This window comes from Homalodisca vitripennis, chromosome 5, assembly GCF_021130785.1.
Source record: "Homalodisca vitripennis isolate AUS2020 chromosome 5, UT_GWSS_2.1, whole genome shotgun sequence".
Taxonomy (NCBI): domain Eukaryota; kingdom Metazoa; phylum Arthropoda; class Insecta; order Hemiptera; family Cicadellidae; genus Homalodisca; species Homalodisca vitripennis.
This window is the reverse complement of record NC_060211.1, coordinates 1,657,352-1,801,530: the sequence shown is the minus strand read 5'-3', so window position 1 is coordinate 1,801,530 and position 144,179 is coordinate 1,657,352.

Below are 144,179 nucleotides of genomic sequence, written 5' to 3'. Positions count from 1 at the left end.
TATGGGAGAACAAAATATGCTCTTACAGAGAATAACAACGTAATATTGTGCACATATTTTTTCGTTAGAAAAAGTAGCAGAGGGTTACCTCTTATTGAAATAGAGCCTTCTGTAAGGGTTTCAGTACATTTCATATTCACGTGATATACAGATTAAGCAAGATTCGCTGTTGGACAACCTCCTGCCGAGATCCCGTGTTTCCAGCATGTGAGCACTATCAACGTAATGTGACTTTAGACGTAACAAAATCTCGGTAGCAGATTCTTAACTATCAAACTTTATGTCAAACCTCGCAGCAGATAGGTAGCTAGAAAACTCCTTTTTGCTCAGGCCTTAAACCCTACTAAGAAGCCTCACCCAGTCAAGCAACCATATACTACAATAAAATAGGTCTTTAACTCAATATATTGAGATTTTCGGTTAGTCGTGTGCCTCTCTTAGACATTCTAAACTAGATAAGTCGAGTTATCGTTAAAATACGTTTTCAAAACCTCCATTTTTTTCTAATATATTTCTGTTATCAATGTTATTTATAATATTGTTTGTGTTTTATTTATTGTAACTTTACATATATTACGGAAAAAGCGCGTTTTCCACATTACCCTTGAAATGGTTATTCACCTTACATTTAGTTATTTATTTTTCAGAATAAAACTATAGGATAAAGCATAATTGCAGGAAACATAGATGCAGTGATCACGAATTAAAAATAATAAAGTGTGATCGACTCATTTTATGCACGTGTGTTATCCAGGAGACTTCACGAACCGAATTTAACTTGTTTTACGTATTTTTATATAGATATATGTAATCTATATTTAAAAACTTTTAGTCAATAAATAGAACAAAATTAAACAATCCGTATGCTAATCGTACGAACTTTGATGTAAATCTGGCTAAACATTGCACAGTTTTAGGTATGGTTCTGCTACCTTATTTGATTGATACTGTTGATTAAAAAGGTGAGAAACCGATAGAATCGTTAATAAAAAATTTATATATAGCTTTTTTGTACGCTGATATGACGATGCCAAATACAATGAATCCCATTATGAGGTGAAATCTACGTGTTAATAAAAGTTATATGTAATAGATTTCACTAGTTTGTGTACAATAATAATGTTTTAAGATCAATTGCAATACTTGTAACAGTACTTTTAAGAAAAATACTAAGTTTTATGTATTTAAAAACAGTTAATGTTAATCGAAGATGACGTATAGGACAGGAGAATCTGGATTTGGCTTAATTATGTGGCCGTTTTATATTCTGCCAAGACGGACGGTCGGCTCACCCCAGCGGCTAATGTATGTGCTTGTATTTGAGCCCTCACTTGCTACTTCAGTAACACCACATAGTAATCATAGTGAGACATACAGAGTTGGTATAAACTGTTGGATTCGGCTGAATGATGAGACAGTTTAATATTTCGCCAAGATATATATAATAAGAGATGTGGAGTTGGTATGGAATGTGTATTTCTACCAAACATTTATAATTGTAGATTGTAACTGTATATTGAACATTTGCTCTATAGTTATAGTTACTTGTATACACCATACGAATCTTTAAAAGGCTAAACACAGAGTATTACAGATTTATTAATTATTGCACACTTTATAATATTCTTTTACACATCATTAAGTAAAGTAAACGCAAGTGCTAACTGCAACTATATTAGGTTGAGTGCTCCAAACCACCTTTAGGATAAAGCCCGTAAGCATCGAGTCCACTGCCTGCAAGACATGTGAACATCGTCACAGTTCATATCTGGATTGGAAATAAACTAAAATACATAGCATTTCTTTTTTAATATACACGTAAATACGGCCTACGCGAAGTAATAATTAATCTAGTGACATCTACAAATAGAAAAGTAAATAGTCTAAATTTGTGGAATTAATATATAATAGCTGTAAGTGTTAAAATTAAACAATCGAATTTAGTTAAAGAACATATTTAAACAACATTAGTATGATTATCTCGCATAGGTCGGACAGACTTATAGTGTAATGACTAATGTAATCTAACTAGTAGAAAACAATTAGAATAAATTATACCTAATATCAAGACTGGCAGTTGAATTGACACTTTTATTTATTAATCTATGAATTCTTTTTATAAAGCTATTAGAGACAGATAAATAATATAATCAATATCCACAATGCATGTACATTGAACTGCACAGAGTATACAAGTAGTATGATTGAACTAAAATAAATGCAGTTTTTATACTATAAACTTGGTGGTTTGCAATGATTAAATTGTTAAAGTTTATACCATGCTCCCCGATACGAGTACAAACCTCTGGGTTTAGCTCCGTAGTAAACCATGTAGATTCAAAAAGATCCACTCAAGTTTAAATTAACTATCTGGAATTAACACGTGGACGGCAAAATGTTCTCTCTCATCATAAATTGTGCTTCCAAAATTGTTGATGTAGGAAGAGTTAAATACATAATAACCAAAATATTATAGATCGAAAAGTTATATTATTTAAGTTTTCTTGTTTATGATCCCCTGTAAGAAAAACGCGAAAGTATCAAATTGGATTTGGAGTCTGATCTTTTACCTTATAGAATACATACGGACAGATAGACACTAAATTAATTAGATAGCAATAGGTTCAGATTGGCAAAGAAGATATTATTAAAATTTTAATATTACTGCACAGACATGTTTTCATTGTTTACACATTTTAAATTTTTACAGTGGGAAAGAGCATGTGAATACTGCATGCATGCTACTTATGCATTACTGTAATGTATTTTACCCATAGTGTTTATTATTTTTATTGCGTGGGATTACGCTCTTCTTTTCATGTCATGTCAGATTAATTATACGGTATTTAAGAATTGCAATTTACTAGATCTGCTATTTGAAACTAGCTTTCACGATCCAAGCAAGACTATGGCACAGTAACACGAACTAAACAAAAACTAACTTAGTTTAAAAAAATGATATGATATGTTTACATATGCCCTTCTCTGTGAAATATTTCATTTCCTACTTTTGTAATATAGAGAATTTCCCCTGTGGCTGAATGTTTTACCACAGTAAATATCTCTGCAAAACTAGAACAAGGTATTATTATTTGTAATGTTTGTAATTGATCGTAATCCAGACAACAAACGTTAATTGAACGTACAAATCAAATATGAAATAATAATTATTTTTATGTACTAATGCTCTAAATGTAAAAATTACATTTTGTGTTTAATATAAATATTAATTGTTATTTTGGTTCACCAGCGAAATATTAATTTGCAGTTTGAATGTAAGACAGGAAAAATAAGAAAATGAGACGAATGTGGGCTGAGTTAATATTTATTTGTGCCGTCAATACATAGGGAGCATAGGAAAGAGAAGTTTTAGCTCTAATATAGGCCTAGTCTCATTCACATTGTCATGTAAGTGCTATTTTATCAAACATGTCCCTGTATATTTACCAATATGTTGTGTTGTGAAATGTAACGCCTAAGTATCTGTTACCTTATCTGGTATCAGAACCATTACTTTAGATTAAATACTATTACTTATAAATCCTCAAAAAGTTTAAAATATTTTCTGATTAAATCATAGGTTATTGCGTTATATTACTTATCTGATCCGATAAAAGTTTCTAGATCTAACGTAATATGTATAAATATTATTTGATTTTAGTAACATTGAATTATTACTCTCTGTATGTCACAGTGACATGAACCCTATGAATGCATAGTCGGATATTATGTACTACCTTTTTATAGAAATGTTTCGGTAATTTTAATCGGTAATTTTATTAATCCTGTGGTCATAAGGGTAGACCGTTCAACCTTCTATGGAATAATTCTTGGAATATCTGTCGTGTCCTTCGACACTTTGTTGTACCATTTTATTTCTGTATATTATAAAACTCGGGGTAAACTTTTTCCTCAGCCAATCAGTGGACAGAAGAGAAGACAGTAATCAGATTTTGTCCTCTTCTAGGTAATAAAGGATGAAAACAAAACTAATAAACACTGTTATCAGGCCAAGTAGAAGTAAATAAGTTGCGTAAAAATTGTTATAAGAGAGCACAACTACATGTTTAATTGATTCAAACACTAGTTTCAATTTTATTATATTTATTGTGTGCGAATTCTATAACTAAAACCATAAGTTTCCACGCAGTTTTTAAATTTCACGATTAGGTAAGTTCTCATTTACCTTAGAAAATGTTACCTAAAACACCTAAGATGGTCAGAATTGACCCACAGACTCCCTTTGAAGCAATCGAAAAGAACTATGCTAGATGAAATGATTTTGTTTTTTAATTAATGTACCGATTTCTGTTCTAAATGTTGTTAAATATTAAATATTTTTAATTTATAAACAAACATACACAAAATTAATGTCATTTTTAATGTACTTTAACTGTACATTTATAGGAAATATAAAAAATTAAAGACAAAAGAAAAGATTACTATTACATTTTATTATACAGTTATAGACTGTTATAAAACCCATCTTAGTTGTCTTTTGTATTTAGTAGGCTTTTCTAATCTGTGATGTATATTTTATTCATCGGAAAACAGTGAAAATATAATTGTGGAACAAAATATAGTAAGAAAGTACAGTAACCATTAATATACAGTTAATTTATTGATGTATTTTCTTGATCTTGGCACCAAGACATACTCAAAATAGGCATAGGAAATATAATTCACTCGAACCAGCAGTAGTCATACAGGTGCTAAACGTACGACATCGCTTGCAAAGCCTTAGGTAAATTTTAGTTTTACAAAATTGATACTTACTTGTTTGGAATGTTAGTTATTTAGTTCCGATTAAATTGACAGACTTGATTAGGACAGAATTGATCGATCAGATTGACCTCGTATGAGTTGTACGTACGATGATTTACGAGAAATTCTGAGACGGCAGTAAAAAGCGTAATCTATTAGATATTCACGCTCTATCTACATATTTCAACCCTCTATCAAAGACAGAGTTGTTTTGTTACAGTCATTCACATTTACCCTCCTCGTAAAAGCATTCATCATACATCTCCCTCTCTTCTACCATAAAATGCTGATTTAAATTTGTACCATATTATTTTATGAACAATTAATATGAACCTACGTTTTGTTTGAATACATAATGAACACAAGTCATTTCATGTTTAAAAACATTTCATGCATGTGTTTATTAAACTTTATTGTTTATCACTTACATTAAATTAAATAGAACTAATCGAACTACCTTTTGCTATTGATGTTATGTTGAAGACATATTGAGCTTAGCCTATATATTGATCTTTCGTGTTTGTTTTACTTTTGTGGTGTACCTGAATAAGGTTTTGCAGCCTTGATTTCGATAGGACTAACAGAATACAAACAATATTGGTTATTGTGATTTTTAGTGCTGGTTCGGAATTCACAATAATGATAGTACTTTGTATATTTTTTTTAATTTTGTGTACAATTAAGTATATTTGTTGATTATAATAATGTACTTTAAGGTATAATGGATATTGAATATCATAAGCCTTGTCAAAACCAAATGATTTTTTAAAATTAGGTTATACATAAGATTGTATAAGAGTTGTATAAGGAAATCTAAATATACCACAGATATTTTTCACGTATTGTACAAATAACAAGCACACTGAAAAATACGGCTCAAAATTGCAATTCAAAGACTAAAAGTTTTGTTATTTTTGCTTCATGTTGTTAGTGTTTCTTGATAACGTTCGTTTTTAAAACCTTAGATATCAAAAGAAATATAAAACCTGTGTGAAATAAAAATCTTTCAATAAATTTTAGTTGTTTTTCTTATAAAATAGAAGAAATGCAGGGTAACTTGATGTAATGACACTCTTCAATGAGACCAACTTTTAACGAGCTCATTAAATGCGAAGTACAGCTAGGTCCAGTTATTGCTTACAATTCCTTTGTTGTTTTAAAGTGCTGTATGTTTTGATGAACTTCAGAAGTAATATTGATATTGTGAGCTTGACGCAAATTTACTTTTTAATATAGTATCATAATCGTGTATGCAAATATAGTACAAGTAGATTCTTATGTCATTCTCTATTTGATTACATAATATTTGTGTTTAAAAATACTTGTATATATAGATTATTTGTTTATCAGATACATACATGAAAAAAATACATATAAAATCCATTACTAACATCTAAGTTTCTTGTTTACACCGGGATGGAACAGTTTTTACGCAATTACATTTCTTACATATTTCATGCTCACTGTAGAAAGACATATTCAGCGATAAATGATCAAACTAACCTCTGTTTTGAGGACGCACAAGAATTAAAGTATTTAACGATTTTTTATATAATATGTCTTATTGAAAATTTTCATTGTAAGAAGTGATGCTGTATTTCTGTTCTTTTAATACTGTAATAAACCTAGGTAATATAACTTACTTTCTACATAAATAACAACGTAATTTATACTTGCCAGTTAAATGTAAATCAAATTCAAAAATTTATAAGAACTTGAGTGAGTTTTTAATGTATTTGAAACCAAAATAAAAAAAATTCTATGGAACCTTGTAATATTTAATACATACTTTCAAAAGATATTTATTATACCTTTTTTTAATCCTTCCAAGAGTTGGATACGATTTCTGAACACACCGTATATAAAATATAAGATATTACAGAAATATTTACAGCATGGACATTTGTAAATCCTTTACCATTCCAATTTAAACAATGCAATTAAAAATCACATATATAATAATTTATTGAAAACATCCTAAACTAATAAGATGGTACCTTATGAAATATCCTAGAAGCTTGTGGCAAAATATGTGGTAGAGATTACAATTTGGTACATTTATACATTTTTATCACAAGTATGATTTAAACTATTGTTAAATCAAATCTAATCCAATGTTTATTGCTGGAACATTATACAACGCATTGAAAAATAATTTTTACTTGCTAAACTTTTTTTCATACACACCACAAGATATCTCATTCAAACATACAATTTGCACACTTACCTACATCCATTCATTCATCAATTATTCTCACTTCCTGTGACGGATTCAGTCTGTCTTTTTAATTGGTGGTTTTCCTATCATGTGTCAAAACCTAATCAATATTATGAAATGTTTGTGACAATAAAATGCGTTTCAAACGAGTTTCTAATGTTTTGAGCGTTGTAGTGGTTTTTTATTGAATTTGGTAATTTGTTGACAAAATGAACATGCCTGTGAAGGTGTTCATAAACCACCGTTCTGCGTCTGCCAGTTCGGTAGTTATCCCTGTCTCCATTCTCAGACACATATATGTCTCGTCCAATCGTCATGGCACATTTAGACATACAAAACAGAGTGGTTTCCAAGATGTAGAGACTGGGCAGCGTAAAAAATTGCAAATTTTTGAAGGCTTCCTACACGAATCTAAATTTCAATTGAGCGAAAATACGGATCGCTTGTTTTTGCAGCTTGAACACTCTTATGAATCGATTATCGTACAAGCTCCCCCCAAAACCAGCTCGTATGTGAGATGGGAGTTAATCAAGCCATAAAACGCCGACATCAGAACCTGAATAGGGCATGCTAGAGACCTTAAAATATGCCTGATATAAAATGCCTGATGCCAATTTGTAGCAAACGTGGTCGATGTGATTATTCCAAGTCAACCCTCGATCTAGATATATTCTAACTAATTTCGAACAGTACACTTCTTCCATCATGCCAGCGAACGTGACAGATCGCTCGTCATGCCTCTCTACTGATCGTAAAGCAAAATTTAGAAAATTGGATTTTGCAGAATTTGATAAAAGATTGACGCTGTTGAAATGTTAGACGCAGTTGTTGATCTCAAAAAATCTCTGATGTTCCAGAATCAGTATTTATTTGCTATTGAAACAGAGAGTCACGTCATTAACATACTTGTGCATAAGACATGAACCTACATCATTGACATATATCAGGAAGAGAATTAGACTAAGAATTAAGCCGTGCGGGACACCATAACTCAGGTAAATTGGTTCAGATAATTTCCTTGGGATCTGAACAATTGTGTCTTATAAATGATCTGATTTCATGAGATTCAAGTTTATCAAGCATTGTAGCATGATCAACGCAGTCGAATGCTTTCGATAAGTCTAGGAACACATCCAATGTGGGATCCCGACGTTCTAGCCCCTCTACAAACATTTTAACTAGATTTATAAAATGGCGTCCATTGTCGACTTACCCTTCCTGAAGCCAAACTGGTCCTCAGATAGTTGGTTGTGCTTATTTAAAAATTGAAGCATTCTTGTCAAGAAAATATTTTTCGAATATTTTGCTCAAAACTAGCAAAACTGAGACAGGCCTGTAATTTTCGGGGAGGGGGGATCGTCTTTCTTGAAAATCGGGGTTACTTTGAAGGTTTTTAGGGAGTGGACCCAACGATGACTGGCCCCATAAGCTGCACAGCTACTGGAGATGCTGCCGCCGAGCTGAGTTGTTGGCAATCTTGATCAGGAAGTGAAGACAACAGAGTGGAACGGGCCTCACAGAAGAGGCAGTATAAGATTGGGGACCGGATGTCTGGTGACTGACTAAAACGATCAAGACACTCCAACAGAATCTCAACTAGCAGCCGCTAGTAAGGCAGTCGCAAGTGCATACCGTGATAGGTAAACCAGTGTCTTCCAATCTCATTGAAATTTAGCACCTCCATTCCTTTATATCGAACTGACAGCTCCTCGATGTAGAAGTTAACGAGAGCAATACGCTGGTTCACGGCGTGGTCCATAGAGAGGTCATGTCGATGCGGAACAGTGGAAACGATGACGACCGACGAGCTGGGGCGAGTAACTGTCATTCTATGTGTTCAAAGGTGGTATAGGACTCATCGGCGGGGACATCGTTTGTTCCAGCGAACAGGACATAGCAGCTCCCATGCAGGGTAGACTACTATCATTCACCGTCAGAAACGGCCCCTGGCCTGCAGGTGCCGCCCTCTTTGGTTGATAGGCTCGAACAAGGCCGTACAGATGACGGTCATGGCTGTGGCCTTCGATATATTACGCTAGAAATGAAAATTTTTATAGAACTCTTAACATTTTGTAGGTTGTTATCACATGGATGATGTTGTGCAAAATATTTGAGAGATTGTTCCTATGGCCATTTATTGTTAATTTAAATTTTGAATATTGGGTTTTCTTAAATTTTGGCGCTATATTTTCATATTTTGGGTTACTGATCACTTCTTCTTTGATTTATATTTTATCACCACCCAACCCTCTTTCTCTGAATCGCTCTGATAAGTCTTAGTTCTCTTTACAGTTTCAGCCTTGAAACACTCCAACTCAGCCTCCAGCACACCTATGGTGGTCTTGAAGCTAGCAACTAAGTCACGGATTTTACTTGAACACGGGTCTTGGCAGACAGAAGATGACGGCAGCTTACATTGTACGGTGCAACTAGCTGTACGGCCACCAGTAGTCTCGATCTTCGACAAGTTCGCCACAAACAGCTGATCGGTCAACTGGAGAAGACGTGCATACGACTGAATAGAGTGGTCGAGAATTTGTTATTTTTCAGTCTCAAGTTGGTCGAAACGCCTCCGAAGGGCGGAGCCTGATACAGTCGAGCGATGATAGATAATACGGCAGGAGATGATGTGACGAGATTAGCGGGTGACGGGCAGACAGACGCTGCGGTACTCGTGCGTATCAGCGGCTAAACGTTGAACCCAGGGTGCGTTGGAGAAGGGCGGGGCGTTGTGGTATCGGCTGCGGGTGAGATGAGCTCATCTGCGGGGATGTAATGGCCCTCATCGTGATAGGTTATGGACCCGAATGTTTACCATCGACTGTAGTAACGGCCGTCCTCTCGGAATATGAATTAATTGTCGCTCCACAGTTGTTTCCCAGGCAGCGCCAGATAATAATTTTATCAGATTTTAATATGTAGCTTTCAAGATATTTATTGTTATTAAACAAACTTTTGGGTTTCCCATTTTTGTGAATTCAATTTTGAAACTCATGTCAGAAGTTCTAGTTCTATTAAAAATAGTCAATGCAAAACAAATTTAAAGATAAATAAGTAAATAACACCTTTCACAAATAAGTAACAGGTGATAAAATACTGTTACGGAACCTATCTTACTTGTCAAAGGACATGTGCTAGTTACTGTAACCTAGAGATTATTAGAGGTTAGTAAGATAAAGTGACACAATTACAGAACTTTGATATTCTATCAAACATTCCATGTTTGTAAGATAAGTAATAGGTGTACTTGTATGGAGAGAATTTTTTATGTCGTTACGTAAACTTATTACTGGTTAACAAGAAAAAGCTGCAAAGTAAAACTACGTCAATACGGTTTTAGATTGCAGAAGTATTTGAAGTAGTTTACGTTAATCGTGTTTAGAGTAAAAACATTAAACAAGTAGTAACTGAAGGAAACAGGATTTTTCCGGACATTTGCCATCGTTCAGTGAAATAATAAATCAGTAACACGTAGTGAGAAGGAAAATTCTGTTTCCTTCACAATCCTTCCATCGTCAAAAATAACCTTCAAACAAAGAAAATAGTAACTGTAGGTTGATTTTATAAATTACAAACTGTAACTCAACAATTCGACAAAGATGATTCACTAGTTAACAAGTTTTACTAATGTTGCAGGTCATGGCTTTAAAACAAATTCCACACATGTGCTTGTGATCCCTGTGGAGAAAATTGGGATTGGTCTGTAGGTGGGATATAATTTTCAATAACTTTTGCGCATGGCAGAGAATGTTAGGATCCCAAGACATGCAGATCAGGGTTCGTACACTCTATGTGTGATGTAACAATCTTTGACATACACTTCCAGTGTCTTCCCACGGTTGGCTAGATGGAAGTGAAACCTACCCAGTGAGGGTCCTACTGACAGGTCTACACCAATAGATCGTATCCCTCCTGTACTCAAAAACTTTAAAAACGATAAAATAAATTTGGTCAAATACGCTTTAGAAATCTTAATGAACTAACATACTCATTATACTAGTACTCCTGCAAACAAGCAGTGCACATCGGAAGTAGATTAAAAACACCTAATAATGGTAGTGTGTACACTGTACTGCATAGGTAATATGATTTACTCGTTCTTGATAGTCATAAATCTTTTATACTTCTAAGAAAAACATGTGATTAAAAACTTTATGCATACATATATACCTATGTAAATTTGATACATTTTTTTCATTAATATTGATTATCGTGATTTTTACTACACTGTTAAATAAATTTGTGTTTTCAAGACTGATCTTAAACTTACATACGGGAAATTATTAGGCTTGCTGTATACTTTATCCAATGTTCTGGTGGAATGTGTGTATTTATGAAAACAATTTGTACTATATGACGTCATAAAATGAGACGGGTGGGTGTAACGTTTGAGAACTATTACACTTTAAATTTTGTTACCTGAATGTTGTTTTTATTACTAACAATAATACAGTTTTTAAGTAAAACACTAATTTTTTTAATTTTTTTAAATTTCTCATAACATTTATTGGCTCTTTCTGAAGTAATTTTGCGCCGTACCACGTGCCGCGAAACAGGCATCTCTGAGGTTAGATGTGAGCTGCAAGTCTATAGCTACACGCGTTACTATCTCAAAGTTATTAAAAATTTAATATAACATAACATGTCATTTCCATTTCTAAAGTAAGATGGCGCCATGCCACGTATCGCGAAACAGGCATCTCTGAGGTTAGGTGTGAGCTGCAAGTCTATAGCTACACGCGTTACTATCTCAAAGTTATTAAAAATTTAATATAAAATAACATGTCATTTACATTTCTAAAGTAAGATGGCGCCATGCCACGTATCGCGAAACAGGCATCGCTGAGGTTAGGTGTGAGCTGCAAGTCTATAGCTACACGCGTTACTATCTTAAAGTTATTAAAAATTTAATATAACATAACATGTCATTTACATTTCTAAAGTAAGATGGCGCCATGCCACGTATCGCGAAACAGGCATCTCTGAGGTTAGGTGTGAGCTGCAAGTCTATAGCTACACGCGTTACTATCTCAAAGTTATTAAAAATTTAATATAACATAACATGTCATTTACATTTCTAAAGTAAGATGGCGCCATGCCACGTATCGCGAAACAGGCATCTCTGAGGTTAGGTGTGAGCTGCAAGTCTATAGCTACACGCGTTACTATCTCAAAGTTATTAAAAATTAAAAATAACATAACATGTCATTTACATTTCTAAAGTAAGATTGCGCCATACCACGTGTCGCGAAACAGGGATCGCTGAGGTTTGATGGGAGCTGCAAGTCTATAGCTACACGTGTTACTATCTCAAAGTTTATTAAAAATTTAAAATAACATAACATGTCATTTACATTTCTAATAAAAATTGGTAAATTTTATCGTTGCCGTCATAGTTACTCATAAGATCGCTCATGGTCACTCGTAAGATTACTAACGCTTAACCAAATTTCATGGAGTGAGTTAAACCATTATTGAACACGATGTTGCTTGTATATAAATAAAGTTTGTGCAACATAAAATATCAAGTCTATAGATTAGCTTGTTCTCGAGATATCGCACGGAAAGACTGTCAGAAGTAATTAAATTTGTTCAACTTAATTTTTGATTTGTAATAATCTTTGCCAGAGGTGAGCCACTAGAAGAATGTAACTTACATTAATGTAAAATTTATTCGTATAAAAGGCCTTAAACTATTTATAATACAATTTTCATCAAAATAAACAATCTTTCCTAAACGATGATAATTGATGTCAGTAAAAAATATGCAATAAAAATAAATTCTATAAAGTTTACAATCAAGAAGTAACGAAACACAATATTACAATCTTTGGATGAAATATGCTTCGTGTTATCTCGACCCAGATGAGATATTTAGCAAGTGATAAGGTCTTGGATTAACTCTACTATACGAGCATCGGCATACGTAAATTTTAAAACTTAATCATAATCTTTTATGGTTCGTTTATTTGTTAAAAAGTAGTTATCAAGTAAAAACTATTCGCCTGGCTCAGTGGATTAATTTCAATGGACTTGTCTCCCTATCGTCATGTTCTGATTGCTCAATTCATATTAGACAGTGGAATTAACATGTTTCTATTTTTATTCAGTTATGTTCGTTAAACCACATTGCGGACACTTTCAACTGCCTCTAACCACGATGAAGTTGGTTTGCTATAATTAAAGACCTATACAATCGAACTGTATTACATAACAGTGTGTTTTTAAATTTTTTGTAAACGTACGAGATAAAACCGACAGGATGTGATTAATCAATGTTCATTTCTAGATGAAAACGTAACGGTCCTACACAATTTTCTAGAATCAAAATTATATAACAATATTTATTCCTGAATTAATTTAAGGAATTAATTTTTTAATAAATAAATTACTTTTGTACAGTTCCACGGATATGTTAGATGAATTTATAGTACAAAGACACTAAAAAGTACTAAGGTTTGTTGTATTATAGCTCTAGGGCTACAATTTTAAATATACTTAAACCATAAATTTAGCTATTTTAAAAACGTAAATTGATAGAACGAAGAATGATACCGTACGATGAAGAAACGAACGAGTTAAAGGAGAAATTTATACAAGCCAACAACTCGTTCCTAACAAATGGTAGCTCGGAAGACAAAGCAAGAGCTAATGGCCTGAAGAAAGGTTATGACTTTAAGCTCCGGTTACTTAGGCGCAAGGGAAATGCTGATTACATTGCATCCGCCGATAATAAAAGCAAAGCCATATGGAACGTCATCAACCAAAAACGTAAATCCAAACTCACATTCAACCCAGAAATAAAATCTCTGATAATTGATGATAGGACCGTCGTAGATCCCGTGTTAATTGCCTAGAGCTTTAACGAGTACTTTACGACAGTTGCAGCAAAGACTCTAGAGCAAAACCAGATTACTCCATCCTCTTCAACCAATCCAAATAACAACTTACAACCAAAGTTATCGGAGTTTTCAGCTGCGTCCATGGCCGAAATATCTAAAATAATAGACAATCTGAAGATAAAGGATTCTGCAGGGCTTGACGAGATATCTTCGAGAATAGTTAAGCATTGCAAGGAGGAGCTCTTACTACCGCTTCTACACATAACAAATCTATCCGTCCAACTAGGAAGTTTCCCGTCAAGGATTAAAACTTCGAAGGTGTTTCCTCTTCACAAACGTGGCAAAAAAAGACATCATGGACAACTACAGGCCAATATCACTGGTACCAACCTTCTCGAAAATTATCGAGAGAGTCGTCCTTAAGAGGCTGCTCCAATTCTTGAATGCTAATAAGCTACTAACAGAGTATCAGCACGAGTTCAAAAAAGGCAAGTCGACCATCACAGCTCTTGTAGACCTAATCGAAGATATTATCAATAACCTTGAAAATGGTCACAATGCCACCGGAATCTTCATTGACATGAGTAAAGCATTCGACTGCTTAAGCCACGACTTCATCCTTAACAAAATCGGCTCGCTGGGCATTTGCGGAAAAGCCCTGCAGTGGTTCACAAGTTATTTGGGTGATAGGACTCAGATTGTGGAGCTGGGTTACCTCAGCAACAATGAAATCTTAAAAGTAAGATTCACCTCTCTACCTGTCTCTAGAGGTGTGCCACAAGGGTCAGTCATGGGACCGGTTATTTTTACCCTCTTTACTAATGACTTCCCGGCCCATGTCAGCCCCTACGGGCGATGCTACATGTACGCCGACGACTCTGTGATACTCTCGTCCAACAAGTCCATTGAAAACTTGGAAATCGAATCGTATGTAGCAATAAACCTTGCAATCGACTACTGCTCAAATAAAGACTTAGTATTCAATAAAAAAAAACAAAGCAGTTGATGTTTGGAGACCACAAAAATGAAATTTCGGGATTGCCAGATCTGCAAACTGAAAATTCCATTAAACATCTTGGAGTTTCAATAGATGACAATCTATCTTGGTCCACCCACATTGAAGAACTCTGCTTAAAATTAAGTTCTGCTCCGTTCGCCATAAGAAGATCAATGGCTATTGGAACTAAAGAAACAGCATTAACCGCTTACTATGCGCTTTTTGACAGCAAGATGAGATATGCCATAGTATTGTGGGGTGGCTCATCTCGTACTAGTCTGAATCGAGTTTTGGTGCTCCAGAAAAGAGCTGTGAAAATAATGGCAGATCTGGGGGCGAGAGATAGTTGTAGAGGGGCTTTCGTTGAATGGGGAATAATGACAGTGGTGGCTGCTTACATTCTCGAGGTGATCATCTCTTCTTGCTCAAGGGGGATCACTCGAAACGCCCAGATACACGACCACAACACCAGATTCGCCAAAAACTTCAACCTTCCATCCCATAGAAGAACACTTTTCGAGAAGAAACCATCCTACGCCGGTGCGAGATACTTCAACATCCTTCCAGTCGAGCTCAAAATGTTGCCCTCTCATAGGCTGAAGCCTCACCTGAAGCAGTGGCTATCGTTGCGGCCCTTCACACAGTCGGTGAATTCCTGACCTGGAGAGACTTTGGAATATATAACTCTCAAACACGACTTTTAAATATCAAAAATATTAAATATCAAAAATGACGCCTGTCAGATCTTAATGATTTCGATTAAAGCTCTCTTAAGTTTTAGTAAATAAATGAAATAGATTAATATAACTCAATACTTGTAAAAAATGACGCCTGTCAGATCTTAATGATTTCGATTAAAGCTCTCTTAAGTTTTAGTAAATAAATGAAATAGATTAATATAAATTGTGTAAACTTTTTCCGTAGAAAATAATTGTAGCAAGTGTTTTCTAAAATCGACCAAAATTATAAAGTAAAATAATTTTAGTCAAATAATATATTATAATTAACAATTCAATTTAAAGTTTAGATAAAGTTAAGTAAGATTATTATGATTTAAATAATAGTCAATGTTTCATGTGTGTTAGTATAAAATTGTGTGCCACAACTCTGTAAAAAAACAATGTAATTGTACAAATTTGAGCCTGTCCCGGTGTAAGAGTGGACCTCTGGTCCAAACCGGGGCAGGGTAAATAAAGAAAGTATCAAAGTATCTCTCTCTCTCTCTCTCTCTCTCTCTCTCTCTCTCTCTCTCTCTCTCTCTCTCTCTCTCTCTCTCTCTCTCTCTCTCTCTCTCTCTCTCTCTCTCTCTCTCTCTCTCTCTCTCTCTCTCTCTCTCTCTCTCTCTATTTAGATAAGTTAGTGTATCAACAAGTATATAAGTTTTTAAATGATAATAATATTTTATATAAATATCAGTCTGGATATAGAGCCTCATTTAGCACACAAACGCTTTTATTAGAGTAACCGATGACATAAGAAGAGCAATGGATGAAAGACAATTGACTGTGTTAATGTTACTTGATTTTTCTAGAGCCTTTGATACTGTAAATCATGAACTTTTACTGTCAATATTAGAGTCATATAATTTTAGTTTTGATGCAATAAAGTGGTTTGGTGCTTATCTTTGTGACAGATACCAAAGGGTCAAAACAGCTGAAGGCAATTTTTCGGATTGGAAATTGAATAGTGTCGGTGTACCCCAAGGGTCTACTTTATCAGCAATGTTGTTTTCCATTTATATTAATAGAATAGGAGATTCAGTAGTGTTTAGTAAAACCATGTTGTACGCTGATGATATGCAGCTTTATATTCATAGTAATTGTGACAATATTAATAATGCTGTTGAATTAATTAACGAAGATTTAAAAGTTTTGTATAGATGGTGTATGAATCATGGTTTACATCTTAATGTATCAAAATGTAAACCTATAATTATTGGATATTCACGAATTTTAAATAACATTGATTTTAATAATATAGTGTCAGTAAAAATTAATGAGGAATCATTAAATTATGAGAAATGTGTTGTTAATTTAGGTTTAAGATTAACTAATAATTTTAAGTGGTCTGATCAAGTTAATTATATAGTTAAAAAAGTTTTCCAATGTATATACCAATTTAAAAAGATGTGTTTCAAGCCGTCAATTGAAATAAAAAAGCGGCTGATTTCTACATTGGTTTTTCCATTTATAGATTATGTTTGTGCAGCCATGTGCGATTGAAAGAATAATGAAATAAACGAACTTCAAAGAGCACAAAATGCGTGCATACGGTATATTTTTAATTTAAAAATAGATGAACATGTTACACCATATTATAAATCGTTAGGATGGTTAAAAATAAATGAAAGGTTAGAATACAGTGTCTTGTCTTTAATATATAAATTGTTAGCTAAAAGAAAACCTGAATATCTGTTTGAAAAATACATAACCATGCAAAATGTACATTCTAGGCAGACTAGACTTGGAAATATAACTTTACAGTATCCTATACATAGAACTGTGTTTTATACGAATTCTTTTCATATTAAGTCAATTAGATTAATGAATACCCTAGATAATGATATTAAACAAGCATCTGGTGAAGGTGTCTTTCACAAAAGACATAAACAAAAAATTTTTATTAAGGTATAACTCTCTCTCTCTCTCTCTCTCTCTTCTCTCTCTCTCTCTCTCTCTCTCTCTCTCCTCTCTCTCTCTCTCTCTCTCTCTGATTAATTTGAATATTTATTTAAGCTCGTATGTTTTCTTAAAATAAATGAAAATTTTTAATTATTCTCAAAAACAGTTTTTGGTTTGCTCCAGTTCACCTTCCTTGTATTGCAGCGTCTGGTATCTATCGCTGTCTCAGAATTGACTACTCTTATCTGGATTCATATTGGTATGAAGAGATTCATGGAAAGTGGACGACGACGAAGCTCAAACCGAAGCTTTGCGTAGTTTCGTTTTCAGAGACATCTATAAAAATATGAAGGAAACAGGATTTTTCCGGACATTTGCCATCGTTCAGTGAAACAATAAATCAGTAACACTACGTTTCGAGATCTGCAATCTGATCTCTTCCTCAGGTAAAGTACTAACCTAATACATAATATTACAAACTAGGTTAAAATAAACAAATCTTACCAAAGCGTTGTGGCACGCCTAAGCCAGGAATCACAATTTACGTGTTGTTTGTCAACTTCACTAACTCTATAAACATGCACTTAATAAAAAACTGTACAAAACACTAATCATTAAAACTGAAATACGGAATACAGGTCACAATACGTCTTCATTCGTCTACTAACCACCTAAGACTAACCAAAGGGACTAGCCAATGGCAATCGTGACAGCAGACTAAAATAAGATGGCGGAAATAAAAAGGAAGGGGGACAGGAATGGGCCCTTTCGTTATTATTGGTTCATGCGAGATGAACTTCTTAAAACCATATAGTGACTCCGCATTGGTTTATTACAAATATCTGATCCGTTTGATACTTTTGGTTTTCTCTTTAGTTCATTTTTTAGAATTGGCAACCAAAGCGGCCTGATCTCGACTGATGGTTGACTGATTGGTTGGTCTGCCAATTTAATGTATGTTGCCTCAATTAATTTCCTTTTGAAGAAATATGGTTCCCGATGTATTATGTTGGCTTCATCCCAATTCATATGATGGTCTTCGGACAAACAATGGTGTGCAATTTTTGACTTCTCTGTTAGACCCTTTCTCGTGTTTGCTTTGTGCTCTTTTATCCTTACGTTTAGTGGTCTTTTTGTTGTAGACGGAGATTTAACGCGAGGGCTGTCGAGTGGGGAATGCCCTCTACTAACTCCAGGGGGAAATATATCCTGGACTTTGCTGCCAGGGCCGGGCTTATCGTTCTGAACGAGAGTGACATACCTACCTTCCGGCGTCCCGGGCAGAGGGTTACGATCCCCGACATAACTCTCGCGTCTGAGTCCTTGCTGCCGAGGATCTCTGGTTGGAGAGTACTGGAGGATTTCGTGGGAAGCGACTACCAGTATATTCTTTTCGACGTCCTCAATAATGACACCACCCAATTCCGAGGATATGCATCTCGGGAAGTCCCACGCCGCTGGAACACCAACAAGCTGGACGTGGTGAAGTTCACCAATGTCATAGCACAGGGAGCGTCAGTGGATCATGCGGCAGCTGGTGAGGTTAGTTCTGAGGCGTTGTTAACATCTACGATGGGATTAATTGTCTCGGCTTGCGACCAGTCAATGCCACGCGGCGCGTTAGGCAACCCGTTTATTGGTGGACAGCAGAGATTGCACAGCTACGGAACACCTGCCAGAGGGCAAGACGAGTCGCCACTAGAGCGAGAATACCCGCAGACAGAGTTAGCAAGACGGAGGCTTACAAGGCGCTAAGAAAACTCTTCGCTGGGCCATCAACCGGAGCAAAGCTGAGAGCTGGAGGAGACTGAGAGATGATATCGATTCCGATCCTTGGGGTCTGAGTTAAAAGATTGTAACTAAGAGACTCTGCGCCCGCACTCCATCTTCCGTTATGGACGGCACCACCATGGAAGGGATCGTCACATCTCTGTTTCAAAACCACCCGCTACGCTCACAAGTCGCTTTTGAACGGGTAGAGGACTTTCCTCTCTTCAGCAACGAGGAGTTGGAAATGGACGTTCGCTCCCTGAAGAGCAACAAAGCTCCCGGCTCTGATGGAATTCCTAGTGAGGCCCTCAAAAAAGTATTCCACATCAATCCCCGGCTCCCACTGAATATGTATAACGCCTGTCTGACCAATGGGATTTTTCCTTCTCCTTGGAAAATTGCCAGGCTAGTATTGATTAGCAAAGGGAAAGGTGATCCCGATATGCCGTCGTCCTACAGGCCTCTTTGTATGTTGGACACGGCAGGTAAACTTTTCGAGATGTTGATTCGAGCCCGACTGACTCTCGCCATTGTAGCTGCCGGTGACTTGTCCCCGCGTCAGTACAGCTTCAGGAAGGGACGATCAACGATCGACGCAATCGGAGAGGTGCAGCAAGCGGTGAACAGAGCCGAGAGCTATAACCGTTTCTCTCGCAGAGTAGTGCTTCTTGATGTCAAGAACGCTTTTAACTCGGCGAGATGGGTTGATATGCTGGACGCGTTGCATAACACCTTCCGCATCCCGGCATATCTGCGGAGGTTGATAGAAGACTATCTCCGATGCAGAACTCTCATATACGAGACGAAAGACGGACCGCGCACGGTGGGTGTCACTTCCGGTGCCGCACAAGGTTCCATCTTAGGCCCGGATCTCTGGAACGTCGCTTACGACAGCCTCCTTAGGTCCGAGATGCCGGAGGAAACGGTTTTAGTTGGGTACGCCGATGACGTCACAGCCCTAATTGCTGCACGCAACGTGGAAATGGCCCAGCTTAAACTGAACCAGGTCATGCGAGTCGTTAACAGATGAATGGGAAATCACGGCCTGTCGCTCGCTTTGAGCAAAACAGAGATAGTGATTTTGACTAAAAAACGAATCGACACCGTCGTCCCATTAAGAGTGGGAGATGTAATGGTCCAGACCACGCGAGCCGCAAAATACATTGGCGTCTTGGTGGACTATAAGCTGACTTGGAGGGACCAGATTTTCCGTACAGCGGACAGGGCTTCTAAGATGGTAACTCATCTTAGCAGGCTCATGGCCAACGTCGGCGATCCCAAGTCCAGCAGGAGAAGACTGTTAATGTCAACAGTCCAGTCCGTGCTCCTTTACGGGGCTGAGGTGTGGGCAGACGCACTAAGTATTGAATGTTATCGAATACGGATCGCCCGGGTCGTCCCTCGTCCGGGTCGTCGAGCGGCGCTCCGGGTGTGTTCCGCCTACCGTACAGTGTCTGAGCCTGCCGTCCTGGTTATTGCTGGAGTCATCCCCTTCAAGCTTTTGGTAGGGGAGAGGAAGGCAATTTATCAGCGACAAGGCGAAATCGGCAAGAACACTGCAAGGACTGAGGAGCGCTCTTGTACGTACCATCAATGGCAAAACAGCTGGCAACAAGACGCCCGCGGACGTTGGACTGCCAGACTTATCAAACAAATCAAACCGTGGGTAGAACGGCGGCATGGTAAGGTGGATTACTACCTCAAAATGTTTTTGAGTGGTCACGGCTACTTCCGGTCGTACCTACACCGAATGGGCAAGGCCGTTTCGCCGGACTGTATTTATTGCTCAGGCGTTCCCGACGACGCGGAACACACTTTCTTCCGCTGCCCGCGTTGGGAAAGGCCCCGCCTTGAAGTGACTCAAACGTTCGACTAATTTCGGTGGACACGGTCTGTGACCGGATATTTGAGGGCGAGGACTACTGGTGCTGGTGGTCCAGCTTTGCGCAGGGTATACTCCGCGCCAAAAAGAATGATCTGGACCGGAACGCGGGACAGATCCAAGATCAGAACGGCTAGATAGGTGCGAGCCCTCTGGGCGTAAGCCAAAATTAGGCCTAGCCCGAAGTTTAAAGCGATAAGCGGTTTCCAGGCAAGAATCCTAAGATTAGTGGAGGTTTTTAGTGGGTATTCTACGTAAGTAGGAGTCCCACACTACAGGCTAGCCACCTGTGTGCGCAAAAGCATTTTCCTGCCTCTCCCTAAAAAAAATTATTTTCCTATGCTGAATAATTATTTTTATTGTATGGGTGTATTTTTCCTCCTTACGTCGGTAATAAACTAATGAAGCAATATTAAAAACTAAAACTTTCCTAATCTGAAAAATGAAATTAATATCCACATTTAGCGAAGATCATGGTCTTTAATATAAGAAGACAGGTAATATTTAAAACTAGCAGTGAAAAAAAACTCTTAGTATATCAAATGAACATATTTTCTTATTTGTATAATTCCTTTCATTCTTTTGTAACATAGATCATTTCTCCTGGGTTCAGTGTTTTCTAAAGTGTAAACATTGTATTAAGACCTTTTAATGTGTGACATAACCTCTCCAAATATTTTACATAAACAATTAATTATGAAGAAAAGCTTTAAGAGCCTTAAAGATTTGACCATTGCTCTGAAGGTTGTACGTGTTTTAACAAACCTAAAAGGTAAAATATAGTTATGAATTAGTTTTATGTATTTCTAACATGTTATATTGACTTAGCTTTAGAGTACAAACACTATTTGACCCTGATATATGAAACTGTCTTCATGAATAAATTAACCTAAACACGAAAGTAACATGATTTAGTGTATATATATATCATACAGTCCCACCCGCCTTCTAACTTTTGAACGGAATTAAACAAACCAATATCCTTTTGGGGATAGTTATATAATGAAAAATGATGATTTTTGCGCTACAAGAGAACTTAGCCCCTCAACCCAAAATGGGGGGTTGGGGGTCAAGTCAAAATTAAAAAAAAAAACTTAAATTAGTGCTAAATTAAACTTAAAATAATTAAAATTAACGTTGAAATCTTACCCTAACCTTTTATAAGCTGAAGTAAATGTTTAAAATGGCCCCCATTTACTTTTTACCATTACCATTAAAAATTTTAAATGCGAACCCCCATCAAATGACACATAATTTTAAAGGGCTTTATAAAAGAAGAACAATGCCACAGACTAGAGGTCTCTATCTCAATCCAGTACGAAACAACGGCTTGTCAAAGGTTTATTGGAAAGTTACGCTAAAAACACTATTTTTCTTAACTCGTCTGTTCAGACTTATTCTTAATACTGAGTAGTAAATGCCAAGAAGTAAATGGGGGCCATTTTAAACATTTACTTGAGCTTATAAAAGGTTGAGGTAAGATTTCAACGTTAATTTTAATTATTTTAAGTTTAATTTAGCACTACTTTAAGTTTTTTTTTTAATTTTGACTTTACCCCCCAACTCCCCATTTTGGGTTGAGGGGCTAAGTTCTCTTGTAGCGCAAAAATCATAATTGTTCATTATATAACTACCCCCAAAAGGATATTGGTTTGTTTAATTCCGTTCAAAAGTTAGAAGGAGGGGTGGGACTTTTGGGACACCCGAAAGGATATATATATATATATATATATATATATATATATATATATATATATATATATATATATATATCAACAACGAAATACTACTCTAAAACCTTTACTAAATATGACAAAAAATATTTAAGGGAGTCAGGAAGAGATAAGTTTTATCTCCAATAAAGTGGATGAGGCCATTAATATTGAGAAACGATCATGTCAGACAATGTTACTAAAAATGCCTCTATATATTTCCCCATACGCTGCGTTGTTAATTGTAACACTTAAGTATCTGTTACATTTTCTGGTATCAAAACCCTTACTGTTACTTAAATTTCCGTTGCTAACTACCTTTTTAGGATTAAATAAAGTTTTACGGGTTTATTTAAACCACTCATCAGAAACATATTAACCAGTATTAATGTAAAGTGTATAAAAACCAATGGGATTTAGTAAGTGGTTAGGTAATTGAATAAATACAATTTTTTAAATTCATTATATGATGAAACCTATCCATGTGTAATTGATTTTTTTCATTTTATTTAGGAACCACAAGGACCTTATTAAACTCGTGTAATTTTCCGTGTGATAAGACTTGAAAGTTAGACCATTTAGAATTTAAATGTGATAAATTGTTTACTGTAGGTACAAGGATCGTCGCTATTGATTTTTGGGTCAAAGGCTAACGAGTAGTCCGTTTGTCCGTTTGTCTGTCCGTCTTCAGTCTGTGCGATAATTCTTGAAAAAAAGATCGTAGAGACGTTTAGACACTCGAGTTTGAAAGTAAATTACAAACTAACCAGTAGAGCTTCAATAACTCACTTGAAAAAAAGAAGAAAACTTGTTAATTTATCTGTGGAATTATAAGAAAAATAAAATTATTTACATGCATTGCCTTCCAGTATTTTTGCCGACAACAATTCTTAAAGTAACCGGTTTTCCGCTCTTTTTTTAAAAAACCACAATTTTGAACATTTATAACTAGAAAACGTTTTATCCGATTAAAACCAATTTCATATACATAATACCACCACTACAGGTAATATATAAACTCAATATATTTTGTGAAATCCCGTTTAAAAAACTCACGTGGTTGCCTCAACTGCGAGCACGCTAATTAATGGTCATGTATATTGGATACATTTCTTGGAGACATATTGTTAAGTGCAACATTGCAAGAAAGTTTCTATTGAGCAATCATATTTCAACGACATTATCACGATTAATTTTGAAATATAATATATTAATATTAGGATAGAAGAACTTAATTTGGAGTAAATGCAATTTTAACATAGCGTTTTTTTCAAACAAGGTTCAGCATTTTTATTATTATATTGGAAAGTTACGCTAAAAAACACTATTTTTCTTAACTCGTCTGTTCAGACTTATTCTTAATACTACGTAGTAAATGCCAAGAAGTAAATGGGGGCCATTGTGAGCATTTACTTGAGCTTATAAAAGGTTGAGGTAAGATTTTAACATTAATTTTAATTATTTTAAGTTTAATTTAGCACTACTTTAAGTTTTTTTAAAAATTTTGACTTGACCCCCCAACTCCCCATCAAGAATAAGTCTGAACAGATGAGTTAAGACAAATAGTATTTTTAGCGTAACTTTTCAATAAAACTTTGGCAAGCCGTTGTTTCGTACTGGATTGAGATAGGGACCTCTAGTCTGTGGCATCGTTCTTCTTTTATAAAGATCTTTAAAATGAAGTGTCATTTGATGGGGGTTTGCATTTAAACATTTTTACTTGACCCCCCCAACCCCCCATTTTGGGTTGAGGGACTAAGTTCTCATGTAGTAAAAAGATCGTCATTTGTCATTATTTAACTACTACCCCCCAAAGGATATTGGTTTGTTTAATTCCGTTTAAAAGTTAGAAGGGGGTGGGACTTTTGGGACACCCGAAAGGATATATATATATATATATATATATATATATATATATATATATATATATATCACCAACGAAATACTACTCTAAAACCTTTACTAAATATGACAAACTTGATTTTATAAATATGACAGCATTTTTATTATTATCAAATTGATGTCTTAAACAATGAAAGGTATAGAAGAAGATATTACCAGTTACCCACGGTTTTGCACGCGATTTCCTATTAAATCATAGGTACGTTCTAGGTATATCCTTTTTATGGAATATAAACATACCCTGAAGGCGGATAGTGAAACAGTTTACATGAGTACCAACGTAAATTTCTCTGTACCATTAAATAATTATTTGAATGAATAACTCTAACAATTTCAGTAACATTTGAATTGCTTTCATAGTGTAGTAATCTAGGTCCGTAGTAATGTTTTAAGAGACCTAAAATGTAATATTATCGACTCTATGATCATTTTAAATAGGAAACCGAAATATTTCTGGAAAATCTTATTTCAATAACTTTTTGTTAAATTTGTCTGTATAGCGCAATGAAGAAGATTTTGTTTTTGAATTAATTCACTCGCATAAATAGTTTTCCCAATTTCTAAAATGAAATATATATATATATATAAATGGATAGAAATTGCTTCTTCGATCAAAAAGCGTCTACCTAAATTCATAATAATTTGATTCCTGTCAAAGATATTTATAGAACCGTAGTATGTATTGTTGCCCTGAACAAGTGAATATACAATTGCGTTAGTCTGAAAAGTCAAATTCGGCCAAAAAGCATCATATTTTAGCAATTATAATTTACTTCCGGTCCGAGTACTTCCGATTCGGATAAACTATTTAGAGGATTAGACACATGCATTTACCAAATTTCATCTTTCTAGGTCATCGCATCTTTGAAAAACAACATTTTTAGTTTCTATAGGGGCTGCAACACCACTTAAACCCCTGAAAGAGGTTGATCTTCATGGAAAATCTCTTATTTTTCTATTGGGAACGTAAAACTTAAATTATGTACCTCAAATTTAATATTTCTGTGCCATCAAAGAAGTAAAAATAAAATACAAAACAAAATTCTTGTAGGAGTCAACCTATTTTTATACCAAGCGGACTTTTTTTATTTATGAAGTTTTTTTGTTTTAAATCATGAGGCATAAGTGTGTTATATTTAAACTTTCTGAGTTATCGGTTAGATGGATGAGGAGTGGCTTCGACTGTTATGTATAGAAAAAATAAATCCAAATAGCATATATAGTACGTTGCACTTAATCATAAGAATAACATATTTTAAAACCATTGCACACTGTCATAAATAATCATTAAATTTAAAACGTCCCATTAAAAATATTTCTACTCATAACACGGTTTTATTAAAAACATGTTTTATTCGTTAATATTGTGCGTACGAGGATTTACGAGCAATCTAAGACGGTAGTAAAACCGGATAATTTATTAGGTATTCACGTTCTATCTACATACTTCATCCCTCCATCAAAGACAGGGTTGCTTTGTTACAGCAGCTCACGCAACCTCGTAAAAGCATTCATCGTACATCTCCATGTTTTCTATCACGAAATACAGATTGTACTTTGTAGCATATTATTGTATCTAATCATTTCATGATAAATTGTTATTATGATTTACCTAGTTCGAGTTCACATGTACATTTATAGAAGTAATTTAGTAACTTTTGTAGTCTATGTGTCTCTGACATTGAAACTTTGTTTTGTTTTGGATCTCTTTACGGGCATTAACGTCAGATTCCAGGAGTAAAGTCTGTGAAAGCGTAGGATCTCAGGCGCTGCATTAACCGGAAGATGAGGTGGAGCTGAACTTAACATTCGAACTTAACGGGTGATATGTGTTTTAATTAAATTAGTTTAATTGTTGTTTAATTGTGATAAAAGCATTTAAATTTAAGTAAAGGGTCGCTTTTCATCTTAAAGAGTGCTAAAGTAAAAATTTTCATTTTGCTTTCATACGTATTAATGTTATGACAAGTTGGGTGTTAAGAAAGTGTTGGCCATAGCCGGTTCTAATGATCTAATTAACGGAAATACTTTAACAGCTGCAAGCCATCCATAATATTGGGATCAATATTCCGAAAATATTACTAAGTTACATTAGCCAAATCTTCCTTTCCAGATTTCCAAAAAAGAAATATTTTAAATTGTATTATTAGTTTAATATCACATACTTCACATCACATTTCTTAAATATTTTTATATAGATTTAATATTTGAATTTACACCAAGTTTTCCCTTATGTGATTAAGTGATTCTCGTCGTAAATATATCGGAATGTTTTATTGGAAAATAATCATTTGAAATGAGGTATTGTGGTGTTAATGAAGAACTCTGTCACTAATAATTGGATTAACGATATAGCATTTTAATAAATTTGACAAGTGGGTACAGTTTATATACTCCACCAATAAAGACGCATTTGGAGATTGCAGCTCTTATATACGTAGCTCTTAACTCTATTTACTTGTACTTCTCGTAGTTTTGCGTGACTCAACTCTAGTAAATACCAACTACACTGTTTGTATCTCGTTGACAAAATTATAATTATATTTGGTGTATATAATTAAGAGTTCAAATCAACCGTCCTCAAAAAAACTACGATAAATATTTAATTAGTTTTTATTAAAAAATTTATATCGGAATCGATTAACAAGCCATGGTATTCCGTATCAACTGTTGTCATTGACCCAATCCCTATTAAATATAATTTAAATCGAAACCACGTCGTTGAATAATTTATAAAGGATTTTCATTCTAAATAATAATCTTATATATATAAAAATCTTGAGTCACGATGTATGTTGCCAATAAACTCCAAAACGACTGAACCAATTTCAATCAAATTTCACATGTATCCGTAATTTAGTCTAACTTAGAAGATAGGATAGTTATTATCTGAATTATTCGCTTATGTCGTGAATATAAACGAATAAAATGTATTAATTAAATGTTTATTAAGCAAGTGTTTATTTACTATTTAGTTTTATGAAGTGCTCATAGATGGCGGTTTAATTCATTTATCGATCAAATTCTTCAATATTGTTTGACATCTAAGTTGCAAATACACCCAATAGATAGCGCTGTGTTCTGTTTTTTAGAATATAAATTCTACAACTTTATTCCACGTAATATTTATTTATATTCACGACATAATCGTACTTATTTTAATTGTTTGTGACTGATATTTTTATAATTATTCTGTGTATTATGTTACAATATTATTATCATTGTTAACAGATAAATTTTTGTACTACTTTTATTAGAGAATTATTAAAGTCTTGGCGCCAAATTCGAATCAAAGTCTCAAAATCTGGCGATCAAATTGTTAGTGTAATTTCGGATATACATCGTTCATATGACGCACTTTAGTATCCTTTGATATTCTGGCAAGGGCAAGATGAATATCACATCAACATCAAACAGCGTGATCCAGTCACTGGTAATGAAACAAATAAAAAAGTTAGTTCAATGAACTACTATGCGCACCGATTGATGATTAGATTTAATCAAGACAATTATATCTTACGATATCGTCAGCTGTACCATCAATACGTTGTAGATATGTACGCTAAGATCGAAAGTGAACGTTTACGATTCATTAGATTCAATCAAGCTAAATTACGATCAGAGGAATACATCCATTTACGAGATGCTATTATCGGAAACGTCGACGAAAACTTAAGCATCAATGATATTGGAACTGTATTTATTTTACCTTCAAGCTACATAGGCAGTCCACGGAATATGCAAGAATACATGCAAGATGCTATGACTTACGTACGTCATTATGGTCGACCTGATTTGTTCATTACATTTACGTGTAACCCAAATTGGGAAGAAATAAAAACTTTGTTATTATCAGGTCAACAATCAATACATCGCCATGATATCGTTGCACGTGTATTTAAACAAAAATTGAAATCTATGATTGATTTAATCGTTAAATATTATATTTTTGGTAATACGTGTTGCTGGCTGTATTCTATTGAGTGGCAAAAGAGAGGTTTACCTCATGCTCACATTTTGATTTGGCTTGAAAATAAAATTCGTCCAGAAGAAATAGATCAAATAATTTCTGCTGAAATTCCGGATTCATCAACTGACCCAGAGTTGTTTGAGGTTGTTACCAGTCAGATGATCCATGGACCATGTGGTACTTTTAACATGACGTCGCCATGCATGGAGAATGGAAAATGTAAGAAACGTTTCCCAAAACCATTTACGAATGATACTATTACGGATATCGATGGTTATCCATTGTATCGCCGTAGAGACACTAACCATGGTGGCCGTACATTTAATATGCAAATGTCAAATTCTACAAATCAAGTTGAAATTGATAATCGGTGGGTATTTCCATACTCACCACTGCTTTCCAAAACGTATAAGGCTCATATTAATGTCGAGTTTTGTAGTTCCGTGAAATCCATTAAGTACATTTGCAAATACGTTAATAAAGGAAGTGATCTGGCCGTATTCGAAGTACAAAATATTAACCGAAATGACGAAATAACACGATACCAAATGGGGAGATATATTAGTAGTAACGAGGCTATCTGGCATATTTTTAGTTTTCCCATACACGAAAGAGATCCTCCTGTTCAGCATCTTGCAGTACATCTCGAAAATGGTCAGCGAGTATATTTTTCTGAAAAAAATATTGTCCAAAAAGCACTTCAGCCACCAAAGACGACTTTAACTGAATTTTTTACTTTGTGTCAAAAATCTGATGTGTTTGGCCAATTCGCAAAAACATTATTGTATACCGAAGTTCCATGCTATTTTACGTGGAATAATGTAAGCAAAAAATGGGAACCACGTAAAAAAGGAACACCACATCCATCAATACCAGGTTTATTTAAAGCCAAGACATTGGGACGGCTTTACACTGTACATCCCAAACAACGTGAATGTTTATTTTTGCGTTTGTTGTTGGTAAATGTTCCTGGACCAACATCTTTTGAATTTTTGCGCACATTTAATGGTCGCGTGTTCAATACATATCAAGATGCATGTTGTGAATTGAAATTATTGGAGGCAGACAATCATTGGGACTTGACACTTGCTGATGCAGCGTTAACATCCACACCCAATAGTATGCGTCAACTATTTGCAATAATCTTGACGACATATTATCCAATCATTGACTTTATGGGAGAAATATAAAAATTATATGACTGAAGACATCCTGTATCGAGCCAAACAAACAAATCAATGTCCAAATCTAGATTTCACACCAGAGATGTATAATGAAGCATTAGTGTTGATTGAAGATTTATGTATTTTAATTGCAAATTTACCACTTAGTCATTATGGTATGCCAGCACCTAATCGTCCGGCCACTGACTTACTTAACACTGATTTGCAACGAGAAACACATTACAATGAAATTGATTTAGCTTCAATTATTGCGAATAATGAGCCATCATTGACAACTGAACAAGAAAATATTTATAATCGAATTATAAGAACTGTTGATGCTAAACAAGGTGGATTTTTTTTCTTAGATGCACCAGGTGGAACCGGGAAGACATTTTTAATATCATTAATCCTTGCAAAGATACGGTCGCAACAAAAAATTGCATTGGCAATTGCATCGTCAGGCATTGCTGCCACATTACTAGATGGTGGACGAACAGCACATTCAGCATTGAAGTTGCCATTAGACATTCACAACAAACCAAATGCAGTGTGTAACATTAAAAAAAAAAGTGGAATGGCTTCAGTGTTGCAAAAGTGTGCAATTATAATTTGGGATGAGTGTACAATGGCCCATAAGCATTCACTTGAAGCATTGGATAGAAGTATGAAAGATTTGAAAGGCAACGATAAACTTTTCGGTGGTACTGTTTTACTATTGTCTGGTGACTTCCGACAGACATTACCAGTTATTCCTCATTCTACTTTTGCCGACGAAATTAACGCATGTCTAAAACAATCGTTTTTATGGCGAAACGTCGAGACTCTTCGATTGACCGTGAATATGCGAGTACAAATGCAAAATGATCCATTGGCACAAGTATTTTCTAAGCAATTGCTGGATATTGGAAACGGTGAAGTTGAACTGTATCAAGATACTCAGTATATCAAACTACCAGATAATTTCTGCACTGTTGTTGAGACGAAAAGTGAACTAATTGAGAGTGTCTTCCCGGATATATTAAATAATTATTTAGATCATGATTGGCTCTGTAATCGTGCTATTTTAGCAGCAAGAAACGTTGATGTCGACAAAATTAACTTCCAGATACATCAATTATTACCCAGTGATTTGATGCCTTTTAAATCAATCGATACAGTTGTTGACGAAAACGAAGCCGTAAACTTTCCCACCGAATTTTTAAATTCTCTGGATTTACCAGGAATGCCACCACACAATCTGCAATTAAAAATTGGTTCACCAATTATTCTTCTCCGTAACTTAAACCCGCCTAAATTATGCAACGGTACACGTTTAGTTATCAAGAGGATCACTGGAAATATTCTTGAAGCAACAATTTTGACTGGAAAGTTTAAAGGCAAAATCGTCCTGTTGCCGCGAATTCCATTAATAGCGTCAGAATGTTCAATACCATTCAAAAGGCTTCAATTTCCCATTCGTTTAGCATTTGCGATGACCATAAACAAATCGCAAGGTCAAACAATATTGACTTGCGGTTTAGATTTAGAAAATACGTGTTTTTGTCATGGACAACTGTATGTGGCCTGTTCACGTGTGGGAAAGTCATCAAATTTGTTTGTATTAGCAAAAGACAGATTAACCAAGAATATTGTGCACAAATTAGTATTGAGATAATTGTCAATTTTAATAATTTAAGAAAAAAACTTTAAATCAAAACAATTGTTCAAAATCAATGTTATCTACCTCATTTATAGATTTAGATTTAAATTATTCTCAGCTTTATTAGTGAATAATAATTTAATTGTATTTAGATAATGAGTAAAATATTAATTTAATCTATAGTTACTGAGCCACAGCAACGCGTGGCCGGGTCAGCTAGTAATTTATATAAAATGAAGACGCAATAAATATGCTTCCATTTTATACCCTTTTTATACTGGTTACCAATTCACAACTCTATTTGATTCATTTAAATAGCATCAAAACTCCATACAGATTATAATTGCATTGAACTTCTTATTTGTGTAGTATCAGGCCGAAACTACTGTAGACGCAATTAAAGTTATGTTTATAAAATGAGAAACACAAATAATGTTTTTAATCACAGAAAGGTTTACGATGAAAGTGCGCTATGTGCAGGTCTAACCGAGCATCAATATGTTAGAAACGACAAACGTGACGTGGATTCGGGGATAAAACCAATTGGTTTTAACAACTACAATGGAGTATCTACAATGCATCGTTAATCTTATATAGAAGGGAACGACTGAGTATTAACCCGACCTCTTCCAGGTGGATTTGAAGAGGTATTCCAAATAGTTTATTATTCAATCAACGTACATCATTGTCCACCTCTGAACCAAACTATGTATATCTTTTTTATAACTATGCATATCCTAACAATAATCCAGTGATGACGGGATGTAACATGAGGAGCAAAATTTCAAGGGATGTCGTATGCTATATTAAATGTAGAGATACATAATGTTTTGACAAAAGAAATACACACATAGAATTTGTAATTTGAGACACTCTTGGAATGCTGGAAATGTTAAAACCATATTGAAAAATATAACTTGTTTGGAACGAAAAGTGAAAGAAACATATTAATTAGTTACATGCAATCGCACGTTATTTGAAAAAATGTTTTAAGAGTATTAAAAGATATATTGACACAATTATTTTAACAAGGAAAATGAGTTCATCGCCTCTCAGAAAACCACGAAAAGTCTTTATACATAAAAATTTTAATATTATTAAAATATTAAATTGTGTATATGAGTCGCAAAAGAAACAACTGAGTTAACATACATACCTATAAAACACCAGTAACACAGTCACGGGACTAAACGGCAGAAATGTATTATCAATTTCGGAGAATAATAGCAACCTAATATTTTATTAATTTTTGGAAGTTTGTTTTGATTATGCAACGATTTTAAATTAAACGGTATTTCCAAATATTTGCCATCGTTCGGTGTACAAAAAACAAGTAACACTATAAGGCAAAATTTTGCTGGGTCTCCTACCATAAAAAGGATTTTTAGATTTAACCCTGAAGTCAGTCATAAGGCAAACAACCTTACATATTTGTAAATGTTAAACTATTAGCGTAATATATATTATGTTTATAATAAACCAAATGGTGAATAACAGTATGGGTTTAATAAGCTCATCTAGAACTAAACAGACTCCTATTTTTATTCCTTTTTCCTACATCTTAATTCTTCCGTGACGATCTCCATTTACTATTGGCCTCCGGACAGTTCTATGTGATTGGTCGGTGAATGTAAACCTATTGCATTCTGTAGTTCTATTAAAAAAATTACTGTTGTGTTTTCTTCATATAAAGTACGTGTTTAGCAGTATATATATATATATATATATATATATATATATATATATATATATATATATATATATATATATATATATATATACAGGGTGATTCGGTTAGTGTGTTACCACCGGCACTTTCTGAGCTGATTGTACTATAAAAAATAAAGAAAAAAGTTCATATAAACATTGGGTCCGGAAATGCTTCCTTACTGGGTTATGGCCAATTGAAGATTTCACCAAAAATTGTGTGCAGGAGGTCAAATGATGATGATTTTGCCGCGTGTTTATGAAGAGATATTTATAGGCGAATGCAACTTTTTCTAACGGATGTTTAGATGAGAAATTGAATAAAGTTCATCTCATAGCTGTATCACATTTAGTTTTTTTGTTATACTACAAGAAACAGAAATAAAATAATTTTGAAAACACTTTTTTAAGGTTTAACGGACAATTATTTTGTTAAATAGGCATTGAAGACCCACATTTTTACAAAGAAACTTGCAGAAAATTTAATTCTGAATAAAAATTATGTGCCACACGGCTTATTAACAGCGAAGTATTAGTTTCTGGAATTTAATTTTACAACAAACATTCTACCAAGCAAGAAATTCCAAAGCAAAGGAAAAACCGCATTTTAATGACATAGAGTAGCCTACACATAAGATTTATTAGGATGCAATTTAAATTAAGTTTTAAATAAAATTATTGTTTTTCATCTAAAGCTTATAATACTACGTACCCACTTTCATAACAGGTGTTAAAAAAATCAGTCCTTGTACTTCAATACACTTAGCAGCTCGCTTTCTGATTGATCGAGTTATCCTCCGCAACGCCTGCACGATTGTTTTTGATTTGTGCGGCGGCATCTTCAATTCGATTTATTAACTCTTCACGTGTATTTACTTTTTCCTGGTAACACCAGGTTCTTCATCCAACCCCAATATACAGAAATCTAAATGGAGATTAGATCTGGTGATCTTGGTGGCCAAGTGTGTGGTCCACCGCGACCAATCCATCGCCCGGGAAACTGCTCGTTTAAGTGCATTGTTACATTATGGGAAAAGTGGGCAGGGGCACCATCATGTTGATAAATAATATTTGCACCTTGCTGCTAATGGAACATCTTCTAATAATAGTGGTAGTTATTCTGTAAGGAATTCTAGGTACATGCGGGAATTTAGATGTCCTCGGAGAATGAATGGTCCTATTAATCGATCATGAATGAGTCCACACCATACATTTACACTAAATCTGTGTTGAAAGTTGCGCACGATTGTACTATGTAGATTTCCCTCTGCCCAAGTGTGGTTCATTGTGAAGGTTGTTTGTTGACGCCATCTCGGGTAAATTGAGCTTCATCAGTGAATAAAATGGTTCTATGATGTTGACGGTTTCTAATTAACCCAGTTGCAAAATACCAATCGAAGAGGAGGATCTGTTGGTTTGAATACTTTGAACTTGTTTGTTTATGGTAAAGGGAACATGCTATTTTTTGCGCAAAGTTCTCCATACTACAGACTGAGACACTGCGAATCGCCTAGAAAGACGCCGTGTACAGTAGCCACCAGGACTGCGTTCAGTAGCCATGATTATAGCCTCTTCCATATCTACATTATTCTGGGCAGGGCGATCCCGATAATTATTAATACTAGGAAGTTTACCTGTTACTCTTAGGGTACGAAATGATCTACTGATCGTTTTTGGGTTTGGAACTCTGCGATTAGGAAATCGTCTTCGGTATTCTGCAGTAGCAGCGGTTGCATTTCCGTCACAAACGCCTAAGACAAATACCATGTCGGCATATTCTTCCGTTTTAAATAACAAAGGCATTGCAATTGTGATAGTAAGTTACTTTAAAATACACTTCACTAACAAACGAGTAGTAAATTAATTGTATTAAATTGCACTCATTAAACTAGTACAGAATTGGTAACAAATAATTAGGATTCCTCAATAAATTGCAGTGTATTGTTGAACAGCTGATTTGTGATACCAACTATAAAAAACATAATTTACCTTCTGTAAAGCTAACGTGACAAAGATATGTAGGTACATGATGTAACCATTTGGATAGTCCTAAAAAGTAATAGTATTATTGTTTTTTTAGTTGAGCATTAATCTATTAAAATCGTATTTACAATTGTATGCTAATCAATTATTTGTGTACCTTATATCATTACATTACGGTGTTTATTTACTAAATACGTATTTCTTGCTTGGTAGAATGTTTGTTGTAAAATTAAATTCCAGAAACTAATACTTCGCTGTTAATAGCCGTGTGGCACATAATTTTATTCAGAATTAAATTTTCTGCAAGTTTCTTTGTAAAAATGTGGGTCTTCAATGCCTATTTAACAAAATAATTTGTCCGTTAAACCTTAAAAAAGTGTTTTCAAAATTATTTTTATTTCTGTTTTTTGTAGTATAACAAAAAAAAATAAATGAGATACAGCTATGAGATGAACTTTATTCAATTTCTCATCTAAATATCCGTTAGAAAAAAAGTTGCATTCGCCTATAAATATCTCTTCATAAACACGCGGCAAATCATCATTTGACCTCCTGCACACAATTTTTGGTGAAATCTTCAATTGGCCATAACCCAGTAAGGAAGCATTTCCGGACCCATGTTTATAAGAAATTTTTTCTTTATTTTTTATAGTACAATCAGCTCAGAAAGTGCCGGTAACACTAACCGAATCACCCTGTATATACATTAAATTGTATAAATGGCAATTGCCTTATTTAATTTCAATAAACATTGAATCGCAAAAAGTACTTGCTCCGCCGGGAGTCGAACCCGGATCTCTCACTTGCCGGGTGAATGTGCTACCATTACACCACAGAGCGCTTACTTTTTCCGATTCAATTATTTTGTACTTGGCCGTATCTGTAACATATGTGTTTAAATAAGCAAACTAACATATGATCGGAAGACCAAATGCCTGTCAAACGACTTCTATTTACATTAAATTGTATAAATATATATAAGTAGGTAGGAAAGTGGCGTTTCTGGCGCACTTTCCGAGCCAACAGTAAATCAAGGGGAAAATACTGTTTAAAGGACAATAAACGAATCTGTAAATCAAACAGTAACTCAAGAATGAAAAATTACCGAATCTATAGCTGTTTGCTTCTACTTTCTTGAGCAGTTTTAATTTAAAATCTCCTTAGAATTAATCTATTGGAAATGGTGTCAAATCTGCTACGAATAAACTATAAATTAAAACTTATAAACGGAAATGATGGAATTTGCTAACAATCACTCGATAAGTCGGGGAGAATGTGAGTAAAACCACATTCTTTTCACGAGGTTCATTATTTATCATTTCCAAGTGTACTATAAAATCATCGAGGACTTCTGGCTTTAAATCGTAGACAAACTCAACATCCACATAATGAAAAATTACAGGTAATATCTTTTCATAATAAACGTGTGTATCGATACCCACAAACCTAATGTATTCTTTGAAGAGGAAAATAATTTTTTCAATGGTTCTAAGAGATAAGTAAAACTTTTTATACTGTTTTCTAAATACTGTAACAAATTGTATTTGCTTCTTGTCTCCATATTGTAATTTTCTAAGCAGGTTATTCAAATGTGTTAGTTTATTTCGAAATTTCTTAGGTTTAGGTCTTTCGTACAAAATTAAATTACAACCTCTACAAACTAAATATCTTTTATCGATAATTTCTCCTCTATTAGAACACTTGTAACAGTTGGCATTATACTCTTCCATTTAAACAGAAAGATTTTTTGTTTAAATGGAGATTATGGAACTAACTCTGCCGAGATATAAATTTTTAAGCGCAAATGTTTATGTTTACATTTCAACTACTGAGATAAAAAGAAATGATTTTATTTTATTATTCAACTATTTAGGATATTTTGTCTATGATTACAAAGATTATTACGGAAGAAATCGTGATTTTTCATCAGCGAAAGAGTATATTTTTGAAGTTTTAGAGGGAATGAAAGAGAATAATATGAACATCATTAACTACTGAATTTCTCAAATATCGTTCTTAATCACATCATAGGCTAAAAATTTCTCAGAAACCACAACAACATAACAAATCGCGTTTGTAACAGCATTTTGAAAATCCATATTGATAATTATATCGTTCTTTGAACCATAAATATTTGTCAAACTCTTTGTTGTATCAATGACATAAATAGGTCTATTCGCTAAAAATTCTTTAGGATTGTAATACATTTCCATATTTTTGTAGTAAACTTTCTTAAAATCTTGATACATCTGATACATAATTCTGAAAAGACCACTGGAAATGTTTAAATTTTGTAATTCATCTGGATAAATAAGAACCATTCAATTTTACTCTGATATTTTTCACATTCAAACTATCGAACTTTGAAGAATTTTTTTCTTGATTATTCTGTCTATCTGTTTGAAAACCAACAATGATGAACTTGGGATTGAATATATTTCTATAAATATTTGTGATATCGAACGAATAAGTTGTTCCGGAAATACCTTTTTGCTCAATACATTTCCAATCTAGAAAATTAAACATGATGTATTGAGATTTTGTAATTTCATCAATCAACTGAAATTTATTCGTGGTTTTGTAATTAATCATCGGAACTCTAATGAAAAACTCGTTAATTGTAATTTTGCCATCAACAGGCATAACATTTCCAGTTGCAGTCTTCAGAATCACATCATCGTCTTCAGCTCTTAAGAAACTAATGTAAAATCCACCTTTATAGATTGGAAAATTTACATTTTCAAAGAATCCTAAGCCGAAATGTGCTAAATCACCGACCGCTTCAAATTGTCCAAATTTAAAAGTTGATTCAAAACTGTTTGAAAATACATCACTTTTGGAATAACAAATGGTTCCTTTAATAGTGCTTAATTAGCCACAGTTTTCGACTTCTTCTATCAATTTATTGTGTTTTCTTACTTCAATCTTAGAAAATAAAAACGGTATAATATTATCGCTTAATCTAACATTATCAGTTCCAAGATATGCTTGACCATCTAGTTTTGTTAAAGTTCCAGAAATATAAAACTGGAAGTTAGACGAGCAAAAATTATCTCCTAAATCAATATTAAACTCAGTTCTTTTATTCGGTTCATTCAAATGTTGTTTACTAATTGAATAGAAATTTTTAAACTCCGCCCTTTCAATATCGCCTGAATACTTTTTGTAGTCCACCATTTAATAAAAGAAAATTTCAAAATTCTTTTACGAAAACTTTAATCATGTATAAGTCGATAAGAAAAGATATAAATTTTAGTCATTTTTAATGATCTACTTCGTCATATTCAGGATTCTCTTCCTTAAATTTTGCAATTTCGGCCACATATTTCAATAAAATCTGCACAGGATAGTAACCTCTATCTATAATATTATTCCAATCAACTGTATCTTTCATTTCATCCAAAAACTTTATACTCAAGTGTTGATAGAGACAAAGAACAGACATATGATCTTTTAATTCATAATGTATATTTTCTTGAATGAACTCTGATGATAAAGTTTGATTTTTAGCAATGTTATACCAATTCAATTTGTTTACGTATAATCTCATCATATCTTCGGATAATTCATATTTTTGAAAAATATCATCCCAATGTTCTTTTTTCAAATCTCTTTCGTATTGCATTATAAAAAGATCGAAAGCACTGTAATGTCCCGCCATCTCTATTTATTAAGAAAAAATTTCAAAATCAAGTTTTTATAAATTGGCTCTTTTTAGTATTACATTCAGCACATTTTCCAGAAATTCTTTTAACTCCATTGATATTTGCGTAATATTTTATATCATTTGTAGCAGTTTTTGCCTTACACCTCACACAATATGAGCGTCATTTATTTAGGGAAAAGTTATCATGCATAAAGCCCTGCGAATGTACCTACCTCATCAATTCTTTAATCAAGTTCTTCATGGAACTTATTAATTTGTTTTTCTAATTTTTGGAATTTATCAGCGTATGAATCTATTGAACAAATTTATGAGCAATATTTTCAAAGGTTTTGGTAATATCTAAACTGAACTTATCAAAAGACTGTTGAAATTTTTCTAATTTTTTCAAAAGTTTTCTTAACATCTTCTTTAAATTTATTAAGGTTTTCTTCTAGTTTATTTACTTTATCGAGATATAAAGATTGTTTATCATCTATTCTTTCAAGTAATTCATTATTATGTTTTACTTTCTCATTAAAATAATTTTTGAAACGTGTATCAAACCTCTAGAGAATTTTTATAACTGTTTCACTAATATGGGTTTCAAATACATCTAAATTTTCCTCATAGTTTGTTAATTTTGCATTAATTTCATCAACATTTTCTATAGATCTTTTACTTCTTTCTTCAAGTTTTTCATAGACTTCCGTTGTAAAATCTTTAACATGTTGTTTATGGTTCTCATAATTTTGGTTCAGTTCATCAAACATTTTAATATGATCATCGAATTGATGTTTTACGATAACATCAAACGGATAAATTCCCTTACTAACGCTGCTAAGTCTTTTTCCTTTAAAATCTAAGGCAATTTAACATTCGGATCATGTAATTCAACAATATCGATGTTTTCTGATAATTTTAGAGGTTTTAAAATTTGTTCTTTAACAACAACATCATGTTTGTCAATAGCAGGTCGAACACCGACAATTATTTTCTTATTAGCTAAACTAACATAATTCTTTTCAAATTTGATCGCTTCAGTAATTTTATCAGCTTTTTCAATATGAGACATTAAATTGGTAAGTATTTTTATTGCACCATCTTCAAATTCTTTTTTCAATGTTTTTATTTTATCAGCAACTTTATTTGAACTCATGAAATTTGCAAGTTTGTTATCATATTCTGCTTTAAAATCTTCAATCTCGACAGCAAACATATCTGAATCTAAAAGGTTTTGTAGTAAATTTTCTAACTTGTTATCAAACTCATTTCTGAAACTATCAAAATTCAAACTATTATCTACATTTTGAATACTTTCTGTTTTAATTTGTGTTCCAAATACGTCAAAAATATTTTGTGAATCCATATTTATTAAGTAATAATTTGTTAAAAACTTCTTTAAAATCTTTACCATCAGTCAACTCATTCAAAACAAAAACACATAAATGACCACAAATTGGAGGATCTTTATAATCTTGAATCTGAGAATCATTGTATTAGACGCTTGATTTTTTCAAATATTTAATCAATTCTATAGGTGGTTTGTCCTCAATTCTTCCATACGAATCAAAATAACATGCATTCTTATCATTTTTATAATAACAAACCCAATGCGTTCCACTTCCCATAATCAAGTCTAAATTCACAACTCCACACTCAAATTTCTTAACTTTTTCAGGTAATGTATCTTTTATGAAGATTATTTTAAAATGTTTAATATTTTTTTTAATGTTTGATTTCACGTAATTCAAAGTTTTTTCATCTAATCCAGATCCTGTAACATCTTCGAACTCTTTATCTAACCAATTTAAAATGTTTCGAACAATAGGAATCACGTCTTTTTTTAACGATTGGAGCAACTTTACGAACATAAGGAACAACATTTTTAACAACTGGAATATTTTCTCAAAAATCTAATAAATCTTTCAAAAGTCCACCATTTTTAAGTTCTTTCAACTGATTATAAGAAAATTCTATTCTGACGCCTTTATCGTTTTTCTTGTGTTTTTCGAGTTTATTGTATTGTCTATTTTTAAAAATATCTTATCTTCGCCATTTTTTAGTTGATCTATTTTAAATTGAATACTAACAGGTAATTTCTTCTTAAAAGCTGATTTTATTTTCTCTTTCTGAGTTTTACTGAAATTTACGTTCACCTCCATTTATATAGTTAAAATTTCAAGTTCTCTTCGATTCCCATTCCTAGTTTTCTCTTCAAAAACATTGCTCCAACTGTTGGAAGTGCAACAAATCTTTCACCTAAACTAGCATCTTTTGATAAAAATCCATCCATTGCCTTATCTTGCAAAACTTTATCTGCAATATGCCTAGAAATTGTGACTCTATGTTTTGCATAAAAAACGTCGTGTTCCATTGCAGCCTTATCTAATTTATTTATACCAGGATCTCCTCTTCTTAGTCTTTTTTCGAGTTTTGTGCCAGGCCCCAGATACTGATAAGTTGGTACGTGTAATTCAAAAGGTAAATTGTTGATAAAATCATTCAAAAGTCCACTACCCTCAATCATAGATGAACTTATTGCCGGCAAAATTTGTTTTAAATATTTAATTCCATCAGGTTTTTCAATCATTTCATCAAGTTTGTTCGAAATAAAATCTTTAATCGCTTTCTTTTCGTTCAAAAAATTGTTATTTCCAGCCTTTTCTTGAGCATAAATATAATTAATAATTCCATCAAGTTTTGTTAAATCGTCGATATATCTGTACTCAATCTTATTATCACTGTATTTTCTTACACCTGATCCTTCGATTCGTTTTTCCCAAATTGGTTTAATTAATTTCATATATTTTTTACCTCTACTTGACTTAGGCTTCTTAGTAGATGGATCATTATTTTTGTAAATTGAGTCAGACTCCCATAAAATTTCTGTATACTTTTTCAAATCTTCTTCAGAATATAAATTATCTTTTGGAGCGTCATTGTCTATTAATAATCTCCATAAACCTTGAGTTCCTTCATATGTTTTTTCAATAATAATGATATCATTATGCTCAAAATTCACGGGCAAATTTCCAATCATAAAACTTTTCTTTTTTCTATCCCAATACAAACCAAATTTATCATCTTTTGCTCTAGGTAGGAATTTTTTACCAATTTCACCAATTATTATATCCGTTGTCCCAGGACATATTGGTTCAACTATTGTAGAATCTTCAATGATTCGGGGTCTAAATGGTGTAGAAGATGGTAGTTTTGGTAATTCAAATTCTTCTACTTCAGATTCTGGATTCGAAATATCAGCAAATTGTCGTACAACTAGAACCAAATCCATCATATATTTATTTTGATTTAAAACATTTTCAATTTTACCTTCAACATTTTTAATTGCAGAAGTTACAGGTTGATTAATTTTTTGAAGAAATTCTTGTTCTTTTTCATCAATTCTAATCTGTTCTTTAAATTCTTTGATTAATTTCTTTTCTATTTGATCAAGTTTTTTCGCCTCTTCAGAAGTTACGTTCGCCATTTAATTAGAAAAAATTTGAAACGTGGAACACGAAACGTGAACGTGGAACGTAAAACGTAAACACGAAACGTGGAACGTGGAACGTAAAACGTGAACGTGGAACGTAAACGTGAACGTGGAACCTGAAAACTTATGAGATTGTTATACGTTTATATTAGAAAATTTATTCAAATATTTACCATTTTTAGGCTTCAAAGTTAGATTAATTGTTAAAAATCCATAGTCTTCTTTCCAAATTTTATCACATAATTCATTAAAGTGGTTAAAACTCATATCAGATCCCACATAATTGTTGTAAATTTTTCTCGAATAGTGATCATCTTGCTTAAAAACACACATCATATTCAAATTATTTCTAATAACTTGTTTATCAACCTTTGAAAAGCATTGGGAAAGATAGATACAAGATGTGTTTTTGTGACGATACATTACGAAATATTCCTTAATAACGTTCTGATTTTCCAAAATACAATCATCGAAAACGATTAACGAATTGGGTTTACATTCGCTTAACGGAACTATGTCCTCAGAAGCATTATAAAAATGTGATATTTCTTTGCTTAAGTTCTTCTCCATATTTTTGAATCTTTGTTGTAATTTTTTGTATGCGTCATGTTCTAAAGATTTACTAAAAACATACAAATTGGAATAAGGAATCAATCTATTGTAGATAAAATTCAATAATAAAGTTGTTTTTCCACATCCACTTGAACCAACAATTAACAATCTGATTGGTTGATCTTTCTTATTTTCTTTAAACGTTTGAGGTTTTATCTGATCTTTTTGCTTTAAAAATTTCTCCATTTAAGTAGCGAAAATGAAGCTGTTCAAGTTGACTTCAGAAAGCTCTAAATTAGTTTTAAACTTAGAACATCCTATTCATTTAGAGGAAGGATCAAATTATTTTACCGGTTTAAGTGGTTTTTATTCTGATAATTTTGTAATAAATATTAGTGAAAGTTCTCCTTATTGTATAGGTTTTAGTGAAAAAAAACATAACAAAATATTATGGTTTAAACAAAGGATATTATACCTTTGTTTAAACATCAAATAAAAAATTCCTTTAAAAATTATCTGAAAACATTCAAACAATCAGATAAATCTTTAAACTTTGACGAAAACAAGTTTGAAATGCAAAAAATTATCTCTCTAATAAAATTCAAATAAAATCACCAGTAAGAATAATTTTTACAGCAATTATAATAGATTTATTAGGGTTTGTTCAAGAAACTATTGAGCCAAATCAGGTATATTTAGGAAATAAAACGCCAACATTTAGACCGTTCGATGTAATTGAAGTACATTGTAATCTCGTTGAACCTAGTTTTGAAAATCATACCGAACATCTTCACAAAGAATCTGAAATTTTATACACTTTTTTCCCAAATGTTGCTTATAGATCAAAAATCGCTGAAAAACCGAATGAAATCGATTATATTGTAATTAGAAGAAATATTAAAAGAATTCAAAAAATCTTTCTAACTATACAAGACTCTGAGGGAAATTTATTGAATAATGAGAGTAAAACAACAATATATTATTGCAAGTAACTAGTTAAATTTTTTTATGAAAATGTTTCTAAATTTTACTAAAAACTCTCGATTTATTATATTTTGTTTGTAAATGTTTAGCATAACTAGGTAACCATTGTAGAATTTTTTCATATTCACAAGGCGTTTCGTTTTTATAACTTTCGCTAAAAATTTTTTTAGCACAATCCAAAGATTGAAAAAAAGCATCTTTTCTATCTTTACTATACTGCCAGTTATTAAATTCAGAAATATTTTTAATTTATTTACAAAAGTAACACTTTTTTCTTCTAAAGTTAATTTGTCCATTTTATCATATAATTCTCTTTCATATATTTTATCATGATCCTTACAATAACAGTACAATCCGTCTTTTCTATTCTCTTCCTTATAAAACTCATGACACTTTGTACATTTCTTTTGAGACTCCATTTATATAGAAAAAATTATTACACGATGAAAATGTTACTAAATTTTATTAAACTCTCGAATTATGATATTTTGTCTGTAAATGTTTTTGAAGATAAGGTAACCATTGAATGATTCGTCCACACTCGCAAAGAGTCGGTTTCTTTTGACTTTTTTGAATATTTCTTTAACACAATCTTTACAATGTGCATGTTTTTTATCTTTACTATAATGCCAATCGTAAAATTTGGAAATATCCTTAATTTCTTTACAAACGCAATATTTTTTCTCTGTTATATTTACTACGACAATCTTTACACATAGACCCTATTCCTCCTTTTTTAGTCTTATTGTTATGAAATTCTTCAAAATATTTATATTCTTGACAAATTGTACACTTCTTTTGAGCCTCCATTTATATAGAAAAAATTACAGCTTTGACTTTTTCAATTCATATTCATAAAACTTTCCGGTTATTTCTTCATTATTTAAATCTTTTATACTATAAGTTACAGGATCTGTGTTATTAATTTGATAAATCACAAAGATTTCTCTTGACCAATTGTTCTTATATTTGTTCGAAAATGTTGTTTTTGTACTAACAATTCTTACATGATCATTGATTTTAAATTTAGTTTTCGTGTGAATTTCTGGTGGAATATACTTGAAAACGGTCTCTAATAACTCCTTTTCTGCATCCTTATCTACGTCTTTGGGCTTCATTTTGATTGTGCTGTGAACTGTATCGTTATAATTGTTTACGATTTTTTGAAGAATATCGATCCATTTAAAGTTTTTATTAATCTCAAAAATTACTTTCATTCTTTCATTTTGAGTTCTGTTATATCTCTCTACAATACTTGATTTCTCTTCGTTTTCAGTATGATAAATCTTAATGTTGTATTTCCTCAAAACATCATTAAATTCTTTATTTTTAAACTCTAAACCCTTATCTGTATGAAGTAGGTTTGGAGGTTTATGGCTGATTTTTATCGCATCTTTTACTATATCTTCGAAAGCTTTTGAAGCATCCTTGCCGTTTTTTCTTTTGATAGGTCTTGACCAAGCATATTTTGAGAAAGTATCAATAACATTTAACATATACTTAAATCCATCATTTTGATCTGAATAGTTAGACATTATAACTAAATCTGCTGCCCATAAATCGTCAATTCCTAACGTTATAATTTTTCTCTTTTTAAACTTTTTTCGTACTGGTGCATGAATTTCTCTAGCTTCAATTTCTATCTCTTCTTTATTCTTCAATTCTTTCTTTGCTTGTTTTTCATTTGGATTCTTTATAAACTTACTCTTATTTGAACATTTTGCTTGAATTCTATACAATCCGTTTTGAGTCTGAACAATCTTAGAATCTATATTTTTAGTTTTTTTCTTACACTTGTGACAATGTATTAAATCATCTTCCATTTATATATCAAAGTTTCCAAGTTTATTTAATTCGTCTAATATATCAGATTTTGCTTCATTTTTATAGCCATACGGTACTGTATCGATCTTATTTTCTAGGACAATTCTCTTATCATCTTTAGCGTTCAGTGCTAACTTGTTTATAGTAACAGTGTACAACTCATGTTTGTAGCTTTTGATTACTGTCATCTCCCTAATAGTGCAGTCATTGAAGCGAAAAATACGGTCTTACCTCCGAATTATTTTACTGTGGACCGATTTGCATGAAATTTTGGAATTAGGCTCATCTTACCCTTAACTTCAAAAGTGAAAATGATCTGAACTCCGCCTATTATTTTTAAGGGGTGTAAATAACCCCTTAATGGAAAAATCGACATTGAGCCATTTTATCGCTAGAAAACATGTTTAATAGTAAGTGGTGAAATTTTAAAGTGTTTTCTAACACAATTACCTCATATTAAAATCATTTTCAACCCCTTGAACATCTTACAACCCTTGCAAACAACCCCTAAATTGAAAAAAATCACAAAAAAATACTTTGGTATGATATAAAAAGATGTAAGTATAGAGTTAGTAATATTTTATATTTTCTATAATAACTATGAAATTTTTAACCCCTTTCAACCCTTGAAAACTACCCCTTGATAAAAAAATTGTTAACATTTTTTTTAATAAAATGAAAAGGATTTAAATATTATTCCACACTCTCGAAAATGATTATGATATTCTTAAGCTTTTCTACCCTTAAAACCACCCCTAAATTAAAACAGTAAATATATATGATTACATATTATTTAAAAATAATTTAATTTAGAGTAAAGAATTGCCATTTATTGGATAAAATATTTACAAATTATACAAAAATCACTCAAATGTGTTATATATACATATAAGAAAGTTGGTATGTATTCATGCCTACGTTTCCAAAATATATGAGCCATATTATGTATATATATACACATTACAATAGTTTTGGGTCTCTATTATACTGCGTACTTTCACATTGCTCCAAATATTCACAGTCCGAAATTTTCAGTTACTAAGTAGAAAAACATATGTTAAGTTTTTTGACCATAACTCCTTCAATTGTCATGCTATCACAATTTATAAAAAACCATTGTAAAGATAATTAAGAGAGCTACAACATCCTTCATTGCAATATATAGTAAAAAACCTTTTTCTCAATCGGTGAAGGGTTAAAGCGCTTAAGAGAGGCTGTGATTGCACTGCCACGCGCTCTTTAAACAATCATATTTCCGTAAATTTTTGTTTTACAGAAAAATCAAAAAATCCAAATTTTTTGTCAGAAATATACCCACATTTTTTATACCTACACTTTTATTCGTATATGTCGTCATTTTTGAGATATTGTGAAAAAAGGTAGTTTTTTAAAAATTTGAATTTTTTTTAATCGTGACTTTTTTGAAAAATATATGTCCTGAAGCAGCCAAACTGATACAATCTATTAAACTCTTCATAATAAAGTTGATTCTAGGCGGAATATGATTAATTTTAATTTTGGTGGAAATGGCACTTATGAAACCCATTGATTTAAAAGAAAAAAAACATTAGATGCTCCTCTTATTTGCAATACAGCTCACTCATTTTACGTGCAATAGACTTTTAATAGTGCTCATTTTAAATCTTATTTCAAGCACTATAAAACTCTTTTTTATTAGAATGCCTAAAATACATCTGCTCGCCGCTAGATGGCATTGACCACATCGATTAAATTTCAGACAAAATAAAAAACGGCTTTGATTTTTAATATCTAGCTTAATATTGCACTTAGAATACTTTATAAAAAACCAAATTGTTCATTGTTTTACCTGCTACAATTGTTTTCATTATAAAATTTTCGATAAAACGTATATTTTTGGAGATATTTGCAAAAAAACCGATGAAAAACGTGAAAAAATTGCGAATTTTCAATTGCCAATAACTTGAAAAATATTGGATTTTTCGAAAAAGGTTATAGATGATTTTTTTTGCTTAAAAGTAGGCCTTCTATCGATATCCGAGGTTATTTTGAAAAAAATAAATTCACTCCCGAGAAGGGGTGGCAACCACCCCCAGGGTGGTTGCGGATTTCAAATCATTTTCACTTTTGAAGTTAAGGGTAAGATGAACCTAATTCCAAAATTTTATGCAATTCGGTTCACAGTAAAAAAATTCGGACCAACAATGCTTCAATGACTGCACTATAAATTCTTCTTTATCTTCGAAACAAACATTTCTTCAAGTTTTCGATATTTAATTTTTTATTTACAACGCTTCTCTTAATTCCTTTGCATCTTACTGGATTTTTGTCTAGATATTTGTACGAGTACATTTTCGATCTGAATCCACAAAATTCTTCTAAAACTTCGCTATTTAACTCCTCTTTGAATTTCCCTATTACCTTCTTATTTTTAGTAGTGAAACATTCGTGATCTTTTGGATAATCACTTGTATCAAAGTCATCTATATTTTCTTTAATAATTTTAAAAGGATCTCGTTTCAATTCTAGGAAATAACTGTCTGTATCCATGTAACACAGATTCAAATCTGGGTCAAACTTCTTTAATTTATCGTAATAAAACTCAAACATTAACAATTTTGATAGGTCAAGAACTGAAAATCCTATGTAGATCGGTTTCTTAAATTTAACCTTTTGTTTGTACATGTGACTCGCTATACAGCTATCGTCAAAGATATTGAAACATTTGATGTTCATTTTCTTGGCCTGTTTCATTGAAAGTTCTTCATTTCCTAGTTTGATATCACATCTATTTCGCACATTTTCCATAGATTTTCCAAAAACAGAGTTGTTCATGAGCTTATAAAAATCTTTCTCAAAATCACTTGTAGTTTTGGTTCTCATGTTTGTGTTAAAATCAATGTACTTTTTCATAAAAGGCTTCTGATCGAATGCTATAACTCTATTCACATGTTTCAACACCATCCCTTGTTCGAGGTAAAATTTCAACTTTCTTGAATGAACAACGTATTCAGTTTTATCCATTAAAGTTGTGCAAAGTTTGTTTTTATAATGTTCAGGAGCAAGAGGTAAATCCTTGTGATGTTCATGTCAATTTGTTGGATATCCTAGATCAACTTCGAGAATATAGCCATAATCTTCGTCGCCAGTGAGTTCCAAAATTGTTTCTTGCCACTCTTCTTTTGTGTAAATTTTAGGATTCATCCACTTAATATCACTATATGGTAAATTTTGCATAAGACCATAACCATAAAGATTATTGGCATCGACGTACAACAGATAATTTTCAGGTTTTGTCTTATCGAAATCTTTCAAATATTTGTTATTTGCTTTCACATTTCGCTTAATACATTGAGAAATACCTCCACGAATACCCTTTTCAGTCATTAAATACATATTATAATCACTAATCAATTGTAATTCTATTTTCGTTAATTTTAACATAGCGTCCCATGCGAGACTTGGAGCAGTTAGATAATGAGCTGGATCAAGTTTGTAACAGTTTAGACAAATGTTTCTGAAATTTTCAAATATATCAGCGAGCAATAGTACATCTTGGATATTGTACAAATCAGAGTAATTTCCAAGATTTTTCTCTTTTAATTTGTTCCAAACGCACAAGTAGTGTTGATAATCTTTCTCAGATATGCTCTCATCTGTCAAAAGTGAATAGAAATCTTGAATTTTCAGCTCTTCTGTGTAATCAAGTTTTTCAATACTATCGATAAATTTGTAAGGAAATATGCCTTTTCCAGATAGAATTTTAGAGATTTCTTCTTCGTCATTTGGTTGTCTTTCTAGAATTGCGTTCAATATTCGTCCATCTTTTATAAAATGATTGTATGTTTGAAGTCTTCTTTCTTGAGGTTTTTAGCTAACTTTTCAATAGACGATGCCATGAATCTAAATGTGTCTACGAAAGAAAACTTGATAAATTTTCTAGGTTTATCATTGTCAAACTCATAGCCATATCCAGAATTTACTGAATAATTTATATATCCTTCATCGTTGTTTGCAATCAAATCAACATTACCGTAACGTTTTGCCAATTCTTTTATGTACAAATGGGTATCGTAGTTACTCATATTGTGACAGAAAACTGGAATATTTTGAGGAAATTTGAGATTCAGATTACAGCATGAATGAGCTGCGCCTCGAATTTTACCTGTTAAATGATAATGATCTCTTACTTTTAATCTTTTTTCACCATCAAAACCTTCTGTTTCACAGATATGACAAACGTTTGAATTTTGATACAAAATTTCTTCTTCTTCAGTTAGTTTCATAGGTTTCATATTCTTCGAATTATATTTTTTCCCTATGTATTTCGATAATTTATTGAGCTTTTCAAACAATTGTTTTGGAACATTTGGCAAATCTTCTTCATTTTTGGCTCGATAACATATCGGTTTATACATGCGATTGGTCACATTCAACACTAAATATAGAGTAAAACCATAAGGAATGTGCTTCTGAATCTTGGTTGTAGTAGATTTTTGTGGATTGTTCTTGCATGTTAGAATTTTTTCTAATATGCTTTCAAAATCCATATAAATAACGTACGGATGGCTAAACTTCTTTTGATAATTAGTAAATGATGTTGTTTGACCTGGAAATGGCATAATTGGTTTACAAACTTCATGTTGCTTGCAAATTTCTAAATGATCTGTTAAATCTCCAGATACAAATGAAATGGCTTAAACATCTTCTACAAAGAAATTTTTTATGTTCGTGTTTAGATAACTGAGAACTCACTAATTATTTAAATCTCTTATCAAGACATAATGAGATTTGTTTTCTTGTTTAACATACAATAAATCGATTTCTAACTTGGTATTATAAACTTCGGAAATTTGCAACGGTATAATGTTGAGTTTTTCGTCATAAGTATAGATATTTATAGACATTTTTGGATATTTGTACTTGGAATTGTGACTTCGTTTTTCAAATAATTGTATATCTTTTAAAGATATTGGATACTCAAAGCCCGAAAATATCTTGTCATTTACAAATTTTTCATATTGTTTTGATCTTTCACATTCTCTTTCGGGTTTTTCAATAGCGCATCGGATAGAATAAATAAAGCAATAGTCATCTTTATTTTTGATATTTATACAAGCTTTTTTATCTTTGATTTTCATTGGTAAATCGATATATGATCCTGCGTTCATTATTTCGTGTTTATTAATGCTCAAAACTAGTTGTTTACAGCTTTTAAATGTCCATCCAGAACCCTTATTTGGATGATTTGTTTGCTCACGATGTGTTAATTTATTAAATTGTTTGGTGATAAAATCGTTTACATCGAAGATTTCGTCTGCTTTTATAGTAAAATACATTGGACACGATTGTGTTTTACCATTCACTAAAGTTCTTTCATATTCACATTCCAAAGAGAGATAACCCTTCATATTTTTAACATTCTCTTGAAATTTTTCTATTAAACTTTTCTATTAAAAATTTCTGGCCTCATAATTGATAGATATTTGTAAATTGACATGGAATTGTCGTTCAAGTTTGTTAAAAAGTATTGCTTGAAAGACCGTGTAATGAGGATAAAACTTCTACATCAATGATATTTTTAGGTTTTTCATTAAGAGTTTTGTCAATTTCTTCGATCATTTCAGACTTAGTTTTATCGCTTGTTTCAATGGACAATTTTTCATTTTTCAGCGATTGATTGAATTTTTTCATCATTAAATAGATTGAGATCTTTTTTATCTTCCTTAAAGCTTTTCTTTAATTCACGTAATTTTTCTATGTTATACATCTTTTCGTGACCATCGATATGATTTTCTTTAGCCCATTGTCTTAAAAAATTCAGTTCTTTCTCGTACATTTCTTTGTTTTTTGCATGGATTTTGGAGCCATAATGTCGATCATAGTTTTTTCTTAAAATTTCTTTTTTGCAGAACGGACATGATATTTTATCGCGTGCCATTTAAATAAGAAAAATTTCTTAACTATGGTTTGTAGGAGGCAATTTAAATTCTCTATACTATTTTTTCAATAATTTTAAGTCTTAGTTTACAGATTTTTCTATAATAAATAGAAGAATCTATCACTGTTTCACCAGAAATTGTGCTGATTTCTGTCAAATTCAAGTAAAAATCATTAAAAAAATAGTATAGAGAATTTCAATTGCCTCCTACAAACCTTAGTTAAGAAATTTTTCTTATTTAAATGGAGCTACTAAAGGAATTAAATGATTTAAAGTTCAAAGAATATAAGAAATTAATGGAATTAAAAGAAAATAAGAAATACAAAATTTTGAATTTGGAGAAAATGAAAGATAAATTTGGGATGACAATAATTGCCGAGTTGGAAGATTGTAAAGTACACTTTACCGAACAGATTTTTGACTGTTTTGGATGAAAAGAAGATTAAAGAATTGAATAAACATGATAAATTACACTTGGTTGTTACTGGGAAAAAGACAATAAAAGACAAAGAATGTGTTACAATTAACTTTGTATAATAAAAGATTTCGAAGACTTTACATTGATTCTAAGGAGATTTAACATTAAAACAGCTTAAAGAAAGTAGAAGCAAACAGCTATAGATTCGGCTATTTTTCATTTTTGGTCAGTAGGGGATTCTGGGTCGCTTTTGGAACGGATTCGGTTAATTTTTCATTCGTGATTTACTGTTTGATTTACAGATTCGTTTATTGTCCTTTAATCGGTATTTTCCCCTTGATTTACTGTTGGCTCGGAAAGTGCGCCAGAAACGCCACTTCTCTACCTACTTATATATATATATATATATAAGTAGGTACTCTTGTCCATTTCTTGATTGTGTCATCGTTCCAATTAGTGGACATAAAACCTAAAGTTTTTTGGGAATTTTGATAAGAAATTTGTTCACAAATATGACAAAGACTTGAATTTTTATACATAATATCCTCTTCTTCGGTCAATTTCATAGGCTTCATGTTCTTTGATTTATATTTTTAGCTATGTATTTTGATAACTTGTTAAGCTCTTCAAACAATTTTGCTGGAACATTAGGCAAATCTTCAAAATTTTTCGCTCTATAACAGATTGGTTTGTACATTGCGATTCGTAACATTCGGCACTAAATATAATGTGCATCCATAATGAATATGCTTCTGAATTTTAGTTGTAGTGGATTTTTGTTGATTGTTATTACGAGTTGGAATATTTACTAATATGCTTTCAAAATCCATATAAATAACGTACGGATGATTGAACTTCTTTTAATAATTATTAAATGTAGTGGTTTGACCTGGAAATGGCAGAATTGGTTTCCAAACTTCATGATTTTTACAAATGATCAGCTGCATCTCCAGATTTGTAGAGATGGTTCAAACATCTTCTACAAATAAATTTTTAGTGTTCATGTTTAGATAACTGAGAACTAACTAATCTATTTAAATCTGTTATCAAAACATAATGAGACGTTTCCTCATTTTTTACATACAATAGATCAATATTTAATTCTGCGCCATAAATTTCTGAAATTTACAACGGAACAATATTAATTTTTTTATCATAACTGTAGATAATTGTGAAAATTTTCGGATATTTGTACTTAGAATTATAGCTTTGTTTCTCAAATATTTATATATTTTTTAAACACATTGGATAGTCGAATCCATAAAATATTTCATCATTCACAAAGTTTTCGTATTGCTTTTCTCGTTCACAGTCTCTTTTTGGTTTATCAATTGCGCACCTGATTGAGAATATAAAACAAAATTTATCTTTATTTTTATATTTACACAGGTGTTTTTACATTTATCTCTTGTGGTAAATCAATATATGATCCAGCATTCATCATTTCGTATTTGTTAAGGCTCAAAACTAGTTGTTTAGAACTTTGAAATGTCCAACCAGAACCTCTATTTGGATGATTTGTTTGTTCTCGATGTGTTAGTTTAATAAAGTGTTTAGTAATAAAGGCGTCTACGTCAAAGATTTCTTCTGCTTTTATAGTAAAATGCATAGGACATGTTTGTCTTTCACTGTTCACTAAAGTTCGTTCGTATTCACATTCAAAGTATATATAATATTTTTCACATTTTCTTGAAATTTTTTGATTAAACCTTTATTTCTGGCCTCATAATTTATGGATATTTGTAAATTGACATGCAATTGTCGCTTGAATTTGTTGAAATGTGTTGCTTGAAAAGACAATGTACAGAGGATAAAACTTCGACATTAATAAGTTTTTCTACTGGTTTTTCTCTAAGATTTTGATCTATTTGATCAATAATTTCAGACTTGTTTTTATCGTTATCAATAGATAATTTTCTAGCGATGGAATGAAATTTTTCATTAATAAATAGATTTAAGAATTTCCTTTATACTTTGAAATTTTTCTTTAATTCCTTAATTTTTCTATATTATACGTCTTGTCATAGTTATCGATTTTATTATCTTTAGCCCATTTCCTTAAATAATTTAGCCCCTTTTCATAAATTTCTATGTTTTGTCATGTATTTTTGCGCTATAAGTCACATTATAAGTCTGTTATAATGATGTTCAAAAAACTTTTTTTGCAGTAGGTACATGAAATTTTTTGCGCTCCATTTATATGGGAAAAATTTTAATCAGTGGTTTTATAAATGCCAATTTTATAGTGAATTTTGTTGCAATTATCAACTTTTAAGGTAAAAATTCGCAATTATAAGAGATAATTCGGTGAATTTTCAGTATTTATAAAAAAACTATATTACTAGAGTGTGGAGTACTACGTGATTTTGACCCTAAAACTGTGATTTTGACTTCAAAAATCGTATCGTGTGTTGTCTTAGCGATTATTGCTATTTTACTGGAAAATTTCAAGGTGATGCTCACATAATTTGTAATCTGAATTTGAAATTTCTACAAAACATCCCAGTTTTCTGTCACTATATGTCAAATTATGATACTCAATTGTACATAAAAGAATTGGCTAAACTGTATGAAAATGTTAATTTGATTGGAAACACAGATGAAAGATATATAAATTATTAAGTAAATTCAGGATATTGATATGAGTTTGAAGACGATAAACCTAGAAAATGCATAACATTCTCTTTTATAGATACATTCCGATTTATGGCCTCGTTTATTAAAACATTTGCTAAAAATTTAAAGAAACCAGATTTCAAACATAAAAATTATTTTATACAAGATGGAAGAATATTTAATGAAATTATATAAAGACAGCCAAATGACGAAGACGAGAGTTTTCAATTATTGTCTGGAAAAGGCAAATTTTCTTATGAATTTTATCGATAGTATTAAAATACTTGATTACACAGAAGAGTTAAAAATTTGCGATTTTTACTCAATTTTGACAGACGAGAGTATATCTGAAAAAGATTACATTATTTAATGGTCTGTAACAAATTAAAAGATAAAAATCTAGGAAATTACTATGATTTGTTTATACAAATATGCAAGATGTTCTATTGCTTGCTGATATATTTGAGAATATCAGAAACATTTGCTTAAAAACTTGATCCAGCACATTATCTGACTGCTTCAAGTCTCACATGGGATGCAATGTTAAAATTAAAGGTTCGAGGATCAGCTGATACACGACTATGTCATGTATTTAATGATTAAAAAAGGCATTCTTGAAGGCATTTCTCAATGTATTAAACGATATGTTAAAGCAAATAACAAATATTTAAAAGATTTTGATGCAACAAAACCAGAAAATTATCTGTTGTACGTTGATGCCAATAACCTGTATGGCTGGGATCTATCGCAAACTTTACCGTATGAAGATATTAAGTGGATTTATCCAAAAACATATACAAGAGAACAATGGAAAGACACAATTCTGGAACTCACTGGCTATGAATATTATGGCTATATTCTCAAAGTTGATCTGGAATATCCTACGAATTTACATGAAATTCACAAAGATTTTCCACTAGCTCCTGAACATTATAAGAACAAGTTTTGCACAAATTTATTAGATAAAACTGAATATGTTGTTCATTATAGAAATTTGAAGTTCTATTTAGAACAAGAAATTGCATTAAAATATGTGAATAGAGTTATTGCATTTGATCAGAAGCCGGTCAAATTTGTTTAAATTTGATAAAAGAATACATTGATTTCAATAAAAATATACAAACCAATGCTACAAGTAACTTTGAGGAGGACTTTTATAAGCTAGTGAACAACTCAGTTTTTGGAAAAAGTATGGAAAATAGATGCGATTCAAACTAGGAAATGAAGGATTTTCAATACAACAGGCCAAGAAAACTAACCTAATTTTTCAATATTTTTACAGAAAATTCCATTGCGAGTCATATGTAGAAGCAGAAAGTCAAGTTTAACAAGTCAATCTACATAGGGTTTTCAGTTCTAGACCTTTCAAAGTTGTTGATGTACGAGTTTTATTACGACAAAATTAAGAAATATGACCCAGATTGGAATTTATGTTACATGGGTACAGACAGATTTCCTTGAAACGACGAAAGATCCTTACAAAATTATTTGAAAAAATATACAGGAGTTTGATGCAAGCGATATTATCCCAAAGATAATGCCTGTTTCACTAATACAAGTAAGAAAATAATAGGAAAATTTAAATGGCGAAATATTAATTAAGAAAAGCGTTGTAAACAAGACAATAAATATCGATAATTTAAAGAGATGTTTGTTTGAAAATAAGGAAGAATTTCGTGAGATGACTGTTATAAAAGCTGAACAAGAGTTGTATACGATAACAATAAACAAGTTACCACTGAGCTCAGAAGATGGTAAGAGAATTATCCTAGAAAACAAGATCGATACAGTACCGTATGGCTATAAAAATTAAGTGAAATCTGATATATTAGATAAATTCAATAAACCTGGAAAATTTTACGTATTAATGGAAGATTATTTAATTCAGTGTCACAAATATAACAAGAAAACTAATAATATCGATTCTAAAATTGTTCAAACTCAAAATGGTTTGTATAGAATTGCTGAAAAATTTCAAAATGTAAGACAAATACAAGTAAATTTATAAAGAATCCTAATGAAAACCCTGTTAAGAAAGGATTGGAGAATAAATAAGAAATAGATATTGAAGCTATACAAAAAACCAGAAGAGAGTGGAGTTGAGGGAGGAGCCTATTTTGCCCGTGACCTTGGAGCGGCCAACGAGAACTGAGCGACGTTGCCAAACTTGTTCCCCGCTGTAACCACAAGCCGCGAGAGTCCAGCGTTCTTAAAATACTTAACCGTTACGCTCGAAAGAAATGTTAGAGATGTCTTGAATTAATTAACTACGTATTACAAAATGTAATTTTACGGTCATTTAAAAAAAGTACATCTCTGTAGCTTATTTTCATGTTGAGTTAAAATGGATTGAAATAAATTATTGTATTATATTACTCATATACGAAGATCGTAGGATTAAAATCTTTAGCCGAAATATAAATTAAAAAGAAAACATAAAAATACCGCAAAAACGTCAATTTTCCGTTAATATTCCGTGAAAATGAAGAAGACTCCAAGGTTTAGGATACGATATTGCCGCCTGAGAGCGAATAAATAATATACAAGTGCAAAGGTAAGAATATTATTAAGTCAATCATGCTTTTTAACGTATTTCATTTTAAAATAGTAGGCCCTAAAAGCTATTTAGTGGAAAATTGGATTATTTCAAATTTTAAAAATATAATTGTTCCATAATTTTAAAATTGATTATATTGTTATATTTTTTTAATTATTTTTAATCAAGCAACACGTCATGCAGTGTCCAATATAAGCAACATGTATATTAATTTTTTGTGTGTTTAGTAATCGTTTAAAATCACTGAAAAGATTGTTGTATCGTATGGAAATAAGCAAGTACTTTACTCTGACTAACTGACGGGACGATTTGTTTGTTTTAATCGATAGTTAGTTTGTAATAACATTAATAAACTATACAAGTAATTTAAATATAATATAGCTGTCAACACATTTTAAATATTGTTTTTCAATTATACTGATAAGTTTTAAATGTTCAGTATCAGTGTTAGTTGTGACAGCGCAGCGGTTTATCAGCCACAATGCGCCAGCCGTGCCGGGCGGCAGCGGCAGTTGTGTGGCAACGTCGCGCAGGCCAGTCCATTCTATTGGTCGCCGCCAACTGCACTCTCTGGTGGTTCCTTGTATAGAGACATTCATGCACCAGTACGAAAAATGTTTAAAAAGAGAAAGAATATAATCTTAGGAATTGATGATTTATGGGCAGCGGATTTAGTTATAATGTCTAATTATTCGGATCAAAATGATTTAATTATATGTTAAATGTTATTGATACTTTCTCAAAATATGCTTGGTAAAGGAGCGATTAAAAGAAAAAACGGCAAGGATGTTTCAAAAGCTTTAGAATATATAGTAAAGATGCGATAAAAATCAATCACAAACCTCCAAATCTATTACATATAGATAAAGGATTAAAGTTAAAAAAATAATTTAATGATGTTTTGAGGAAGTATAACATTAAGATTTATCGTACTGAAAACGAAGAGAAATCAAGTATTGTAGAGAGATATAACAGAACTGAAAAATGAGAAAATGAGAGAATGAAAGTTATTTTTGAGATTAATAAAATCTTTAAATGGATTTATTTTGGACTATCTTAAAAAAATACTCCAAAATTATAATAATACAGTTCATAGCACGATCAAAATGAAGCCTAAAGACGTAGATAAGGATGCAGAAAAAGAGTTACTAGAGACAGTTTTCAAGTATGTTTCACAGGAATTTCACACGAAAACTAAATTTAAAATTAATGATCCATGTAAGAATTGTTATAGAAAAATAAACATTTTCAAACAAATATAAGAAGAATTGGTCTAGAGAAATCTTTTTGATTTAATTAATAACACAGATCCTGTAACTTATAGTATAAAAGATTTAAATAATGAATAAATAAACGGAAAATTCTATGAATATGAATTTAGAAAGTCAAAGCTATACATTTTTCTTTATAAATGGAGTCTCAAAAAAATGTACAAAGTGTCAAGAATTTAAAGTTTGTGAAGAATGTTCTAAAAATAAGAAAACAAAAAATGGATGATAATACTATTATTGTAAGAATTGTAATAAAATATATAGAAAATAATTATACGATAAAATGGAGAAATTATCTTTGGAAGAGAAAGAATCACACGGTGTAAAAAGTTAAAAATATTTATGAATTTAACAATTCGCATTATAGTAGAGATTAAAAAACAAGCATATTGTAAAGAATGTATTAGAGAAATATATTCTAGACTAGTTCATTGCGTACGTGGAAAGAAATTCAACAATTGTATAATCTTCAATGACCTACAAACAAAATATCATAATTCAAGATTTTTGAAAAATGTATTAACATTTTCATCGTGCAATTTAGATATTTTTTAAACAAGATTAGATTCAGTCATATTTTTGGTAAAATGATTTCCGTTGATCAAAATATTCAAAGAATTTTTTATTTGATTATAAAGATTTATACTATTTGGATCACCATTTCTTGATAAAATTTCCATTTCTGGGTAATCAATTTCAAGTTCTTTCAATCTTTTCGGTATTTCTCTTTTTTGAGCTCTGATAACATGATAAGGATATTCCCACATGTGATTCTTCTTAATTAAAACAAAAACGTGGTTATTTTTCTTATCAAAATCATTACAAACAAGATTTCGTTAAATCAATTTTTACACCTTGTTTCGCAATTATTTCCGTTTTTATTTCATATTTAATTTTCAAATGTTTAACTTCGTCCTCTAAATATTTAATCTTATTTCCAATTTTATACTCAATAAATTTTACGATTACTTGTCAAAAATTCTTCTAAAACCTAGTCTTGAAAGATTTTTTCATTCTAGATTTCAAAATTGAAGAATATATACTTGGTTTATTGATAAACACCATGCGGGGAACGAATCGTTCCTCTTCAAATTTTCATACTTATTTTTGTATTTTTCTTTAACATGTTCTCTAATTGTTTGTTTCGTATTTTCATATTCCAATATTTCTGCTACGTAAAGACGTTGCAAAAAAAACGCAAAAGCAAGCAAAACGCAAAGCGAAAGCGCTTTGAACCAAATTTCATTATTTTCGTCTACAATTGTAAAGATATGTTTGTTATAAGTCTAAGTTGAGTATTGATTAGATCCACAACTGTCTCCATTTAGATAGAAAAAAATTAACTAGTAACTTGTAAATCTTAAATATATTGTAGTTTTCTTCTCATTTTTCACAAAATTTCCTGTAGAGTCTATTATAAATAGTTAAGACGATTTTTTTGAATTCTTTTAATATTTATTCTTATTGGAATATAATTGATTTCATTCGTTTTTCACTAATTTTTTATCCACAAGCAACTTATGGGAAAAATGTGTACAATATTTCAGATTCTTTGTGAAGATGTTCAGAATGATTTTCAAAACTTGGTTCAAGATACAATGTACTTCAATTACATCGAAAGGTCTAAATTTGGGCGTTTAATTACCTAAATATATCTGATTTTGTTAAATTATTTCTTGAATAAATCCTAATAAATCTACTATAATTACTGAGACATAATTTTTACTGGTGATTTTATTTTAAATTTTATTGAAAACTGTTTGTATTTTGAGGTCATTTTCATTAAACTTAAGATATTTATCTGATTGTTTAAAATTTTCAGGTAAGTTTTTAAATAATAATTTTGTAATATCCTTTGTTAAAACCATAATATTTTGATATGCTTGTTTCTCTAAATCCTATACAATAAGGAGAATTTTCTCTAATAATAAATTTATATAAAATTATCAGAATATAAAACACTTAAACCGATAAAATAATTAGAGTATTCCACTAAATGAATAGGATGTTCTAAGTTTAAAACTGATTTTAAGCTTTCTGAAGTCAACTTGAACGGTTTCATTTTCGATATTTAAATGTAGAAGTTTTTAAAGCAAAAAGATCAGATAAAACTACAAACTTTTGAGAAAACAAGAAAGATCAGCCTATTAGATTGTTAATTGTTGGTTCAAATGGATGTGGAAAAACAACTTTATTTTAGAATTTCATCTACAAAAGGTTGATTCCTTATTCAAATTAGTATGTTTTTAGTAAATCTTTGGAACAAGTCGCGTATAAAAAATTGCAAGAAAGATTTGAAATATTGCGAAAAACTTAGGAAAATCACATTTGTATAATGGTTCTGAGGATATAGTTTTATTAAGCTAATGTAAACCAAATTCTTTAATCGTTTTTGATGACTCTATTTTAGAAAATCAAGAATATTAAAGAATTTTTTTTAATGTATCGTCATAAAAATATGTCATGTATCTATCTTTCTCAATGCTTTTCAAAGGTTGATAAACAAGTTATAAGAAATAATTTGAACAATGTTGTGTATTTTTTAACAAGATGGTCACTATACTAAAAAATTTACAATAATTATGTTTGATCTGATAAGCGTTATGATCAAATTAATGAGTTAAGTCATAAAATTTGGAAAGAGGACTATGGATTTTTAACTATTAACTTTGAAGTCTAAAAATGGTTAATATTTAAATACGTTTTCAATTATAAATTATGCTCTGGGGTCTACTGGATAAAATATTTGTTACAATTAGTTATACATTATCTTTAATTTTTATTTAAATTATGAAAATAACTGAAAAATGACAAATCTGTGGTTAGTTGCACGTTCATGTTTCACGTCCACGATTCTACGTTCTACATTCACGATTTTACGTTTTAAGCTTACGTTTTTACGCTCTTCGTTCACGTTTTTACGTTTCACGTGCATGTTTCACGTTTCCAAATTTTTCTGAATAAATGGCGAACGTAACTTCTGAAGAAGCAATAATACTTGATCAAATTGAAAAGAAATTAATCAAAGAATTTAAAGAACAGATCAGAATTGATAAAAAGAACAAAAATGTTTTTCAAAAACTTAATGAACCTGTAAATTTTGCAATTAAAAATGTTGAGGGTAAAATTGAAAATGTTTTAAATCAATATCAAAATATGATTAATTTTTTTCATGTTGTACGACAATTTGCCGATATTTCGAGTCCACAATCTGAAGAGTTTGAATTGCCAAAATTACCATCTTCAACACCATTTAGACCTCGAATAATTGAAGAATCCACAACAGTTGAACCTATAAGTCCTGCAACATCTGATATAATAATTGGTGAAATTGGTAAAGAACTCCTTCCTAGAACAAAGGTTGATAAATTTGGTTTGTATTGGGATATAAAAAGAAAAGTTTTATGATTGGAAATTTGCCCGTTAATTTTGAACATAATGATATAATTATTGAAGATAAAACATATAAAGGAACTCAAGGATTGTGGAGATTATTTACAGATAATGATGTTCCAAGAGATGATTTATATTCTGAAGAAGATTTGCAAAAGTATACTGATATTTTATGGAAATCTGATTCAATTTATAAAAATATTGATTCATCAACTAAAAAACCTAAATCAAGTAGAGGTAAAAATAAATGAATTTGATTAAACCAATTTGGGAAAACGAATCGAAGGATCTGGTGTAAAAAAATACAGTGATAGTAAGATTGAATACAGACATATCGATGATTTGACAAAACGTGATGGAATTATTAATTACATTTATGATCAATAAAAGGCTGGAAACGATAATATTTTAAACGAAAAGAAAGCAATAAGGATTTTTTTATCGAATAAACTTGATGAATTGATTGAAAAACATGATGGAATTAAATATTTAAAACAAATCTTGCCTCTAACAAGTTTTCCATTTTTTATTGAAAGTAGTGGACTTTTGAATGATTTTATCAACAATTTATTTACCTTTTTAGTTACACGTACCAGGCTATCAATATCTGGGGCCTTGGACAAAGCTTGAAAAAAGAATGGAAAGAGGAGATCCTGGTATAAATAATTAGATCAAGATACGATGGAACACGATATTTTTTATGTAAAACATGGAGACATAAATTCTAGGCATATTGCAGATAAAATTTTTAAAGATAATCAATGCATTGATTTTTATGAAAATATGCTAGTTTAGATGAAAGATTCGTTGCACTTCCAACAGCTGGAGCAATGTTTTTGAAGAGAAAACTAGGAATGGGTATCGAAGAGAACTTGAAATTTTATCTATATAAATGGAGGTGAACGTAAATTTTAGTAAAATAAAATCCGCTTTTAAGAAAAAAACGTGTTAGTATTCTATTTAAAATAGATCAATTGAAAATTGGCGAAGATAAGATATTTTTAACGAATAGGCAATACAATAAACTCTAAAAACGAAAAATTCAGAGTAGAATTTTCGTATAGTCAGTTAAAAGAACTTAAAAATGGTGGAATTTTGAAAGATTTATTAGATATTAGAGAAAATATTCCAGTTGTTAAAAATGTTGTTCCATATATTCGAAAAGCTGCTCCAATTGTTAAATAATATGTGACTCCTATAGTTAGAAATATTATAAATTGGTTAGATAAAGAGTTAGAAGATGTTACAGGGTCTGGATTATTTAAAAAAAAACTTTGAATTCTTTGAAATCAAACCATTAACATCTGGAGAATTGGAATAAATCTGCCAAAACATTAAACATTTTAGAGAAATTTATATACGTGATTCATTATCTAAAAAAGTTAAGAAATTTGAATTTGGAATTGTTAATTTATACTCGATTATTTTATGTGGAACGCATTGTATTTTTTATTATAAAAATGATAAGAATGCATATTATTTTGATTCATATAGAAGAACTGAGGGCAAACCACCGAATGAATTGATCATACATTGGAAAAAATCAAACGTTTACTACAATGACTCTCAGATTCAAGATTTTAAAGATCCACCAATTTGTGGTCGTTAAAGCGTTTTTGTTTTGAATGAATTGACTAATGGTAAAGATTTCAAAGAAGTTGTCAAAAAATTATTACTTAATAAATATGGATTCGCAAAATATGTTTTATGTATTTGGAACACAAATCAAAACTGAAAATATTCAAAATTAGATGAAATTATTCGAAATAAAGTTAATAGTTTGAGAAATGAGTTTGATAACAAAATTGAAAATGTATTACAAAACCTTCAAGATTCGATGTTATTTGTAAAAATTGAAGATTTCATAGCAGAATATGAAAATTTTCTAACTTTGAGAACTGAATTTGATGAAAAATAGATAAAATGAATGATTAGATGATGATTTTAATATGAATTAAAATTTAAAATGTTTGATGAACTAAACAAAAGTTATGAGAATCATAAAAATGTTAAAGATTTTACAACAGAAGTCTATGAAAAGTTAGAACCCAGAAATAAAAGATCTACAGAAAATTGTGAAGAAATTAGTGAAAAATTACAAAATTTGAGCAAGATGTCAATACACATAAAGACAGTCTTCTTGAAACCGTAACAAAACAACAATACCGTATTTCAACAATAATAGTAAAATTGTTGAAAGAATCGGTGCTTATTATTCTGACCTAGTTGATAAATTAAATGAATTAAGGGATAATTTCAATAAATTTAAACAAGAAAAGTTAATAAAACTTTTGAAAATATTGACAACAGATGTAAAGGATTAGGCTGTTATGATGACTAAATTTCCCTAAATAAATGGTGCTCATATTGTGTGAGGTGTAAAGAAAAAACTGATGAGCAACTGATTAGCAAATTATATAAAATATGCTAATATCAATGGAGTTAAGAGAATTTCTGGAAAATGTGCTGAATGTAACGTTTAAAAGAGCCAATTTATAAAAACTTTATTTGAAACTTTTTTCTTAATAAATAGAGATGGCTGAACACCACAGTGCTTTCGATTATTTTATAATGCAACACGGACGAGATTTAAAAAAGGAACATTGGTACTATATTTCTGCAAAATATGAATTATCTGAAGATATAATGCAATTATAAATTTACAAGTTAAATTGGTATAACATTGCAAAATTACAATATTTGTCTTCATGATTCATTAAAGAAAATATTACAATATCAATTGAAAGAACATATGTCTGTTATTTGCCGATATCAACTTGAGTCCAGAGTTTTAAGAAAAATTTAAAGATTCAGTTGATTGGTTAAAATATTGTAGATCGTGGAGTGATGCAAATTTTGATGAAATATGTCGCTGAAATCGCAAAATTTAAGTAAACAGTCCCGAATATGATGAAGTTGATCGTTAATAAATTAATCCAATCTTGTTTACTATTTTACTACAAATTTGTATCTTTTCATATAAAAACGTACATTCAATCGATGAAAAAATGACACAAATGACGTAAAATTTTGAAATATATGGCGGACTACAAAAAGTATTCAGGCGATATTGAAAGGGCGGAGTTTTTATCCAATTAGTAAACAAAATTTGAACGAACCAAATAAAAGAACTGAGTTTAATATTGATTTTGGAAATCGTCTAACTTCCAGTTTTATATTTCTGGAACTCAAAACAAGATGGTCAAACATATGTTGGAACTGACCATGTTAAATTAATTGATAATTTTGTACCGTTTTTGTTCTTTAAAATTAAAGTAAGAAAAAATAATAAATTGATAGAAAAAAATTGAAAATTGTGGTCAATTAAGCATGATTAAAGGAACCATATCCTATTCCAAAACTGTTAAATTTGGACAATTTGAAGCGGTAGGTGATTTAGCACATTTCGGCTTAGGATTCTTTGAAAATGTAAATTTTCCTATCTACAAAGGTGGATTTTTTATTAGTTTCATAAGAGCTGAAGATGATGATGCGATATTAAAAACTAGAAACGTTGATGACGGAAAAATTACAATTAACGAGTTTTTTATTGATTATTATATAACGAGTGCCGATGATTGATTACTAAACTACGGGTAAAATTCGGTTAATTAATGAAATTACAAAATCTCAAAATATTATGTTTGATTTTCTAGATTTTCAATGTACTGAGCAAAAAAGTATTATTGGAAGAACTTATTCATTGGATATTATAATTGTTTATAGAAATATTTTCAATCTCAAGTTCGTTATTATAGGTTTAGATAGACAGAATAATAAAAAACCTTCAAAGTTCGATAGTTTGAATGTAAGAAAAGATCAGAGTAAAATTTGAATGGTTCTTATTATCCAAATGAATTACAAAATGTTTACGTTTCCGGAGGTCTTTTCAGAATTATGTATAAGATCTATCAAGATTGTAAGAAAGTCTACTACAAAAATATTGAAATGTATTACAATCCCAAGGAATATATATAAAATACTCCAATTTATGTCATTGATACAACGAAGAGTTTGACAAATATTTCTGATTCAAAGAACGATGTAATTACGAGTTACAATATGGATTTTGTAAATGCTGATGCAAATGCGATCTGATATGTTGTTGTTGTTTCTGAGAAATTTTTATGATATGATGTAATTAAGAACGATATTAGAGAAATTCAATAATTGATGATGTTCATATTATTTTCTTTTATTCCTTCTAAAACTTAAAAAATATACTTTTTCGCTGATGAAAAAATCTTTAGATTTTCCATAATAATCTTTATAATCGTATACGTAATATCCTAAATAGTAGTATAATTGAATAAAATCGGTTCTATTTATCACAGTTGTAGAAATGTATACACAAAAATTTGCGCTGAAAAATTTTTATCTTGATAGATTTAGTTCTATAATTTCCATTTATAACAAATTCGTTCTATATAAATGAATAGAGAACTGTATAGTGACAACTGCTGCAAGTGCAATAATAGAGGAGCGTTTATTGATAAAAGTTTAGATTGTAATTTAATTTTGTATGAAAGACGTAAACCACAGAAACTTCGAAATAAATTAACACATTTGAATAATCTGCTTACAAAATTACAATATGGGCACAAGAAGCAAAAAAATTTGTCTCAGAATTTAGATCGAAGAATAAAAATTTAGAGTTATCTCTTGAAGAAATTGTAAAAAATCAAGATATTATTTGTAAAATATGGTCTCAATATTACTATGGACAGATATCACCTGTGATTTTTTTATTATTTAGACTTAAAGTTCGATTATGACTTAAAATCAGAAAGTTTTGATGATCATAGTACATTTGGAGAAAGAAAATGAAGAACCTCGTGAAAGAATGTGGTTTACTCACGTTCACCCGACTTTTCGAGTGATTGTTAGCAAATTTAATTTTTTCCGTTTATAAACTTTTCAAAAGATTTCGAAGATTTTTCGTTTATTCGTAGCAGATTTGACAACATTTCGAATAGATCTGACATTTCCAATAGATTGATTCAAAGCAGATTTGACTAAGTTTCCAATAGACAGATCAAGAAAGTAGAAGCCTACAGTAAAACATTTATAGATTTTGTTATTTTTCATTTGTGATTTACTGTTGGATTTCTCAGATCATTTGTGGTACATTGGACACGAATTTACATATATTTTCTGTTGCAGCCAAAAGTGAGCTAGAAACCCCATATTCATATCTACGGGAGTATTTTTATTGCCTTATAATCACTCAAATTTTTTATAATATTTATTAAAGTTTGTTATTTGTTATATATCTATTTAAATGTTATTTGTATCGCTATTATAGTTAGAGATCTTTATAATGTTATCGTTCTCTTTATTTATTGTTATTCATATGAATTGTTTTACTTGTTTATTTATTGTTGTTATTATAATATACAGATTCATGCTGTTGTTATTTGTATTAATAGTTTAATATGTACTTATTACTAGCTTGTGAATGTATGTGGGAATATGTAGACTTGTTATTATGGTTGTCATATATGAAACTTGGATCCAGTATGAGCTGGGAGACTGCTGTTGGCATTTCTTTAGTTTAATATAGTTATATACCATACAAGCACTGTATGATAATGGTAGTAGCAGGATTTAATATAATTGGGGTGTTATTTTGATTGTTAGTTGTGTAACAGGTGGTGAAAGCTTTGGTTCGGCAAATAATAACACTTTATTCAAATATTTGTATAAATAAAGTTTGTTTGTTAATTTAATGTGCAGCCGACGAAATTATATTACGATTATTATGTTATATGTGTAAAGATCTGTCCCACGTGCTTACACTGCACTTGACAATATGTATTTTCTGTAATATATTATAGAAATTAAATATGGATTAAAATGGAAAATTAAATAATTATAAGATTTTTGAACTGTGAATTGTGAACTTTTACTGCCCTTCTGGCTAACTACTTAAACAAAACTACTACTTAAGATTAAAGTTAGTATACGTTGTACGGGTATCAATTTGGCTGGCACTGTGGATAAAATAAAGAAATGAGAATCAGGGGACATGTGAATCAATGTTTATAAAGGTCTGCTTGGTTGGCTGAAGAGAACTATGATAATGTCAAATATAATACCCGTGTAATGGTGAAATTTGCATATGTGTGAAAGCAATTTGTATTTGCGTATTATAAGTCATTTGGGGACATGTTAGTGTTTCTTTCCTATTCTTTCTGTTCATGAAATCTATATACAGTACTTTACAGTACAGTAGGCCTAGATAAAATTCTTACTTCACTAGGTAAATAAGTTGGTTAAATGCAATCAAGATGTTTTATTCAACGGATTCGTTGGTTTTATTATGCTATTAAAAGCTGTTTAATTAAACAATACTTTGATCTCTACCAATAGTATTTATTTACATATTGCTTTGGAAACTGGTTTCAAGAAATAATTTTGTTCGGCTAGACACATTGAAAAATGGAGCGTAAGATGCTGTAATATACTATGGTTACTATGAAAATTATAAAAAAGATCCTCAAAACATATTAAATAGAAATATAAAAAAGGAGACAAAGACTATATTTGAAAAATTATACTATTAAATACAGAATACTAATAAAAATTACAACCGTGTCATGTAATACATTTATATTACATCAGTATACATAGTCCACATGTGTATATTTAGTTGTTTATTTTTTATTGTTTAGTTAAAAACTTAACAAATAACTTGTTGTGTGAGGTTAACATTCACACTGATGATGGTTTAATACCGAAACACGTGTCTTAAATAAAATCATTTTCAAAAATGATTTTAGTTTTCTTTATTCTAATATATTTTAGAAGGTTTTTTAAATGCAAAAGTAATGCAAACCGTTTTTAGGATGATACAAAATGTTTAGGAGATTTGTTGCAAAGTATATATATACTTACATATATATATATATATATATATATATATATATATATATATATGAATTAGTATTAATTATGCTTCTAAACTAGTTTTTTTTTTGTATCTATGCATTGAATTTCACATTCCCACAATTTAAATTCGTAACTTGCAAGATTGTATATTTCGAAATAGCGACTGTTTGTCAGAAATGACGGTTCGGACAGAAGAAGTTGGTATACTGTGTTGGATTTGTCTGAATGATGAGGCTGTTTTATATTCCGCCAAGACGGATGGTCGGCTTACCCCAGCGGCTGATGAATGTACTTGTATTTGAGTCCTCACTTGCTACTTATATTAAGGGGACTGTTACCGCCTATCTTAGTCCATATAAACTTAATGCAGGTTTCTAAAATAATGAGTCATGATAGAGCTTTGATTTTTTTTGTCTTTAAAAGCACACCTTTTTATAGTTCGTGACCAACCAAAATTACAATTTATCATCTTTGAGTATTAAAAAATAATTTTAAAAAGTTCACCTTTTTAAAACTAAAAAAATCACAAAATATATTTTATTTCTAAGATAATACTTTTTATTTTGTAAAACCCTTTGGTCAGGACCTAGATTATAGTACAAAGTACAAGTGGTAAAAATTTGAGAGGTCTGAGTTCATAAATGGCTGAGAAAACTTGCATCTAAATAGAAAAAAACCAACTTACGGGAATCGAAGAAAATGTCTTAACTACAATAGCCTAGTAGTTTCCTGAGCTGTAGGATGGATTATCTGGGTCTTCACTTTGTGTAAACATGTCTTCAAGGCGTTTTATTTTCAAAGCTCTCTTGTTCCTTATTTTCTTTTCTAGTTCTTGAACTTTCTTGTCCGCTTCCTTCACTCGCACTATTTCTAGGCGCTTCATAGCTTTTTTACAAAATTTTTCCCTGGACGTAGGTTTAATGCTTCCAAAACTTGTAATTTACTAGAAAAGCCGTCACTAAAGCTACAAACTGCAAAGTAAACACCAAATTTAAGGGTAGGCAGAGTTACAAAAGTTCTTTTTGGTATTAGGGACCAAATAACACTATTCAATGACTCATTTTGGTTTTGAGTTTTCCCTTTCAAACATCGCTCCAACAGTTTGGTTTCTGAAACGTCTTTGAATATGGATTTTATAAGACTCATAACACACTCAGGGATGTGAAAATGTTTATCATGGTCATACATTTCATTGGTCAGTAAACTCAGGTTATATTTACACCATGTCTAATTGTCTTTAGGGCATAGCTGATGAGTAGGTTTATCATTTGATGACATCGTGTGAAAGTACACTGCCCATATTGCCTTTCTCATCTCTTCAACACTCTGCACATTTCGCCATAAGGCCATGATAGCCATAATAGGTCTGCAGTTTTTGAATATTAGGCTCACTTAGCCTACCCTGCCCACCTAATCCCTTACCATCCTCAAGTTTTACTTTACCCGAGACAGATTTTAATTTTAAAAGCCGCTTTCCCATCCTCTTTTGACAGTAGTAACAATAATAGTAACCTGAAATAAAGATGCTAGACAGTATAGCCAACATAAAAAGTTAAATACAGCAAAACAATGAAATATATGAAAGTGTTAGCTAGTGGAACATGACTGATGTTCAGTTAGTGTCGAAAAATGACATGCAAGGGTTTCAATAATATATTTTTTTTACCAACTTATAATAATCATAGGAAAAAACTAATTACTGCAATGAAATCTGTACATTCCAAAGAAAAATAAGGAAAAATAAAAAAAAATTATTATTTTATTAATTTTTTGGGTAAAAGTCCCCTTAATAACACCACATAGTACTGGCATTGAAACGTAAATATAGAGTCGGTACAATACGAATAATATCAACCCCATAAAAAGTTGTAGTTTACAAATTTAGAAATACATGTTTGTTCAGTCACTTAAATTTTCCATACCTAGTGTGTTGCAAAAAGTATTAAGATACCATAGGACATTCACTTAGAACATTCTGTGAAAATAATACATCGAATACGCTTACGTTAAAAAACTATAATCTGGACATTCTAATACAACTTTATATTAAAGTACATTTAATATCAAACCTAACGCAGAGAGCTTGATATTACTTAAATAGGGTATGTGTCATAAATATACATGGTCAGAGATTATATCAACCAATTAACTACACAATTATCTATTTGATTTGAATTTTGCAAAGACCAATCAAACTCGGGAAAAACTTTTACTGTGAAAGTGTAATTTTCCAAGGCTAAGGATCAATGATTTTTAAAAACAGACCAATTTAATTATTATATTTCAAACATACTGGACAAAAAATTACAAATTATGTAATGTATACAAGAACTAATATCTGATATCTCCATGGTGTTTTTGGTTTGTAAAGGAGTTTATACAAGGTGATAATAAGTTTAGTGGCTGCAGTTATATCCATATCAGTTAGTTCAACTATAATCAACAAAATAATAAAAAAAATCTGTAACAAACTATGTTAAAACACGTAGCAATAAATATATTTCCACGGTTTCAAAAGCATTATTGCTCAATTGAAGACAGACACATTGATATACGGATAAATATGGATCTCAATTGCTTAGTTTCCTCTTTGTCAGTGCGTGTATGGTTTTTTTATAAAACATTTAGTATCTCAAAACCTAATAAATTCTATCCTATCAAGTTTTGGTCAAACGTTTATGGTGGGAAGGCTAGCTGCAAAAATTTATTATGATATTATCTGTAATACTTTCAAAATTGTCGCTATTACAATGTTTTAACTTTTAACTTCTTAATTATCTGTAATTTCACTAAGGTAATGCAAGAATTACATTTTAAGTTAATTCTATCACAAATCTAATAACCAAACTTATGTAAATTAACATACACAAAGATTTACTGTGACAACCACGATCGACATGGAGGTTCTCAGCGAGTAGCTCACAATACACAAGTCGAATAAACGGTAGCTTCAGAGTATCTTATGCCAATTGCGCTCAGATCCAAGTTCCTTCATTTAAAGTACACAAAATATATTAATATGTTGCCAAGTCACATTTTTCTTGAATAAATTAAAAACAATAATTAATAGAGATATTTTAAATTCATAAACAATGAATGCCTTTATGAAAAATTACAGACAAAAACAAATTTCTTAGGCAACAATAATAAATTGCTTTATTTTCCATATGGCTGAAAATTATGGGGGATTAACTGTTTTATATTAAGAATAATAAACAACAAGGAAAATCATACAGTAATTTTTAGACAATAATTCTTTTATATATGACAACATCATAGATAAGCTTTTTTATTGGCAAAACATTTGATTATCGCATGACTAAATTTTAATAAATAAATATGTCTTAGAACAACAGATATTAAAACAACATATTAAACATCGAATACATGATTCTATGCTATCCGTTGGTAGGTAGGCCTGAAACGTACATTACAATTTTCTTTCATCTAAGGGAAGATGTAGTGAAAATATTTATGTTTGTAATAAATGAAAATTAAAAAACTCATATATTCATAATCATGCTTCATTTGTTTGATTCTATAAACATTTATTTTGAAATATAATTATTAAATTAAATATGAAACATTTAATTTATTATGTTTTAATACATAGGCGCTACTCAAATTCCAATTTAATAAATTAAGACCATAAGTTTAGTTTCACATCAAATATTTGCTGAGTACAAAAATATTTCACTCAACAATTTATTTTTACACAGAGGTTTGTACCTTCGTAGGTCAAGTTTCGAACCTTCCGAAACTAACAATGAACTCTTTTGTCTAAAATACGAGCCTAATTGTCTGTCGGGAAACAGAGGGAAGTAAACAAAATTATAGATTTTAATTTTTGCTAATTAAACTTAGAAAAAAACACTCCATTTTCGTTGAGCTATCGAATCAAATACGTAATTTAATTGTGGCTTCATATACAAATATCCTGCTTTTGATTATATTGAGAAAAATAATCTAAACTTGCACTGATAATGCTCAGTGAATGCCCTCAATTCCACTATCAGTAGATTTTCTATTGGTGAGGACAACAAATAAGAAATGCATATACAATAAAAATGACACAGCAAAGATACTTGGCTGGCTGTGTATTAAAAACCATAACTACATTTTACCTTCAGTAATATTTAAAAAACGTATTTCGTTCTTCTAAATAACCAAATCAACGAATGTAAAATCTCATCAAAGACGGCTACTATTTTCACAAAAATGTATAACTGTACATACATCAGTAAATATCATATTTTGAAGAGGAAAAATAACAAATTATGGTATTTTTATAGTGTTCTTGTAATTGACATGAAAGAATTTAATGCACTATAGTAAAACATAATATTTACGATTGAATTAAATCTCTAAAAGTCAAATATCCCTGTGTTACTGTATGAATGGTAGGGAGAGCTAATTCAGTGACTGAGCCTTGTCAATGTGCTGAATTAGCACCCGCTTGCCGTGACGTCAGAGCCCGAGGGGGTGCATATTCCAGGGGATGCTAAAGCAGCGTCCCCCTGACAGCCAGTGGACGACAGTTCGCTCTGCACCGCTCAATCGCTGGTGGTTATGCGCGGCGGGGGCCATTCTAACGTCTCAGTTGGCGGCAAGATCACTACGGACAGTTGATCAGTGAACTGGACGAGAGTTGCGGTCGAGAATTTGACCCCTTTGATCTGCAAGTTTAGCAACAAGCCTTTTTAATTTAATATTTTCCGCTTCCAGCCCAGAGTTTTGGAGATTAACAAGACGACATGTTGATCTGTCACACGGCAACTCAACCGGAGATGATGTTACGTGGGTGACGTGTAGTGGCGTGTCCTTAACTACAGATGACACCCCCGACTCCGCAAGGGACCCAAGGAGTGTAGACGTGGCCGTCGCGGAAAACATAGGCGTGATGTTCACAGCAGGCAATGACTGAAATGGTCATGAGGAATGCATCTGACGGATTTTCAAGACCCTTATAGTAATCGGATGAGGACCTGAGTATTTGGAGTTGACGGAATTGTCGGACGTTCTCTCTGGATTTGACTTAATCGTCGCTTCACAATTATTCCTCCTCAGACAATCTCTCCACATTTTAATGGATACCTTTACCGATACTTAAAATTTTTGAATAAATTGTGAGGTTTTACAATTTTTATAACTTCAATTTGAGAGCTCATGCTTAATAATTTAACAATACAGATTATACGATATTAATAAAATTGTTTGTAAGAATTAAAAATCCAGTAATAAATAAATAGGATAAACTTATAAAATGTATAAAGCTAGTTGCTCCGTAACTATGTTAAAAACGTGTTTATCACTTGAATACAGGTTTGACCTCCTTAATTTGTTATGTTAGCTAGTCAGTATTACTCACGCTGATACATTAATTTGATTGATTATAATAAAAATGTCAAGAACACATATAATTAATTTTAATTATGAAGCGTAGTGAACAGAATATCCACAGGATAGGACCAGGGCATAACACTTTAGAGATTATAATGCATTTAACGGAAATGTGTGTAAAAGGTATACACATCAGTTGAATTGGTATTGATGAGTTAATTATAAATGTATTCGGTACACTGGAGCACCGAATACATTTGTTTAGTATGGTTTTTAATTGTCATTTTGTTACAGAAATCAACATTTTTGCGTTCTCTAATCTGTGTGCTGAGACAATATGTTGAGATACAATAATCGTCACATTTATATAAACTCGGACTGTGAACCTCTTTGCTAATAGGTTTAACAATTTCTGTACAGACTGTGTTTGGCATAAGCACTATCATTGAAATATTGAGAAGACCATGGTCTTGTTATATAAAGTTTTTAAACTTATTTTATGCAGTACATAACCTATACATCTTTAATAATTTAACACATGCACTTTAATAAGAGTGAGAATGTCTGAGTGCCTTCGCTAACACATATTTATTTAGTGTTAGCAAAGCTAGTCAATCGAGGGAGTGGAAAGATTTGTTTCTGTCAGCACGATCTCCAAAACGAGTGAACATTTTTACTGGAAGTTGCTGGACTGATGCTTGTTAACTATCATATTTACTGGAATATGCTGGACTGATGCTCGTTAACAATCATTCGAGTATTTACTGGAAGTTGCTGGGCTGATGCTCGTAAACTATCATATTTAGTTGAAGTTGCTGGACTGATGCTTGTTAACTAAAATATTTACTGAAGTTGCTGGACTGATGCTTGTTAACTATCATATTTACTGGAATATGCTGGACTGATGCTCGTTAACAATCATATTTACTGGAAGTTGCTGGACTGATGCTTGTTAACTAAAATAGTTACTGAAGTTGCTGGACTGATGCTTGTTAACTATCATATTTACTGGAATATGCTGGACTGATGCTCGTTAACAATCATATTTACTGGAAGTTGCTGGACTGATGCTCGTAAACTATCATATTTACTGGAAGTTGCTGGACTGATGCTTGTTAACAATCATATTTACTGGAAGTTGCTGGACTGATGCTCGTAAACTATCATATTTACTGGAAGTTTCTCGTAGTACATATTGTTTGATGTTAAACTACAAACAATTTTACCAACAATGAGATAGACAGACAAATATTGCTTGCATATTATGCAAACATTAGAGTTACTTACAGCTTTAAAACATCTACATTCTCGTCATTAATATAATAAATAAGCATTATATATATAGTCTTGCATAAATTAAATTAATTAAAAAGCTCTATTAGTACTCTTTATCGCAAAGAGATACATAAGATTAGCACTTTGTCATGTTCAATATTATCAGTTTCTTTGAAAACAAACCGTTTTAAAAGTAGCGGACTGTAATAATTTTATGATTTTGAGATTGAAATAAACTATTATCATTATCGTTATCAATAAACAAGCTATTCGTTAAATTGAGTTTTTTTATAGTAAAACAAATTTTCAAAATAATCAACTCATGTTTCTATTGTAAATAATATGCCATGTTATTTATTTAGCCCCAATTACATGTATAATAAAGTATTGATCGACCGGTTAGACCTCATATTTGTGCGTACGAGGATTTATAGGCAATCCTGGGACGTCAGTAAAAGGGGTAGTTTGTTAGATATTCACGTTCTATCTACATATTTCTTCACTCCCTCAAAGACAGTGGTGTTTTGTTGCAGTCACTCCCGCACATTCACCCTCGTCTTAAAAGTATGCAACGTACATCTCCATCTTTGTACCATGACTTTCTGACTATAAGAATAATTTTACTGACGGCATAATTTATAAAAATATTTATGTTTGAAATTAAAATTAGAAATAAATTTAATTTATACAATCATGTTATAGAATTAAAATTAATATCGTTACGGTATTTAAGAATTATATATCCTACCGTATAGAAGTGAAAGATTAGTAATTCCACTTTATCTTTTAATATGGTTGAAATATAACACTAAAAACTGGCTGAGCGTTAGTAAAGCCGAGGGGCTGGACAAATTGTACCCCTGATGTCGGCTGTTCGCATACAATATCTGGACACACTTACAACTTGAAATTATAAATACCTACGCCATCTTTCGTAAATGAGATATATTTGAAAATTACGGGAAACATAGATCCAAAAAGCCAATGACTTCAAATTTTTATATTTATTTTGTTCTAATGGATCTGGGCATAGTAAGTCTGTCCATTTTAATTTTAATTAACTGAAGGGAATTCTTCAAGAAATGTTTATTTCCCATTCTAATGTCATATTGCCTCACTAAATAAAGAGAAATGCAACATTCTTAAGTTTTTCCAATATGGCAGTAAGAATTTTACACAGTAATTACTCTTGTGCAATTACTAATTACTTTTTGAATATGCTTTAAAATAAATTATTGCAGTCATTAGATGGTCTTAACTGTTCCTACTAAATCTTATATTTAATGAGCTTATTCAAAGTTTTATACAATATCGTATGAAAAAATTGGTTGCTATTGTTTTTTTAAGAGCATTGTGAATAGTTTGTTTCTTTTTTATTTGTGTGTGTGTAACACATTGATTACTGTAAATGAAACAAAAATGATAGTAATATTTCTTTAGGTTATAATAATTGTTCAGTATTTTAATAAAGAACCTTAAAAAGTTTATTCGTAAAAATCCACTACATTGTTGTATGTACTTGCAATGCATGGATTTAACATGTTTTTACATTTGGTGCTGTAACTCAGTTATTTGTTATTCAATCTTTTATAAACAAAAATTTTTGAATTGGTAATAAAATATGCTAAAAAAGTTATCCTGGTAAATTTGTTGTCAAAGTAGCCGTTTCAAAGCTAATACAATTTGAAAATTTTGAACGGCCGCAATTTTGAAATGCAATGAGATATTTGTTTCATTTTTTTCACTGAAAAGGACCAACACTAGGTGAACATAACTGTTAAGTTTGAATTCTCTACCTTAAGTGGTTTTTGAGTAGTAGTTTTTTTCCCAAAAAACACATACAGACAGACAGACGCTAAACGAAGTGAAATAGGGCACCTGTTATATTGCATTATTTGTTAGTTTTGGCCTGCTGAACAATGTGGCAAAGTTTGTTCCAATGGTTCCTGGACACCCTGTATATAAATATGTGTAAAATTGTGTTTTGAGAAAAAAATCTTTAATTCTTGTTATATATATTTCACTTTAAAATTTGTGATGTCATTGGTGATAAAAAATAAATAAAAGAGAACAGACAGCTTTTTTTTGTTATCATTTTATTAAAATAACATTGTCTCTTTGTTACTATAATCGATATTTAAAATGTGGACAAGCCGTCTTTATAATATAGCACAGGAAAGGCTATTCCTTAAAACACTACGTGAGAATGTGTTTAGTGTTTTATTGTCTCTCACTTTCCTTCTCTTTGCCGTATAATTCACATGATGTTATATTGGTTTTATTATTTTGCTTTTTATTTAAAAATAAACCATGGTTTCTCGGTATTTACAAACCCAAATGCCTAAATATATTATCGCAATTACGAAACGGCGCGGGTGTTTTTCTCCCGTCCATCAAAACCTGTCATTGAGTGTGTACGTCTGTCAATTTGTTGATGAATGACTTTGTTATTGACGGTTCTAATCTATCAAATATTTCTACAGAAAACCTCCTAAAAGTTTGTTACACAAACATACATTCGAGTGTTTGTTTTCGTGGCAGATTACAATAACGTCTTATTATAATTTATAATTAATTATTCTCTTTGTGTAACATTAATATACAAAGATGTTATCCATAAAATTCAGCATTAAAAATCGAAATTGAACATTGAATTTTCAACAAATTATTTCTACATAATATGCTATAAAAACATTTCCATTGCACTTAATTTTTGTAAAATTTTACATCTCATATAAATTTTTACATCCTATGTCAGTATGCCTATTGATACCAAAATGTTAGAACTGTGTTTAATACGATTTAGCAATATTAAGAAGTATTCCCTGTTTCTGTGACGTTATAAGCTGGCTTCAGGACAACATATGGAATCATTTTTTGTACAATTCTTTTTGTTTTCCTACTTCAAACTAGGTCCTAAAAGCCAAAAAGAGAAGTGTCCCAAAAAGCATTGACAGGAAGTCTTTCATAGTATTAATGAGGTAAAACAAAGAGGTTTAGAGAAACCATAATGCATTCATTCGATCCTACGTTTGATACTAAGTGTATTTAATTTTATATGTGCTTATAAGTTGTTGCTACATTATTGGTTGATTGACAGTACCACCATGAATCCAAATAATTCAAAGAAAATCCTGCTTACAAACGTATATCAGATGATTGAATGATACCTCCGAAGAGTTAAAAGGGCGAAACTTTCTATAATGGTCTTCTGGTTAGAATGACATTGTTGTAGTCTTATTTCATAAATTCGAAAAAATCACTCTATGTAGTGTGTCACTTCAGGGTTATCATAGTCCTTGGCAGCAGCTCTGGAAAGTCAATAGCATGGTAATTACACCGAAGTATGATGGCTGAAATTAAAAGAGTTCGAAATCGATTACGTGAATCCTTTCTTGCGAAGCGGATAAAACCACAGATTTGGAAACGGTACACAATGGAAAATTTCTTGACTATTGTCATTATATTGCTTATTAGCAAGATAATTACAATTAGTCCAAATAGGACCTCTACAGGAGTAACAGGATATTCTGGATAGGTAAGGTTGGGTGTAGGGGTTACATTATAACATAATCCAGGACGATTTCTACTGTCAATCCATGATACGTGTTTCAAAGATTTCAGAGTTTCAAATGACAGCCATGGTAAAAATTTTAAAAATTAAATCCTCTACATCGTGACTAAAACATAAACAGAATATCTTGTATAGTGTAATTCAAACTTTAATTACTGATAAGTAAAACCAAGCACCATATTTTGTAAATTACCAAAGATGGGTTGGAGCGAAATTCCAATCACTCAAAGTGTAATGATGGTAAAAAAATGTTCTTGGCATAGTTTGACTCGGCCGATGAACACTATTTAGGACCGGAAACACTTACTTCCCTCTTTGTAAATGAACAAATAAACAGATAAAACAGTAACTAGTATTTTGCGTTGCGTTATGGGCGAACTTACTCTATTTCATAGTGTATTCAGCCATGAACACTATATATGATATAGTGGTTCAGAAAGATATGTAGGTCCAGTGCTGGTGCTCCAGGTGGTTGGTGTGTTTATGACTGTAGTCAGACTATAGATAGCAGTTGTGCATTACGATATCAATAATTATATGTTTTGTTTGTGAAAGTGATCCATGTTACGCTAAAGTAGACTGTCTGATATTCTACATTAATGTTAAATGTATATCCATTGAAATATTTTTAATCATTTTACGATTTGTGAGTTACATCTACGAATGTGGATTATTATAACTGGAATACATTTCAAACTAAATGTGTAATATATTCCCATTCCCATTCCCAGGGGTTCCCTGCTGAGCTATTCTCATACAAGTCTCCTCTTTCTCTTACAAAGCTTGGGTCACTACTCACTGTTCGTCTGAGATGTACCTTTATTAATTAATATATTTTGCTTAAACAAGCAATGTTGGGGTGTCAATATGAACCAGTAAGTAAATTTTGATTAATTATTGCAATAAAAGTCAACGTATGCTTTCTGTCGTGTCCATTACTTCAAAATAGGTTCCAAAAGCCAAAAATAGTGTTACACAAAACTCTGAAAGGAACTTAAAAGTCTTTCATAGCATTAATGAGGTAAAACACTGTAGTTTAGAGGAATCATAATGGTTTCCAAAATTTGAGCCTACATGTATTGCATCTTAAATAATAAATAAATAAAAAAATCTTTATTGGTCGAGCGTTCATTAAAGTACAAACTCTGCTTTTCATGAAAATTCCTGTCAAAGTGTACAAAATGCATTGTACACAGATCACACAATAATAACATTACCAGTAACATTTATCATTTAAATATGCCTGTAACACTTTTCTTAAATTTTAAGATGCTGAGGTTTTTTGTTGCAGTGGGCAGAGCATTATATTTTTTTGGTCCAAAGTGTCTAAATGCCTTTTTCCCTGTCTCTAAACTTGTCCTTGGTAGGTTTAACAGACCATCCTGTCGCTGACTCACCTCGTGCCTAAAAACCAGCTTTTTCCTAAGATATTCTGGCCTTCCCGTCTGAAGAACCTTATGAATCAGCTTAACGGTTAGGAGATGGGAGCAACCCTCTACCGACATCACCCCATCATTTAATCGGTACTCGCTTATGTGCTCGAATTTCCTCAAACCGTAAACAAATCTCAATGTCCTATTCTGCAAGCGGGTGAGAACCATCAGGTTTGCCGTGTTAAACAAAAAGCTAAGGTTGGAAGGGCATATGTTATTAATGAGAAAATTTTTGATCATGTAATTTCTAATTTTGAAGAGACTGGGAGTATTGTGCTTAGCTTAGATAGAAATGTCAACTTGGCTGTAACAGTTGCACATATGGATTTCACGTGGTAAGAAAAGTCGATTTGGCAATTAAGAATGACGCCAAGAACCTTCAAAGTATTACATGAAGTCAAAGGCTTAACGTCTACATGGATACACCTTCAACCATGCACTTTACCGATTGGCCATTCAAAGATGAGCCATTTACTAACAAAACAGAAGATTTATCGGAATTTAGCCGAAGACCATGATCTGACCACCTCTTTACTCTCTCCAAGTCATTATTGACTTTACGTGCAGCTTCAGCAGATTCACCGGTTCGATATGACAACAACAGCTGTGAATCATCAGCATAAGAACTTAACGAGCAGTATATCAACTGATTCTTCAGATCTGTGGTATATATGAGGAAGAGAATGGGTCCCAGGCAACTGCCTTGAGGAACTCCAACAGATCTAGGAATTGCTGATGACATTTCCAGTCAACCTGTGTGCTCTGCGTTCGCTCAGATAAATGATATGAGAACCATCTAACCAAAGTTTCATCAAATCGATAGAAAGCCAGCTTTGCCAGCATCAACTTAAAGTTTACAGAGTCAAAGGCCTGTGAGAAGTCCAATGCAGTCATCAAACTCTCCAAACCACCAATCTTATATATATATATATATATATATTACTACGTTTATTGCATCTTATATGTATTACTACTTTTAGCGAGGATTAGATCAATGATTTTATAACAAGAAAAATTACAGGCAAAGCTTTTCTATCCGATTTTTTAAGTTCAAAGTTGGAAAATTTTAGTTAGGAGAGGAAGAGTACAGCAGTACATTGAACTCGATCTATCAGTGTTAAACGTATAGCTCAAGTGATTCTCAATGATAGATTTCGCTAGTGTTTGGCCAAATCACATGACATACACATTCAATCTGATAATATGCTTGCCTGGTGTACGGATGAAATATAAACGGCATAGTTTCATTTAGGACCTAATATTTAATCTTTTAAATTTAATATATGTGACAATTACTAATAGTCCTCTTCATTATAGGAGTTTATTTAATTGTTCCAAAATACAGTTTATTTTACTGTGTGTCCGCCCAGAGAGTAATAGGATAGTTAAAGTACCCCGGATAACGTCATATAAATGGTACTGCGCTAGTGGCAGAGTTAATTCAAGAGGTCAGAAGTTGATACAGCTCTCAAAAAAACTTTAATTAACCATCTTATATTTTTTAATTTTGTATAAACTTATAACATTTTTTATATTGCTCGTAATAATTATCAAGGTATCTGCCATATTTATAATATTGTACATAATTTGTATTAAGCTATTAATCTGATAATTTGAACGATTATTTGAAGATTTAATAGGAATATTTAATATATACTACAAATTTTTATTATGGCTCAACTTTGAACCACTAGCATATCAAGTTATTATCTGGTAAACTTTTTTTCTCATACTTAGTCTAATAAGAATTGCATTACACACTTAGGTTTAAAATCATCTCAAGTGTTCCTTTGATATTTATTTTGTATGTTAAGGAATTGACAAAGTTAGAGATTGCAGTTAAAGTAATAATGTTTGATTATGTTTAAGAAGTATAAAACCGAGACCGATTATACTTTTTTCTCTTAAAGAAACCCTTACAGTACATTGATGTTAGTGATCTGAGAGGTCAGTGGTCATCTTTGAGACGTGGTTCTTAATAATGCAACCACGTCCTAGTGAGGTTGTCGAGGAACGTATCTATAAATGTTTACTGAATCAGATAAATGAATTTTTATGAGTGAAACATTATTACAAATGAGGGCTCTAACTGCAAAAGTCACACTCTCCCACTTTTTAAAATTTTACGAAAATAGCAAAAAACTGCTACTTGCATTATAAATAAAGTAACCTTGGTAACCATTATATGTTCTTAGAGTTGGCATTCCATCGAATTAGATTTACAACATTTTTTGTATATAAAAGCACTCTAACATAGTGAAAATGCCTTTAAACTTTGGAGAATGTGAGTTTTTGTATTCTCAAACTGGAGAATGTTAGTTTTGCAATAATCCGATATGGAGATTGTTACTTTTGACACCAAACATTGTAGGCTTCAAAGACAAGAAAATAGTAATAAATTAATATGCTTAGACATAATTAACTGGGGATTTATAAGGTACGGTATTAAAACTCATAAAATGAAGAAATCAGAGAACCAAAGTTTTATTGCCTATTCATTTAGGACTTCTGTACAGTATTTTAAATTTGGTAACAAGGCATCTCTTCGGCTCGTTGGCAACCTTCCTCATCGTCACCAATTACTTCGACTTCAGGTCATCTAATACATGTCTAAAAAACTCCAGGGATTCATTCTGTCGCCATTCATTTTCCATAATGTTTTAGTAGAAGAGTGTTTTACATCAGCCTTTTTTCTTCCTTTCCAACACTGTTACCTTTAACAATAGTCACTGGTCTTATGTTGTTAAGGCTTCTCCCTCTTTTTACTATACTTCTTGCTGCTTGTTCAGGATTTGCTTTTAGGCGATAGGTACATTCTCCTTGTACCAAAACCGTTTCATGTTACCATTACTCTCCTTAGTAAAGTAGACCCGCCTACAAAGACTGGATACCAAAATGCCATGTACTTGTCTTGCGTATGTGTTGCTCCACCTCAGATTTCCAATCAAGGTTCACAGTATCAACGCCAAGTTTTTTCACTGTAGCAAAATTTCCTATGATGTCAATGTACTCCTGTGGGCTTACAATTACTTCACATCGCTTTATCTCCTTCTCGACATTGCCAAACACCCTATCTGGGGGGATAAAACTATGACCTGTCATTGGGAAAACTAACTGTACCTCCTTGATGTTATCAGGTGCATTGACAAACCATGAGCACACCATAGTGATTAAAATTGAATTTTTATTTTGACCCCCACACCCGTCGCTAATAAGTCGAACAGTCATGTAGGGGGTCAGATCAATAGAATTCAAAGTGTCATATAAACAGATGAAATCTCATTGGATCCCTTAGAAAACTCATTCTCTGTCCACGTGTAAGCTGTTTACAATTATCTTTGTCAAGTTTGGATTTTGAATGGCCCTTTACAACACAAAAAATTATTTTAAATATAGCTGACGGGTGTAGTAGGAGGACTGATCCGGAAGTTTAGGTAGAGGTTGATTTTTTTGGCAATCGAAAGATAATATTAGGAGATCTTCACGGTCTTCTTGTAACAAACCGTAAAATGCTTGTGATCGTAGCTTGTGGACCCGTTTTCTCAACAAGAAGCATGTTTCGCTCGGCATCACTCTTTGTCGACTTTATTTTTTCTGCCAATTCTAGGCAAGTAGAACATACGTCCACCCTAGGTGATCCGAATCCCAAGTTGTATTTTCTATTAAAAATATATCTAAAATAACTGTCTTTCACTTTAAGGTGATCTTCCGCATTGGTCTGATACATTCGCCAGAGCTTCTTTATATTTAGTTCTGCAGGCAAATATTTTCCGGCCACTTCTGTTTGTACAGTAATGAGTTTCACTGCACTTTAAACTATTAATAAACGTCATAATACTTTCTTTTTTAGCCACAAATCTGTTACCAGTAGTGTCACCCGCCTCTCCTCTTCCTTCGGCATTTCATGTTTGTAATAAAACCGGTCAGCAATTTTATTAATTCTAAATCTGGAAATATTTAAGGCCCTCAGAAAAGTACCCAAACACACCGGAAACCATTTTCTTCTCACGGTTTTGTTATGAAATATTTTGCTCTAGCTTGTTTTTTAATATTTTTTTGGTTTTTGGGTCTTCTTCGCTTTATCACGTTCATTGTTATATGCTTTAGAACAAAGTTGTCTTGGTATATTTTATCATGTTCCTTATAAAAAGCAGAATGAAATCTTCTTATGTCCTGGCTGTCCAATGATCGGCAAAGTAGGGCGCCTTTGGTGTGGTTACACGTAGGAAAATCCGGAAAACCCTTCGGAGCATATCTGAAAACAAAAAAATAAAAATAATATGCTGATTCTAAACATTTTATTCAGCAATTATTTCTATTTTCTTGTCTCAGAGAACCACAATGATATATTAGCATTTCGTGTCAAAAGTAACAAAGGCCTAAGTCCTATTTGCTAAAATTGCATACGCCTAGAGAATGACAAGCATCCAAAAGCTATGCCTCAGACCGGTACGTAAGTTAAATATAGTTAAATAAGTAAATATTTATGCAATAAAAAGTTTTATTTCTTAATTAACCCGGTCTTTGAAACATGGCAAATAGGTTATGAACATAGAGGTTATGTATGAAGGTTTTGGTTACCTTTTCTTTTTTGCCTGGGCTCTTTTCCAGTGGTTTGGTGCTCGAACCTTCTTCCTGGTGTTTCTTCTCCTTTACTTTGATCACTTGGTCTTACAACTAATATCCATTTTTAAGCTATTTAACGCATAAAACAGAAACAGTACACCACTACAACTGACTTCCTACTTACAAAACATTAGCAAAACAGACGATACAGGGTGCAGTGTCACGTGACTCAAACAAGCCTTCCTATTGGCTGAAATGGAGAATGTGAATTTTTGCATTCAAAGACTTTGGAGAATGTGAGTTTTGAAAACAAACGTAATTTTTCACCGTTAAAATAAAGTGGGATACTGTTAGTTTTGCTTTAAAACTCTTAGATCAATATGTGCAAAGCTATGAATATAATTAGAATATACCCAAAAGTCAATTTCGAAAAAAAATTGGAGAATGTGACTTTGCAGTTAGAGCCCTCAAATACTGATGCATTAGCCTTTTGGAGCCAAACTATCAAATGATTCCTAAGAATAGGAAAGATATAAATTAACTGGTACTACAGCTCTTCCCCAAAATTGGTTTTATTCTATTAATATCGAGTATTGCCATTAATTTTGCTGACCATGCAAAATAAAACTTTTCATGATGTATAGGGAATAATATTAGTTAATATAAATTTGTTGGTCATTATATATTCCTAAAACGTTTCATTTGTTCTGTGTATGTCAACGAACGTTATCCCATTACGTATAAGTACATAAACTAAAATTCACTAGCTGCTCCATGTACTATATTGGTTTGGAAAACCTTTTATTTTTAGCTCGAGTACATCTGTTTTTAAGAAATATTTTAACCTTTCTTTTAAATTATTGTTTTATTTTCTATTTTTACCTGGAGTAATCTGATTTGTAAAATAATCTTACCTTAAAACACATTTTTAAATCTTCTATTTTTACTTTGTCTGAATGGCAGTTTTTGTAACAATAATATTCAAATAATTCATTCCTCAAAGTATTTGTATTTTTAAATTACCGGTCTTTGTGTATGTGCCAAAAACATCAACAAACTTTTACCAATCCATATTTATTAATTAATAATTTGTAGAAACCTTATTTTAAATCTGTATCATTATTCAAATTCTTTCAAAACACAAATACGGAAATGTGCACAAATTGGAGAGTTTTGTATAGCCTTGTATTTTAGAATAATTATAATAAATGTTTTATTTTTTCAAATATGTAGTCAATTATATTGGTGGTTTGTCCTCAATTCTTCCATACGAATCGAAATAATATGCATTCCTATTATGTTTATTATTTATTAATTATAATTATTAATATTATGTTTATTAATTATTACAAGTAAAATTGCGTCCCACTTCCCATTATCGAGCACAAATTCTCAATTCCACATTCTCTTAACTTAACAGATAAAGTATATATTATGAAAATCACTCTGAAATTTTAAATTTATTACAGATTTATTCTCCAAATGTTATTATTATTGGTTTAATTTCTATTTTTTTACGTTTCAATTCACATAATTCAAAGACTTTTGTCTAATCCTGATCGTGTAAAATCTTATAACTCTTTATCTCACCAAATTAAAATATTTCTAACTATAAGAATCACATACTTTTTACAATTGGAGCAGCATTTCTAACATATGGAACAACATTTTTAGCAACTGGAATATATTCTCTATAATCGAATAAATCTTTCAATAGCCCACAATTTTTAAGTTCTCTCAACTAATTACAAAACAATTACATTCTGATTCCTTTGTTGTTTTTCCTTTGTCTATTCTTTCAAATTATCTAAACGTGTCCGTTTTTAATTTATCTATTTTGAATTGAATACTAACAGGTATTTTGTTCTTAAAAGCGGATTTATTTTTTTCTCTCTGCTTTTTGCAGAAATAAACTTTCGTTTCTATTTATAAAGGTAAAATTTCAAGGTTTCTCTGATGCTTATTCCTAATTTTTTCTTTAAAAACATTGTTCCAGCTTTCGAAAGTGCAACAAATCTTTCACCTAAACGAACATCTTTTGATAATTTGAAAATCTATCCATTGCTTTGTCTGTAAATTTTGTCTGTAAAAGACTAGAATTTGTATCTCTATGTTATGCATAAATAGTATCGTGTTCCATTGCAGCTCTATCCAATTTATTTTTACCAAGATCTCATCTTTTTACTCTTTTTTAAAGCCTTTTCATAGGTCCCAGATGCTCCTAGCCCGATACGTGTAAATCAAAAAGTAAATTTTTTATGAAATCTTTCAAAAGTCCATTACCTTTAATCAAAATTGGAGAAATTATTTGGGGCAACATTCATTTATTTTATTCCTTCGTGTTTTTTCAATCAATTTATAAAGCTTGTTACAAATAAAATCTTTAATTGCTTTCTTTACATTCAAATATTGTTATTTCCGGCCTTTTCTTGAGCATAAATTGAATTAATAATTCCATCAAGTTGTCTCAAATCATCAATATATCTGTATTTTATTACACCAGACCCTTCGATTTGATCTTTATTTTCCCAAATTCGTTTCATTAAGTTCATACTTTTTTACCTCTACTTTATTTAGATATTTTAGTTCATCGATCATTATTTTTATAAATTAAATCAAATTTTCACAAACTTCATTACACGTTTTCAAACCTAATTCAGAACATAAACCATCTCTTGGAACATCATCTCTTGGAACATCAATATCTGTTAATAATCTCTACAATCCTTGCTCTAGAAAGAAAGTTTGTACCAATGTCACCAATATCCATTGTTCCAATACTTATTATTTTAACTACAGTAGATTCTTTAATTATTCTTGGTCTATGTAGTGTTGATGATGGTAATTTTGACAATTAACATTCTTATATTTAAGATTCTGGAATAGAAATATCAGCAAATTGTCGTTCAACAGGAACTAAATCCATCATACTTTGATTTTGATTTAAAACATTTTAAATTTTTCGTTCAACAGTTTTAATCGACCTCTTCCCGCATAGCGGCACCATACGGTGCCACATGTTTTAGTTATCATTATATCTAGGTTTTACACAAAAAAGTCTCCTTAAATGCATGGTGGCATCAGTTGGTGCCACTAGAACAGTTTACAAACAATCAGCTGACTAAAAGTCTGCTTTTAGATCTTACTTTTTTTGTTGCCTCCATGGAAACACTGTTTACCATATTGTTGGAAGTTGTCAAGTTTTAACTGATGTTTATGACTCTTGGATGGTGTCTATAGGTAAGTAAAAAATACTTTTCTTATGTAATGGAATGTGTAGTTTAAGATTTTATAAGTTACTTGAACTGTTTGAAATTAGTTTGGTATGTATAAGCTAAAATGTAAGTGGCACCATATGGTGCCACTATGCATTAGGGGATGTCTTTTTCTTTTGAGGTTATGTTTTAAAACTTTCTCGTTTTTTGTAAAAACACTATTTTTAACTGATTTTTATACTCCTAAATCGTTTATTTTGTTAAAATTAGTGGTTAGTTTATTATAACCATACTAATTGGCTAAAAAAAACTTGGCAACAAAAAATGCCTCCGCTACTTCAACCTGCCTTATAGACTTTTTATTAGCTGATGTGTGAATTGACTATGTATTTTTTAATTTACTCCAATTCATAAAAAATACAGCAAACAATTTGTAAAAAATTCTTATCTTCATTCAACGACAGAAGCTGCAAAAGCCGAACACGATTTTTATGTGGAAAATGCGATGAACCAGTGTGTCCCACATGCATGGAAAAATTCCACAGAAAGTGAAGATGATTGAGTATTGCTTGTAATACAAAATAAATGCAATTTTAACCTCAAAAATTGTTTAATTAAACTTTTACCTAATTACTTCAATTATTGTTATACTATGTGGCACCGCACGGTGCCAGTTTTCACAGGTCCCACGAGGCATGGTGGCACCATTTGGTGCCAGATAAAAATAATAGTTGTAATGAAATATTTTTTTGAAAAAAAATATTTGTTTATAACTAGAAAACATGTAATTAAAAAATTATTACCATAGGATTTTTTTTGGAGCCCTAGAGAAATTCATGCGTGAAGAGGTTAAACTTTTTAATAAATTCTTGTTCTTTTTCATCAAAATTCTAATCTGTTTTTAAAATTATTTGATTAATTTATTTTTAATTTGATCAAGTTTTCTTTGCTTCTTCTAAAGTTATGTTCACCATTTAATTAGAAAAAAAGTGCAACGTGAAAAATGAAACGTGTAACGTGAAACTTGATACACTGAGATTACTACATATTTATTTTAGAAAATTTAATTGAATATTTACGACTTTTACGCTTTAAAGTTAGATTAATAGTTTGAAATCTTTATTCTTCATTTCAAATTTTATCAAATCATTTTGCATATTTTTAAAAACTCGTACCAGATCCAATATATTTATTGTAAATTTATTTAAGTATAGTGATGATCTTGTTTAAGAATACATAAAATCTTTGAATTATTTCTTACAACTTGCATATCAACCTTTGAGGTATATTGTTACGACGAGACATTGCGATATATATATTTTAAATACAATAGTGGAAAACTATTAAAGAATTAGGTTTATATTTGCTTAATGAAACTATATCCTCGGAAGCATTATAAAAATGTGATACTTTTTTCCTTATATTTATCTCAATATTTTAAAATATTTCTTGAAATTGTTTGCATACATCTTTTTCCAAATATTTACTAAAAACATATAAATTTAAATAAGGATTCAGCATATCGTAGATGATATTAAAAAAATGTATTTTTCCTGATCCACTTGAACCAACAATTAATAATCATATAGTAAAGTTACTTACCTTGGTAGATGTTTTATTTGACGGGTTAATATTGATATTAGTGTGTTGATGTCCTTCTGACGAGACCAAGTTATCAGGAATCTTAAATTGTATTGATAAACGGCTAATACCGTCGTGATTTTGTTTTAGCCGAGTTTAACCGAGTCTCTGATTTTAACTTCAAATCTCTAATACAACTTCGAGTGCTTTCAGACTTCTCATCTATTAATCTTCACTTTTTCCTGCTACAGCTGCAATTTGGAGCCAAAATACTGACGCCCACGCTTTATAGTCAACATCAACGTGAAGAGAAGTCAATTTTAAAGTTTTACAATTATTAAGTTTGTAGGCGAAATTCCCATAGACCATTGGAACTATTAGGCCCACCTCTATAATATAATTTAGTTCATTATCACTCTATTTCGCAGAAACGTGGCAGTACAATATTTTATGTTTAACATCTAGAAGTGGTGCTTTTATGTATATTTGCCACAATTAAACATATACGTAAATTTAGAAAATCGAGTATTCATTACTAAGACCTCAGTGGTATCCAACTCTATGTGTTTCATCCATTCGGTACAATTGCTAGCTGATATATTTGAAAAGTTCAGAAACATTTGCTTACATTGTTATTAAATTGATCCATCACATTACTTGACTGTTTCAAGTCCTGCTTGTGATGCAATGCTCGAAATAACAAATACAGAATTACTATTTTTTATTAATTATAATGGGTATTTAATAATTGAAAATGGAATCATAGGTTGAATTTCTCATTGTATTAAACGACATGTTATAGCAAATAACAATATATATAAGAGTTTTTTTATGAAAAAAGCCAGAAATGTTTTTATTATATGTTTATGCAAATAATCCGTATGGATATGGTCTTATACAAAATCTACCTTACAATGGAATCAAATGGATGGATCCTAAATCATATAAAAAAGAAAAATGGCAAGATATAGTTTTACAACTTAAAGGTGATGGGAATTATGGTTATATTCTTGAAGTTGATCTAGAACATCTTACAAATTTCAAGAAAATTATAGACGTTTTACAAATGGAAGATGATTTAATTCATTCTTACAAATGCAAAAAGAAAACTAAAATTATAGATTCTAAAATTGTTTAAACTCAAAATGGATTTTTTTGAATTGCTGAAAATGTTCAATATGTAAAACAGATAAAAGTAAGTTTATAAAGAATCTAAATGAAAAACAAATAATCGTTAAGAAAGAATGGAAGAATATAGAAGAAATACTTATTGAAGCTAGAAAAATTCATTAAATCTTTTTTAATATAAAAAATTTAAAATTTGTTCTAGTAAGTAAGATAATGATAAAGTAACGCGTGGTTATAAGAATGACTCAAAACCTGATATATTACATGAAAGAAATAAAATTGGAAATTTAAGAATTAATGATTATAAATGGAAGATGATTTAATTCACTATCACAATAATGTAAAAATAAAACTAAAAATATAGATTATATAATTGTTGCAACTCAAATTCTTATAGAATTGCAGCAAAATGTTCAGAATGTAAAACAATTAAAAGAACATTTATAATAACTCCTAAGGAAAACTCGAACGTTATTAAAAAGGAATTGAAGAATATAGAGATTATAGAGATTGAAGCAAGAGAAATTTGAAAAAGACAAGCACCGGTAAGGAAAAATTTGATAAGAAAAACTGAAAAGAATTCATGAGTTATGGGCAGTATATTTAATTATAATGTCTAATTATTCAGATCAAAATGAAGGATTTAACTATATGTTAAATGTTATTGATGTTGTTTCGAAATATGCTTGGTCAAGAGCAATCAAGAGGAAAAACGGAAAAGAAGTTTCTAAAGCGTTTGAATACATTATAAAAAATACTGTAAAGATCAATCATAAAACTATAAATGCACTTCATACAGATAAGAGTTTCGAGTTCAACAATTATGAGTTTAATGCTGTTTTGAGGAAATATGACATTAAGATCTATTGCACTGAAAACAAAGAGAAATCAAGTATCGTACAGAGATATAACAGTACTCAAAATAAGAGAATGAAAAGACAAAATTTTCAATTAAAGATCATGTCAGAGAGTTGCTAATAAGTAACAAACATTTTCAAACATATAATAACAATTAGTGTAGAGACATTTTAGCAATTTATAAAATTAATAACAAAGATCCTGTAACATATAGTACAAAAGATTTAAATAATGCAGAAATAACCAGAAATATTTATAAATATAAATTTAGGAAGTCGAAACCGTAATTTTTTCTATAAAAATGAAAAATTTAAAAGATATGTACAAAGTGTCAAGAATTTAAAGAAGTTTAAAGGAAAATAGAAGAATAGATAAATTAAACATTTATTGTAAAGATCGTCAAATACAAATTTAAACATGAAATATAAAAACTGTTTTCCATTCTTACATAAAAATACTTTTTGTATTGTATATTATCTTATAACATGAACTACTAAAACATGAATATAAATATAACAAAGCTTTCTTTAGTGCTAATTTATGGAGGTTACTTAATTAAATTAAAGTTATTTGCATAAACTGGCACGATAACCTTGTATAATGTGAAAATCTCCTTTAATAACTGATTACTGATGAAAATTTCTCTTTTAAATACAAATTCAAAGCTGCATCCCGATTTTGAAATTATCACTATGTAAAGTTAAATGTTGAGATCGTTATCTCCAAAGACAAATTATAGGCACCAGTTTTAATTCAGCACTAAGACGAAGCAAACTGTTACAATTGGTTACTACGTTTAATACATTTGGGGAGACTTCACGTAAACTCTTCGTATAGTAAAAGAAATTCTCTATACTTAAAGAAGCTCTCACCTGGTCGATCCTCGGGTGTGGAACAGAATTTATATGCAATGCTGTGTAAAATAATATTCGCTAACACACAAAGAATATTGCATACTTATTCATGTTAAAGCTACTGGTAAATACCATTATTTTTATTACTAAATATAAACATCTCTCCTTGCATCAATTATATTATGGCGAGGCTAAGACATTCAGGACCAGCTGAAAATACACAACGTCACGATATTTTCCTGTCTATCCTTGATTTAAGGAAATATTTGTCAATATGATACAAAATTAAAATATGCTATGGTTCAAAAATTTTCTTATCGGATTGAGTATTAAAACTTAAATTTCTGTCAGTACGCACGATATTTCGAAAATGAACTTATCTACAGAATTGAAATTTGCCTGAAGCCAGGTGAATGTCATTTGTATGAGCGTTAGTGAACAGTTTTACGCTGATCTTATGGGTAATCATGGTGGAAAACAGTTGCAAAAATCTTAAATTTTTAACAAGGAAACAGAACTAACAAATAATATTTAACCACGGAAGTTTCAATCATAACATATATATTGTAAATTTATATATGACTCACGTACTAATGTTAGACTCTGTAGGCTTAGGATACACAGAGACAACACGTGGCAGGTCTGGTGATAATACCTTAAATAACCAACTCTCGTGACAGTGACAGGGGTGTTGTGGGTCAGACAAACACATCAACGAGGAGCTACTATCAACTTTACCATGATTTATATACGTACTTCTCAAGACTATAAGAGCCTGAATAACCAACTCTCGTGACAGTAACAATGGTGTTGTGGGTCAGACAAACACATCAACGAGGAGCTACTAACAACTTTACCATGATTTATATACGTACTTCTCAAGACTATAAGAGCCTGAATAACCAACTCTCGTGACAGTGACAGGGGTTTTGTGGGTCAGACAAACACATCAACGAGGGGCTACTAACAACTTTACCATGATTTATATACGTACTTCTCAAGACTATAAGAGCCTGAATAACCAACTCTCGTGACAGTGACAGGGGTGTTGTGGGTCAGACAAACACATCAACGAGGGGCTACTATCAACTTTACCATGATTTATATACGTACTTCTCAAGACTATAAGAGCCTGAATAACCAACTCTCGTGACAGTGACAGGGGTGTTGTGGGTCAGACAAACACATCAACGAGGAGCTACTAACAACTTTACCATGATTTATATACGTACTTCTCAAGACTATAAGAGCCTTAATAACCAACTCTCGTGACAGTGACAGGGGTGTTGTGGGTCAGACAAACACATCAACGAGGGGCTACTATCAACTTTACCATGATTTATATACGTACTTCTCAAGACTATAAGAGCCTGAATAACCAACTCTCGTGACAGTGACAGGGGTGTTGTGGGTCAGACAAACACATCAAAGAGGAGCTACTAACAACTTTACCATGATTTATATACGTACTTCTCAAGACTATAAGAGCCTGAATAACCAACTCTCGTGACAGTGACAGGGGTGTTGTGGGTGAGACAAACACATCAACGAGGGGCTACTAACAATATTACCATAATAAATTTGTATCTGAGCTCCTCGTGGTGGAGACCTTCCAGTAAGTTAATGCACTCTTTTTATATGAATTTTTCTAATGGTTTCACAAGCTTATAGTGAAATTTTAAACACAGAATTATTACCAGTAGGGATATTTTTCCTTGGGGGTAAAGTGTGGTCCGAGTACTTTTATTTAAAAATTGGAGGACTTAAAACAGTAATTAAATATACTAACTAAGTAATGGACTAATAATTTACTTGTTAGTGTTTGTAGTAGAATATTTTTCTAAATATAATAATTGGAATATATATAGTATAATATAATATACTCATTCAAGAGGAAGAAAGGTCATTTTAGTCTGTCTGAACGAACTAACTTATTGACTATTGCAAAGTTTGTTTGAAGTTTTGCATGAAGATACATTTCTATAAAAGAAACGCTTAGTTTGGTATCGTTCATGTCACTCCATGGAATTTGGCTGAGCATTAGAGAATATTTTTCCATTGGCCATATAGCTAACCATGAAGGCTGCGATTTAAGGTCGGGACTTACATATCCGCACCGCGCCCGACACGTCAGTCGGCCGTGTGTTGGCCGTTATACGGTGAAAGAATTTCAGCGCAGCTTTGAACCTGCAAGTCCACACATGTCCGCACCGACACCAGACCGCCGTGGCCGCACCGTGCCCGCACCGTCACCGATATGTGGAGTTTAAATTTTGACGGGCACGGTGCGGTCTACGAGCGGCATTATATGTTGTTTACTGTTGCGTTCTTCTTTTTAAAACTATTTAAATAGTCTACACGTTCTATTTTATTGAATTATTTAGTATAGCCTACTAACTCTACATCCTGTGTTCGCGTACAAAATCATATTTATTGATAAAAGTATTACATTTTCTTACCTTACAGTAAACTAGTAATATTTTCTTATTGTGCATATTTTCTTATTACAACAAATTTGAAGACCATGTTGTACATTAAGTGATTTTAAACAACTAAATTCGAATTATGAAAAATCTATAAACATTTTTTCATTAATTAAAACATAACAAGCATGTAATTATATGCGCAAAAATCTATTTTTCTTTGATGTATTGAAGTTACTTGATACATTTATTGATATATTTTGTCCTTACAAAATACCGGAATAAATTTACCTTTATAATTATAACCTTGTCATATTTAGAATGTTTCTATGACATGTTTATTTTTTTATTCTTTTCACTTCAATAAAGTAAAAATAGAAATATTTTATTTATAATAAGATTTTCAATCAAGTTAAACCCATGTTAAAAATAAATAATAATAATAATGAATCATTTATTTCCCCATAATGAAAAACTGAATATTACAAATAAATACATATTGCCAGTGCTTAATAATAAATAATACTATGACAACGTATTTACAATAGCAGTAAGTAACAAATACAAAAAAATGTTTTATACTTACTTTATTTCTAATTTATGTACCCACTTAGAGTAATAAAATATAAAAAGTAGGTTACATCCTCTTAGACTTCTTTATTTTTTTATACTAATTCCAATAGATTTACAAAATAAGGGAAATTTAGGTACCCCATAAGAGGCTGTGCCTGTGTTGGGGATACTATATACAAAAAGGGTAAAAAATCAAAATAGCGGAATCGAGCAAGAGTGAAATGATAAAAATGAGTTATTGTAGCTTATGTAGTAAATAATGTAATATTACGTTTCAAAGTTAAAATTTAGTATAACTAGTGTGCTGTATTAAACAAAAAGGATTTATGCATGATTTACAATTCAAATATTAGGCTTTACACATGTAACATATTAAATTATAAATAATTATTTTATAATGCTCTAACGTGTCTATTTAAATATTATTATAACTTAGCAGACAAGACTAACCATACTCTAATTTATTATCTTAAACATATACTCAATATAATTCCGCTATTTTGACTTTTTACCCTTTTTGTATATAGTTGATCGGTCAAGATCAACCATACTCTAATTTTTTTAGAAAATATATTTATGTTTCTACTATTTTTGACTAATTCTGGCAATAAATTATTTGTCCTAGAAGCTATAAAAGAAAAACATTTTGTAAAATCTGTTTTTTGTATGTTTTCCAGTATATATTTTACAAATATTTACTATGTTTTACAAATGATTATAAACGGGCTTGCAACATGGCAAACTCTCTGGCATCACACTATAGCTCTTGGGTTTAATACAAAAAAAAACACCAAATATACTGTTTATAGTGTATTTGACCGAAATTCACTGCAATCAAACACAATGAACAAGAATTATAGGGATAAAAAATATAACCAAGATAATGATATTTACAAATTTTACATACTAGCTGATTGTACAAAGCTTTACTGTTGCATTGCAATGTTTCATTCACCACAGCGATTAATAAAAATAACAACAATTAAATTAACAATCTTCTCAAGCAATACTTAATCTTCCGAATATTTTTTATTTCGAATTCAAAAGAAACATGCTCTAGTACAAACAGTGAGACTGTTGCGCTCGGACTGCATACGGACATGTGTGACCTCACGGTAACCGAGCCGAGCCCGCACCGACAATCGGCCGACTCGCGTGTCGGGCACGGTGCGTTTATGTGTGTCCCAACCTTTAATCGTGGAATAAACCCATTTGTAACTAAAACTGAGTACAATAATATTAAATTTTAATAGGTAAAATATTAATACATGTTTATGAAATGTTCTGTATACTTCCATGAAACCTCATCAAAGCATGTTACGCAACACTTAGTGTGGTTTATTCCAAACCTTTTTTATTATATGTTGCTGAAGTGTTCTTAATTTTGCCGGATATCAGTTAACGAATATTAAATACAGTTATTATAGCTATGGTTTTGTTACCTATGTGTTAATACAGTTTTATTACACATAACGTAGCTATGGTAGGGAGGGTTGATTCAATAGAATTTTGAGTTTAGCTCCAGTTCACATTCTTTTTATGGCAGCGTCTGGTATCTGACGCTGTCTCAGACTTGACACCAGGAGTCTGAGTCATATTCGTCTGAAGAGATCTAGAGAAATTCGACGGCTAAAACAAAAAATGTACATCGTTTCGACATCAGAGACACCTATATATAGGTGAAGTAGTAATCTAATTGAGCTTTTATGGAATCTGTCTAACAGTTTTAACGTTACGCTCAGAACGATTGAGAGCTAACGATTCAGAACATTATTCAGGGGAAGATTATGTCTCTTTATTAACTGGAAAACAATGGTTTACGTAAAACGTAGACAAGCCATTTACAAAAGCCTTCTGTATGAATATAGCTCAGGGTAGCCTTTATTGTATCGCTCTTTCAAGGCATCCCATCATGCCTTCATTACTAAATTTCATTAAAAGTAGTGTTCGTAAGGAGATCAAAGTAAAAGTAGTCGCAAATAATAAAGGTAATAATTTGATAATTAGAGGATTTATAACCTATGAAGGAATATTGGTTAATAAAGTTCTCCAAAGTATCTTTCTTGTTTAAGTTGCTTCCATACGTTTCTAAACTTAAAAATAAAATAACATTTTATTTTTATATATTTATCCTATATTTTAGCCTGAATAGGATAATAATGTCGCATAGAGCCTTTAAGGAGTTTATCCGTTTATATATTAGTGTCAACGACGTGCTCTAAACTCCTTATAAACTGCAACTGAAGCTAACGATACAGGGTATTATTTGACTATTATGTCACTTACTTACTTTAAAATGGTTTATGTAGGACAAGCCATTTAAAAAGCCGTCTGTATGAATATCGCACAAGAAAGGCCATTCTCTAAAACTAATTGATATTATTTTATATTGTTTTCAATGTTCTTATTCACTTTGTTTCAGTTAATGAATAAATCACAGTTGCTCGTAAAATTTCAGACCGCAATTAAAAACCCAAATGCCGTCAATATATTATTGGAATTACAAAACGTCACGGTTGTTTTTTCTCCCGTCAATCAGAACGTGTCACTGTGTATGTCTGTCAGTTTGTGGATGAGTGGCTTTGTTATTGACGGTTCTAATCGACCAAACATTTCCACAGAAACCCTCTTACTCGTTTTTAAATACATACGAGGGTTTGTTGCATATTTACAATAACGTCTTATTATTATTATTAATTAATTATGCTGTTTGTTTAGCATTAAAGTTGTTATCCATTAAATTTCAGCAATAAAACTCCACAGTGAACATTAAAATTTCAATAAAATAGTGGTACATTATATTATATAAACAAAATGTTCATTGCACGTGATATTTTTTTACATGTCATATATTTAAATTATATGTGAGTATACCTATTAATATGAAAATAAAGGAATTTTATTTTAATAAATTGAACAATATTAAGAAGTATTCTCTGTTTCTGTGGAGTTATGGTTGGCCTCAGAAAAACATATGGAACCACTTTTGTACACTTCTTTTTGTTTTCTTACTTCAAACTATGTTCCAAAAGCCAAAAAGAGAAGTATCACAACAAAACCCTGACATGAACTTAAAAGTCTTTCATAGCATTACTGAGTTAAAACGGGGAAGAATAAAGAAACCATAATGCATTGATTTGATCCTACGTGTATTTCATCTTACATGTATTACTACTTTTAAGTTATTGCTACAATATTGGTCGATTAAAAATACCACTAATAATCCTAATAATTAAGAGAAAATCCTTTTTACGAAAATATCTCGAAGGAATAGATGATCACTAACTGAGAAATAAAGAGTAAAAGGGGTGATTAAAAGTTTCTGTTATTATGTTCTGGTTAGAATGACATTTTCATAGTCTTCATTTATTAATTCGAAACAATTCACACTATGTACTGTGTCACTTTAGATCAAGCATAGAACTTGGCAGCAGCTCTAGAAAAATATGGTAATTACTCCGAAGTACGATGATTTAAATTATAAAGTTCCAAATCATGAACGTGAATCGTTTCTTGAGAAGCAGATACAAATCCAGATTAGAAAATGATACTCAGGGGGGAAATTCTGCATAGAAACGAGCAAGATTACTAACCGTAGATTGAATTTGGAACGTGAAGTAAGCCTTGTCTACGTTAAGTAATGATTAGAATAAAAAAATAAAAATTGCAGACTAAGCTGTTCTATAAGAATTTTGTCAAGGATGCAATTTTCTAGTAAGGAGAGGGATACACAATTTACTCTCAAGATACACCCTCAGTGACAGATGCCGTTAGCACTTTGACAAATCACGTGATAGAATACTTAATACAGTTTCTGATAATAACTTGCTTGGAATACTGATGAATTGTAAATGGCCTAATGCCACTTCTTACATTTTGATTTAAAAAATTATTCTATGGTACTACCTAATTACTTCCTCCCCATTTTGTGAGTCCATTTTATAGCGCCGCAGTAAAGTTTATTTCACTGTACGTTTGGCAATAGGTTAGCGGGCCAGTATTATTTCACTGAGCGTCCGCTAATAAGTTAGCGGGATAGTTTAAGTACTCTGCATGACCTCATGTAAAGGTTACTGCACCGGTGGCTAAGATAAAGAGGTCAGAAGTTGATACACATTTGAGCAGCAACTGTTACTAATCTTAATTAGTTCATATTCTAATATTCCAGTACTAACTTTTATAAGTAGATCTTTGTATATTGCTCATAATAGTTATAAAAACCCCATTATGTTTGTATCTGCAAATATTATACAATTCGTTGTATTTCTCCGAAGTTCATATTATACATACTAACTTTGTATTATGAATACTTCACTCGCATATCGAGTTATTATGTCTCAAGTGACATGAATTTAAATGTAGGTGGCTTACAAATTGAAACATAAATTTAACTAATTCTTGCGGCAAAAAGTTTCATTTTTATTAGAGAAGATATGGTTAAATCTATCTGTACAATATTTCTACATTTTCATAGTCATAAAAGAAGAATTAAATGTCGGTTGTATGAATACTCCTTAACAAGGAGTATTCATACAAGTCCACTATATTACTAAGATTTTTTAGAAAATACTACTCTAATAGGATCGTAATGATATAAGTTTCGCTTGTCTTCAAATTTTCCTACTAATAATATTCAATGACCGAGCTGCGTTATAAAAATGTACATAAAGCACTTGTTACTAGACTATGAAAATAAATAGCTAATCAATCAAAAGTCAATCTAATAAAAACACAGCAGAGTTTGAACCATAACCCGTTATACTTTGCTGTAGTTCAACCTCATCTACAGATTTCTTAAATGATAATATGTACAACACTGGCAACAAAGTGCCTTTAATTACAGGTTTTCCGCTTCCAAATTCCTAAGATCAACGATCTACTTGGGGTACAACCTAATTTAAAACACAACTACTGGGATCTCTGAAAAATCTGAGCCCCTAACAGCCTAACTGAGAGTATTGTCTATAATTTAAATATTTTTAGTTAGAGGTAACTAATTGTCAGTCGCACCTACCTAGTGCTGGCGGGCCTATCCGAGTACCACCACCCCGCTTATCACAAAGCCAAACTGTCTACCCTAGTCAACCGCCATGACTTCCTTATTTTCTAACACAACTTCCTTATTTCTTGTTTCCCCACCATAAATGTTCTCTTTTTAGGTTAGGTAATGTGGCTAAAGTATAGTACCTCAAAGGTGCAGAGTACGATAAGCGAACCTGGTTTTTATTGAGATTAGTTATTATCTTCGTTAATTCATATATTGATTATTAGAATTATCAACGTATGCAAAATAATAGATAAGTCATAGGATTGAAATTAAAAGAATGAAATACATACACATACGGGATGTTTACATAGAGGGGGGCAGTGTCTCAAAATAATATAAGATACAGGAACGATAACTATTAAACAAACAGGTAGGATAGGTAATAGGAATAATCTCAATTAATTATTATCGAATCAAATAAAACAAACATCAAAACCAAGAAATACCAGTTATCATATTATTTCAATGATATTTTAGTTAGTTTTCTAAAGTTAACTAACAATGTAAACGAAGCTACTTGTTAAATATAACATTCACAGTCTTAAAATGCATTTACGTTGGCAATGGTATCTTAAAAAGCTATTTAATTAATTACTTATATCTATGGTTGTATCTATGAAATACAGGTATTTTTATTAAGATCAATATAAAAACCAGGTTTACGTTGTCAAAACTTTTTGGCCTCCCAAAAATGTTATACATCTAAAAATGAGGAACAACTCATGAGGTTATAATAACATATAAGGTAGGCTCCTTTATTTGGTAATAGAATTGATAAAACTATGTTTAGCTTCTGGCGAGCATCTATTTATTTTCACAATTTGCGATACTGATATTTAGTAAAAAAAAAACTGAACTGACGCAAAATGGTAGACACTCGGAAGAATAAAAAAATTTTTAAAGGACATGGTTTCTATCAGTTGGGATGATAGCCGAATAAAAATACTCATTAAATTTCAACTTCTTCTAAGTTGATGGCTGGATCCTTGCCTTATATTAAGATGTTTGATACCATAACTTCAAAGCTATAGTTTAACCCAAGAAAATGGTGTTACAGATAAATTTAACCTATTTACATAAATTTAAATTATTTATTACACTAATACCAACCATAATTACACCTTATCCTTCTTCCCATCAAAATATAACTTATTGTACAACTATTAAATTTATTTGCTTCCTTGGCAAAGGCCCAATGTTTTAGGCTATTTAAAAAATAAAACACAATAAAAATGGCGTTAAAATATAAGTAAAATATTTAAAACCGATAAAGCCAACGGTTTACCTTTTTTGAAGTTTATTTTTACGATGGAAGGATTGTAAACTAAGCAAGATGTTACGGACATTTGCCATCGTTATTATAATTTATTTGCTTCATTAACAGGTATTTATTGAAAAATCCTTAGAGTTATAATTGAAATTATAAAGGTTTGTTGATCATTCTATCAATTCTAAATAAACTCCTTTTTATTTAACGTCCCATTTTTTAAAATACGTCAGGTATGTCGTAGGCATTTCGTACTGACTCAATTTTCATAAAAAAATGTCAAATTATAAATTTAAAAGAATATTGGCTTAATATAAAAAACCGAAATCATCAGATTTGCAGACTAGAGCCTGGTATGTGGGTCACCGAAAGAAAAGCGACAGCACATAGGCGGGGTCAGGCGCGGACGTTGTGTGCGAGGGTCACCAATTCATGAGCAAACAATCTCTCTCCCATGAGGGAGAGACTCCGTTCGTATTCTTCCCACCAATTTTCTTTATTACTGGAAAAATTCAACAAATCAGTCTCATAGCTCGGAGTCTTACTGCGAAGAGTCCCATAGCAAGGCAACTCACAGGTAAGAATCCTACAGCTAGGCGCCTTGCTGTGGGACTCCAAGCTATGATATTCTCCACAATGGGATTCTTTGTTGTGGAACGCCTTGCTGTGAGATTCCTACCTATGAGACTCTTTGTTGTGGGGTTCTTGATAAATTACTCAGTGTAGAACTACTCGCTGTGGGACCCTACGAGTTAAGCTGCTGTGCAATGTAGTTTATATGCTAGTCCTATTTAAGACTTACCTAAGAAATTAGTGAAAAAGTGCACTGTTCAAAGAGTGATTATTGAAAAGAAAACCATATGGGAGGTTCTGTGTATTTTGGGGGCTTATTCCATGAGTTGAGTGTTATCCAGATTGATACGAAGTTTATTTGCAGCTAACCCTTTTCAAGTTTCAAGAAAATGCTAGAAGAGAACTTTAATAATTACGGTGGTTGAAAATCCAACAGATGTAATCTGTCAAAAGGGATACAGTTAGAGAAAGCTTTTTACGTTCGTTGGTAAGGAAATCAAAAAGATCGTTTACATGAGGAAGGAATAAAACTGTCCCAGTACTGAGCACTCACATTTTGATTAAAGAGAATTCTGATAAATGAGCGTTTTCACTTTTGAGGATTTGGACGCACTGAACTCAACCAATTAAATAAGAACTAAACAAATTCAGTGCAACTCCTCGAACTCCATATATTTTCAGCTTGTTAAGCAGGTTTTGGCGATCTACCTGATCAAATGCTCTGCTTGGATCACAAAATAAGCATAGTGTGTTTTGGAGTCTAAGTAGTTCAGAATCCGCCTCAAAGCAAAAGTGTTTGCAGATGAAGTATTTCGGTTGGCTCTAAAACCAAACTGACTGGGAGAAAGAAAACAATTAATTTTAAGAAGCATAGCAGCCTATTGTGAACAATTTTTCTAAAACTTTGGAAACTGCAGGGGCTATAGAAATAGATGCAAGAGTCAAAATCGATTATAGTTGAGTTGTTTTCAACAGTAGAATAGTTTTATTGATTTTTAAATCGTTAGGATAAAACGACCTCAGACACTGAGACATTGAACAGATGTAATAATATAGGGACCAGTAGCATATTCCTTGATAAATGTTGATAGGTAAAAAATATCCCTTGAATGACTATTATTGGATAAAAAGGGCTGTACTGTTTCCTTCCAAATGGGAGTAAAATACGTATATGTCTGTGAGTTATTAACAGGTATTGAAGATGATGATTGGTTCAGACGACCCACAAAATCTAGGACTGAATCGTTTAGAATAGAAGCTATTTTCTAGTGAATATGTAAAAAAAACCATTTGAAAGTTGCGCACCTACATGTACTATCACTCAACCTGGGGTTTGACCAACTCAGTGCATTGGTGAGTGACTGAGATGGATATATTTGGTGGCTAAACATAAACGTGGCTGCATCCTGACACTCCTTCTGACAACTATGCTATGTCATGATATACTGTGTTGCGATGAGATCGCAATTACCGCGCTGATTGTGATGGCGACCGATTAGGCGGTGGTGTTACTATCTATATCAAGCACAGTGTTGTGTTTGAACAACATTTCTTATCAGTCGATATTGACTCTGGTATGGAGTGTATCGGTGGTATCTTAAACTTTATAGGAGTAAATTTCGGTGTTTGTGGGCTATCGACCACCGATTGTAAAGTATACATCCCTTGTGCCATTTCTTCACTCCATTTTTGTTGATCTTACTGTCGAGGTGAAAAATGACTTGTTTTTGGTAGAAAATAATATAGATATATTCTTGAGGTCAGACATTAACTTCTTAAACCGAATCTTAAGAAAATCAAACCCAATTCAATTAATACATGGGCCTACAAAAGTTACAGCTTATTTGGCCAATTTGTTTGAATATATAATAGAGGACAGGTCGATTGAAATCAAGAGGAACGGCATTATTGATGCATCAGACATTACTGATCCCAGAGGTGTGACGATAACGGACCACAAGCTAGTGTATTGTGTAGTTAACATAAGGAAAGATAAGATTGGTCCTACATTGATTTCCTACAGAGATTTCACCAGGTTTGATGTTAACGTAGCAATATCTCAAGTAAAAGACATACAGTGGAGGATTTTCGAGCAGATGCAGGTTTTTGATGACGTAGAAATATTTAGTAAATTAAATATAAATAAGGTTTTTGACGAAATGCTCCAAAAAATTGCAAGAGAGTGACAAAAAGAAATCAACATGAAGAAACAGGGAAATTGTAAAGCCGACCAAATTAAAAAAATATATTTCGAAACAAATATAAGGAAACAAGAGATGTTAAAGATTGTAAAAAATACAAGCGCACTAGAAATGAGTAGAATGGACTGATATGTAAAACAATAAATGCATACTTTGCGAAGAATCTGGTTTCTTATAAAAACTCCCGACACTTCTGGAAGTGATTAAAAGAATGTGATATCGTTGGCAATAATAATGGAAGTTTCCTATCTCTTGATAAAACAAATGGGTTGGTAAAAAACGGGTTTTTGTTGGAATAGGGAATAATCGTGAAGTCAGCAAAGAATTCATAGATTTTTACATGACAAATAAACTGGATAATATTGATAACAAAATTCCAATAGAAAGCTGTGACGGACACGAAGTTAAATTAGCAATGAATTAGATAAAATATAGTGCGGTCAGTATTGATATTATTTAAAAAAATATGTTGAAATCTTTTAGTTATTTTATTCTTGAAGCGGTGACCCATTAAATCAATAGGTCTCTTATAACTGAGAATTTCCCTAACGATTGGAAAACCAATATTGTTCACCTGTTGCCTAAAGTGTCGACCTCTAAAAGCGTCAAGCATATGAGACCTATATCAATCCTTCTAGTTATATCAAGAATTCTTAAAATAATTGCAGTTCACCAGCTAGCACACATATAAAAACGAATGATATATTGACATTATTGCAATCTGGATTTAGAGAAAACCATAGTACCTGCAATGCCCTCACAAATATGTTTAGTGATCAGGTGGATGAAAAGGACAGAGGTAGAGTAAGCTCTGTTGATTTGATGATGATTCCCAAGCATTTGACTCTATAGTCTTGATATACTGGTAGGTAAGATGAGGTACAGCGGTATTGTACAAAATATCTTAAACTGAATCCGTGCATACCTCGGTGCGAGACAGCAGATAACCAGAACTGGTAGTGACTCATCATTGCCGCTCGCCAGATAGCGGGGTGTTCCCCAAGCAGCTGTTTAGGTCCAATTTTGTTAAATCTGTGCACTTCTGACTTTTCAGGTGTGTTCAATATTGTACTCTTCATTTATTAGCGGATGATTGTCAGATACTTTTCACATAACCCGGAGAGGTTGGACAAGGCTATTGGGAATATTAACTCTGATTTTCGCAGTGTGAACCTGTGGTCAGTTACTAATGGTCACTAATGGTCTTCAGCTGAACGTGGACAGGTGCACAGTTCTTCACCTGCGGCTTGAGGTCGGGAGAAGTTGCAACTACTTTGGCCCAACCTTATACAATGGCCTCCCTGACACCATTAAGTATTATGCTGTTTGGATGTTTAAAAAGAATATGAAAAATTAAAAAACAGCAGCAACTAAGATGTTAATATATGATTTGCATTAAGTAACGATTTATATATATATATATATATATATATATTATTCATAATTATTATAATTTTATTATTAGCACGTCATTGGTTAAAGAGACATATGGTAAATTTGCAGATGTCTTGCTTTATATTATAAACTTGATTTTTGAGACACTGGATTTTCCAGAAAAGTTGAAAGAGGCTGTAGTCATACCAATTTATACAAAATATTCTAGAACCTCTTTTAATGACTACAGGCCTATATCAATACTTGTCCACATTAGCAAAAATATTTGAGAAAATCATGAAAAAAAAATGATTATAATTTCTCGAAAATACAAATTTTTTCAGTGCAAATCAGTATGGATTTAGACAAGCCACGACTACGGAAACGGCTTTGCTGAAGTTTATGAGTAGAGTGGGTAATGGGATTAACAATAGGAAAAATTCAACAGGGCTTTTTCTAGATATTACTAAAACATTTGATACAGTTGCCGTTCCATTCTTTTAAATCAATTATACGCTTGCGGAATCCGAGGGGCTGTTTTTAAATGGTTTAAGAGTTATTTATCATGTAGGAAGCAATGTATTAAAGTCAGTGGTACCTTAATTCAATATGGTTAAATAAAATATGGAGTACCTCAAGGGTCAGTTTTAGGTGCCAAATGTTTTAAATATATATTACTGATATACATAATGGGAGGTTTTACGGTAAGTTCACTGCATTTTTCAGACGACACAGCAATTTTTTTGTGTTGAGAATTCATGGAGAGAAATTAAAGAAAAGAAGAAAAAGGACCTGAATGCATTAAGGTGGTGTTTTTTCAGTTAATAATATGATATTAAGTCCTCAAAATACCAAATACATAAATTTTTCGTTAAAAGTGCCCTATCCACGCTTTAACACTAAAATTATGTATAAATATCTTAACTGTATAAGCAATAATTCTTAATTTAATATAAATTGCAGTCTAGTAGCAGGGGAGTATTCACTGAAATATTTGGGGTTATGGCTTGATAAATATTTAAACTGGAAAACACATATTTCAAAACTTAAAAAGAAGCTAAATAATGAAATAAGAATCTTCTATTATTTGAAAAATATGTGTGGTACTAAACTGTTGAGAATGATATACTTCTCCTTGGTGAACAGTAGGATGGAATATGCTATATCGTGCTGGGGAGGAACGTACATAACTAATTTAAAGCCGATAATTACAGTTCAAAAACATTTTATAAGAATAATCGTGAAAAGAACGAAAACTGAATCATCCTACCCTTTGTTTTTCAGTTTGAATATTCTTCCTTTAAGATATATGTTTGTTTTTAAATTTCTAAAAATATTTTTCTTGAGAAGCAAGAACCATAAGTCAACAAATAAATTTAAACTTAAATTAAGAAATGTAGAAGACCTATCAGTACCAAAACCTTCAAATACTTTCTTCACAAAAACGTTAATTTTTTTAGCACCAAAACTTTTTAATCTTTTACCTCAGCATTTGAAGAGTCAATGTTCAATTAATATTTTTCTCAAACAGCTTAAAAGGTGGCTATTGTCTATGAAGGATATTAAAGTAGTACTTTTTAAAATTAATATTTAAAATGAGATTGTTTCCTTGTAATCTCTTTGCAATAATTATAATAATGCATCATCTAAATATTGTCTCTTATAAGATCATTATGATCTCCATATTTATTTTTTTTAATTTTTTACATATAGGCTTAGTTGATTATTTTATGTGTAGTTAAGATTTTTGTATTAATTTAGTAGAGTTTTCACGATCTTCACTCAGATTTAAAATAAATAAGTTTTGCTAAAAATATTACTGTATTGTTTGTAATGCTGCTAGTTTTCTGTTAATTGTATGATATTTATCACTCTAAACAGGCTTTGCGGACAGGAGTTTCTTTTCTTTATTTCTCATAGTGATGTACAGTGTACTAGTAGTTGTAGTTGCATATGTATGTATTGTTTATGTGTACGTAAATGTAATGTTTTTTGGTCACTCGGTACAATATTATAAATATTTTATCTGTCATTTTTATTTGTGAGAAATAAAGTTTCTTTCTTTCTAATTTTATTTTTTGTATTTGACTTGCCTTGAAATATTTAATTTATAGCGTTTTAACTGTTTTTGTAATCTGTCTTATAGTTTTTGCATTGTAATGTATGTTATTGATGTTTATTTTAAAAGTAGTTAGGCATTATACCATTTGACCTAAGTTATTCTCAAAAACCGTTCTGTGCTGAGAAATAAAGGCATTTGTTTGGACAATGCACCACCTCATCCTAATATTCCAATCTTGGATAGTCTATAGCTAGTAATAACCTCCCAGGTCGCTCTCGTAGGTTACGGCTGCGACAAATGGGTTGCTCTGCCTGTCTGGAGTTAGAGGCAAGAACAAGTTGTCGGTGACGATGGCTTCAGGAGCTCATGAGGACCATCAAGCTGCAAAACGTATGCAAACTGCGCCTGCTCTCCCGAACCTCACCACTAAGCTGCTTGGGCCTAAAGAGTTCGTAAAGTAAAATTACAATGAATTCCAGTTCTAAGTAATGGATATGTAATGTGAAGACATTTCTAAATACGACATCTAGTTATACTCGTACATTTTATATCTGTTGAATTCTACCCCTTAAACACACTTTCCTTCATATGCCATGTTAAAAATACTACACGGATTCATCATTCCCGTTCTTTCCTAAGAAGATAACAATGCGTACTCAATTATAATTATTCCACAAAAACTCAACCAACCTAAATAACTATTGGTTTTGAGTTTAAACCGATATGTTAGTATGCTTCGCTCTTGGCTTTTTCCTTGTGAATGAAAAATCGCCTAATTGGCTTGAGTCTATTGTAAGATAAATTAAACCAAGGAAGATCTCTAACAGTTCCTATAAACCGTACCCTGTTAGTATGACTGTGCCAGTGCTTTACTCGGTAAAGAGAACAGCCACCATTTAGCACAATAGGGTTTAGCTAGATCAAACTGTGTCACATCACTTGCAGCGGACAAGGTGAAGGACTTATAAGCACAGCTTGTATCAACATGTACAGATTGTGTTATACAACCATGTGATGATGACGAGTATACGCTATAAACCTTAGTCAATGTGCCTTCAATATTACATCTGAGACGTTCTACTTACTTTTTGGTAGGCAAACTTTAGAAATAATCTATATGTACATATATAATTGTTGTAACAGTTTGAATTTTGAAAAAGCGTTTATCTTAGTAAATTTTTAAATATTGCGATACACGGTTTTTCCCTTGTGTTAGCATGAAAATTGTATACTCATACTCTTTTGCAGTTTTAGAGTAGTAAGCAAACTGCCGCTTCCCTTCTGAACACGCCTAAAACTGTTCAAACGGTTAGTTGTATTTTTAATACACTTACTGAATATTAGAATGAATATTGAAAGCATTTAAAAACCTGTGGAGCAGTTAAATGAGCTTAAGGCTTCTGTTCGACTCAAAATTTTGCGACACTAAGATTTTATTGCCATTTTCTTCCAACTCACTGAGTACTAGACTAAAATGGCATTATCGTTGTATTTTTTTAATACATTACTTATTCCTGTATTAAAATCCAGCATTAAAGTTGATTCAGGGTATAATATATTTCCACTTACAGGTTCATGCGAATTTGCATGAAACTTTATCAACTATTTTATTTACTTTTAAAGTTTTCAAAGTATTCGTAAAAGTTCAATTTTACCATCAAATGTATTATTATTACTTTTGTCTTCTTTCTTGATATCAACTAATATTACTGTTATGTTTACCATGTATTGTTCAGATCCATATCTAATTTATCAGTATAGAAAATAAAGAAGGCGTTTAGAATAGAACTATGACATTACATAATCATATTTACATTTATTAACAATATGCTCAATATGTTGTTGAGTACTTTTGTTTTTTTTTTTTTAGTTTCGCTATATACTGGAGGCAATTAAATTATAATAACTTACTTAGTCCCTTAAAAATGCTTCTCTAGATATATATGTATATTTATATGTCTTAAACATTAAAAATAGATCGCTCTTATTCTCACTAGGCAATTTTCAATTTGCCTAACGATATACCCAATATTTATAATAGTTCCCTCATTTCCTATTTTAACATCTATAAGTTTATTAATATACACTGTGATTGTTGTAAAAAATGGCATCTTTAAGAAATAAACAATTAATGTTCGTAACACGTGTACGCTTTGGATAGTTTTACGGATATATGCGTATAGCAATCACCTGTAACGATAATTATTTGTATTTCATATAATACATATGTTTGATACTATGTCCCTCGTTACTGGTTAATATAAGTTACATCCAATGTTCTTGGACCAACATTCTTGGTGGATTAATAACCTAATTGGCACGCGTATTATTTTTTCTCTTGTGAACTTTGTAGCTGCCATTCCTGCTGCCGAGCAACACCCCAAGCGTCTGTTCGAAATTCAAATTTATATTTATGTATTATAAATTAGCCCTTTCATGTGAGATATCTAATTTTGATTGCAATATAAAATAAAGTTGTAAATAGTAAAGTAACTTACCTTGGTTGATGTTTTATTTAGCAAATTAATATGGATAATAGTGTGGTGATGTCCTTTTGTTGAGACCACGTTGACATGAATTTAAAGTTGTCTCGATAAATGTCTAGGTATTTCTCTTTAAATGTGTGATATTCTTGTCAGATATATAATAGTTTCATGGTTTGGGAATGTTATATTAAGATGAGTCTTTTAAGTTTTTATTTGTCATGCTAATTAAACTAGTCATGGGCAAAATAAGATTCCTATTTACATATTATTATTACATAAATACCGTTACTGTGCAATGAACTGTCATGAGATACCAATATCAACATTCATCTGATCAACCAAACTCAAAATTTACATTGAATCAACCCCTCGCACCGCTGTGCTCAGACGTCGTGTGAGAAACATCGTGGTATACCCTGTGGTGTACCCTCACCTAGATTACAGAGTATTGTGTCTAGGTCTCTCTGATGTCGAAACGATGTAAAGAGTTAATTTTAAGCTTTTTGATGCCTATAGTTCTTGGATCTCTTCAGACGAACATTGACTTCTGATTCCAGTGAACGGGAAAATTCGCCTTAAATTTCTGTTTTAGATATTAGTTTTTCATTTTACACTTATCAATATAACTAATTAATACTTTGAAAACAGAGATTTATAATTTTTTTATAAAACGAGGACCAACAAAATGAGGGAAGTGGCGTGAGTGATAACAGCAGCAGTTCCTGGGTTTGTGACCACTCCCCGGGAGACAGCAGTTAGGTCTCAGTAAAATGCAGATTTATGACATCTGCCCCTTCCAGTGCCCTTAAATCCCCATTACCTTGCCCGTATATTGCTTTCTTTCTCCCTTTTGTGTTGTGTAACACTGAAGAGAAGTATCAGACATTAAATATATATATAACATGTTTGCTTTCATTCAATTTAAAACTCACTGAACAAACATATCCATACCACATCAGGTGATAAATAAAAAAAAAGATTCTGCTACACAGACTGGTTTTGTTCATGTTTATAAAAACTACTGATTAACCACATTGTTTAGTAATTTTTCGTATCTCCCTTTGAAATATTTAATTTATGTTTTTTTGTAAATGAAACGACGACCAACAAATGAGGGAAGTGGCGTGAGTGATAACAGCAGCAATTCCTGGGTCTGTGACCACTCCCCGGGATACGGCAGTTAGGTCTCAGTATAATGCAGATTTATGACATCTGCCCCTTCCAGTGCTCTTAAATCCCCATTACCTTGCACTAATACTGTTTTCTTTCTCCCTCTCTATGGAATACGCAAGATAAATGTCAGATGTAAATTATGTTTATGCCATGTTTGCTTTTATTTCATTTACAACTCAAAGAATAAACATATCGATACCACATTAGGTAAAATAATTAAAATAATAAATGTCCCATAATATATATTTTGCTATTTCACATAAAATTTATTTTTAATTTATTTTGGAACTAGCTTTTACAGATTAAAACCATAGTATATTGACCAGTGAATTAATATATAATTCAGTATAAGAATTTGTAGTTTTTTTTTCTTTATTAGTATATGTAATCTATGCATTATTAATCTTACAGTAAGGGTCTTTGAAACCCCAATATTTCTGGTAACTAATAGCCAGGAAATATTATATTAAAATTGTCTAAAAGTGTATTGCAATTCGCATTTAACAAAACTTTTTATTTACAATTAGTTACAATTTTGTTTCCATTTGTAGTTTTATAATTCCCTTCTTCTTGTTTCTCTTGTTAAAAGACGCACATCGTCGGTGTGATTTAAAAAGGGCGAATTGACCAAAAGTGTGATTTTCATGTTTTTGCCGATTTGGCTTCCTGGTATTAAGATCTATTGATATGTAAAAACGGCATATCTGTAGAATAGTTCGTTCCCTTGGAAACAGCAAATGATAAAAGTGTGAATATAATATTGGTTGTGTTAAAAAGGCGAAGAGTTCTATACGCCCTTTTTACTTACCGTAAACTGCTAACTTTCACGTAAAAAGGGCGCGAATAATAAGTGTTAAAAGGGAGAATGAACCAAGTAGTCTTCTGTACACATTATTACAATATCATTAATTAATTACTATTGCATTAATACGATATAATGCCATAACGTTATAATAGTATAATACATGATATATATTAATTAGTTGGTTCTACTTCATTAAATAACACAATTTGTGTTTTTGTTACAAGTAAAATTGGCACCACTGAAACTGAAACAGATGTTTTTAATAAAAAAAGTTTCCTGAGCGGACAAATGCAGTCTGAAACTGTACAGTAGTTTAATACTGAAAAGATATTAATTGTGTTTCAATTATATTTACTTGTGAATTGTAGAGATGCAAATTAAGACTATTTAGGTGACACTTAAAGTTGTGTTAGCTTATCAATAAGTAGAAATGATCAAGTTATGAAAAGAAGCCTAGGTTTGTTAGTTTTTAGGTTAAGACCTATTGTATTTTCCTCTGATTTTATATAATAACTAAAATACAATCACGGGCTATAATTGAAGTATTTCTTGCCAGAATATCTTGCAATTTTTGTGTCTTGATCATCAATATATGTCTTGCACTGATAAAAGAGTGGTTTGTTTTTATTTCTTGTTGCTTTAACGACGTGTGAAATATTTTTCGTGAATAATCAGTATTCACATTACTGATGCTCGTATTAGCCAAGGAGGATATTTGCCTTCGAAATGTAATAAATGGTCGCAGCACCCTAATCAGGGTTTTTATTTCAGGCCCAGAATGTTTTACTCACGAGCAAAAGAAATTTTGGCGCGGCTTAAAGAACATAATGCAGATAATTTGGTTCAAGGAATAAACCATGCAATTGAGCAAAATGAACAATTGGCTTTGGAAGTAAACAATCCAGAAATAATACTTGAAGCGGATACAAATATTGTAAATAATGAAAGTACTAAAGAATTTTACAATTTGCAGCCTGTACAGCCCTCGCCATCAACTTCGTTTGATAATATGGAAGAGTTGTCAAACCATCGAACAGATACCAATGAAACAGGCATACTTAACCTCTATGCATCAACATTAAACTTCATTGATGAATGTTTAAGCAATGATTCATTAACAATAAATAAAATTGATTAGGGCCATTATTTATCATCACCAGGCAATGTTGAGAATTGTGTTGAAAATGACAGCGTTGAAGAAAGCCTGAAGGAAGAAACTCTGATTACAATGGGTTTCATGTGCTATCATTGTTCAATAGTTTTTTAAAACAAAAAAGTGTTAAGACAACACATAACCAAACGACATATGGTTTTAGAAGAATCTGAATCAGAAGATAAAATAAACTTGATTCAAAATGATGAAATAGGACTTCAGCATAAGAAACAGAGAAAAATTAACAATCAAAACAAGGCGACTACTATGAAAAAGCGTCAAGAAATAAAATGTTTAAGGCTTGTAGGAAAATCGTAAGTAAGTGTGAAGGGAAACGTGATAAAAAGAAAGAAACCCAATTTTTTCATTTACCAGCTGCCCTCTAAAATGTAGTACCAAATTTTCTGAAAACGAAAAGGATTAATTTTTCCTTGCATTTTGGAAAATGGGCGAAGATGACAAGAATAAAGACAGACAACGAAAGTATGTAGCAAGCCATGTAGTCGAAGCAGAGCCTGAAAGACGTCGAGTAAATATTATTTGTCGAAAAAAAACGCAGCCTCCACTAATACTTAGAAAAGGATACTGAGCGTGTACGTGTTTGTCGCAAATTCTTTTTCTCAGTTTTTTCAATAACTGAAAAGTTTGTAAGAGTCAGTCTAGAAAAAAAGAATGATGTTGGGATTGTGTCAGTAGATGGGGGGGGGAGTAAACAATCATCAGCCAACAAAATTCCTGCATGGATTGAAGAACATGCTCGTAAGCACATCCTCTCATTTCCTACAGTGGAATCACACTACTGTAGGAAATCGAGCAATAAGCTTTATTTATCATCTCAGTTAAATATTGAAAAATTGTATACCCTTTATGAGGAAAAGTTTAAAGAGGATAACTTAGCAATAACGGTTGAAAATGAAAACTTTGACTCAGAAACTATGAAGTCTCTGATAAAGCCTGTGTCAAAATCACAGTACAAAGTTTACTTTTACTCGTATGGTAATCATAGGTTTCATAAACCTAAAAAAGACCAGTACAACATCTGCAATCGTTACGAATCATTGTCTGTTGAAGAGAAAGAAGCTCAGAAAGGCCAAAATAATAAACAGTTGCAAAACAAAGAGAGAGTTCGTGAAGTAAAAAAAGAAACAAATCAATGAGTGTAAAGATAGTAATGGGAAAAACTGTTGCTAATTTTGATCTTCAGGCAGTTCTTGAGTGTCCTAAAGACCAAGTGTCTTCTATTTTTTATAAAATAAAATTGGCCGTGTATAATTTACCAGTATTTGATCTTACATCCAAAGAAGGAACATAGGCAATAGACAATTATATTTATTTCCATTAAGCATATTAACAATGCAATAGGACACGTCATTTCCATGTTATAATATAAAACTGTTATGGTAACATCATAACTTTATACACAAAAAGTATTTAAAAGTAGCACATTGTATGAGTAAAATTAGTTAAAAGCTTAGGATTAAGGTGCCTTAATATAGGAAGTTGTTTTAAGCAGTTTTGTGAAACAGACAGAAGAAAATTCAAAATGAAAGAGACAAACAGGCCTAGCTCAAGTGCAAACTGAGATATCTGGTTGACAGTGATGGATAAAAGTGGTACTTGACAGAAATTACTTAATAAAAATACAGATTTATATGAACAAGACACAAGAAGTATTTAAGAGAACATGCAACTTATGGGATGAGACTGAAGGAAACAGAGGCTCAACAGAGATAGGAACCTGTATCTTCAATTATATTAAAGACCACCCAAACATAGAAAAATATTCTTTTCTTAAGTGATAGTTGTGGTGGTCAAAACCTAAACCATATTTTTCTACTGCACTTTTGCATGCCGTGCGACTAACAAGTTGTCAAGTTATAGATCATGTGTTTTATGAACCAGGCCATTCACAACAAGAGGGTGATGCTATGCACTCTACCATAGAAAGGGCTTCAAAAAACATACAGGTTAATGTGCTTCTGAATGGGGTATTATTTGCCAGACTGCAAGAAAAACACCAGAACCTTACAAAGTTGTGTATTTTAAACATAAGTCTTTTATTGACTGGACTGATTTGGCAAGCACAAACAAAGATACCCAAAGATATAAATCTGTATCTGGTAAATTTGTACAGTGGAGGAAAATAAAATGGTTCAGTTATTTGAAAATTAAACCAGGTTCAATTGTTTTAAGTACGAATACAATGATGAGCTTTTTTATAAGATAATAATGAAGTGTTGGTAAGCCACATCTTTTGAAAGTAGAAAACCTTCCTAAGGCCTACAAAACCCGTCTAACATTATCGGAGCTAAAATATAAAGACCTAATGGATCTCTGCAAATCAAGAGTAGTTCCTGTACAACACCACAAGTTTTTGAAGAACTTCCTAAAGAAGTGAAAACCACCAGCCGGAGGGACAAAAAAAAGAAAACATAAGTGCTTCCTTAAAGTTTTCCTTTTGGTCTATGTTGTAAATATAAGAAACTAAAATATTTTTTCATAATGGTGTAATTGTATGGCTCAATAAATTTCTACTTTTTAAAATCTAATAAAAGGTTATGCTAATTCTCATTTGAAACTATTAATTTCACCTTTTACTACTACGTAATATTAATTCCATTCATATTCTCAATAAAAACTATATTAATTGTATTATATTATAAAAAGGCAAATACTCAACTTGGTTTTATTCAGATTTAAATATGTAAGAAGGGCGAATAAGCCTACATGATGCTAAAACATATTTGTATTAATTAAAAAATGAAGCTTATTTCATTTAAACTTGCAAAATACTAAGAAAATATATTGTTTATTTGAATTTAATATTACACAAGTGTATAAAGCTATTATATAATTTTTTTATAGGTTCAAATGAAACGCTCTCCTGAAAAATCCCTTTTTGGTTGATTCGCCCTTTTTACATAACACCGACGACATGTATAATAGTGTATAGCCAATAAATTAAAACATAGCCATGTGCTTATATGTTTTCATTATACATTTTTATAAACAAATCTACAAAGTTATGAAACAAAAGCTATTTATATGTAACAAATAAAGAATGCCCCATGTTGAAATTATTTAATGGAGCAAAACTATATGTAAGCAGGGATGTAGTAGAGGCATAGCGCGTTGAAAAAACTTGTGAAGGTATTGTGTCTTGTTGTCGAGTTCTTATAATAAAAACATACAAATATTCTGTAATAAATAGCACTAAACTTATTTGTTAAAAATAAAATATATTCTCCACTAATATGACATATTGAAATAGAGAATTGTCTTTGCATATTATAATGTATAATAAAAATTATCTCTATCGGCTGAGCGTTAGCGAAGTTTAACACAGGGTTTATTAATTGTATGTCTGTTAATATGTTTCACATCAGTGTGTACGATATCTCGAGTATTGTATTATTACATATTATGAGGTACACATTTTTTACTATTCACAGTTAAGAATATCGGATATCATGACAAATTTGAGGTATTTATTATTTTAATTTTTCGCGCTTGAAGAAGCACTTCCGGTTCGAAGTAATTATATTTCTGACACCAAATTAGAGTTAGTTTGTCGTCCCGATAAACATATAATGATCAAATATAAACTACGTGATATTATCAATGACATATGACTTGTTATACTAAAACGCAACAATTACTATTGTCTCAATATCATTTTACCTTCAAGATATTAAAGCATCTCTAATTTAATATTGTTCTCTTGAAGTCAACTATACATGAAATCCACCTTACTTACGTCTGTACCGGAAGAGAGATTAATGGTTCATCTCTATTTCTGCATTATATCTGAATTTACCAGTTTTTTCAAACTATTAATCGTACCTGCCGTAACCTGAGTCACGGGTTTGTTTGGAGAGAATAGGAAGACTTAGATTTGGACATGAAAGGCAATTATGAAGGCAACAAGAACAAGAGCACTTACTAATGTCAGTTGACAGATAAGATTTTGCCGCAACGTTCGTCACGTATTTCTTTGGAGATAAATAAGAAAATAAGAATTCTAAGAAAATTTAGATTTAGACGTGAAAGGCAATTATGAAGGCAATATGAATAAAATCATCTACTACACTGTCAACTTGTGTTGACAGACAGACGGGCGATGGCATGATCTATCGAGAAAAGTCTACAGTCTACCCTGTATTACTTTCTGATTACTCTGACTATTATTTGAGATCTGGTGAGGTTTGGGATTTGATATTGCCAATTTAATCATATCTCAAAAGATTAATTGGTTATTTTGAGTTACTGACATTTGCAATACTTTTTTTTTAATTTTTCGTGTCTCTTCCGTTATAATACACTTATATCAAAATAAGACGACCATTTTTGAGACTATACACCTCTTTTTAGTGGAATTCTTCAATTTTAGTCACAATTATTACAATTGCTGTCATCGTTCCCTATAGGTATAGGTTCTCTATACATATATAGAACAATGTTGCATAATGCATGTGTGTGCTATAATGTTTTTATTATCAATATTATTTATCCATGGTAACTATGAATTGTGTTTTTATAATACTCAAATCACTATATATATATCCAATTAAAATCCGCAATCTCTTCTTTATGATTAGAAACCCGTTCTGTAACCCAACTAAGCAGATGTATATGTTTTTGCCAGTATAATTCAGTTTGAACAATGTACTTATAGAATTCTACATGTAAATTCATTTCATTTGTATACACATTCAAGAATGGATCTTAGTCATATTTATTCAGTTACTAACAATACTACCAAATAAAAAAAATAATATCAAATAATTAAATTATTTTGTCATATTTCTATATTTTCATAAATGCATGTATGTTTTAAGTTATATAATTGTGACACAAAATACGAAACACGATATTGTTACTAATTTAAATGAAAATATTATAAAGTTCCCATGTGTAACTCTCATTATAAATACAAAATAGTATACAATAGTTGCCTCGAACTCTAGTTCATTATATTAATGAATAAATTACAAAATATAAATTAAAATTTAAATGTTATATCGTTTATTTCAAATTCGTATTAGTTAGTTTTAGATTAAAGAAAATAGTTTACTGCCAAGCATAAATAAGAATAGTATTTCTTTTATTCCAAACAAAACGATAAAATAATGTAATTATCCAGTCGGGAAAATATTCAATTTACAGGAAACTGTGTAGACAATCAATTTCTAATATTAAGTTATTAACTATAAAAAATAGCGATAATTTCTTTTGTATATGATGTAACTTAAAATACCTAAGGCAAAGACAATTTATTTGAGGTCTGGAAGAATGAAGTTTGTCTAACCTTGCGCGACCCTGCCGTCCTGGCCGTCCAACACTTGGCTTCCACAAACGCAACACCGAAGTTGTTGCATATAAGTTCTAGCTGACAATTTAAATCAAATAATACTTTATATTATATATCAGACCTGATGTGTATACTAATCACGTGTATTGTTGAATTTTGAAATTGGCTTTTTGTAGTGAACACCAAGTTAGCTATACTGTGACCCTCTCTTCTATTTTATTCCTCCACAGTTTTGTGCCAACGTGTATGTAAATAACAGAAAAGTCGCAGTTTCCATACCTTAGCAACCACTAATACGACAACATTCCAGACGTGCCAAAACTAACATTGTCGGAACTAACTCTTGAGTACTGTCCAAGCAGTCCCCGAATGCCGGTGAGAGTGGTTCATGGAGATCTGAGGAACAGGCCTCCCCGTCTAACTTCACAATCTTCGTCTTCAGACAGCCCAGGTATGAATCCTCAAGGACCTCATAAGTAGACAAACTATGCTCGATTGCCAATATTTGGTTTTGGCTTGTGCCTCAGAAGCAGTAAAACCCTTATCACTAATTATCCTATTTTTAAGTGTATTACTTAGATCTAATTATTTTTCTTTCATCTGCTTCAGCTTGGATTCTAGCTCGTTTATTTTTTATTAGATTCATATTGTATTAAAACCCATGGTTCTGAAGTATCTCTAGCACAGGTGTTTAATGCATCAACCTTATTTCTGCAACTAAGAGTTTATATGTTTGAAGATTTACTACCTCATTAACTTGTCATTAAGTATAGTGACTAGGTTGCTGACACGAGGGATGAGCGCTCCAAATGCATCCTCACCGCAGCTAATAGTTATTGTGCGTAAATCTGTTTAAAAGCAAGACGCTACATCTAAAACACTGTTATCGATGAAAAATAACCCATCAACTACGCCTAGTAAATCTGTTGATCTTGTTATACGGCGTGTTTTCCAAGTGATACATTTAAATGTAGTAAGAATAAAAATAACAATAACAATAATCAGATTAAATAACAGTTGACAAGTAAAACAATAACTAAATGATAACACTTATAAATCATAATCAACACAGTACTAACTAATATATTAACTATTAGTAAAATCTGAATGAAAGTTTAGATGATACTACTCTAAAATATAAAATCAATAAAATCAACAGTGGAGACCATAAAAATGTTGGCAAGATCGAACCCCCGTACTGTGAGTGTCAGTTGAATGGAGCAAGCATATTGTGAAGGAGCAAGCTCCAATCGTGAGGAGCCGGTGACAACAGCGCTACGGCGGTGTGTTGCACTGATGCAGGATGAGGCAACATTTCAGTACCTCTCATAGGTTTAATTGACGAAACTGTCTTCTATGACCTAAATTTATTTAACGTTGGTATACAAAGCTGCTCATGTTATAAGTATGTGCTGTATATTATTTGGTTATTAAAAAGTTTTGCGAAATATTTCACCTCATTTGCTGATGTAGAGTTACATCTTTAAAATTGCGTAACAGAAGGTTTTATGTAATGACAAGTTTTAATGAACTACTGTATATAAACGAGACACACCATTGCAAGGCAACCGTATGAGCAGTTACCGCACCCCACTTCCCCCCTCATCCATGTGGCATTACCAAGTGGTAATTTTAGCTGATTCTCAGTATGAGGTGACGAGACGACCGAGGTTTTGCTTCTTTCTGGTTGTTTATATCCGCTTTTTTTGCGTTCTATAATTCTGTATTTTTTTATCATATTAAATTTTGCTCACGTTCTGTGTCGAAGTGTAATCACGCATTGTTTTAAATAGTGAAGGTAAACGATTTTCGAATATAGCTAAGGAGTAACAAGCGGTATTACCTGATCAATTGTTGAATTTAATCGATTATCCCATTACTATTTATTGTTCCGTTACATCTGGCTACAACCCTAGCTTACATTTATGTCTCAAACTATATAAAAATTTTAATATTTACTGCATATTCTCGATATAAAATCCGTTAGTTATTCTGCGAAAAAAATTCCAATTCCACCCACAGACTCAACATTTCCTGTGTTATGGATTTTAATACTTCTGTTATGCGCTGTCATAGGCCTTGAAGGTTTTGGGGTATAAGAGGATAGTAAAAACAAAATTAACTATTTATTCTTACCTCCATCGAATCCAAAAACAACCCTCGTGTGTTGTCAAAAGTCAAATTTTCCGGGTATCACTGAATCATCAGAATATAGCATAAAGTTTAATCCGCCGAAAGACTTGCGTTGTTTTGTACATAACACAAAAAGTGGACGAAACGTCCACTTTTATGCTGTAGTTTTATGATAAGAGTGATACCAGGAACATTCAACATTTTAAAACACCTCATGTTTGTTTTTAGATTTTACGGAGCCGAATTGCCTACTTAATTGTAATCAGATCAAAATTGGCTTTAAAACAATTACTTAAGAACAGAATGGTAATGTTTGTAAAATTTATAGTCTAGAGTCTTGGCGGCCAGCGCAACAGAGGTCAGTCTTAATTTCTAGAGCGACTAATCCTATTAGCATCATCCAGCTGAAAACGGAATTTAATAAATAATATTAAACTCGCTTAGCCAAACTATTTAAAACTTTTTCCAATGTGTTGAATCCATAGAGATCATATGCCTAGATTTGTTATAGGCAGCTATTGCTATACTGGTTGGTATTAACTGATCTTCTTGAGTTTTTAACTATCACCATTTAATTGATTGTTATCCACACAACATCCGTTGAATTTGAACGAATAAAATGCTCTTGTACTTCAAACAGTTTTTAATAGCGCATAATACTCTGGCATGTTGTTCTGTAAAATCTTCTGGACTTGTTTTAACTTAACAAACATAAAATATCAGCAAATCTCAGATTTTTTAAAATTACACCGTATTATTGTTACCACATAAAAACGTTATTGTTTATAATTAATTCTTTTTAAAACCTACTTTCAGACTGTATTGCATCATTCTTTTAACTTAACGAGGGGGTTTGGTTGCCACTTTAATCTGGGGCTTTACACATAGCTATACAATATTTTTAACGAGGCCTCTGTGGCAGATTACTAATGTACATTTAGTTATGAAATATATATTTTTTTCGAAAATCAAAACAAACACGAGTCACAGTTCATTAAAAAAGTTTAATCGAAAATCAATAAAGAAAAAAGAAATAGATCTCGTATAATCGTATCTTTTAATCGTATCTCTTATAATCGTAGTGTGTGAAATTAATTTTTTTTTTTAACACAAGTTGCTGAAACATGTTGCGCAACTTGTGGCACATACAATTTGGAAGGTGCGTTTCCATTAACACAAGTTGCTGAAACATGTTGCGCAACTTGTGGCACATACAATTTGGAAGGTGCGTTTCCATTAACACAAGTTGCTGAAACATGTTGCGCAAGTTGTGGCACATACAATTTGACCGGCTAAATTCCCTGAAACATCTGCAACATTTTGTAAGCGTAGAGTTCAACAGTACAGCGTTGAGAATTAAAGATACAGTATAGTGTTTTCTAAGTTCTTAACTACTAATTTCGTGGGTGAATATGAGCAATGCTTCTACCTCAGCTTTCGTGGTTATGGCAGGCGCTTACTTCCAACTTATAAAAAGAAAGCGTAAAACGTCCAAGATGGTGGATTCGAAGCTTTTTAGCAAATAGAGAAACGGAAGGAGTATATAACTCTTTGATGAGAGACTTACGTATGCAAAGCGGTTTTTATAATTTTTTGAGAATGAAAGCTTCTGATTTTGAAACTTTACTTAATCTTGTTGCACCGAAAATCATGAAAAGTTTTAAATATCGAAAACCTATTACTCCTGGAGAAATGTTAGCGACAACCCTCCGTTTTTAGCTACAGGTGATAGCTACAGTTCCCTGATGTACCTACTCAGGATTTCCAAATCAGCCATTTCAAGATTTATACCTGAAGTTTGTAAAGCCATTGTTTCGGCTTTAAGGGATTGCATCAAGGTAAGAATAATTGTTAGAAAAAATTACCCATTTAACACGTAACATTTTAGCTATACTAGTAATGTACATTCGTAATAAAGAAATAATATGTAATTAAAAAATGAGTGTAATAATATATTATAATATTGCACATAGAGAAAACATAGTAAATAAAGATCGTTTGAGAGAACCTTTACTAAAAAACTGTATCAGTACCACAGCACATGTTACTTCCTCTGATAATGATTAATTGGAATCGGAATACGGTAAAAAAATGCATTGCCGGAACTTAAAACATTATTAGTCTATATATACATGAAATTATATTTATGTGTAACAAAATTTAAGTATGTGTAATATTACATAAGCAAGTATTCTTTAGTACATTTTAAGACACTTTTAACGTTAACTTGTTTAATATAAATCGAGTACTGTAAAGTCGTGTTCTTGATCTAGCGAGGTTGATTGGTTGGGATTTGTTTGAGGAGAAGTGTATGATCCCTGGGGACTGCACTGTTGAGAGCTGGATGACGAATTTCTGGCATAAGGGGGGTTATACATATGAGGGGGAGGATGTTGGATGGGGTGCACGTGGTTGCTGAATCCATAATTAATTATTGGAGGAAAAGGACCTGCTAATCCTTCACATTCAGCTTGGTATAAAATGTTCGAAATGCTGTGACGAACCCAAGCCTTTACTTTCTTGTCCTCAATTTTTTTCAGAGACTCGCCTACATAATCACCAAAACAGGTGTCACTGTCTCTATTTTTATATTTATAGATGATGTAAATACATCATATGCGTGATTGAACTTTTGTTCCAGTTTTGAATATTTGGAAGCTTTCACAGGACGTGCGCTTTCGCGTTTCCTACTGCTTGGTTCTGGTTTCTGAGATACATTTCAAGATTTTTCTGGTAGTCCTGCTGAAGATTCCAACACTATAATAGTCACTGATTTTTCTGCTTCCCTATCATTAATGGTGTCTTCTGCAGGTGGTTCGTCAAGAACATCCTCGTCCTGGCAAATTTGGGGCGAGTCGTGCAAAGCCTGAAAAAAGACAAATGTGATCAGAACAAAATAATTTAAATACAAATAAAACCGTATTTGTATATCTTTTATGTTTGAGCATGTGTCTGTAGTTGTGGTAAACTATAAAAATAGTTGAACTGACAAGTTTAAAAGAACTTTAATTTTGTTTAGACATTTTATCTAGATCTCTTAAATGAGGTGCTACTTAACTGCGCCATCGAATTAAAATGTTGCTCATATGTTACAATTCGTTGTAAAATTTTAAAAACATATGTATTTACAAAGTAATATAACATATCCATTAACAACTGTCAATTGTTTTTAGGTACCGAATGATGAAAAAGGATGGGATAATGTAGCAAAAGGATTTTATTCTAAGTGGAACTACCCGAATTGCATCGGTGCACTTGATGGCAAACATGTTGTTCTTCAAGCTCCAGCACACAGTGGTAGTTTGTATTATAATTATAAAGGAACATTTAGTATTGTCCTCATGGCTTTATGTGACGCAGATTACAACTTTTTGTATGTTGACGCAGGAGTACAAGGACGTGAATGTGATGCTGGGGTGTTTTTGAATACAGATTTGTATGACGCTATTGAGCAAAATATACTACAAATACCAGCGAAACGGCCTTTACCAGGACGTGATGTGGACATGCCTTTTGTAGTAGTTGCTGACGATGCATTTGCTATGTCCGAGCGTATTATGAAACCATTTGTGGGCAGACATACTCAAGGATCCATTGAAAGAGCTTTCAATTATAGACATTCTAGAGCTAGGAGGGTCATCGAAAATGTTTTCGGTATAATGAGCAGTGTATTCAGAGTTCTCAGGAAACCAATGTTACTGCAACCTGAATCAGCAAAGTGGGTAACGTTAAGCTGTGCTTATTTGCATAACTTCTTGAGACAGAACTCGTCTGCTGAGACATACTCTTCTGTTCAAGTATTTGGCTCAGAGGATGACAGTGGAAATGTTATTCCCGGAACATGGAGAAATGAAGGCGTGGAGCTTTGTGGACTTCAATGGTGTAAGCAGAGAGGAGAAAATCCCGGTATATTCGTCCGCCAAGAACTAGCTCACTTCTTTCACAGTCAGCCACTTTTGTGGCAAAATCGATATGCATAAATGCAGCATGAAGTTACATCTCAGGACCGACATGTTGTTATGTTAATTCTAGTTAAGGAAATTATGTATCTTGGAATAAAAAATGTTACATATAATGTAAGTAGTAAGTAATTTTGTAGAGTTATATGTATATATGAAATTAAACTTGTGAATTTATTACATATGAAACAACCCCCAGTAATATTTTAAACATTTTCACAATTTTGTTTGCTTTAATTTACTGTAAGACAATAAAGTGCTGTTTGAATTTAAAAAATGTTATCCATACATGGAACCTGTAATTTTTTTTCACAACCTGATACAGTCAACAATGACTATAGTATATATATATATATATATATATATATATATATATATATATATGGGTTTTTTTTTATAAAGTAGATTTCCTGTTGTTATTTACTTACACAGCTTTAAAATAAGGTCTGAAAATTCTCACAACATTGTAAATAATGGATCCGGCCAGCTACATTGGTTTCCTGTTGTAATATTTTCTATATTTTACTTTCTAAATACTAGATCTAAATACCAACTTTCCAAGGCTTGTGGTAATTAATTAATGTATTAATGTACTTTTTCAGAAACTATTATGATACAGTGCAGAACAATCTATCACATGCTGTAAGCCTTAAAAGACACAGTTTCAGAACTGTTCTTAAACGCAGGCCGATAAGTGCCGTATTTTAATTTTAAAAATGACATAGCTGACGTTGAGATATATTTCATATAGCATAGGCTTTATAACAACTATCCTACAGTACTTTTGCATAAAGTGTACAAAAAATAGCAAACCTTAGTTTTAAGTGCAGAATATAAATACATACCGTGGTAACATTAACATGGGGTGTGGTACTGGACTCTCAAAATAATATTGTTCAGTTATTAATAAATCTTCTAATATAGTTATATGTATTCCGATTTGTACAAACTTATTAACGAGTCTAAGTAAAATGTTATAAAAGATACTACCTTGTCTTAATATACTTACCAGGTTCAGTGAGCTCGAGTGTGCAACTATTTCTGTAGTTGATGATAAAAAACTCAGTAAACTAAAATACTGCCATTTAGGCACGTAAATAACGCCAGCTCCGCTTTTCTTACTTTTCTCAATTTTTGTTTTTTTTCTCTATAAAACTGAGATCTTATACAATGAAGCTTCTTCTCGACTTCTTCAATAGGTTTCTCCATAACGTCTGCAATTCTCTTAAGTGCATCAGTTCTGGTGTTGGAATTTTTTGTGATTTGAATTTCTTATGTTCCAAAGAACTGTCTCTTGCTCATACAATTCAATTAACTTTGCCACTTTGCACTTTGGTCACTCCATCGCAATAAATATTATAAATAATTATTTTATTTATAATTACAATATAATAGATTCTACCGTAACTAAAAAAATTTAAAGGTCTACGACTTGAACAAGGAGCACGTGTCGGTTAACGTTGAGGTTAGGTTGACAGCGAGTAAACAGTACTGCGCATGCGCAAGTCCCGGCACATTGTTGCAGCCTGTTTCCAATAGTTCGTGATACAAGTTGCGCAACATGTTTTGTTTCACGGTGGCCTGAAACAATTTTGTCCCCGGCACATGTTGCGCAACATGTTGCAGACTGTTTCCATTTAAACAAGTTTCGGAGGCACATGTTGCGCAACGTGTTGCGATACAAATTTGTTTAAATGGAAACGGGGCTTTAATAAGTTGCATAATTCCAATATTTAGTTTGTAATACGTTTCTGAAATAATAATGCGAAAATTTAGAATTACGATTAAACGTGACGATAACAGCAATTTATAACTAATTGCAACACAACCTGGTACGATAGTATTTAATATACAGTTAACGACTTAGAAAGCCATACCAATCAAATTAAATTATACGGTGTGGTGGCACTTTATATAGGTTTGTGTGGTATTCTTTTTCTCTTATTTCACAATATATACGATCTAATTATATAAAAATATTGGATTTCAAATATGTACAACATTTTAATCTGGGACTATAAAGGTAACATTAATAAATGTATTAAAAACCTCTGTTTGGTTATAATCCCATTAAGAGCTCAAAAAAACCATTAAACTATATCAATATTTTGTATAATATCACAGTTTTAGGACTTCATTTTTTATAAATTATGGCAAACCATTAAAGAGTATTGTATTTACAACTCATAACCCTGCATAGATTACATTTTAAAACTAATATTACATCTTCAGTTATTTACATTTATAGATAATATACACGCATTCAAGTTGTTTCAATCTATTTTAGTTTTTTTCAGTTTTAAAAGAAAAGTTTGTTATTGTGAATAGCCTATACCAATAATTACAAGCATCTAAAGCACGATTTAGAGAAATGCTGTCAGTTAAAATAAAATAAAACCTGTTGAAGACTATTTCAACGTATTTATATAAATTATGACCAAATAGAATGGCACATTTCTAATTTACAAAATAATAAATTTGTCAACAAACAAATTTACAAAAAATTAATTTGTTCAAGTTATAGGTAGTTTTAAACACTAATTCCCTGATATAAATATGGTATATATTTTCATTAAATAGTAATAAGTAGCAATAACCTAATTTAATTTTAATAAATATAGAATAACAAAAAGTACTTGTATATACATGATTATATACTATATTTATGTATACATATATACATAATATATATATGCATTATATATATATATATATATATATATATATATATATATATATATATATACTAGTATATATATAGTATATACAGTATGGTAAAAAAGTCCCGGAACGGTTTAATATATTTTTTACCAATATAGATAAAGTAATGAGACTTGGTATATCAATAATAGCTATAAATGTCTAGTTTTTTAAGGTATTAAAACTTTTTTATCCCTTATGGGGGACGGCCCACGAGGAGTCAGACAAAATTCTTAAATAGCAGCATAGGTCGAGTTTTATATCAAATTAAAGGTCTTAGTTAGTAGAACACATTGCCGCAAACCGGGCCTCAAAAGGTTCACTCTAACCGAAATGGCGGCGTTTTAAATTTATTCGTCATTTATCTGTGATGTGATGAATTAGTTCTTCTGTGTTGGCAACATTCATTGCAACAATGGGATTTCCGGGATAGTGTATTGGTCTTGAAAACTCATTAGTGTTTACATCCTTTCTATTCAGTGAAAGTTGTTTTTGACATTCTTGTTGAAAGTCCAACTGCAGGGTCATTAACTGTGTATCTTATCATTCTGAGGGTAGAATGCGTTTAGACAGGAAACTTAATTTTCCTCATGAGCTGTTACAAAGTCGATCTTAAGTTAAGATTTCTAAAGTGTAGATTGGGTTTTATTTAATTGTTAACAGTGACTAGTTGTGAATCTTGTGATAGGGATGTCTCTGACTGAGACTGAGAGAATAAACCTGCTTATAATGAGGGGGTATGGTGACCGTGTACGATCATATGACGAAGTTGTGCATTTATTTAATGACACATTCCGGACCGGCCACCAATATCAAAGTCTACCGTCTGTAGAACAGTCCAACGATTACTAGATACCGGCAATGTTAAAGACCGTCCAAGAAGTGGTAGACCTTTATCTGCTACTGACGAAAATACATGCATAGAAGTATTACAAAGTTTCATCGAAGAGCCACACACATCAACAAGAACTGCAGCAACTAATCACGGAATAAGCCATGTTTCAGTGTTAAACGTTTTAAAACAAAACCACTATTATCCGTATAAGGTCAGATTGGTCCAGGAGCTTTCGGAAGACGATTTTGACAGAAGAGTGGAATTTTGTGAGACAATGATGAATAGATATGTACAAGATCGAAATTTCTTAGCAAAAGTTGTATTTTCAGACGGAGCTACCTTTACACTTCATGGCGATGTAAGTAGGCATAACTGTCGTTATTGGAGCGACGACAATCCTCACTGGATGAGGGAAAGCCATACCCAAAACCTAAAAAAGTTAACGTGTGGGCTGGGATTGTTGGCAATCATATTGTTGGACCTTTCATAATCAATGGAAATTTGAATGGGGTGACATATGAATTGATGTTGAGAGAAACCATTATACCGGCTTTACGTGCTGTGTTGGGTCGAATTTATAACACAGTATGGTTTCAACAGGATGGTGCACCACCTCATTATGCTTTACAAGTACGAGCGCTGCTTGACGGAGAGTTTCGCAATCGTTGGATAGGACGAAGGGGAGCAATAGAGTGGCCACCTAGATCACCTGATCTAAATCCTCTTGATTTCTTTTTATGGGGTTATTTAAAACAAAGGGTTTTTTTTAACTAAGCCTGCCAACACAGAAGAACTAATTCACCGCATAACAGAGTAAATTCATCAAATACCTCCTGAGATGATTCAAAAAGTTATTGAAGGCTTCTACCACAGATTGGGCTGTTGCCAAGAGAAACTTGGACAACATTTTGAACACTTTCTATAACTGTAAGTACTAAATTTTCAATTCTAATTATTAAATTAATGTTATCTTAATGTAAGAGAATGACTTATTTGGATAAATGACGAATAACTTTAAAACGCCGCCATTTCAGTTAGAGTGAACCTTTTGAGGTCCGGTTTGCGGCAATGTGTTCTACTAACTAAGACCTTTAATTTGATATAAAACTCGACCTATGCTGCTATTTAAGAATTTTGTCTGACTCCTCGTGGGCCGTCCCTCATAAGGGATAAAAAAGTTTTAATACCTTAAAAAACTAGACATTTATGGCTCTTATTGATATACCAAGTCTCATTACTTTATATATATTGGTAAAAAATATATTAAACCGTTCCGGGACTTTTTTACTATACTGTATATATATATATATATATATATATATATATATATATATATATGCATTTATACATATTTACTCAATCTGTACTCTAAATAAGCAGAAATTTATCATATATGAGTTTTTTATCAGTCTAAATCAAGCTAGCTAGAAGATTATATACCTTCCTTGCAATATTGATCAAGTTCTTTTATATGATTTTTTTATTTATGGTTCAGTTGTTAGAGAAACACACTTTTCAGCACCTTCAGACACCTTCCTGGCTTAAAGAGATTTATGAAATTTTGAATTGAAATCAAGGATGAGTGATCAAAAGCTATCGGTCAATCAAAATTTAAAATAAAAAGCTTCGCTCTAAAAATATTTTGATTTCGTAAAATTTTTAATATGGTCTACAGTCAAACAAAACATGTAAGTATGCATAAAATTGGTTTGGCATTCGCTCCAAGAGGACACAAGGATTTCAGAGATGCAGTTCTAATTTTTAATTAATTACAAGCCCATTACAAACTGGCAAGCACTTCTCGTCGCATCAAATATACGTTTAAATTATTGCAATGTAGTACGTAGCTGATGTTATTTATGTATGTGTTAATGGAAAGCTACAAGTTCTACAGCTAACATAAACACATAATTTTTTTATTGAACTGAAATCAGCGTTTCTGCGATAATATTAACCTAATATCAGTCCCTTTAAATTTTCAAATAAAATTGGTATGAACGGAATTGAAAATTTAACATATGGATATCACATAAATACTATAGTTGGTTTTTTGATTTCATATATTTCTATTCTGACACAAATTCTAATAGCTTTGATGCGGGTGCTAGCCATTGGCTCTCAAAGGGTCCACCTAAATGCAAAGTAGAGTAATTGTCTGAACCTCCAATACCAGTTACCCTGACAGCTTTGATGCAATCCCTGTTATCAAACTTTTGAACGCCCGGTGCATGTTGGTCGTAACAGCGTTGCCGGAAATACGGTTATCCATATCAAGGTTCGGCAAACTCCTCCCTTTGTGTGTTTGACCAATAATAGTGAACATTATTAAGTACAGTTGGAGTGGATTGAGTGAGTTAACTATGAATATATCTGGTGAAAACTATTTATAACTGTTACAATACGTAATAATGGCTTACAAAATCCTTCCTTTGTGTGTTTCATCAGTAATAGTGAACATTATTAAGTACAGTTGGAGTAGATTGAGTGAGTTAACTTTGAACATATCTGGTGAAAACTATTTATAAAAAAAACTGTTACAATACTTAAAAATGACATACAAACTAAAGTCTAAAAATAACAGTTATTGATACATATGTTTTGTGAAAAAATAAATTAGATACCCAATTTTGTTACTGGAGTGATCTGTAATTACAAAAAATACATAGATTTGAACCTCGTTTTTGCCCTTGAAGGATTCCTTGAAAAGAAAGATTCATTTAGCAATATTTAGACCTTAGTTTTCCCCTAACAGATTGTGCAATACCCTACGAAGAACTATCGATAAAGTGCATGGAAAGTAAAATTATCATTAATTACTATAGAGTAGCGAACAGAGACAATATCATCTATACTAAAGCTAGTAATTATTGTTCATTACCATTTTCAGTGCTATAGCCAAATCACTGTGACAGTAAAAGTATATTTTTACACACACTATATTATAGAGTACCAATCAGAGACAATATGAAGCTAGGGAATTATTAATAATTAACACGTTCGGTGCTGTACACTAAGCACCAGGTCATTAATCTTCGTCTAAAGAGATCCTACACGATATGAAATTAAATTAAATTAAAAATGCTTTATTAAAGAGGCGGAGTTACGGACATCAAACCCCTCTACCACTCAACCTCATATTGCATACAGAAAATTTACTAGTATAAAATTTAATAGTGTATGCAATTGCGGTAAATTATTAACTTATCGTTAAATATAAACATTCTTAATCTATACAAAATTAAATTATCTTAAAGTAAAAATCTATATATTTAAATGAATACTTAAAATACAAAAGAAAAACTTTACACATTTTATGATAAATACAAGATAATTCAAAATCTATTCTATGGATATGGTTCATATTAACAAACTCTCTAGCAATTGCTTTATATAATTGCTTTTGATAATATAAATACAAGAAGATATAAATTGGATACGTTTGTGATACTTATAATATTCTTTATATTATTTTTTCGTAAACATATAAGAACAATTTTTGGTTTAATTGAATTATTATCATTAGAATTGCCTACAGCTTAATAGAAAGCACACATAAACCAAACCTGTATGAGAGTACAAATAGAAGCTAATGATGATGGATAATTGCCCGAGATATAACCCAACGTGTCACCCTAATTAGTAGCTGTGATTATGGGTACATAGCCTTCTATGTTTGGTACTGAGGAGCATAAATGAATATAATTTGGATTTATTCCGCACCAGATGTCACTCAGTTTCTTCGTGATGATTGTTATCGTTCTTGCTTTTATACAGGGGAATGGTTCTTTTGTATGTTCTATTACTGTTTGTGTAGTGGCTAACTCTCCATCTTTGCTTTTAATTTTGGTAAATTACTAATACAAAACAATTAATGCGAATAAATTGAAACTTGAACGTGGGCATCAAGTAAAATTAAAAGAAATTATTAGTTTAAGTTTCATACTGGCAGCATTTGAAAGTTTTCATAATTGAATAACTCAAAACACGTTATTCCTACAGCAATTTTTTATAATAAGGATGTGCTTTATATACTAATTTAAATACAACACGTTATAATATTTCCATAGATTGGTGAAAAGTAATAAGTTACAACTATTTTAGTATGTAAAAAAGCATTTGTTATTGATAAAACCGATTTGTTCCAATTCAAAACATATTTTATTAATGCTAACAACCATAATTAAAATGACTGCTTGAATTTATGAGTAACTTTTATGCTATTAAGGAAACTTTACATACTTTATCTGTTTTTAATTCTTTGATCAACTCTAACACGTAAGATATAGTTGAATTTGTGATGCAATTTGCAACGTAGCGTTGTATTCACAGAATTTTATAAGAATACATGATTTTTTAAATTGCACTATCTTAAAACATATCATCATACTACTTATTAAAATAAATAAATAATCTATGTTTGAGTAACATAACATAACTGTCAAGTTTGGGGGTATTCGCTTTAACTGTTTTTGACATGTGGTTTTAAAGTAATAAATAATATTGTCAGACAAGCACTAAAAGCAGCCAGCGAGATAGGACACAATTACTTTCCTATTGACTTTTGCATTGTTTTTATGTCTACTGCCTCTTCCCGAAGTAAGCCAAAAACTCTAGAAACACTCGTCCAGAATATTAGAATTTAAACCATTTTTGTTTATATCAATTTGTTAATAATTTAAAACAATGTTACACTTTATTTATTGAATCTAAATTTGTTCGCAGTATCGCCAATATATAAATCCAATTAAATAACTATGAATAGAAAGACAATTTTAATGTTAATACAAAGGAACGTTAATGACTACGTTGCATGTTCATTAGATAATACAATTACCATCTATTATATTTATACATACATTGTAGAATTCGTTACTTGAATTACTAACAAGTTTCTTTCTTTTAAAATTAGAAGAACTTCTTGCGGGATAAAATTACACAGGTTATTGTATATTAGGCAGTAAATAAACATCAGAATTCTTAATATTGCGTGATTTATACAAGGTTAAATTACATATAACAGGTTGGGATCGGGAGCTCTAAAGTCTAATTACAGCCAATAAAAACCATGCTCCTGTAATCCTTACTGGCTCTCACCTTAAGGTAATAGGTAATGAAGTGCTACTCACCTGCAACATATCTTTTAGATTAAACTACATCGAATATTAGATTTTCCTTCTGAGAGCAAACAGAAAACGAAAAAAATATGTTGAAATATCCTCATGAAAAATAATATGTATTTAATTTGTGTACGAAAAAACATTGTTTTGGCTGATTATTTATTTTCTATCCAAACCGTGAATGAATTAATCAAGGCCCCTTATCAATAGAATACGCTGTATTGTTAATGATGTACATCTGCACAATAAACCTGGGCAATATTTACAGAAAACTGCCTATTCCACAACTTCTACCTTTTGTTATATTGATTAAAGGTAAATCATGTTCCATGATTTAAAAAAATATTATCATAAACAATATTTTTTCATTTGTATATAAACAGTAACCAATATTACGATTAATTAATAGATAACTGTTAAAATAGGTTAAATGTTCTTTTCAACAACATAAACTGCCATAGAAGCGTTTCTTCCAAACTATAATATAGTTTGTTATTACGAATTTTCATAAAATTTTACATGTTTATTAATTTCGAAACAACAATGAAGTGTTAAATGACTTTTTATTACATTTTTTGGGAATAGATCGATATTAGTTCATAGCAGGGAAATTAAACTCAGTGTTTATGGTGTTGTATAAACGAGGAAGTGGCCCGAGAAGATATTGCTATTTTATAATATGTTTAAGTAAACGTAATATATAAATATACAATGTAATAGTTACCTTTAGGTGCGGATTTTAGAAAACTTGAATAGTTAAAAATTTGCATAGTGAAGTCTTGCTTTTATTATATTTTTCATCGTTTAGCTACTTCGTATTAAATGGTACGAACTATAAAACCTACATTCATATTTCAGGACTTAGAAAGATGTAAGTTATTGCCTTTTAAGTAAGTAATTGGCACATTTGAGTAGGTCCTGGCCCTGGTCCGATTAGGGCGTCTATTGGGAAATTGAAAACAATTCAATCACTTTAAGAATATAAGGAAGATGTAAGCTATTGCTTTCTAAGTCAGTAATTGGCACATTTGAGTAGGTCCTGGCTCTGGACTGATTAGGGCGTCTATTGAGAAATTGAAAACAATTCAATCACTTTAAGAATATAAGGAAGATGTAACCCTATTGCTTTCTAAGTCAGTAATTGGCACATTTGAGTAGGTCCTGGCTCTTGACCGATTAGGGCGTCTATTGGGAAATTGAAAACAATTCAATCACTTTAAGAATATAAGGAAGATGTAAGCTATTGCTTTCTAAGTAAGTAATTGGCACATTTGATTAGGTCCTGGCTCTGGACCGATCCTGAGCCCTGGCATTGATTGGGTAATTGTAAACAATTCAATCACTTTAAGAATATAAGGAAGATGTAAGTTATTGCCGCCTAAATGAGTAATTGGCAAGTGTTGATAGGAGCTGGTTCTGGTCAGGCTGCTCCAAATCGCTCTGCAGATAATTCTAAACTAAAGCAATTTATTATTTTAATTAGATTAATTATTCATAATCAATCTTGATTACGTACTCAAGTTGGGGATGGGTAAGCCTATTCCTTTTGGTTCATCAGCTTTTTATATGTAAAATTTATATCTAATATCCGTTTTATTGTTTAGTTGTTACGTATTGGGGATTATCACTGATGTATATGTACACCGTATGTTAGTAACAAAGTGGTACAACTCAGTAGATTGCATTATTATAAGAGAATTTCTATTTTAAAGATTTTTGTATCTTAAGAATAACCGTTAACGTGTAGGGGCTACTATACATAGCACGAAACTACTTTTATTTTATTTATTTCTACTATAAATTGTAATTCTTGAATGGACTTGGATGAAATGTCACTGAAAAATTTCATGTATTTATAAAATTGAAGGTTTATATTTATACCGAATATAAAGAATTTCTAATACAAATGAGGATCGTAAAATATTTACACTGTCAAGAAATTTACCAGAGTTTATACAAGCGTAACAAGGACGTGGCCTGGAGAACCGACGGATATATTATCAACTCCAAAATGTCCTCAGTCATAACTTGTGTATCCACACTCTGATCCTCAGTATACCCTACTTGACACCTCACACAGGTTGGGGATAGATTTTAGTTCCACATTCACTCCAAAAGGGATCACTTCTGGAGCAATTATAGATCTCAGTTGAACCAAGATTTCACACAGAAAAACCCAATGGGTCACTTATATTTGGGCAACATTACGGAAATCAAAGATAAGAACATGATTAACCGCAAATATCGAAATATAGGAGTGAAAGGGTGGATCAATAGGTCTGGTATACTTCTGCAGAATATGAATGTACAGTGGGTGGACATCCTTTAGTGTTAATGGACATGAGGAAGTGCTGTCTTCTGGCAGTATCGACTGGAGAGGTTCGAAAAGAGCTAGCAGAAGTTAACATCAATGAGAAATAGCCCACTATTCCTTAGGATCTCGAGATGTAATAGCTTCCACTTCCAACATTACCCAAGCTTAACTTTCTGTTATTAATTTTAGGACTAATTAAAATAAAGTGTTTCAGCCTTTTGTCTAAGTGAGCAAAAAACGTTCAAAACTCCTGAGTGTTATTATTCTTGAGCGGTTGCAATTCTATATTACAAAACGTTATATTAGGTTAGTAAAACCATTAAGACGTTATTTTGAAAAGGTATTAGTACAAAGGATAATAAATGGTGGGTGAAATTTAAAGGTCTCGACTTCGACATTTGGAAGCACACACTCCCCCTGTGTGACCTTTATATTGGATACCTGATATACTATCATACTCTAGGAACACGTCTCTTGGGAACTTCATTTGGAACAATATTGTAACAAGCATTATACGTTATGGTCATCATTTGAGCCAAAGGTATGGATGTAAACAATAGAATATACTAGTAATGATTCAAGATCTATAAAATGTCTGTAATTTAGGTTGAAATTAGTGAACTTTATAATGTTTGTTATCTCTCAATAAAAATGGACGTTTACTTATTGTTAATCACTGCCGTTATTTAGTACTATCTTGGCTTGTGTAACTTGAGCAAATTTATAGTATTATTACGTTATATTTATACATTTCGTAATAATCTGTTTTGTGATTTTTATTACACTACAACAAATTAAATTAATGTTATTTTTAAAGTAGGGCAATAAAATATTGTATTATCTTTTAACCTTGAAATAATTAAAGAGAAATTGTACCCTGGTATATTATTAGAAAATTACTACAATCCAGCAAATGGTATAAAAGGATGTGCGTACGTGGCTGCATTGCTCGACGAATGAAAAAATAAACTCTGTATTTAACAGAGTAGGAGAATGCCACACTATGCATAATAGGCTTTACTGAAGTTACATGCAAAATTTTTAATGTGTAACTTATCCATTCTCGAAAAATCCTGTGAGCAGATAAATAGAAGTTCATACAGAACATTAATTGACCATATTCCTTGTTTGACATGCACTACTATGTAACACATTCTTGTTTATGTATAAATTAAGTACCGAGTAGAATTTAAGACGAAATATATCTTTCTCGGTTTATCTTGCCTTGGTGGTATAGTCACAATTTTCCTCATTAAATCAGGTTTCATATTAAAGTAATAATCAGTGTTTTGGTAAACTAGGGGGTAATAAAACGTAAGGGTGCGTTGAAATCAGTGTCGCCGACTTTGAAAGTTAACTTTCCACTTAATATTTAATTATTGTTTTCTTTTTCGGTTTACTCAATTCCTGCACCATAATCGAATTCAGTGTTGCTCATACAGAAAAGAAGCAGCATTTGAAGACAGATAGACTGACCGACTGAAATTAAATTATTCAGGATAGACAGGCTTTACTAAAGCTTAACAAAAAATATAGAACGTGGTTCGTTAGAGTTCTTGTTCAACGAGAGATATCGTGCAGGGAAATATGTAGAAATAATTTTCAGAATTTGTTTTTCCAAACTTTGATACAATGCCATCTTGAAACGTTTTATTGGTTAAGACTGGATAACGAACTCATCCAAGATATTTGTGAATACTGTTCCTGTACCAATGTATCTCTGGATATGATAAAAACAAGGGCATTTATCGTGTACACTAATTTAACCATTCCATTAATCCTTTCCGATTCTGTATAAAACTAGTATTCGCAATTGCTACATTTTAATGGAAATTACATACAAACCGATTAATATAGGAGTACAAATAGAGGCTAATGATGATTGATATTTGCTCAAAATATAACCCAAGGTGACTCATAATTTGTAGCTGCGATTATCAATACATAGGCATCCATGCTTATTACTGAATAGTAAACAGGATCATGTTTATTCACTCCATACTTTGGTACTTTGGTTGTATTTATGTTTAGCAATATAAATACAGCTTCTACTCGTATTTGGTGGTTGGTACGATTCTGGTTTTTATACATTGTGTCTCGCGTTACATTGACACAATTTCAGGAAATGGTAAGAGACACAAAAACAAGCAAAGACAGTCATTTGAACTTATGATCTATTTCCTTTTCTTCAGTGTATAACTGTGCATATGTGTTTTTTTATTAACACGCTTTTATAAGCTTCGGTTGTATCTATGAATGTAACGGAATCTTTGAGCATAATTTTCACCAATTTCCAGAAGTTTGATTAATTTGAAACTTTGCATACGTATCAAGGGCCGATGACAATGCAATAATTTGATCATTGTTTTCCATTATCCTTATAAGGACCGCCAGGATTAATAAATTCTTTTATAGATCCTCTGTAGTGAAGTAAAAAAGATAGAGCTAGCGCGCGATCTGCGATTCATCTCGGTATTCTCGGATGTGCTTGACTCTCTTAATATAGTAATATTATAGTAGTCATCCAGTCTCTGCCATTTTCAGCGGTTTCCTTGACAGCCAGATCTCTAAGTACACGATCCATGTTCTTTGTTTAATATACCTTACATAATACTAATTTGAGTTGTTGCTTTACAGAAACATACATAGTATTTTTAACAGACAAAGCCTTTAGTGTTTTTGAACTAATTCCATTTCAACAATATTCCAAATTTTTTTTGCATTTTCAATTTTATTTACTATAAAATAAAGTTGAACGAATACAGTTTATTACACATTACCGAAGATGTATAGCTAATAAATTAAATAATACATATACCAAAATATGGGTATATTCAAGTCTGAACTAAATAACCATTAGTTTTATTATGTATGGGTATGTTTGATATATATATATATATATATATATATATATATATATATATATATATATATATATATATATATATAAAGCTATTACTTATTTGAGATATACTATTATAAAATGTTATATCCTTAACTAAGTTGAATTTTTCGTATCGTAAATCCTTTTATATTTTTATCATATAATTGCTATATTCTGATATATATCTATATATATATATATATATATAATTATATATATTATATAATTATATATATATATATAATTATATAATATATATTCATATTATATATATATATATATATATAAGTAGATATTAATATGTCACTCCTAGGACACTTTTCGGGACAATACAACTTCAAATAAAAATACGGTCTAAGGTCAATAAATAGATCTATGAAAATAAACAGTAAAACAGTTTTGGTGACTTTTAAAAATCAAATTAAAATATACCTTCTAAATGCAATTTTGAATCATTATAGTGTAACTTCCAAGGATGGAATAAATTAATTTAAGAATGTGAATATGTTTAATCTTTTATAATATTATTTCTTAACTTATTCAGCAAATTTAATCATAACACATTCTTTATCTTTTATAATTTTTTATACCAATAACCATTATATATATATTATCTCTTTTATTCAATGCTTTAATCTTTTTTTCATCTAAGGCATTTACAAATCTATTAGGCAAATGTACTTTATAATCTTCTAAATCTGCAATAATAGTCCAACCATATTTATCTTTCATTCTTTCCAAATTCAAAATTCTATATTTCTTATTTTCTTCTAATTCATTTAACTTCTTATAATCTTTAAAGTTACATTCTCCAATATCATTTAACTCTTTCAAGAACTCCATTAATAGGAATAAATTTTAACTAAAAAAAATATATTCAGGAAAAATAATATAAAGTAAAACGTAAAAAACTTAAAAATCATGATTATAAATCATGTATTATGTATAATCATGATTTTATGTAAGAATTAATATCATATTTTATTTAAATCAAAAAGAAAAAAAATTATTTACAAACTTTATCTTATTTTTCATATGCGAAAGAGTATATTTTTGATGTATTAGAAGGAATGAAAGAGAATAATATGAATTTAGCATATTATTATTCTTAAATAAAAGAATATTTTACTAAATAGTAAAATTTGACCTAGAATTTTTTTAGTATTAAATGGCTAACGAAAAGATTAACTGTCCATATTGCAACAAAGAGCTCTTTAAGAAACATTTTGATAGACATTATAACTCTAAGAAGCACTTAGAAAATAAAAAATTAAAAGATAGAGAATTTAATTATTTGAAAGAACGGGCAAAAGATAATCAAATTTATAATTATGAAAAACTAAATTCAGATAAATTAAAAGAATTAAAGAATTCATATAAAGAAAATAAGGATAATCTAAATATATTTAATATTGAGAAATTAAAAGATATAGCCATAAAATTATCTCTTAGAAAGATTGATGATCTATCACGAGAAACTTTAATACATAATATTAAAAAAGTTCAAAAACGTCCAAATCGATTAGGTTTAAGAAATACTAGATATCTTCAAGATTTAGCAAGGAAGAATGGATTAATGATTAGTACAAAAACTAGAAGAGAATTAATTAAAGAATTAAATGAACACTTTGAATTACAAAAACATTTTCCAGATTCAAAAGAAAATATTATTGATATTCAAAAAATATCATCTATGAAAGGACATTTTAAAGAATTTATACTTTGTAATTCAGATGAAAACATTGTTGATCTTTCTCCATATTTAGAACCCCAAAGAGACGAATTGAAGAGATTAATTGAAAATATGTTGCAATAAAATAAAAATATTAAAGGTCAAATATGTTTAGAATGTGAATATGAAAGAGAATTAGTAGACGGTAATCATCAATCAACATCAATGTATTTTCAATTAAAGACAGAAGATATTTTTAATGTTGATGATTTTATTTCAAGTCAATTCGAAAAAATTACATTACGTGAACAGAATAATCAACCAAATGCAGGATCTGGATGGACTTTAAAAAGATGTAAACAAACTATTTTAAGACTTAATAAACATAATTCTTTAAATGCTGGTTCTTATATTGAGTTACCTAGAGAAATACCAAATAAAAGAGCTTGTGTTAATTTTAAAAATGATAATGATCAATTTTGTTTTATTTATGCAATTAGATGTGCTGTAGAAAGACCTAAAGCTCATCCTGAAAGAATTAAACGTTATCAGATTTATTTAAGAGATGAAATATTTTATGGATTTGACTATCCAATGTCACTAAAAGATATAAAAGCTTTTGAAAAAATAAGTTTTAATCCTAAGTTCAGGTATCCAAAAATGTCAATAAATATCTTTAGTTATGATGAACAAATAAATATAGTTCCGTTACAGATGTCAGAAATTTATGATGCTGAATTAAATATTGATTTATTGTATGTTAAGAATGAAGATAGATCTCATTATGTTTTAATAACAGATTTAAATAAATTAGTAAATTCTCAAGCATCAAAAAATCATCATAAAAGTTCATATGCAGAAGATGTTTAACACATTTTTATAAATCTGGAGATTTAAAAGATCACTTAGAAATTTGTAAACAACATGAAGTATGTAAACCAATAATGCCTTTTCCAGGTTAAACAACAAAATTCTTATAAATAAAATTTCACATCCTTATGTAATCTATATGGATTTTGAGTCAATTTTAGAAAAAATTCCGACATGTAAAAATAGTCCTTTAAAATCAACAACTACGAAGATTCAAAAACATATTCCATATGGATTCACATTATATCTAGTTTCAAATGTAACAAATAAAATATATAACCAATATGTTATTAAGCCAAAAATGACGATGATTTAGTAAATGTTCCTATGAAATTGTTCGAAGAACTTAATAAATTGTCAAAATATATAGCTAAAAAATATAATTCTAAAAACAAAAAACAAATTAATTTAACTGAAGAAGAAGAAAATTCTGTTCAAACAACAAACATTTGTCATATTTGTGAAACTGAGGGTTTTGATGATGAAAAAAAAAGTAAGAGATCACTGTCATTTAACAGGAAAATATAGAGAAGCAGCTCATAGTACTTGTAATCTAAATCTTAAATTTCCTCAAAATATTCCAGTTTTCTGTCATAACATGAGTAATTATGGTACTCATTTATATATAAAAGAATTAGCTAAACAATATGGGAATGTAGATTTAATTGCAAATACTGATGAAAACTATATAAATTATTCTGTGAAATCTGGTTATGGATTTGAATTTGACAATGATAATAAACCTAGAAAATTCATAAAATTCCCATTTGTTGATACATTTAGATTCATGGCTTCTTCTATTGAAAAATTAGCAAAAATCTTAAAAAGACGATTTCAAACATACTAATAATTTTATTAAAGATGGTAAAATATTGAATGAAATTTTAGAAAGACATTCAAATGATGAAGACGAAAATATTTGAAATTCTATCAGGAAAAGTAATTTCCATATGAATTTATTGATAATATTGAAAAACTTGATTATACAGAAGAATCAAGATTTATATACATTATTAACAGATGAGAACATTTCTGATAAAGATTATCAACATTATTTAAAAGTTTGGAATAAATTAAAAGTTAAAAATCTCGGAAATTATTCAGATTTATATAATATTCAAGATGTTTTATTACTCGCTGATATATTTGAAAATTTTCGGAAAATATGCTTAAATTGTTATAAGTTAGACCCTGCTCATAATCTAACTGCTCCAAGTCTTGCTTGGGATGCTATGTTAAAAATAAAAAAAATAGAGCTTCAACTAATCCACGAATATGATATGTATTTGATGATTGAAAAAGGTATTCGTGGTGGCATTTCTCAATGTATTAAAAGATATGTGAAAGCAAATAACAAATATTTCAAAGATTTTGATGAATCGAAACTTGAAAACTTCTTATTATATATTGATGCAAATAGTTTATATGGTTGGGCATTATCTCAAAAATTACCTTATAATGAAATCAAATGGATGGATCCAAAAACATATTCAACTAATGAATGAAAGGAAGCAATTTTAGAAATAACAGAAGAAGATTATGGCTATATTCTCGAAGTTGATCTCGAATATCCTGAGAATTTACATGAATATCATAAGGATTTGCCTCTTGCTCCAGAACATTATAAAAATAAATTATGTACTACTCTTATTAATAAAACTGAATATGTTATTCATTCCAGAAATTTAAAATATTATTTAGAACAACGAATGATTTTAAAACATGTGAACAGAGTTATTGCATTTGATCAGAAGCCTTTCATGAAAGAATACATAGATTTTAATACAAACATGAGAACTAAAGCTACAAGTGACTTTGAAAAAGATTTTTATAAATTAATGAATAATTCTGTTTTTGGAAAGTCAATGGAAAATCTTCGAAATAGATGCAACATTAAATTAGGAAACGAAGAATGTTTGATGAAACAATCTAAGAAGACTAATTTTAAATATTTGATAAAGACTGTATTGCTAGTCATATGTGCAAGCAGAAAGTAAAGTTTAATAAACCAATTTACATTGGCTTTTCAGTTCTTGATCTTTCGAAATTATTAATGTATAAGTTCTATTATGATAAATTAAGGAAATATGATCCAGATTTGAATCTATGTTATATGGATACTGATTCATATTATCTAGAAATGAAACGTGATCCATAAAAAATCATTAAAGAAAATATAAATGAGTTCGATACAAGTGATTATCCTAAAAATCATGAATGTTTTAATGGTAAAAATAAGAAAGTTATTGGTAAGTTCAAAGAAATTTTAGAATAATTTTGTGGCTTAAGGGCAAAAATGTGTTCATATAAATATCAATATAAGAATCCAGTTAGATGTAAAGGAATTAAGAGAAGTGTTGTAAATAAAACAATAAATATGGATAACTTTAAGAGATGTCTATTTGAAGATCAAGTAGAATTTAGAGAAATGACATGCATTAGAAGTTATAATCATCAATTATATACGATAACAATCAACAAACTAGCACTGAGCTCGAAAGATGACAAACGAATTGTTCTAGAAAATAAGATCGAAACAGTACCATATGGATATAAAGGTGAAATTAAAACAGATATTTTAGAAGAGTTAAACAAAGTTGGAAACTTTGATATATAAATGGAAGATGATTTAATACATTGTCACAAGTGTAAGAAAAAAACTAAAAATATAGATTCTAAAATTGT